The sequence below is a fragment of the Salvelinus sp. IW2-2015 genome, linkage group LG27, assembly GCF_002910315.2.
Source record: "Salvelinus sp. IW2-2015 linkage group LG27, ASM291031v2, whole genome shotgun sequence".
In the NCBI taxonomy this organism is placed as follows: domain Eukaryota; kingdom Metazoa; phylum Chordata; class Actinopteri; order Salmoniformes; family Salmonidae; genus Salvelinus; species Salvelinus sp. IW2-2015.
Genome location: NC_036867.1, coordinates 7997224 through 8128242, shown reverse-complemented (window position 1 = coordinate 8128242; position 131019 = coordinate 7997224). Strand labels below are relative to the sequence as shown.

At 42.0% G+C, this 131019-nt stretch overlaps 8 protein-coding genes and 1 pseudogene across 15 annotated transcripts; 5 read left to right on the top strand and 4 right to left on the bottom strand.

Moving 5' to 3' along the window:
• Positions 1–2213: 2213 nt before the first annotated feature.
• cebp1 (CCAAT/enhancer binding protein (C/EBP) 1) lies at positions 2214–3873 on the bottom strand. Its single transcript, XM_023972955.2, has 3 exons — positions 3738–3873; positions 3155–3472; positions 2214–2986 (listed from the first exon to the last, which is right to left on the bottom strand). The coding sequence occupies exons 2-3, from the start codon at positions 3470–3472 to the stop codon at positions 2669–2671; spliced, it is 636 nt and encodes a 211-aa protein (XP_023828723.1). The 5' UTR covers positions 3738–3873; the 3' UTR covers positions 2214–2668.
• A 5609-nt stretch (positions 3874–9482) lies between these two features.
• Positions 9483–15398, top strand: ngdn (neuroguidin, EIF4E binding protein). Its single transcript, XM_023973406.2, has 11 exons — positions 9483–9568; positions 9868–9927; positions 10638–10709; positions 10833–10970; positions 11172–11256; positions 11376–11428; positions 11927–12044; positions 12206–12380; positions 12527–12677; positions 12938–13004; positions 15236–15398. Exons 1-11 carry the CDS (start codon positions 9527–9529, stop codon positions 15247–15249), a joined length of 975 nt encoding a protein of 324 aa, XP_023829174.1. The 5' UTR covers positions 9483–9526; the 3' UTR covers positions 15250–15398.
• A 6805-nt stretch (positions 15399–22203) lies between these two features.
• On the bottom strand, positions 22204–38220 carry LOC111953156 (polyadenylate-binding protein 2-B). Of its 2 annotated transcripts, none has more exons than XM_023972238.2 (7): positions 37507–38220; positions 35760–35868; positions 33945–34012; positions 33581–33687; positions 32511–32598; positions 31727–31881; positions 22204–22747 (listed from the first exon to the last, which is right to left on the bottom strand). In XM_023972238.2, exons 1-7 carry the CDS (start codon positions 37651–37653, stop codon positions 22561–22563), a joined length of 861 nt encoding a protein of 286 aa, XP_023828006.1. In that variant the 5' UTR covers positions 37654–38220; the 3' UTR covers positions 22204–22560. The 2 variants fall into 2 exon arrangements, with proteins under 2 accessions (XP_023828006.1, XP_023828007.1); XM_023972239.2 differs by having other exon boundaries at positions 22204–23658; positions 37507–38214.
• A 6868-nt stretch (positions 38221–45088) lies between these two features.
• zfhx2 (zinc finger homeobox 2) lies at positions 45089–58447 on the bottom strand. 3 transcript variants are annotated; one of them, XM_023973441.1, is made up of 5 exons: positions 57954–58445; positions 55925–56083; positions 52691–52745; positions 48263–52431; positions 45089–47955 (listed from the first exon to the last, which is right to left on the bottom strand). In XM_023973441.1, the coding sequence occupies exons 1-5, from the start codon at positions 58050–58052 to the stop codon at positions 47560–47562; spliced, it is 4878 nt and encodes a 1625-aa protein (XP_023829209.1). In that variant the 5' UTR covers positions 58053–58445; the 3' UTR covers positions 45089–47559. The 3 variants fall into 3 exon arrangements, with proteins under 3 accessions (XP_023829209.1, XP_023829211.1, XP_023829212.1); XM_023973443.2 differs by lacking the exon at positions 57954–58445 and adding an exon at positions 56630–57924; XM_023973444.2 differs by having other exon boundaries at positions 47832–47955; positions 48228–52431; positions 57954–58447.
• Positions 58448–58842: 395 nt separating this feature from the next.
• On the top strand, positions 58843–61059 carry thtpa (thiamine triphosphatase). Its single transcript, XM_023973445.2, has 4 exons — positions 58843–58956; positions 59181–59256; positions 59650–60204; positions 60829–61059. The coding sequence occupies exons 1-4, from the start codon at positions 58951–58953 to the stop codon at positions 60927–60929; spliced, it is 738 nt and encodes a 245-aa protein (XP_023829213.1). The 5' UTR covers positions 58843–58950; the 3' UTR covers positions 60930–61059.
• Positions 61060–63404: 2345 nt separating this feature from the next.
• Positions 63405–80890, top strand: LOC111953273 (DDB1- and CUL4-associated factor 11). Of its 4 annotated transcripts, none has more exons than XM_023972439.1 (15): positions 63405–63563; positions 65834–66056; positions 66361–66488; positions 66757–66875; positions 66964–67028; positions 67243–67343; positions 67519–67665; positions 68026–68080; positions 68596–68664; positions 68797–68854; positions 69111–69296; positions 73331–73484; positions 78919–79071; positions 79282–79388; positions 79612–80890. In XM_023972439.1, exons 2-15 carry the CDS (start codon positions 65845–65847, stop codon positions 79681–79683), a joined length of 1626 nt encoding a protein of 541 aa, XP_023828207.1. In that variant the 5' UTR covers positions 63405–63563; positions 65834–65844; the 3' UTR covers positions 79684–80890. The 4 variants fall into 4 exon arrangements, with proteins under 4 accessions (XP_023828207.1, XP_023828210.1, XP_023828208.1 ...); XM_023972442.2 differs by having other exon boundaries at positions 65809–66056; XM_023972440.1 differs by having other exon boundaries at positions 63405–63855.
• A 98-nt stretch (positions 80891–80988) lies between these two features.
• On the top strand, positions 80989–83566 carry LOC111953275 (fat storage-inducing transmembrane protein 1-like; annotated as a pseudogene).
• An 84-nt stretch (positions 83567–83650) lies between these two features.
• LOC111953274 (proteasome activator complex subunit 1) lies at positions 83651–87652 on the bottom strand. Its single transcript, XM_023972443.2, has 11 exons — positions 87393–87652; positions 87056–87088; positions 86889–86951; positions 86632–86733; positions 86432–86489; positions 85103–85200; positions 84845–84913; positions 84651–84718; positions 84459–84513; positions 84271–84357; positions 83651–83959 (listed from the first exon to the last, which is right to left on the bottom strand). The coding sequence occupies exons 1-11, from the start codon at positions 87429–87431 to the stop codon at positions 83879–83881; spliced, it is 753 nt and encodes a 250-aa protein (XP_023828211.1). The 5' UTR covers positions 87432–87652; the 3' UTR covers positions 83651–83878.
• An 11338-nt stretch (positions 87653–98990) lies between these two features.
• LOC111953319 (phosphoenolpyruvate carboxykinase, cytosolic [GTP]) lies at positions 98991–118770 on the top strand. Of its 2 annotated transcripts, none has more exons than XM_023972525.1 (10): positions 98991–99091; positions 109582–109794; positions 110164–110348; positions 110837–111043; positions 114036–114223; positions 114597–114759; positions 115056–115271; positions 116640–116777; positions 117092–117187; positions 117605–118770. In XM_023972525.1, exons 1-10 carry the CDS (start codon positions 99021–99023, stop codon positions 118081–118083), a joined length of 1956 nt encoding a protein of 651 aa, XP_023828293.1. In that variant the 5' UTR covers positions 98991–99020; the 3' UTR covers positions 118084–118770. The 2 variants fall into 2 exon arrangements, with proteins under 2 accessions (XP_023828293.1, XP_023828294.1); XM_023972526.2 differs by lacking the exon at positions 98991–99091 and adding an exon at positions 100996–101580.
• Positions 118771–131019: the final 12249 nt, after the last annotated feature.

The following is a 131019-nucleotide window of genomic DNA, read 5'->3' as shown; positions in this document are numbered from 1 at the left end:
AGGTTTCATCAGGATACTTTTAAAATGGTCGACTGTTCACCCCAGAGCAGATGTTCTGTTATAATCTCCACCCGGCACAGCCAGAAGAGGACTGGCCACCCCTCATAGCCTGGTTCCTCTCTAGGTTTCTTCCAAGGTTTTGGCCTTTCTAGGGAGTTTTTCCTAGCCACCGTGCTTCTACACCTGCATTGCTTGCTGTTTGGGGTTTTAGGCTGGGTTTCTGTACAGCACTTTGAGATATCAGCTGATGTACGAAGGGCTATATAAATAAATTTGATTTGATTTGATTTGAAGATGTCGCAAGGTGTGTTCACTATGTCGCCTAATTACCCCGTTCCTTCGGGAAAGCATGTCCCCCGCTACATTCTAACAAGTGTCTTCTAACAAATCACTTTTCATGGATGCGCTGGGGTGCCATCCCAATTCTGACACCAATGTAGACTGTCAATACACCAAAAGGTTCGACCATCTTGACGTGGTTGCTAGGTATGTTAGGCCTACTAAGGTTGCTGCAATATATAGAAATATGACAAATTAATTTGTGTGCCACTAATCAACCATTTTAAAACCTAATTCTGTTTTTTAAAGCCACACTAAGATGTACATTTTACAGCAAAGAGTGCTGGGACACCAATACAAATGTAATGGAACAATGCACCTCGTGACATTTTCACATGCAAATAGCACCTGCTTTTTGTTTACAACTCATGGGTCTGAATAACTTTGTAACATACTTGAAATAATAGGCTTTTTGAATGTTAAAGGGGAAATCAGTGATTCAAAGAAAAAAAACAAGCAGGTACTTACTTTGGTAAACAGCTGATGGATGGGGCTGGAGAAATGTAACCACTCTCAAATTCAGACAGAGCTATGGATGCAATGACTGGCCAACCGTGTGATAAAAATCCTGGTTTAAAACTACAACGACAATGACAAACGATATTAAAACAGGCTTATGGACGGGATTCAATCAGAAAACGCATTGTAGTGCGCTTGACATTTAGAGGTATTTTCAGAGTAAGCTGACATCTGCAGAGTTTACCGTTTATTGAGATCTCCGCGAACGCGGGACTATTGTTTTTAAAAGCTGCATTGTCAGCAGCACTCTAACAATTGATTTATGGCCTTTATTTTGGGGCTTGATGGGGTACGACAGTTTAACTTAGTTCATGTGGCGATTATACGTGAAATTATTCAATTATCAATGGCTATTTCATTCATTTAAAAGTCAAGAAATGGATGTGCCAATCCCAGATTGCCCCTTTAAACTTTGTCTATGATGTTCAATATGACAATAAGTGCTTGAAAATCGTCTGTTAATTTCCTGTTGCAAAATACCCCCTCCATTTATTTTCTAGTTGTGGGTTTATATATCTTTTTCTAACATGCTTGCTGTTGAGTAACTTGGGATGAGGTGAAATACTGTCTTTCCTCATTCTGTGGAGACATTGCAGCAGTCCTGGGACCACAGATTGCCCCACAGAGACATTGAGGGTAATTTCAACACACACATGCACTCTCATAGCCATTGCATGCACCAGCATCAGTATACAGCTAACTATGCATTGTTTTACTCCCTCTTTAACAAACATAAAATTTCATAGAGGTAAAAAAAAAAAGAGACTGTGAGCACATGTCATGGTACTTTATCAAAGATGTGTGGCCCCAAAAATGTTTTTCCTATCTATCTGTCCCTTGACTGCAATCGCTGCCACAGGAAGGCTCATTCCTGTGTGCTGATGCTATCTTTTTTGGTTTTCTGTCCTGTGCTGTGTTGAAATATTACCCATCCCACAAAGGCCGGCCCAGCTTTCTACCCATAAAACGACCATGTCATTGTGTTTGTTTTTAACGGCCTTTGTGAACAGAGTGAGGGGGGGGGGCATCTCTATATGTGCCCTTACATAAAATACTACACTGGAGAAGCAAAATAGCAGGAGATAACTGGGTTTAGGCATAGCCATTACTATAGCCATTTTAGATACAATACAATCACTTGGAGGAGATTGGGCTAAAGTGGAATTGTTATTATATTGGGATGCGTTATGTTATATTATCAGCTAAAACAAGAAATGGCATATGCCTGGATTCATTTACTCATTTTCATTTCAAGCAGTAGTGGTCACAAATGTTTAGTGTTGTTCACAAAATACTATTTTGGTCTCTTTTTGTACCTTGATTTTACTGTAAGTCAGCTAACACAGACAGTTGAGAAAGAGCTATAAAATATTTTTTATTAAAAAATGTTTGATTTGCACAATTACATAACTTTTGCCTGATATCTAACATTTCTTGACAACTGCCTTATTCTTAGTGGTGCTTAATTCAATGAATCTTTTTGAAACCATAAAAGGTATTGGGTAATCATTCTTGCCATGTAATTTCAGAGAAAAGGTAGTGGAGGTAGAAAGTGTACTGAAATCTGTGTCATCTAACCAAAGACAAAAGGCTTTTAAAGTACTTGGAATTTTGTGTTCTTTGACTCACAGCCTTTGTTGACTTAGGCATTAACCCTGCATTATATCAACATTTGGGATACTCCCAGATGAAAGCACTTATGTGACTGTTTTATAACAATGTACAATTTCCACCAATGTAACAAAAGAGCATATTTTCATACAGAACCACACATAGTTGCTGTCATTCTCTACAACACTCCCCAACACACTCAACAGCCCTCTTCCCTGGCTGCATTCTCACCCCTGGGCTGTAGGTGACGCTGTGACAAGATGTGTTTGAGAGTGTCCAATTCATGTGTGAGTTGCCCTATGAGAATCTGCAGCCGGTGGTTCTCCTCATGGAGCTGCAGAGCCCTTTGGTGGGTGAGCTGTATGCGCCGCCTGGCCTTGTCTCGGCTCTTCCTCACGGCAATATTGTTCCTCTCCCGCCGCAGTCGATACTCCATGGTGTCCTTGGTCAGGCCCCTCTTCTGCAGGGGGCTTCGCAGGGGGCCGGGAGGAAGGGGGAGGAGGAAGGGGGAAAAATCCTGTAGGACAGGGAGGAGGGATGTAGACGGTTTGGAAGGAAGAGATAACTTTGAAATTGAAAAAGACAAAATGGATGCAAGAAGAAAAAAACGTAACATTGAACTACATGCTAACTGCAACATTATGCATTCTCATGAACACAGAACCCAAGCGGCGTATCCATATACCTGTTGCAGTATGTGACTCTGTTGGCCAACATTCTCCGTGGAAGGTGTGTTGTGACAAGGTGCGTAGGACAGGTATGACATTCCCATCATCTGCTCTGTCATTCTGTTACTGCCCGTCCTGACCAATCCCTGAGCCCCCATCGACTGGCTGTATGGAATCCCGTCCATCTGAGTCATATCATTGGTAAAGGGTGCCGGGGTTGATGGGTCAGGGTTCAAGGCCACGGTTGTAGAAGCGTGGGTGGGAGTCTGCCTGAAGGTTGTGAATGTGGCAGAAACTGGAGGGCTATACTCTTGAATCACAGAACACTGAGACATCTGTTAGGGATTCAGACACAATATAGTAACGTTCAGACACATTCATTATCACGTCCATTGTTAATTAATTACATGATAACTATAGGCCTATTGTAGTGTTTTAAATTGTATAACAACATTCTAGTACTAACATTGTCAAGATTAATTTCCATCTATGATGAAATTCTCTTTTTGCACAACACGTAGCCTACAGTACATAACTGTCGGTTTTGTACGCGCTTCAATATATTATGAGCATTTCCCACCAGGATATTGACTGACTTACCTCTGAATTTGTTTATCGTCGTACTGCCTTTTCTGTTTTGTGAGTTCCTCCCTCAATGTTCTGCTCATAAACACTGTAAAGACAGGTACTCATCTGATTATCACACCATCACTTCCTCTAAGTTAAACACCACCTCTCTCTCTCTCTCTCTCTCTCTCTCTCTCTCTCTCTCTCTCTCTCTCTCTCTCTCTCTCTCTCTCTCTCTCTCTCTCTCTCTCTCTCATCACCCATGGGTTGTTTTTTCTTATGGCCTTTGTTTCTTGCCTTTAATTTACTTCTCCTTTTTTAGGATCACATCCTGACATTAGTATTTTTACATTTACATTTAAACACTCATATTGCAATTTAAAAACACACTTCTAGCAAAACTGTAAACATAGTTCTCTATATTGATACACTATTTCACCAATTGCTTTTCCCCATTGACAGATGTGAAAACACTTTTAGATAATGAGGTCACTTACAAATCGGAGCTTGAGCACTATAAATACGCCACAGGTAAACATTTGGTTTGGACAACAATGGAGGCCAATATTGGACAGAGAGTAAGAGGGGTGAGAACTAGAGAAGGACGAGGAGGTGAAGAAGTAAGAGGGGGAGGAGAAGGAGAGGACGGGGAAGAGGAAGATGAAGGGGAGTCAGGAACACAATAACTGATGAAATCAGAGCGACTGTGGTTGACCATGTTGTCAACCATGGGATGAGCATGAGGGAGACTGGGCAACGGGTTCAACCAAATCTGAGCCACTATACTGTTGCAGGTATCATCCAGATATTTCAAAATGAGAAACAGTAAGTAACTGTAAGTGTTGTAGTCTTACTGGTACAGTAATATGTACTGTACCTTCATAATGAGAAGGATCTATCACTAAAACCATTCAAATGTTTTTACAGAACTGCAAGAAAATCAGCATCTGGTGGAAGAGGTCGCCTGTTCACCCCAGAGCAGGAGACCCACATTGTAAATATGGTCATTGCAAATAGCTGCATCAGACTCAGAGAACTGCAGGACCACATAATGGCAGATAACACCATATTCCAAAACGTCAACAAAGTGAGTCTCTCTGCACTGTCTCGTCTACTGAAACACAATAGAATTAGGATGAAGCGGCTGTACAGAGGCCCTTTCAAAAGAAACTCAGACCGTGTAAAACAACTGAGATATGAATATGTGCAGGTAAGCTATACTATCCTATCATTGGTACTGGATCTGGAAGTGTATGGTGCTACATCATATTGACTGATCCCTGTCTTTTCCTACTGTGCTACATTGTTTTGTCTTGTCCCTCTAAGAGAGTCATGGAGCTAGAAGCAGATGCAGTGCATCATGAGCTAATATATGTGGACAAGGCAGGTTACAACCTTGCAAAAACAAGGGGCCGTGGCAGAAATATCATCGGACACGTGCCATCATCAACGCTCCGGGACAGCGTGGTGGCAACATAACAATTTGGCTATTAGTCAAATGGCGTCCTTCACCATCATGCAATCCTAGGCCCATACAACACTGCACACATGATCAAATTTCTGGACACCCTCCACAACAGACTAATCCCTAATGACCAGGGGCCAGAGCAGCCCAGGTACCTTATCATCTGGGACTATGTTTGTTTCCACCGGGCTGCTGTGGTACGCAATTGGTTCACATGTCACCCACTTTTCATTGCGCTCAAACTCCTCCCATACTCTCCGTTCTTGAATCCTATTGAATAATTATTCTCTGCATGGCGTCGGAACGTGTATGTTCGCCAGCACCACCAACGCATACCCCTTCTACAGGCAATGGATGAGGYTTGTGGAGACATCGATCAGGGTTCATGCCTGGATAGGGCACTCCAGGCATTGTTTTCTTCTACTGCGCTTTTGTTGTTTGAGGAGTGTTGGAACATTTTGAGAAAAAACAAAAACACATGTTCCCCTTATTTGTATTGATAGTGTGTTATATTCGGGAATACACATTCATACTTTACACATTTGGATACCTGTGTGTATGTGTGTTTACTACATGTATGACACAACTTTATTGCAAACTGCTATGCCCTGCACACAGAAAAAACAAAAGCCACAAGTGTTTTTAATTGATACTATCAGTGCGTAGTTGGTGCTTCGTGTGCTTATTCAAATTATGGTTTGTGTGTACTGTATTGACGCAAAAACAAACATTTTTAAAAGAGTTTGAAGAGTTTTGCAAAAATTGTTTGCTTTGCAAGAGATGTATAATGATTTGCTGGTTTGGTGTAAGGTTTTGTGGTTAGTGTGTAGAGTTTTGCAAAAATAGCCAATAGTTTCAAAGATAGTGCCTCAGCAATCAGGAAAAAAATGTAATCCTGTTCTATGGTCAGTAATATATAACCATTAATTATTTAAGAATATAACCTATAAATGCCGCATGAACTTAGTACATCTCAACTGTCTTATCTATAGAAGTACATCGCCTACAACATCATTGGTCTTAAAATTGCAACAATTTCTAAAAACATGTTTTCACTTTGTCATTATGGGGTATTGTGTGTAGATGGGTGAAAATGTTTTTTAAATTCAGGCTGTAACACAACAAAATGTGTAATAAGTCAAGGGGTATGCATACTTTATGAAGGTACTGTATCTGTATTTCTGTGGATATACAGTATGTATTATGCACAATGAATGTTCAAAACATTAGGAACCCTGCTCTTTCCATGACATAGACTGACCAGGTGAAAGCTATGAACCCTTGTTGATGGCACTTGTTAAATCCACTTTAAATCAGTGTAGATGAAGGRGAGGAGACCGGTTAAAGAATGATTTTTAAGCTTTGATACAATTTGATAAGCTTTGATACAAAAAATTGAGAAATTCATTTTGTATGTACCATTCGGAGGGTGAATGGGCAAGACAAAATATTTAAATGCTTTTGAATGGGGTATGGTAGCAAGTGCCAGGCGCACCGGTATGACTGTCAAGAACTGCAATGCTGCTGGGTTTTTCACACTCAACAGTTTCCTGTGTGTATCAAGAATGGTCCACCACCCAAAGGGCATCCAGCCTAATTGACACGACTGTGGGAAGCATTGGAGTCATCATGGGCCAGCATCCCTGTCGAACGCATTGGACACCTTGTAGAGTCCAYGCCCCGATGAATTGAGGCTGTTCTGAGGGCAAAAGGGGGTGTAACTCAATATTAGGAAGGTGTTCTTAATGTTTGTACACTCAGTGTATAAGTATACATTATACCCTTACCAAATCAAAGTTTATTGGTCGTGTACACATATATCAAATCAAACTTTATTTGTCAAATGCGCCGAATACGACAAGTGTAGACCTTACTGTGAAATGCTTACTTACAAGCCCTTAACCAACAGTGCAGTTCAAGAAGAGTTAAGAAAATATTTACCAAATAAACTAAAGTAAAAAATAATGAAAAGTAACACAATAACAACAACAATAACGAGGCTATATACAGGGGGTACCGGTACCTAGTCAGTGTGCAGGGGGTACAGRTTAGAAGTAATTTGTACACGTAGGTAGGGGTGAACTGACTATGCATAGATAGTAAACAGCGAGTAGCAGCAGAGTAGAAAACAAATGGAGGGGGGGGGGTCAGTGTAAGTACGGTGGCCATTTGATTAGTTGTTCAACAGTCTTATGGCTTGGGGGTAGAAGCTGTTAAGGAACCTTCTGGTCCTAGACTTGGCGCTCTGGTACCGCTTGCCGTGCGGTAGCAGAGAAAACAGTCTATGTCTTGGGTGACTGGAGTCTTTGACAATTTTATGGGCTTTCCTCTGACACCGCCTATTATATAGGTTCTGGATTGCAGGAAGCTTGGCCCCAGTGATGTACTGGGCCGTACGCACTACCCTCTGTAGCGGCTTACGGTCAGATGCCGAGCAGTTGCCATACCAGGCAGTGATGCAACCGGTCAGGATGCTCTCGATGGTGCAGCTGTAGAACTTTTTGAGGATCTGGGGACCCATTCCAAATCTTTTCAGTCTCCTGAGGGTGAAAAGGTTTTGTAGTGCCCTCTTCGCGACTGTCTTGATGTGTTTGAACCATGATAGATCGTTGGTGATGTGGACACCAAGGAACTTGAAACTCTCAACCCACTCCACYACAGCCCCGTTGATGTTAATGGGGGCCTGTTCGGCTCGCCTTTTCCTGTAGTCCATGATCAGTTCCTTTGTCTTGCTCACATTGAGGGAGAGGTTGTTGTCCTRGCACCACACTGCCAGTTSTTTGACCTCCCTATAGGCTGTCTCATCGTTGTCGGTTATCAGGCCTACCACTGTTGTGTCGTCAGCAAACTTAATGATGGTGTTGGAGTCGTGTTTGGCCACGCAGTCATGGGTGAACAGGGAGTACAGGAGGGGACTAAGTACACACCCCTGAGGGGCCCCAGTGTTGAGGATCAGCGTGGTAGACGTGTTGTTGCCTACCCTTCCCACCTGGGTGCGGCCCGTCAGGAAGTCCAGGATCCAGTTGCAGAGGGAGGTGTTTAGTTCCAGAGTCCTTAGCTTAGTGATGAGCTTCGTGGGCACTATRGTGTTGAACGCTGAGATGTAGTTAATKAACAGCATTCTCACATAGGTGTTCCTTTTGTCCAGGTGGGAAAGGGCAGTGTGGAGTGCGATTAAGATTGTGTCATCTGTGGATCTGTTGGGGCGGTATGCGAATTGGAGTGAGTCTAGGGTATCCGGGAGGATTCTGTTGAAGTGAGCCATGACCAGCCTTTCAAAGCACTTCATGGCTACTGACATGAGTGCTACGGGGTGGTAATCATTTAGGCAGGTTACCTTCACTTCCTTGGGCACAGGGACTATGGTGGTCTGCTTGAAACATGTAGGTCTTACAGACTCAGTCAGGGAGAGGTTGAAAATGTCAGTGAAGACACTTGCCAGTTGGTCCGCACATGCTTTGAGTACACGTCCTGGTAATCCATCTGGCCTCGCGGCTTTGTGAGTGTTGACCTGTTTAAAGGTCTTGCTCACATGTTATTGCAGGTGCAGCGAAATGCTTATGTTTCTAGCTCCAATAGTGCAGCAATATCTAGCAACACATTAACAATACACACATAATCCAAAAAGTTTACAAATATTTGAAATATCAGAAGAGCAATATCAGAGTCTAGATATAGTTGTATAGGATGAGCCATGACTACAATACAGTATATACATATAAAGTGGGTAAAACAGTATGTCACATTGTTAAAGTGACCAGTGTTCAATGACTCTATATACAGTGCCTTCAAAAAATATTCAGACCCCCTGATTTTTTCCAAATTTTGTTACGTTAACAATCCTYAGCAATCCACACACGATACCCCATAATGACAAAGCGGAAACAGGTTTTTACCCCGAGACTTGATGCTGTAATTGCTGTCAAAKGTGCTTCAACAAAGTACAGAGTAAAAGGTCTGAATACTTATTTATGTAAAGGTGAAATCAGTTTTTTATTTTTAATAAATTAGCCCCACAAAAATKTAAAACCTGTTTTTGCTTTGTCATTATGGTGTAACGTGTGTAGATTGATGAGCGGTAAAAACAATTTAATCAATTTTAGAATGATGCTGTAATGTAACAAAATGTGGAAAAAGTCAAGGGGTCTGAATAATTCCCGAAGGCACTGTACATGGGGCTGCACTCGTCCATAACCCAAAATATGAGGTTATTATGTTGTGTTAGTTGTTTATGTTTTATTCACCGTGGGCATTTTGCTTAAGTGCATTTTCCATAATTCTTTGGATATGTAGTCAACGTGATACGAATTACGAAACTCTTTCTTGCGATTCCACTGTTCCTTAGCGTTTTCCGTACATGCAACTTTCAATCAAAATGGCGGCTTCTTATAGCGAAAACGTGAGTTGGGCTTTATGTTTTTCGTTTTATGTCAAGATTTTGGATATTTCTTTAAACGTTTCAAGATTATTACAGCCATATCTCATGATTGAAAAGACCGCAATTATCCAGCCACTTCACACAGGGCGCGCCATAGCTAGTTACATAGCTAACTAATTAGCTTAGCTAGTAACGTTAGCTAAATCCGGTAGCTAGCTAACGTTAGCTGTACTAATTAACTATGGGACAGTGTTTGCCTGGGCTTACCAACTTTGAAAGCAGTACTTATTGTAATATTTTGATTTGCTATTTTCTTTCAGGATTTGATTGACAGTGATGGACCCAATGCTGTGCGGCTGTTGAACAGTCTTACTGAACAGGTTAGGTTCAGAATAAAGYTAGCTACAGATTTGACACCAGATAATGAGATATAACCAAAGATTTGTGGCATCTATTACTGAGCGTTAACGTTACAGGTTTGCCTATGCCAAACGACCTATACTGAACGTCTAAAATGTCTGTGACCAGTTGCAGGTGGTTCTTTTAAATTTCGAAAAGGCTCCATTATTAAAATGGTAATTTTGCTTCAAGAAATAATCCAACAATGTGTACACCGCCATCTTGTCTATTTCAAATCTTCTCTCATTGATTGAGGCAGGTGGGTCCACCCCAAAGTGCTGCATGTCATGATGACACCCCTGTCTCGATCAATGAGAGATTTAAAATTGACAAGATGTCTGCATACACGTTGGATTACTTCATGGAGCAAACATTTTTTTAAATTTTAAAACCACCTGCAACTGGACACAGACATTTTAGAAGATTCAGTTGAAAAATCTATGACAACGTTTTGTATAGGCAAACCTGTAACGTCCAGTAATTGATACCAAAAATCTTTGCTTATATCACATTATCTGGTGTACGATCAGTAGTTAGAATTCAGCCAGCTGTTTGTCTTCTGTAGCTTCCTTGCTAATGATGTGACATAGCTACGGTAGTGTTGTTTATCAGTCATATCTATTACTAGTTACTGAGATCTATTACCAGTCACTCGGATGTTTAAGGTCTGTCTGTACACATTCAACCCTAGGTGGCATCAGTTACAGGGCAGGTTCGAGATTTGTTAAAGAGGGTCCAAGRTGGAAAATTCCAAACATCCAAGGTAAGTACTATAATAGGATTCACACATATSGTCGTTGAGAGTTCACATTGGCATGGACTCAAACACGCAGCATTGTCTCGCTCAAATGATTTATGCAAATGTACATTTCCCACTCTCTTGTAGGGTTTGTCTTTCCTTGACCTTAGATATCAGCTGCTGCTGTTTTACCTGCAAGATGTCACTCACCTGATCAGTCTTAAATCAGAGGGTGGTAGTGTGAAAGACAGTGGCGCCCTTCACAGACTGGTCACCGTCAGAACAGTAAGATGCCCTTCATTGCTGGTCACTACATGTTGTACCACTCAGTGTGTGGGGCTGTACATGTGCAACCTCTCCCATTTTCATCATCCCAAATTCAAATTTCTGTTGACTTCTTGCATAGTCTTCTTGGTCTTGTTTGGGCTCAAGAATTCCATCTTGGACCTCAGTTGCTATATTCTAACTATTGTGTTGCTCTACTAGGTTCTGGAGAAGATGCGCCCTCTGGACCAGAAACTGAGATATCAGATTGATAAATTGGTGCGCACAGCAGTGACTGGGAGCTTAGGTGAGATTTGATATTGAGTAAAGGAAGCAAGTCTTTAATTGTTATGAAAAATGTATGTACTAATCAGAATGCATGTGATATACATTCCTTGATTGTATTGTTAATTTTTAATTTTGTAGGGGAAAATGACCCATTGCAGTTCCGTCCCAATCCGGATAACCTTGTTAGCAAAGTAAGCACTTCTCATCTCTTGGCATCCCTCAATCTATGTTAGATGAATACAATTATAAACCGGGTAGTTTGACTCCTGGATGCTGATTGGCTGAAAGTTGTGGTATATCAGACATAATAAACTAGGTGGTTCGAGCCCTGAATGCTGATTGGCTGACAGCCGTGGTATATCAGACCATATRCCACAGGTTTGACAAAATATGTATTGTTACTCTTCTAATTACGTTGGTAACCAGTTCATAATGGCAATAAGGTACCTTGGGGGTTTGTGGTATATGGCCAATATACCACTGCTAAGTGCTGTATCCAGGCACTCTGCTTTGTGCATAAGAGCAGCCCTTAGCTATGGTATGTTGGCCATATACCACATCCCCTCTGGCCTTATTGCTTAATTATATTATTATTATTCATAGTGTTCTTTGTTCCCTATCACAGAATGAAATCTGGTTTGCACAACAGCTTATGAATGTCTTTTTAATTTTTTTAAAAAATTCAATAGCTAAGTGAATCAGAAGACTCAGGGGATGAAGATGGAGAGAAGGCTAAAGGCGCTGAGAAAAAAGTGCCATCTAGTGGCAAGAAATATGTTCCCCCCAAGATTGCCCCAATGCACTATGGTAATGTCAAATATATATATTTTTTCTTCTTTTCTCTCTGTTAAATCGTATGTACACATCCCCCCCCATTAAAAATGCACCCAAAGCTGTCTTATTTCTGTGATGGATGATGTTACAAAACCATGGCTGTGATATATAAGACCTCTTTACTTGATCAACAGAGGGAGACCTGACCGATGCAGACAAAAAGAAGGAGCTGGCGGACAAGCAGAGGCGTGCCGCCCTCCGCAGCTCTGTGATCCAGGAACTCCGGCAGCAGTACAGCGACGCTCCCGAGGAGATCCGCGAGCACAGGGACTTCCAGACGGATAGACAGAGCCGAGAGCAGCTGCACAGGTCCGTGCTGTCATCATCAGACACATTGATCACACAATCATCAATTAGATTATTGATTTGTGACTCATTTAACTGTGTAGTACAACAGTAGTTTGAGCCCTCTCATTTGGAGGGAGTCCCTTCATGTATTTATTTTCTTCCTTTAGGAAAAACTTTGAGGAGTCGATGATGGTGCGTCTGCAAGTGCCCCGAAATGAGAGAAGTGCTAAGAAGAGAGGAATGCTGGGCATGTCTGGTCAGCTGAGCGGCATCACACGGTTCAGTGACATCACAGCCCTGACGGGCGGAGAGGGACAGGTGAGTTGGACACATTATGTGACACACACCAGTCTTCTACAGGTCACACTCCTTGCTGACATGCAGTGATTGATCATAAAAGATATATATGCCATTTCGCAGATGCTTTTATCCAACGCGATTTAGTCATGCTTGCATAATATTTTAGATACAGGTGGTCCCAGGAATAATGGGCACACTTCAGATTTATTCTCCACTGCTGAGTTATGATATTAATATATGATAGTGTTGATATAAACATTCTCTGTCCCTCCCTTCAGGACACGGATAACCCGGGGCCCAAGAAGAAGAAGAAGAAACTAATGAAGAAGAAAACTAAAAGAAAAGGTGAGCCTGAGTTTTGTTGACATCATTGAATATGTTTACATGCACAGTAATAATTCAATATTAATCTGATTATGGCAGTAGGCAGATTATGCAATAGTCATGTAAACACCTTACTCTGCTTAACTTAATATGCGTACGGTCAAAAACGAAGTAAGCATACACCGATTAAAACAATCTTTCGAATTATTAAGACACGTAAACACCTTAATCGGCGCTCCAGCGGTGTATTTGATCTGCGCATGTGCTAGCACTAGCTGAGCGAGCTTCCCTCTTTAGCCGAGTGAAGTGTTTGGAACAATTGAATGCATGTGTTTTAGAAGTAGTTTTCACATACAAACGTTATATGTCCAAACTCCGATTCAAATATGCTTTCCAAAAATAACATGGACGCTGTGGTAGAACGTTTATTTTGGTTGGCTATTTTATGCATTTATCAGAGTGCCATCAAATAAAAATTAGAACATTTTTTATTGGTTGCATACACATATTTAGCAGATATTGCGGGTGTAGTGAAATGCTTGTGTTCCGAGCTCCAACAGCGCAGTAGTATCTAAAAATTCACAACAATCTAAACGTAAAAGAATGCAATATATAAATATTAGGACAAGCAATGTCAGTGGCATGGACTAGTATACAGTATATACATATGAAATGAGTAAAACAGTATGTAAACACTATTAACCTCTCTTGGGTACGTGAGACGTTAGCGTCCCACCTCTTCAACAGCCAGTGAAACTGCTGGGCGCCAAATTCAAATACAGAAATACTCATTATAAAAATTMAGAAAACAAAACATATTTTACATAGGTTTAAAGATTAACTTCTTGTGAATCCAACCACGGTGTCAGATTTTTAAAAATGCTTTACGGCGAAAGCATACCTTACGATTATTTGAGAACATAGCCCAGCAGACAGATCATTACAAACAGTAACCAGCCAAGTAGAAGAGTTACACAAGTCAAAAATAGAGATAAAATTAATCCCTTATTGATCTTCATATGGTTGCACTCAGCAGACATTAATTTACTCAATAAATGTTCCTTTTGTTCGATAAAGTCTCTTTATATCCCAAAACCTCCGTTTTGTTCATGTTTTCTTCAGTAATCCACAGGCTCAAATGCAGTCAAAACAGGCAGACAAAAAAATCCAAATTGTATCCGTAAAGTTCATAGAAACATGTCAAAGGATGTTTTATATTTAATCCTCAGGTTGTTTTTAGCCTAAATAATCGATAATATTTCAACCGGACAATAACGTCGTCAATATGAAAGGTAAACAAGAAAGGCACTCTCTCGGTCGCGCGCATGAAAAGCTCTGTGACACTTTAGGGTCCACTCATTCAGACTGATCTTACGTCCTCATTTTTTAGAATACAAGCCTGAAACAATTTCTAAAGACTGTTGACATCTAGTGGAAGGCATAGGAACTGCAATTTGAGTCCTAAGTCAATGGATACTGTAATGGCATTGAATAGAAAACTACAAAACCAACAAAAAAACTACTTCCTGAATGGATTTTTCTCCGGTTTTCGCCTGCCAAATCAGTTCTGTTATACTCACAGACACTATTTTAACAGTTGGAAACTTTAGAGTGTTTTCTATCCAAATCTACCAGTTATATGCATATCATATTTTCTGGGCCCGAGAAGCAGGCAGTTTAATTTGGGCATGCTTTTCATCCAAAATTCCGAATGCTGCCCCCTACCCTAGAGAAGTTAAAGTGGCCAGTGTTCCATGTCTATGTACATAGGGGAACAGTCTCGAAGGTGTAGAGTTGAGTAACCAGGTGGTAGCCGGCTAGTGACAGTGACTAAGTTCAGGGCAGGGTACTGGGTGGAGGCCGGCTAGTGATGGCTGTTTTTCAGTCTCTCAGTCACAGCTTTGCTGCACCTGTACTGACCTCGCCCTCTGGATGATATGGGGGTGTACAAGCCGTGGCTCGGGTGGTTGATGTCCTTGATGATCAGTAGCCTGATTTCAGACCTGTCCATGTAAACAGGATTATTAGGGAACTCGTTTTTCTTGCAAAGCATGTAAACGTTAATTGAACTACTACTAATCTGACAATCAAATTGTGTGTATTGCATTTAACAGTACTCATTGTCAGGCCATCAGTGATTTATTTTGTTAAATTTTGTATTCAATTGATTCTCAATGTTAGACCATTTTACAATAACTTGGAGTGCAGTGATTATGCATTGTTAGTTAATCAACATTGTTCTTTGCCTGCAGCTTTCAGAAGATAGGATCACGAATGGAATCCTAAAACCACAAAGCAGGATGAAGAATGATGATTTAGGCTAAATGGGACAATTTACTTGGAATAGCTTTTCAGGATTGTTTTGTGATTGTAGGTGCTCAAACCATGTGTATTATAAAGGAGAATTTTACCCAATGTTTTTTTTTTCTTATATTCTTATATTATCATTAGGCCTTGTTTGATATTCAGTCCTGTGTGCATTTCAAGATGATGCTCCAAAACATTTGAATATGCAAATTCCCCCCATTTTGAGTTCACAGGGCAGATACGTTTTCCTTATTGGGCATCAATGGTGACTGGTTAAGCCACACTTTCTGGACAAGGGATTTATACACTGCTCAAAAAAATAAAGGGAACACTTAAACAATACAATGTAACTCCAAGTCAATCACACTTCTGTGAAATCAAACTGTCCACTTAGGAAGCAACACTGATTGACAATACATTTCACATGCTGTTGTGCAAATGGAATAGACAACAGGTGGAAATTATAGGCAATTAGCAAGACACCCCCAATAAAGGAGTGGTTCTGCTGGGGTACCACAGACCACTTCTCAGTTCTATGCTTCCTGCTGATGTTTTGGTCACTTTTGAATGCTGGCGTGCTTTCGGTGCTTACCTAGTGGTAGCATGAGACGGAGTCTACAACCCACACAAGTGGCTCAGGTAGTGCAGCTCATCCAGGATGGCACATCAATGCGAGCTGTGGCAAGAAGGTTTGCTGTGTCTGTCATCGTAGTGTCCAGAGCATGGAAGCGCTACCAGGATACAGGCCAGTACATCAGGAGACGTGGAGGAGCGAGGAGGGCAACAACCTAGCAGCAGGACCGCTACCTCCGCCTTTGTGCAAGGAGGAGACATTTTCCAGAGAACACCAAGATTGGCAAATTCGCCACTGGCGTCCTGTGCTCTTCACAGATGAAAGCAGGTTCACACTGAGCACATGTGACAGAGTCTGGAGACGCCGTGGAGAACGTTCTGCTGCCTGCAACATCCTCCAGCATGACCGGTTTGGCGGTGGGTCAGTCATGGTGTGGGGTGGCATTTCTTTGGGGGGCCGCACAGCCCTCCATGTGCTCGCCAGAGGTAGCCTGACTGCCATTAGGTACCGAGATGAGAACCTCAGACCCCTTTGAGACCATATGCTGGTGCGGTTGGCCCTGGGTTCCTCCAATGCAAGACAATTCTAGACCTCATGTGGCTGGATGTGTCAGCAGTTCCTGCAAGAGGAAGGCATTGATGCTATGGACTGGCCCGCCCATTCCCCAGACCTGAATCCAATTGAGCACATCTGGGAATCTGTCTCGCTCCATCCACCAACGCCACACCACAGACTGTCCAGGAGTTGGCGGATGCTTTAGTCCAGGTCTGGGAGGAGCCCTCAGGAGGACCATCCGCCACCTCATCAGGAGCATGCCCAGCGTTGTAGGGAGGTCATACAGGCACGTGAGGCCACACACACACTACTGAGCCTCATTTTGACTTGTTTTAAGGACATTACATCAAAGTTGGATCAGCCTGTAGTGTGGTTTTCCACTTTAATTTTGAGTGTGACTCCAAATCCAGACCTCCATGGGTTGATAAATTTGATTTCCATTGATAATTTTTGTGTGATTTTGTTGTCAGCACATTCAACTATGTTAAGAAAAAAGTATTTAATAAGAATATTTCATTCATTCAGATCTTGGATGTGTTTTTAGTGTTCCCTTTATTTTTTGAGCAGTGTATTTAAAAAAAAAAAAAAAAAAAAAAAATCATTTAAGAACAATCAAACATGGTTTAAACATTTATCCATACTGAATTCACTCTTGCTCAAATTCAAGTGTATTGTTGAATTACATTAACTCATTGTCTATCGCCCATATTTTGTAACATAAGGGCCTATTGGATAGATTGTTTAAAAAATGGGGGAAAAAATGTTTTGAAAAAAAATAAAACAAACATAACACAATCCACAGTCACTGATATGGCAGACAATCCAATTTTTTTTTTTTACAGCAGCACACTGAGTAATTGCATTAAATATTTCCAGTTTTAGCGGAGACAACCAGCAAATTAGTTTCACAGCACCTTACATGTATACATACACTTCCTTAGTCACCCCATTCATCTGTCCAGTTTAGAATGGAGACCATTGAACCTGGGCTTTCTTTAGAGGTCATAGGTGAGCTTTTCACAAGGAAGAAAGTCAATCCACATTTTAAATGTAGGAGAGGAGTTAAAGCCCGCAGTAGGAGAATACATTTTTTGGCATAGTATGTGATAGTCAAACACTTTCTCTCACATTTCCATTAAGAAGATCGAGACACGGGATTACATCAAACTGTACATCAAAATATTTTCTGTGCAGCAGTATGTTATAGATTGCCAAAATTGGGTCATCTCTACAACTCAAATACATGCATATAAGTTCCACTTTCAGAGGTACGTCATTTACAATCAGGAGAAATTTCCAATTTTATGGAGTCCTTACTTCCAAGTATTTGATTGTTTCTTCCTAAGCTAATAAAAACCTCATTCACTGCTTTAATACATACAGTAAGTTATTTACATATAACACGTACATGGTATGCTCCACAAATACAAAAACGCAATTTGCCTTGAAGTAAAATGTGTATGTTGTCATTTCTAACTGAGGGTGTTAGGCACCTGCATCTTAATAAGGGCGCTGGAAAAAATCAAGGCCACTGTCTTGTCTGTCCTATCCATATTCACGAAGCATAGTCCTGCCTTTCAGGAAGAAGCTTTTACTCTTTTTGCCAAAGTCAAGCATAAAAGTAGAAACTACCATTTTAAAAAACGGCAGCATGCCAACTTTACTTTCCAAAAGAACTGTAATTGTAATGTCAAAATGAAGATTTCAGCCTAAAAAGACATACACAATATTATTTATCACGAGGGCCATAAACAATACCTAGAATGCTTATTTATACTGCCAGAAATATTCAAATGAGGGCACACGTACACATGTAAACATGTTTTCCCCATTTCAACAAAGTGGTGGAATAGGGCTTGAAATGCTTTCCTAAATATAGTAAGCAAATTAAACAAATTACTATATTAACCCCAACTGTAAAATACATCATACTGAATGACAGTACAAAATTGCCACCATTTCATAACAGAAGAATGATCATTTTTTATGGAGCTAGATAGCTGCCAAAGGTTTAACCAGATAAGCCTGAGGGGTTATAATTCAACACTAGACCGATTGAGGGTAATAAGAACTTAAGCACTGTAATTGTGAGGAAAGATTACAATGGCGGAGTGCACTGCTCTAGCCCACAACTCTGTTATTTTGCTATCTTGTACAAAGATGATATGGTAGCACTTAATTTTAGAAAAACATGAATTACCACAAATGGTAATTTTCACTAATTACCTCAAAATTACTAATGGTTTAGACTAGATATGGCCTTCAAATGAACACCCTGTATTGGGTCTCTGAAAGTACAGCTAATAGATGAGGTTTGGTTTTCCAAACCCGAGCAAGGCCATGTTATTGTTTCCACGTTAACATCCCCGTCACCTCCATCCTGTTAGCTCGCCAGCTAGAGCCAGCTCCTCTCTGTGTTTTGTCTTAGCAGAAGGTCAGGTTTCCAGAACCACCCTGTGACTTTCCCTGAATCAGCTTTTAGATGTTCGGAGCACCAGAGAAAAAGAGCAGCCTTGGCAGAGGTGACGTCATTAGATCGTAAAAAGCAGAGGTGTAGGTGTGGGGTAGTAGTTGGGGGGATTGGGGCTGTATTGGGGAGGGGGGGGGGAGAGGATAGGGCAACAGACAGAGGCAGACAGACATAGGGAAAGAGGAGAGGAGCAGCTGAAGGTCCAGACCTTAGCATACACAGGCCTCTCAGCTGGTCTCAATGCCTGGGTATTGTATTATACCTAGCGGCTCTACTGCTTATTAGGGAGATACTGTATGAGAGGGGAGTAAAACCTCAGTCTTGGTAGATTAATGTACTACCCGCTTGTCTTTTGTTCATATTTGTAGGGCAAGAAGTGTACATACCTGTACTGTACACAAGTTAGGTGGATATTCATCTAGGTTAACTCAGAACTAAAGTCTTGCATAATTGGTCAGGTGCTCTATTAACGTACATATTGTTAGGATTGTAAGAAAAGCCATGCGTGATACATAGACGTGAAATGTAATCTGTGAACGTACACCATGTTACGATTATGGACTAACATTTTAGGCTTGAACAAATCTTGTTGCAATTCTGACATATAATACCTAGTTTTGGAAGTTCTCTCACCAACAACGTACACCAAACGGCCTGTGAGGAGTGCTACTCGAATGAGCATAACGCCGTATTAAAAAAACAAGTCAAGGAAACAGGAATCCTGCACGTTTTCAAGTTAAAAGTCTTGTTTCTCTAATTGTCCACAGTTGAGTTTACTCCACATTTAGGTCACTAATGTAATAGATTTGTTTGCCAGCACAGGTCTAGATAGCGCTAGCTGTATTATACCTACAACAGGGAAGTTCCAGTCCGCTAGGTGTATCTCTACAGCATGGGCATATCTCTGGGTGACGTAGACATCCCCATGCATGCACTTTATCAAAATATGACTAATTCAATATTGCACCATCCCATTCTCTGGGCTCTGTCTGCAATCATAACCAGTAGTATACACCAGGAATAATGAAACATTCACTATTCATCTATGAATTATGACCACTGGCATCTTCGCCACAAAAATATTTTTTTATAGAATATTTTAAAATGTATTTCATTGTTCAATCTTGCCAAAGCATATTCTGTAGGACTTAATATGAATTTAAAGTATTTTGACATTTACATGGATCGGGTCATGAACATCTGGACTTTGAAATGAGGGAGAGGTTAAACGTAGGCKAAGTCTGGCATAAACTTATTCCCACACTTTACAATACCTCTGTTGCAGTGGTTTAAGGTAGTCTCCGTATTTGCATTTTCCTCCATCGCGACACTGCTTCCCAGTTGAAGAGCTTGTGATTTCTATGCAGCCCCACAGCACCATGTGCCTTCGGGTAAAGCACCCCTCAGCCTCAGAAGATGCCCTTCTRGAGGCATGCAGCCAGTCATTGAACCCTAATTTAGGCCTATTTGCCTACTAGCCAAATGAAGTGCAGAGCATGCATGATGTGTGCAACTCAKCACTCCAACGTATTTGAACATTTAATTATTCCTTCATTCAAGTCAGTCAGTATGTCATCCATTCTGTCATGTCTCTGAATGGCAATAAGAACTAAATCAAAGAAAATGGAAGTTATTCATGTCTATTGAAATCCATGTGTGTATTCAAAATTATCCAAAAGTTCTTTAGTCTATCACTTTAATAATTCAATGTTTAATTTAGGCCTATTCAAATAAAAAAACTGTAGGCATTGCAATTTTGCTATCATTTTGGGTACTGGTGTCTTGCTGAATAATTTTAGAACTCCATTTGTATTTAACTTTTTATTATTATAGACCCTAGCTCACGGCCTCTAAATACACTTTTTTGTTGTTGTTGAAAAAGCACATGCAGTGGCTAATAGGGAAAACAGATCTGGCAATAATAATAGGTTATAGATCGTTTTGACCATTTGTGACCGCTTGGCTATTTAGCTCAGGTCAGGTTATAGCCAAGACTTAATATTTTGTTTTCTCATGTATTGATATAGCCTCTGCGTGATGGGGTTGTGCAATGCAAATGGCTATAACAAGCCCACACAGTGGAATTCACAAATACAAAATGCCTAATTTAAACCCTAGTTTTTGCTCCCAAATACTGGAAAGTGTGATTCATCGGGTTACATGATCACCACAGCAACCCATGCAGCTATAAAATGATGCAATTATATGGCCAATAACAGCATGGCATATTTATATAGTGGAATAGGTTTAGCCTAAATCATATTTACTTTCTATTTTGCAGCTCAGGCGGTTATTCTAGAGAAGGCTCTTGTGTCTTAATAGTATCATTCTCATAGGTAATTTGTTTAAGACCCAAGCCTATACCATCTACTGGTATAACGTCGTTATGCAATGTCGTTCTAAAACAAGCTCTAGCCTTATTTTGAAAATGAAACCGGAAGCTGCAAAGCAACTAACGTTAGCTTCTACGCTAAAGTTGCAAAGCAACTAACGTTAGCTTCTACGCTAAAGTTGCTTGATTGACTAGCTAACTTCGCCTAGCTACGTTCGGTTCATGTCATTTGCAGATGCCACATTCCTGACACGTTTGTACGTATAAAAATTATGTAAACGAGTAAAGGGAGATGTAAAGTAATAATTGAACGTGTCAGGTGTAAAACGTGTAAAATCTAAATGTTCATTCATTGGATCTGTACGTTTACAGATCCAATTTAACGGTTACATTTCACGCATTGCTTTTCTTACACTCCTAACAATTTCGGTATGTTCAACTTTTGGCAGCTATCTGGCACCATCATGTTCTGCCCARMGTCCTCTGAGCGACACAAACGCTATTAACGCTATTCAAATGTCTGGCGACTCGTTACAACTTCAGTTTTATACACGACATGATTATATTCGTGTGTAATCAACAAAAGGTGGTATTATTGTATTTTTTCATGTTGAGATCTAAATCCATCCGAGAACATCACAGCGAGATTATACTAATTTTGCTACAAACGCTAGGGTCTCCGGTTTCATATGCGGTATTGTAAACGGAGTGGCGAGGATCACAGGCAGAGGAAATTGGTCCTTTGTCTGGATACGACAAAATGTGACGTGACGCATTGCAAATGTAATTTCACATACTGCATCTCAGATTAAAGCGGAGAACGGCATGTGAAGCGGAACAACCAGGGCCTTAACGGAGAGCACAGAAATTGATGTTGCGCCATTCAGATCTCCCTGTACACAAACATGTCTGTCTGAACCGGTCTTGGACCGCTTAAATTTTACCAAAATGCTTTGCAACTCTTGGACAAAAATCAAACATGTCRTTTTTTACAGTCTTTATTTTTTTTTCTAATTACAGACTTATGGGTTAAAAATAAAAAAGCTAAACTTTTTTTTATTTTTAAACCCACTCCTGTTTCCAAAAACCAAACCCCTCCACACAAACCCACCCCCCTTAAAATAAAAGCGCCACTCTTTTTAATTACTTTAGCCCCTGTCTGAGATCAGGCCAGGGCCCTAGTACCCCCCCCCCTTCTCTGGTCCCATCTTTCTCACTCTCCCAACTAAAACAGCTGCTGCCATCTTGACATTAGCTCTCTCTATAAATATGTGTGGTGGGTGGTTGGTTGTGTAGTGTCTGCACAATAAGTGTGTGGGCCTAGTGTGTGTAAGACAGCTCAACGCTTATTGTAGTAAATGCCCCCTGCGGTAGCCCTGTGATCGCCCTGACCCCCTCCCCCCCACACAGACAGGATGGGGTGAGTGTGCATAGCAGGAGCAGAGAGAGAGAGAGACCCTGCCGAGACATTGGGGGGCGCCGCGGCCACCGGAGCAGGGGTTGTCAGCCTCCACTGGTCCTGAAACCTGAAACGACAAGAAGTGGTCTAATATACAGAGAGAGGAGAAAGAAGAGAGAGGGACATGGAGAGGAGGTGAAGGATATGGAGATGAGGTGAAGGACAAATGGGAGGAGAAGCAGCACAGAAAGGCAGAGGGGTGCAAGGAAGAAAAAAAAAGTACCAGACCCACAAAAAAAAAGTAAAGTTGGCAGAGCTCTGGCCATGCTTTCTTGGGGTGAATGCCATGGGCTAAAAGGAGATTACATTTATTTATTTACCCACTGAAAGGCAATCGCTGTCAGAATGACCAAATGCTGGAAGATACTGAAAACAAGAGAGCATGGGATGGAACCAAAGGGAGATGGTAACAAAAGTGATGTGTTAAAGGATGGGGCAGGGTAAGTGGCAACTGGTCAGAGAACAGAGAGACAAGGGAATTTAAGAACTCCAATATCACAACCTAAAAAATAAACAACATTTTTGCTATTGGAAGTTTCACATGTACGGTACATAAAAAAAAGCAAAAAAGATTGACTTATCCTCGATGTTTGCTTTTCGAATGTAAGCATTTGGGGGCTGTGTTGGCTGTGACCCTCACACCCAGACAAAGGAGACACATCTGCAGCCTGAGATAACATCTTCTCATAAGAAATGCCACCAAATCTCCCCAAGGGCCATCATATACCTTACCAGGGTGACCGCACCAACTCCGCACACGCACGCTCACACACAATCGCACACTGCGGCCAGTTTGTCTGTCCAGGATATATTTATAGATATTTTTTTGTCTTTTTTTTGTCTTTTTTCTTCTCAGGGTTCCTTCCTTTATTGGGGGACTTTTTTCATTCTTTTTTTGTATGGGGACAAGGAGGTGATAGTAAGGGGGTTTGGGGGTATTAGTAAGGGGAATACCACGATGTTGTTCGCCCTCGGCCCCTGGAAAAGAGAGAGAAAAAGAGGGTGAGTTTCTTGGCTTAAAAAGACAGACACCAATTTTAGGTGTGAAGTGTGTGTATGTGTGCAGGTAGAAGGGGGGCCTGGTGAGATCTCAATCCTTCAGGTAGACTGGGGGGGTGCATAAAGATTTTAATGTATACCATCTTAATGCCATTGTGCCTTTGATAATTGTTGAGTTACCACAATTTCATTTAAGAATAATTGACAGTACAGAAAGAAGCCGAAACCAGCTTTGTCAACAGTAAAATGTGTAATTCTCAGATTATACAGGACTATAAAAATAATAGTAGGGGTGTGGGGACAGTGAGGCACTCGCTCTCCCTCTTTCTCTCTCTCCTCTTTCTCTCTGTGAGAGCAACTCCTGAGGTCGCTGTTGGGAGAGAACCTGAGAACAGCAGCCTCCAACCCACCTCACAAACCCTCCCAACAGAATGACAGACACACTAGAACAGTCCTTCACATGCTATAGGACAGGCCACATTCATCTCCAGCATGCAGACAAACAGACTTGACTGACCCATTCTCCTGACAACCTGGACCATCAAAAAAAGACACACACAGCCAGCATCAAAATCAAACATTGCTTTTCCATTCTCACACAYCACCACCGTCAGACCCAGGCATCCAGTGCCCACAAACACAGGGGTTACACTAAAGCAGAAACCACTGGTTAGAATGCTGAAGTCAAAATCAGGCTGCAGGAATGAACCCTCCATTCCGGAAGTGAAGGCAGTGGGTGGGACTGCCTGGCCAAGTGCATTTGATGCACCAATGTGTAGTTAACAATCAACCACTCCTAGGTTAGCCCATCTCTGGATAATATGTATGAGCGCAACCTGGTCTCAGAGAATTTCACATTATTCTGTAAATAAATTCAAGATGCTCCATTTAGTATGATATGTTTCGTACGTATTAAATTTGTGGATGTTCATCGCACATTTCGTATGATGTAATTCGTAACATACAGTACCAGTCGAAAGTTGACACTCATTCCAGGGTTTTTCCTTAAATTGTTTACTATTTTCTACATTGTAGAATAATAGTGAAGACATCAAAACTATGAAATAACACACATGGAATCATGTAGTAATTAAAAAAGTGTTAAACAAATCAAAAATATAGATTATTAATAGTAGCCACCCTTTGCCTTGATGACAGCTTTGCACACTCTTGGCATTCTCTCAACCAGCAAATGTATGATATTACGAATTCTAGCTAGTGGCTAACGTTAGCTAGGCTAGGGGTTAAGTTTAGGAGTTAGGTTAAAGGATTAAGGTCAGCTAAAACAGTTAAAGTTATAGCTAACATGCTAAGTAGTTGAAAAGTTGCTAATTAGCTAAAATGATCTGTGATGAGATTTGAACTCGCAACCTATTGGGTTGCGAGACGTTTGCGATTTATGTATTATGTAACCATATTAAAAATGTAACATATCATACTAATTTGAGTGTCCCGGTTTTACGTTTACTATATTATGTGTAGTCTATGAGACCAGGCTGATGAGCCATCTATCAGAGTGCATGGAACATGAGATTCTGAATTGACCAAAATCATTTCCAATCACATGTCATCCTACTAATTGTCTTAAATAGGACTTTGCTGATAGCATATTTTAGCGGGGCACTTTTTTTTTTTTTTAAATCAGTGATTGTTCAATCATATCAGCAGCTCCCACAGAGGGGGGACAAATAAAGTACTACAGATGACCAACTGATACCATTAGTCTAGGGGAATGGAAAGGTTGGTCCATTGGTCAGAATCTCATTGCATGTCAGTTGGTGAGGATGCTCATTTTGATTGCTCTGCAGCCCTCAGTCTCTCAGCAATACATATTGAACAGGACATGGGCCCAGAGACAGAGCTCCACCGTGAGGCCCACTGTGAGCACTCAATGAGTCATCATGGGAACCCCCCTCTCACCTCACACTGAGAGACACAGCAGGACACACACTCCAGGGAGACACACCAGACTCCCAGTGCACAGCGCTTTGATCCACTCCAGGTTTTACATACATAGGGGGTAGGCTTTTGTATGGATTGAAAACAAATACAGATTGCAGGGATGTTGCTTTGGAAAGGTCACAGGCAAAAGACGGCTCTGGAGCAGCTGCACCAGGTGAACAAACAGGATGGATATATTCTATTTCTCTGAACACAGTGTCTCCTAACAGTGAATCATTAGAACAACATCTAGTTAACTGAGCGGAAAAGTACAGCAGGAAAACTAATACTATATAAATATACACACGCGCCAATTAATGTTTAAGCAACAACGCTAACGTGCCTACCTAGAGAACTTATAGAAGCCATCCATGGTACACTAAAGACACCCATTTGCATTTAAAACTTACATGGCATCTTAATTGTTCTTATGGTCGCGTCAACATTCTAAAATGGAATCCAACCATTAGCACCGAACAAATGAAAACAAGTCACTCTTTGCCTGTCACCTTTTTAAGCATTAATGACCAGCACTGTGGGAGAGATGCTCACTCACAGTCAGTATGTATGTATACATAATGTATGTCCAAGTCGTACAAAGAGCCTGCCACGCATACATGTACAGCCTGGGAGGATCGCACTGCCGTGCACTGAGAGTTTGGCTGCCTCCTCTGAAACGGTTGTAGGTGGCGCATGCAACAAGACCGCTCCACACCGACTGACCCATTTGACTCCCTCCACCAGTCTCGCTTACCTTTCCACTCACCATAACCCCACTCTAAAAGGGAACCTCTCCTCCACTGTGCTCTGGATACACACCTTCACTGATATTGCTGGAATGTTGTTCAGCAATGCTAGCCAATGCTTCAGTCCCCTCCCACTACAGGCAGGCTTATAGACGTTCAGTGCCTATAGAAAACGTCTCTTGGATTTCTTCCAAGAGACATTAATCCCACTTATTGTGTTACAAAGTGGGATTAACATTTTTTAAATTATAATTTGTCAATCTACACAATATACTCTGTCAAAAAGCAAAATTCTAACCTTTTAAAGATGAAAATTAAAACACTAATATACCTTGAAATGGACAACACCTTTGGCAGCGATTACAGCTGGGTACATTTGAGTCATTTAGCAGACACTTATCGTGTGATTTACAGGAGAAATTATGGTTGTGCCTTGCTCACGGGCACAGATTTTTCACCTAGTCGGCTTGGGGATTCAAACCAGCAACCTTTCAGTTACTTGCCCAACCCTCTTAATCACAAGGCTACCTGGGTAAGTCTCATAAGAGCTTTGCTGTATTGTGCAATATTTACCCAATATTATTATAATTTTTTTATTCTTCAAGATCTGTCAAGGTGTTGAGGATCATGGCTGGCCATAGAYTTAAGCTGATTTAAGTCTAACTCAGCTACTCAGGAAGAGTCACACTTCTTGGTTAGCAACTCCAGTGTAAATTTGGCTTTGTGTTGTCGGTTATGGTCATGCTGAAAGGTGAATTCCTCTTCCAGTGTCTGGTGTAAAGCAGACTGAACCAGGTTTTCCTCTAGCATTTTGCCTGTGCTTACCTCCATTAGGTTTCTTTTCATCCTGAAAAACTCCCCARTCTTTGCCAATGTCAAAATATCCATACCATGATGCAGCCACCACCATGTTTAAAAGTAAGGCATTTACTCAGTGATGTGTTGCGTTGCATTTGCAGTTAAGYCAAAAAAAAGCATGCCTTTGCTGTGTTTTTGTTGCAGTATTACTTTAGTGCCTTGYTGCATACATATGCATGTTTTGGAATATTTCACTCTCATTTAGGTCATTATTGTGGAGTCACTACAATGTTGTTGATTCCATCCTCAGTTTTCTCCCATCACAGCCATTGAAATCTGTAGCTCTTAAAATCACCAATGGCTTCATGGTGACAACCCTAAGCAGTTTCCTTCCTATCCTGCAGCTCAGTTTAGAAGAATGACTGCATCTGGGTGGTTTAATACAGCATAATTATTAACTTGACCATGCTTAAAGAGATTAAATGTCTKATTTGTTATTGTTACCCATCTACCAATCACTGCCTTACGAAAAGCTCACTGTTCTTTGTAGTTAAATCTGTGCATGAAATTCAATACTTGACATAAACCTTACAGATTTATTGGGGACAGAGGAAGGGGTAGTCATTAAATTGTCAGTCCCTATTATTTCACAGTGAGTCCATATAACTTATGTGATTTGTTAAAGGTGGTACATATGATCTTTAAAAATATTTTTTGCATTGTAATTTCAGAAAATGTCCATAATATACTGTATCTGCAATAATAGCGAATCACAACGCTGTGAAACACTGATATTCTCCTATTGATTTCGCCTGCCGGAGCAGCGAGAGTTGTCAAAATGTGAAAACATAAAGTCGGAACGGTTATCTAGTGGAAATCGTCCTGTCATCTCCTAGTTGCAAAAATAAAATGCTAAATTTTTCCCCGGCACTGGGTACATTTCAGGTCTGCTGAGTGCAAACTTGAACGTTGTGAAAATTCTATGCAACTTCCGCTGTGCAATTACTGTGAAAACTTAAGTTGTACCCGCTTTAAGTTAGTTTTAACAGTGGCCAAGTAGGCTACTGGATCATAATGTAAGCCTACAAGAGTGGCCTACATTTTTTTTTTTTTAATTACATCCCATAACATTTTAACATGGAAATAGCTGTTTTATCATTCAGCATATATATATATATATATATATATATAAAACGTAATTTTTTCCCCCATAGTGAATTAGATGGTGCAAAGATTCCGTACAATTTTCAGTGCTTGTTTTGTCACAAACTGAAATTGAGCAAACAGCAATGTTCCCTCTAAGCTGTGCGTGGGTGCGCAGCTCCCCACAGACTGCTGCGCTGAAGTAATCAGCCCGTGCAGAGAAGCACGAGATTGAACTACTCAACTTTTTAGAGTTGAACCCTTTTAACACTATCAACGTTTCGCTCTACTGTGGGAATTGCGCTTGACTCAARGCCCCAATATTAGCCACTTTCAATCTAACATACCGAAAACAAAACATACAATGCAAGACTTAGTATGCAAAACTATCTGTGCAAGAGATGTTCTTGTAGGTAGAGCGCATTGGCGTAGGATTCTATTGCAAGGAACTCCCAAATGGCGCAGCGGTCTAAGGCACTGCAGTGCTTGAGGCGTCACTACAGACCTGGGTTCGATCCCAGGCTGTGTCACAGCCAGCTGTAACCAGAAGACCCATGAGGCGGCGCATAATTGGCTCAACGTCGTCCGGGTTAGGGGAGGGTTTGACCGGCCGGGACTTACTTGTCCCATCGCGCTCTAGCGACTCCTTGTGGCAGGCCGGGCGCCTGCAAGCTGACTTCAGTTGCAAGCTGGATAATGTTTCTTCCGACACATTGGTGTGGCTGGCTTACGGGTTAAGCGAGCAGTGTGTCAAGAAGCAGTGCGGCTTGGCAGGGTCGTGTTTTATGACACATGGCTCTCGACCTTCACCTCTCCCGGGTCCGTAGGGGAGTTGCAGCGACAGGACAAGACTCACTACCAATTTGATATCACAAAATTGGGGTGAATAAAATATATATATAAATTCATATATGGATTCTATTGCATTGACAGGCTCGACGCAGGCCCATACTCTACACAGACCGGTGCGCCATAACCAGACCTGCAGTAGGCCTATATGCAAAGTGCCATATATGGATCTGTCCCATTCACGTTGAACTGTGTTTACAGCATGAGTGGTCATGAGTTGATGCGCATGTTTTGAGATCAAAGCAAGCGCTGCATGTAGCCACCTGTGCACGTTTTGTTCATATCCTTTGCTAGTTAGTGAGTTATTAGCCAATTTCTAGTCAACAATGGAGAGTGGTTGCTTTCTACAAGAGCACAAAATGTTTACATTTCTAGCCATCTTTGAAAAGTGAGTCAGGTAGAGAGCTTTTTTGTAACTCTTAAAGGGGCAGCGTTGTATTTTGAGACTGTCTTATAAAAGCGAAGTAGCCAAAGGCAATGGGTAGCAAAGTTTGTCTGATTCTCTATAATAATGGCATGTGAATAATAATAATGCATTTTATTTATTTAACTAGGCAAGTCAGTTAAGAAAATTCTTAGTTACAAAACGACCTACCCCGGGCCGATTGTGCACCGCCCTATGGGACTCCCAATCACGGCCGGATGTGATTCAGCCTAGATTCGAAACAGGGACTGTAGACACCTCTTGCACTGAGATGCAGTGCCTTAGACCGCTGCACCACTGGAGCCCTTGTAAAGTGGTTTCTTGCCTCAAACAACACATTTTCAGTCACCTTGTCTGAAGGACAAGTGGATAAACAGACAGGGTAATATAAAGCCCTGCATTTTTTTTCACATCTCATGGAATGTGGGCCTACATTGAACACCACACATTGGCTGCTACTGTAGGCTGAAACAGCTGTCTGAAACTAGTGGTCCAAACCGCAATTTTCAGTTTTGTTCCACCAGCTTCAAAACACAAATAACTATATTTTTTGTAATTGAAAATATATTTCACAGCCATTTAAAAATGGTACAATTATTCACTACACTATTCACTGCTAGTTCTCACACAATCTGAAATTGAGTGAACAATGTAGAATTTTAGAATCCAGGAAATGACAGAGCCATTTCCTCTAGATAACGCAGCCCAAAGTCAGAACATTTTGACAACACCTGCTGCTCTGGCGGGAGAAATCAATAGCCGAATATCACAGCCAATCACAACACTGGCGGGTAAGTAACACTATCATTCCACTATTAGCAGCAGATATTATGGACATTTTCTGAAATTACAACGCGAAAATTCCAAAAGCCGTGTGGCTTAGTTGGTTAAGCATGGCTCTTGCAAAGCCAGGGTTGTGGGTTCGATTCCCACGGGGGACAGTACAAAAATAAATGTATGAAAAATGCCCGCGCTCAATACTGTAACATGCTGACCACACCGCTCGTGTCGCGTGCTCTGCAAAATAAATGTACACATACATGTTACTCAATCATTGCACCCACACTGCTCATGAGCGTCTGCATGGCCAGGTGCTAAAATAGAACTATGTTCTATTTGTGGCGCTCAGCAAGTCCTGCCTCTCCCATTTCCTCATTTGTTTTTAGGAGCATATACCCACATGGGTGATTGAAAGATGAACTGAAGTCCACATTCAGTTCATCTTTGTGCTAATGCGCCGTAAAGTTGGTTGTCAACCGCCATATAAAGTCCAAAGAAGAAAAAGCAGCCTGAAGGAGGAGAGATGACAAAAAACTAAATTGGGTTTACCGTTTTATCTGTGGATGAATTGTCAGAGTAGAGGACCTTGTGCATTTCAGGTATAATAAACAACCCAATGTTAATATCCCAGTACAAATTAGCTAGTAACAGCAAGCTAGCTAGCTAAATTGCCATAAATGTTTAATGCTTTTCGACCTGTCCCCAAATTAATATAGTTGGTTCAGAGTTTGTTTTGATATTTCAACCTGCGTGTCCTGATCGCTTCTGGTGTGGGGGGACAAAATCAACATGCGGGCGTGCGTGCGGTTTGGTCAGCATATAAGTCGCTCTTGATAAGCGCATCTGCTAAATGACTAAAAAAGTAAACATTTAAAAATGTTTATTAATTAAAATCCTGTGTAGCACCTTCAAGTAAAATTAATTCTGAACTAATTTAGGTTTGCCTAAACAAAGGGGGTGATTAGTTCTGCAACAACTATATTTCTGTAATTTAATTTTTTATTCCTTTGTAAAAGTGTAGAATTTTATTTTCACTGACATTATGGAGTATTGTGTAGATCAATGAAATGTTTTTATTAAATCTATTTCAATCGCACTTTGTAACAACAAAATGTGAAAAGATTAGACTGGTGTAGACTTTCTATAGGCACTGTAGAAGGGGGGGGGGGGGGCTTCAGGCTTTACGGTGTCCTCACTGCCCACCATCTCCCTCTCTGCTCATCAACACTTCCTCCATAATCTCACTCAGCAACTCATTCTACTGCCCTTCAACTCACTCGCCCTCACTCTTCCATACTATTCCCCTCCCCCAGGTAATGGCCAGCTGTCTCTCAGTCTCAGGGTATGAGTGTCCCGGGGTGCTCACCTGAAGGCCCGTCCTCTGCCTCTGGGCGGTGTGTAGCCACTGTAGTACCGTGCGCGCGACGGGTTAAAGTTCCCTCCTCGTGAGCGGAAGCGGGCCCGAGGAAACCCGCGGTCTGTGGTGCTGATACCTGGCCTGTTTGTTCTCTTCACACCCACCTGGCAGGATCAAGACAGGGGAAACAGGAAACCACAGGTTAGACAATAGCACAGGTCCACAGAGTTCAGAAGGGCACAGGGGTCAGTCCCATTTAACACCCAGTTAATGTAGGAAATGGAACTGAAATTCAATTCATACAGCTAAATTGCTCAGAATTTAGATTTTCCCCACTTCTTTAATTTATTTGAAACGGAATTGACTGACAGTAGCTAGGTTTCCATCCAATTGGCGACAGATTTTCATACAAATATTCTAAAATCGGCATAAAAACAATATACGCAAATCAGAGACTTGTTTCCATCAAACTGACTTGCTGCAGACAAAAAAGGCTGTGCGTGATGATGTCGTGCAAAGGCGCATCAAACTCCTCACCATGCACTTTCATCACCCTGGGAAGTTAATAACTTAATTAATCTGTAACCTAATAAACTGTAGTCATAGTGGGAGGACCACACAGCATATCACGTGACGCCCAAGTTTACTTCAAAATTATGTTTATTATATCAATATTTGGCATAAATATCTGTAGTTTCCATGACAGGCGTGACTTTTTTCCCCAACATGTACTTTACTCGCATAAAAAAGGTTGGATGGAARCCTGGTTTATGAAACAGTGTTGYGTCCTCACCTTAATCTGCCTTCCTCTGAACAGAGACTCGTCCAATGCCATGGCCGTCCTCACAGACTCCTTGTCTGAAAACTCGATATAGGCAAACCTGCAACAGCAGCAGAAATAAAAGAGCGTCATGAAGCACTAAAATCACAGAGCACAATTCACTGAAAAATCATGGACACCTCTTTTCAATAATTCCCTAATAATGAGAATAAAGTGTGTGATGAGCAACAGTTTAGCAACCTGATCATCATCCTAACTGGTTTCTCATACACAAATACAAGCTTTAGAAAATAACTCCAGGCTATTAGAATAAGCAGTTACTTTCAATTAACTAAAAGTAACACTACTGAGACCTGAATCAAACAGAATAATATTAGCTAGTTTAATTGCATTACTTCAAGTGGAAAGGGAATGATAAAAGCTTTTATACTAGTCATGAATTGTACACCTGTGCGCGTGGCTATAAAATGGACATAGGCACTGACAACCCCCACCTCACCACACTCTGAGGGTCTAACCAAGCAAGCACCTACAGACTAGGTCTATGAGCAATGTGACAAAATAAGGGGTAGGCTGAACACAGATCTGTAACCTTACATTTGGGAATTTCAGCTTGTATCTATTCAATAATGGATTCATGCGAATCAGTGGCAAACGGATCATTTTTTAAATATTTTTTACCTTTAAACAGGAAAATCCCATTGAGATAAAGGCCTGCATGTACAAAATCATTCAATTCAAAACATGATGATCAGACTTGTGAGCATGTAGATGATCTTGAGGCTGAAAGTCTTCTTAACTCTAGATCACACTGCTCTAGATGACTAGGACCATGTATTTACGTACCTGTGAATAAAGGTGCACTACTTCTCTAACCCGCACATAGAATGTAGGCAATTACCCTCTGGGATGCCGAGAGGGTATAGCTAGTAAAATGGTGTCTACACAATCTTTAGGGTGGAGGCTGTAAACGTCTTATTTACTCTAGATGACTGATAGAAGAACGCTGCATAGTGTACTCACAGGTCTGTAAGTGAAAGAGCACTACTGCACATGGAGGGAATGAGGATGTAGGCATTTACCCTTTGGGATGCCCTGTGAACTTGTCACACAGGATGGTGACTCTGTTGACAGAGCCGCAACCGTGGAAGTGGGCTTCTAGCTCCTCCGCCGTGGCGCCGTAATCAACCTGTCCACAGAGAGGGAGAACAGTGAGATACCGCTGACACAGTGGCTAGTCAAATCCACATACAGAATCAACTCAGAGCCAAACCCCAAATTGAGGTTTTTGCATTCAAAGTAGTRTGAAATCGTGCATGATGTCAATTTGAAACTCTGCTACACTCATCATATGATAGAATCACCTTGAACACCTAACCARGTGAATTCCACATTCACCCAAAATAGAAACACCATCTGAGGTTAAGGAGAGGGTTGAAGCCTTACGTTTCCAACATAGATAGATCTCGCGTCGGCTTCCATTTTCTCCTCGATGGACATGATGACGGGACCGGCTAGAGAGCAAAATTGAGACAAATTTATATACACTACACTATATACACTCAAAAGTTTGGGGTCACTTAGAAATGTCATTGTTTTCCATGAAAACATACATGAAATGAGGTGCAAAATGAATAGGAAATAGTCAAGACAAGGTTGACAAGGTTATAAATAATGATTTTGAATTTAAATAATTGTGTCCTTCAAACTTTGCTTTCGTCAAAGAATCCTCCATTTGCAGCAATTACAGCCATGCAGACCTTTGGCATTCTAGTTGTCAATTTGTTGAGGAAGAGATTTCACCACATACTTCCTGAAGCACCTCCCACAAGTTGGATTGGCTTGATGGGCACTTCTTACGTACCATACGGTCAAACTGCTCCCATAACAGCTCAATAGGGCTGAGATCCGGTGACTGTGCTGGCCACTCCATTATAGACAGAATACCAGCTGACTGCTTCTTCCCTAAATAGTTATTGCATAGTTTGGAGCTGTGCTTTGGGTCATTGTCCTGTCGTAGGAGGAAATTGTCTCCAATTAAGCGCCGTCCACAGAGTATGGCATGGCGTTGCAAAATGGAGTGATAGCCTTCCTTCTTCAAGACCCCTTTTATCCTGTACAAACCTCACACTGTACCACCAAAGCACCCCCAGACCATCACATTGCCTCCACCATGCTTGACAGATGGCGTCAAGCACTCCCCCAGCATCTTTTCAATGTCTCACGACTGTTCTTTGTGATCCGAACACCTCAAACTTAGATTTGTCAGTCCATAACACTTTTCMCCCCAATTTTCCTCTGTCCAGTGTCTGTTCTTTTGCCCATCTTAATCTTTTCATTGGCCAGTCTGAGATGGCTTTTTTTTGCAACTCTGCCTAGAAGGCCAGCATCCCGGTGTCTCCTCTTCACTGTTGACGTTGAAAATTGTGTTTTGCGGGTACTATTTAATGAAGCTTCCAGTTGAGGCATCTGCTTCTCAAACTACACACTAATGTACTTGTCCTCTTGCTCAGTTGTGCACCGGGGCCTCCCACTCCTCTTTCTATTCTGGTTAGAGCCAGTTTGCGCTGTTCTGTGAAGGTAGTAATACACAGCATTGTACCAGATCTTCAGTTTCTTGGCAATTTCTCGTATGGAATAGTCTTCATTTCTCAGAACAGACTGACGAGTTTCAGAAGAAAGTTCCTTGTTTCTGGCCATTTTGAGCCTGTAATCGAACCCACAAATGCTGATGCTCCAGATACTCAAAAAGGCCAGTTTTATTGCTTCTTTAAATCAGCACAACAGTTTTCAGCTGTGCTAACATAATTGCGAAAGGGTTTTCTAATGATCAATTAGCCTTTTAAAATTATAAACTTGGATTAGCTAACACAACCATGCCATTGAAACACAGGCATGATGGTTGCTGATAATGGGCCTCTGTAGATTTTCCTTTAAAAAATATATATATTTATTTTAAATCTGCCGTTTCCAGCTACAATAGTCATTTACAACATCTACACTGTATTTCTGATCAATGTGATGTTATTTTAAAAGGGCCATTTTTTTGTGCTTTTCTTTCAAAAACAAAGACATTTCTATGTGACCCCAACCTTTTGAACGGTAGTGTATATTTGGAAGGGTTTGATATTAATTAATCTCTGTCTTGTAGCTGCTCTGGAAACTTCTGTGAAATACAAAAATAATTCGGTCTTCTCAAACAGTAATTTTTGGGAGACATGTTCCGAGCCACCTTATCACTTTCTTCCCAAATAAACTCACCTGGTGGAGGGCTAAGATTCATCTGTTTCTCCACCTCGTTCTGTAACTCCTTCAGCTTTTCTGCTTCCTCCTCCATCTCTCGCACCCGAGCTTTGATCGCCTCCAGCTCCTGAATTTTTTTATATATAAATCAATACATCAATAGCAACACACACCACACTAGTCGGCAGGCTTGACAGACACATCATGGGAAGAAAACAAGAAACATGTACTAAAGGAATGATTTTATCGTATTCATCCATGCCGTGCAAGCGCATGACACACTTGGCAGTTCAGTAGCCTAAGATGACCCTGTTCCTGCACTGGCTGCTGAGTGGAACAGGCTCGCAGCACATGACCATCGGCCCGGGGTCTTTGTATCAGGCTTCACCATTCATTTCACAGACTGCTCGCTCAGCAAGGATCCCCACCGCCCCAGTGATGGCCAATAAGACGGTGGTGCCATACATCCTGTTGGGTGGTATCCCTTATTGGGTTCAGGCCTCCTTGACATTGCTGCATTGCAGCGCAATGGGAGTTGCTCCAAATTCATCCTTCACTACTGACACTATTTGCATTGCAGGTTAATCCATTCCAGGTCTTGGGGATGTCTTACATGGCCCCATTGATCATAACAACCAATAGAAAAAATCAACAGCTTCAAGAGGAAACTACATGGCTTATTTGATTTGGTGATGACTGACTGCATTTTGTCGCATATTTAGTGTAGTCTATTCCCTCCTGAAAATATCGAAGGATGCAAGCCCAGCCCTAAAAAATACCGCACCCCCAGTCTCGTGCTTACAGAATTTCATTCGAACACATTCTATGCCAAAGACCACGATCACACATGCATATACAAATCAGAAACATTCTAGATAACATTTAAATACAAGCCAACAGCTTTAATTTGAGTATTTTCAACCCGCATCTTTGCACACTACCACAGTAATATCCATAACCCACTAATTTATCAAGAGATAATATCTACTTATAATAGTCAAAATTACATGTTTAAAAATGTTTGCGTTTCGCAAGTCATTCGATGCCTTTACTGAGAGAATAAACATGCGTGTCAGGTGCATGTCTGCAACATCCCAATTATTAGTTAGCCAGCCAACTACCATTAACTCGTCGGCTCCCTCCCACTAACGTTTTATCCAGCCCAAATATCCATTAATCCCTACTACAACAGAGCAAGTGCCACAATTTTCTGCTAGCATTTTAGCTATATAACAGTTAGATAATAAGTCAAAACATTAAAGCTTTTTTACAAGTCATCACTTAAATTCACGGAGTTGACGATCATGTTCCGTACGCGCATCAGCGCTTCCATTACAGCAGCTGTCAGCGTAYGAGAAAAGAAAGGAGGCGTGTTTACCGTGAGCTCTCGCAGTGTCTGCGGATGGACTCGCAATCCGGCGGCTAATGGCGGCCTGTCCTACCCTCGCCCCTGTCTACATCTCCGTCTTGCATTTTTGCGACGAATACTTTTCCCCCACTAGGTCGACAGCACTGGCGCAGAGAAACTACCAACGCTGCTGCGCCAAAATGGCCGCCAAAATCACGCATGTCACCACACATTTCTACTGAGCCTCAATGTCGGATATCAACCAAGAGATTTAAAAAAAGACACCACCGGGAATAAAAAATATAGCTGATTGCAGCTTAAAATAACGTGCTTACACCCGCAATCTCTATCGTACAATACACATGTATTGTCTCAACTTGAGTGAGGTTTTGGGCATAAACTATGCCCTTCACTTACCGGGTCCTCGATCGCGGCCTCTCCCTCCTCTAATCCAGGTTCCTCATCGCCAACACCCGGGTCTTCTAGTTCTGGGTGCCCTGGGTCTGAGTCCAGCAGGGATTCTTCCGTCATCCCTGAGTCCATTCCGTTACCGAACTCCGCCATCTCCCAATTCCGGTTTATCCGACGCGCCTCGTGGCTTAAACCAACGTTACAGGCCCCTACTCACACAGCGGGAGAGTGAGTGGGGCGAAAGAAAAAAAACGGCGGAAACCGCCGCTTAGCAAAGTTAAAACGTGAAATAAAAGGCCAGCTTCGACTCTAGCCACTGTCCGAACGGGTACCAACTACAATTGCAAAGGCTACTTCAGTTGTGTGTGTGTATCGACGTTTCAGCGGAGAGCCTAACGTTACAGTTGATTTACATTAAGAAATATACATAACATAAAAGATTCTCTTCACGAGTGCTGTGTCCTCAGTTCAGAAATGGAAGTCGGGGGTGGAGTTACGTACTGCGGGCGTAAACTCGCAATCTTATTACTCAATTAAGCATTGTAGACACACCTTCTACCGTCTTTCGTTGTCGTCTATTGGATATATGGCAGCACATTTATGCATTCTTACCAATTTCGCCTTACACTTCAAACTCTGATTCGATTAGAAGTATGTCAATCAAAAAGCCCACCCAATTTGTCTTTCGACCTATGACTGTATTTTCATTAATTCTCTGCTACTCCACTAGCACAGATAGAACAATGAGACAGATATTTCACCGGATGTATAAATGTGAAGCATCCGCTTGGCATTTGCACAAACTACCAAATCTGGTATTGAGAAAAAGCCCAACATTCTACAAAATTTCTCATCGATTAAACGTTTGATCTCATTACAGTTTTCTGTTCCCAAAACTAGAATATGTTATGAACAGAGTGGACTAAGTCTTGTACACTTTACCCTTTGCCAATATATWTTTTTAAATCACGTTAATTAGAAGGAGTGCAAAGGCGAATTGAGTTATTGCACACGCGCACTTCACAGAGTAGGTGTTCCCTAACGGAAATAAATCGACGCATGCTAGAACGTGCCAATAGTCTCTCGTTTGCTCGTGCTTGGCTCTTCCCACCTCCTTGCTTGTTCTGCCCACTGTGACTAATTATTTCCCATTGGAAACGACAGGCTGTGGTCTGTCTTGGTTAAATTATATAAATATTTGCTGCTAGCGTGACACCTTTGAGTCAGGTAAATCCACCTCAATCAACCCATCAGTACATTTGTTAAGATAATACACATCTTTGGCAGCAATACACACTTTCAATATTAAAATAATAAAAATGATAACAATTCTCAGAAATGGTGGGGATTGATGTTACTGCAAGAAAAGTCTAGTGAGAGAAAGTGTTGTGAATAAAGCACATAGCTAAATGTTTACCATGTAATTTATACAGTTTGTTTTTATTAAACTACCAGATCAGGTTGGGTTACAGATTAGGTTGTAATCTAGAAAATAAATTGCTGGATGTGTAATAGCTGTAAATATCTAACTGTAGACGACCAATGTATATTGAGAGCTCCTCACAGATGCAGTAGAACTATCATCAGCTTATGCTACTGCGTCCATGTGTCCAGGCCCCATAGGCCTATCCAAATGAGCTTTCACAAAGGCCCTATAGGTATCTCACCTCTGCCACCAGTGATGTACACATAAGTACTGTAATTGGGTGCTATCTTACTATCCTGCGGTCCAGAGATGAGAGCTCTACCATCCACACCAACAGCCCAGGGGCCTCATTTATCAATCATGCGTAGGCACAAATCTGTGCGTAAACCATGCGTGGGATAATTTCCAAGCAAAATGTGAGATTGATCAATATGAACGTTTGCTTGTGTGTGCATAAATTTACGCACAGTCATGACCATGTGTATGCACAGTGCCAAGTGGTGAAACTGCTTGTCAAACATAGAATGGGGAAAATGTGTGAAATTGTGAGAGTAGGCCTAATAATTTTATAATTTTTCGATTTGTGAATTCATGCAACATACTGTATCTTAACAGGCTAYGTATAATTTGACACCCATCAGTACATTTGTTAAGATAATAATCCATATAAAGTCAAGTATTTTGTTCAATTAGAGAAGGTATTCCCAAACTGGGGTTCGTGTAACACAGGGGTACGAGCAATGCCGTCRGGGGTACGCCAAATAAAAATGTGATTCAGATTTTTAAAATAAAAAATAAAACTATTTTTTGGTTTTGTTTTTTCACATTTTCAAACTGTCTATTTATATTTTCCAACCGGGCTATACATTTGGGTGAGGTTTTTTTCTCGCCTGAACAGCCTCGTTTCACTGCCAAAAATAAAATTAAACCATCTAGTGTTCAGCGAAATAGCAACACAATGTCAAATACAGGTATCCTAGTCAAATAATTAACATCCAATCACATTAACCGTTACTCTCTTGCGGGAATTCCACTAACGGTCCGTATGTAGCCAAACGTAGCTGCTGCTCATTCCGTTTGCTCGAAAATTGATAAATGGTTAAAAAAAGTAAGGCCCGCGCCCATAGAGACACATACCAGCTCTACTGATAGTACTGCTACTACCAGCAGTACTACACCTGCACCTGTCGACGACACAAGTTGTTCTGCTTCCATGAACACATCCAATGCTAGCATCAGTAATTCTACATTTGTTGTTAGCCCAGCTAGCATGGACACTGACAGTTGTGAATCTGATGCAGCTGAAGAGCTTCTGCCCCATTACCCGTGAAAGCACCGAACAACAGACATTGGCGTTGAACCTAAGGCCTCCACAATAGTATGGGGCTTGCCTGTCCTAGCCACTCGGTAGCTCACCATATAAGACGCTTCTAGCCCCTTCTTATTAATGGTATCTCTTGCTTTTATACATGTCTTATTACTTGAAAGTTGTCTTAATTCTCGCTCAAAAAACTCCCATGGCTTATTTTTCAAATTGGCATGTTTTGTTTCTAAATGTCTGCGCAAGAGTGAAGGTTTCATCGAGTTGTGAGATAGTACTTTTGCACATATAGCACACTGTCACTGGGGAAAGGCACTACTCCCAATATAAGTGAACCCCAAATCAATGTAGTTCTCATCATATTTGCGCCTCTTCGATGGTTCAACGCCCCTGTCTCTTGTTCGGTTCTTCCTGCTGCCGCAGATTTGGCTGGGACAATGCTGGGGGAAAAGGCCAAAAAAACTATACAGACAATGCCTTCATCAAACAAAACTGTTTCACGATGCATCAGTGACAAGGCAGGAGATGTTTCGAAACAATTACTGCTTCACATACAAGCCATTGAATTCTATGCGTTACAGCTGGATGAGTCAACAGACGTGGCGGGCCTGGCACAGCTCCTGATATACTGAATGTCTGTTACGTTTATGGGGGGTAAATTAAGGAAGACATCCTCTTCTGCAAACCACTGGAGAGGATATTTTTAAAGTACTGGACAGCTTTGTGACATCAAATGGACTTTGGTAGTCAAGATGTGTTTGTATCTGTACTGATGGCGCAAAAGCCATGACAGGGAGACATAGTGGAGTGGTAACGCGCATGCAAACGGTATACTGCAGCATCCACCGAGAGGCTCTTGCTGCCAAGGGAATGCCTGACAGCTTGAAAGATGTTTTGGACACTACAGTGAAAATGGTTAACTTTGTTAAAGCAAGGCCCCTGAACTCTCATGTATTTTATGCATTATGCAATGATATGGGCAGCGACCATGTAACGCTTTTACAACATACAGAAGTGCGCTGGTTATCAAGGGGCAAAGTATTGACACGTTTTTAATTTTTTTATTGAGAGACGAGCTTAAAGTTTTCTTTACTGACCATCATTTTCACTTTTCTGACCGCTTGCATGATGACGAGTTTCACATACGACTGGCCTATCTGGGGGATGTTTTTTCTTKCCTGAATGATCTGAATCTAGGATTACAGGGTCTCTCCGCAACTATATTCAATGTGCGGGACAAAATTGAGGCTATGAATAAGAAATTGGAGCTCTTCTCTGTCTGCATTAACAAGGACAACACACAGGTATTTCCATCATTGTATGTGCAAATGAACTCAAACTTACAGACAATGTCAAATGTGATATAGCAAAGCACCTGAGTGAGCTGGGTGCGCAATTACTTTCCAGAAACAAACAACTGGATTCGTTATCCCTTTCATGCCCTGCCTCCAGTCCACTTACCGATATCTGAACAAGAGAACCTCATCGAAATTGCAACAAGTGGTTCTGTGAAAATGTAATTTAATCAGAAGCCACTGCCAGATTTCTGGATAGGGCAGTGCTCAGAGTATCCTGTCTTGGCAAATCGAGCTGTTAAGACACCGATGCCCTTTGCAACCATGTACCCATGTAAGAGTGGATTCTCAGCCCTCACTAGCATGAAAACTAAATACAGGCACAGACTGTGTGGAAAATGATTTAAGACAGATTCTCTCCAATACAACCCAACATTGCAGAGTTATGTGCATCCTTTCAAGCACACCCTTCTCATTAACCTGTGGTGAGTTATTCACAATTTACGATGAACAAATAAGGTTTTATATAAAAAGATGGTTAAATAAAGAGCAAAATTATTGATTATTATTATATTATTATTTGGACCCTGGTCCTATAAGAGCTCTTTGTCACTTCCCACGAGCCAGGTTGTAACAAAAACTCATTATTATGTTTAATAAATGTATCGTATGTGGCAGGCTTACAATGATGGCAAAAAAACAACATTTGAGAGTGCGCTGACCCTGGTGCTAGAGGGGGTACGCAGCCGGAGGTTGAATGTTTGAAGGGGTACGGAACTATAAACGTTTGGGAACCACTGAATTAAAGGCATGTGTGAAAGTGAAACCATTGTTGAAATACATTTTTTTTAAAGACTGAGATAATGGGAAATCGAATGCGAGATGGCTGATCTTGCTCTCTTGGAAGATTTGGCACACGCTACATTTAGCAGAGAGCGCGTTTTGGAGACAGGTGGGGCTTTTTTTGCAGTACAGATTGGCGCATCAAATATCGTTTCCCAAAACCAATCTTATAAGATCTTTGCGAAGATTTAAGACCTACTATAGACAGGCAAGCACATGCCATTCCGGTGCACATCAAAGTGCTATCCAGTGGTGGAAAAAGTACCCAATTGTCATACTTGAGTAAAAGTAAAGATAACTTAYTAGTTAATTACTCACGTAAAAGTGAGTCACCCATTAAAAGTATTTGGTTTAAAATGTACTTAAGTATCAAAAGTAAATGTAATCGTTAAAATATACTTAAGTACCAAAAGTAAAAGTACAAGTATTAATAATTTAAAATTCCTTATATTAAGCAAACCAGACGGACGGCACGATTTTCTTGTTTTTTAAATTTACGGATAGCCAGGAGCACACTTCAAAACTCAGACGTCATTTACAAACGAAGCATTTGTGTTTAGTGAGTCTGCCAAATCAGAAGCAGTAAGGGTGACCAGGGACGATCTCTTGATAAGTGTGTGAATTASACAATTTTCCTGTCCTGCTAAGCATAAAAAATGTATCTAGTACTTTTGGGAGTCAGGGAAAATGTAAGAAGTAAAAAGTACATTATTTTCATTAGGAATGTAGTGAAGTGAAAGTAAAAGTTGTCAAAAATATAAGTAGTAAAGTAAAGTACAGATACCCCCAAAAACTACTTAGTACTTTAAAGTAATTTTACTTAAGTACTTTACACCACTGGTGCTATCCATCCAAGGGTTTTTGGCAACGACACTTTTCAGCGGGAGCTGTGCGCAAAAGACGCTGCTGAATGTGGTGGCAAGGTGGAACGCACGACTCGTTCATTCTGCAGAACAGCAAAGTTGACCTATACGCCTACAGGAGGGAGCTGTTGGAGATGGATGCTTATTGATGAGTGGTGCCTAGTCATTTGAAGTATATTTGCCAAAGCAACTTAATTGTCCTAATGGTCCACCTGGATGTGCACCAGAGTGGCATGTGTTTGCCTTCTTAAAGTAGGTCTACCCTATTAGATTGGTTTAGGGATTGGTTTATATCTAATATATATAGATTGGTTTATATCTAATGAGCAAATCTGTACTTTGTTCAGAAAAAGTCCCACCGGTCTCTTAAAACATGCTCTCTGCGAAATGCAGCGTGTGCCAAATCAAGCAAGATCTTCCGTCTCTCATTCATCTTCCCATTATCTCAGTCTTTTATAGTATTTCAACAATGGTTTCACTTTCACATGTACCTCTAATTTAACAAATGACTGTACTGTATATGGATTATTATCGTAACAAATGCACTGATGTGATCAAATTACACTGAACAAAAATATAAACGCAACATGTGAAGTGTTGGTCCCATGTTTCATGAGCTGAAACMAAATATCCCAGAAAATTTCCATACACACAAAAAGCTTATTTGTCTCAAATTCTGTGCACAAATTTGTTTACATTCTTGTTAGGGAGCATTACTCCTTTGCCAAGATAATCCATCCACCTGACAGGTGAAGCATATCAAGTAGCTGATTAAACAGCATGATCAATACATAGATGCACCTTGTGCTGGGGACAATAAATGGCCACTTCCGTCACACAACACAATGCCACACGTCTCAGGTTTTGAGGGAGTGTGCAATTGGCATGCTTACTACAGGAATGTCAACCAGAGATGTTGCCAGAGAATTTAATGTACATTTTTCTACCATAAACTGCATTCAACGTCATTTTAGAGAATTTGGCAGTACGTCCAACCGGCCTCACAACCTCAGACCACATGTAATCATGCCAGCCCAGGACCTCCTCATSCGGCTTCTTCACCTGCGGGATCGTCTGAAGGGGGACGGGTGCTGAGGAGTATTTATGACTGTAAAAAAACGTCTTCTGATTGACTGGGCGTTGCTGCCAAGTGGGTGGGCCTATGCCCTCCCAGGCTCACCCATGGCAACACCCCTGCCCAGTCATGTGAAAACCATTCATTAGGGCCTATTGAATTTATTTCAATTGATAAATATCCTTATATGAACTGTAACTCAAGTAAAATCTTTGAAATTGTTGCATGTTGCATTTATATTTTTGTTCAGTATATATATATATAGCATGTCAAAGATACGTTGCATTCACATTGCAAAAACAATGACATCGAAAAATAATTGAAATACTCTCAATTTCACACATTTTAAACATATTTTCCCCATTCTACGCTTGACAAGCAGTTCCCTTCATCCAACACTTGGCACTGGTCATGGCTGTGTGTAAATTTACACACACTCAAGCCAACGTTCATATTGAAAAATCTCACAGCTTGGAAATGATCCAACGCATGGTTTATGCAGATTTGTGCCTACATATTATTGATAAATGAGGCCCCAGGTTCCTGATGGAGACAGAACTGTCATTACCATATAACTAGTCACACCTTACATGCAGCAGAGTACAACCATGGCAAAAAGTCAGCTATGCTCTAGGTTTATCATGAATTTACAAATACATCAACTCTTGGCTATGATTACATGAAGCCTATTACAAGAGACTAGTGAAATTCATTTACCAAGCAATGAACCTGGTTGACATACCCATAACATGCTAAGTAGACTGGTTTTGTTGTTCAATTTATTTTATTTGTTTTCTGTATACCAAAAGAAAACTGAATGGGAGATCCAACACAAAATGAAAGTACAAGTGAGGAAAAATATAAGCTTCGTCAATATTCTAAACATCTTTTAAGCACACTGCCACCATTATTGTTCAATATTCATACCAATACCATCTTTCTTGTGAAAAGAGGCATCATTAAAACCGTTATGGTTCAATAATAATCAAAACCGTGATGAGTAATGATAACAATAGCAGAAGTAGTACAGTTATAACAATTGTGATAATCAAGTGACAATGAAAAATGATTAGAATAAAAAGCAGATCTCCATAAAACCTATCTACCTTGGACAATGCAACATTGTGTAATCCCATACTTGAAGCCCTGCAACCCAGTCCTTGTTTTAGACAAATGCTACAGCGCCACACCATTAAAAAAAGATTAGTAATTATGGAGGACATTTTAAAACGTTTAGTCTTTGAGCCCAATAAAGTGCCTTCCTCATGTTGTGAAGGCTGAAATGCATTAATCTGTAGCTCATGGTAAAAATGTTGGACCGGCTCAAGTGTCAAGCCATGGGAGTTACTTTACAGTTTGCATGAAGAACATCTCTCCTGCTCTCTGCCAACCTCAAGATTGCTTTTTGGTTTTTTTAAATGACAGAAAGCAAAAGGAAGGGTAACTTTGGAATATCAGTTTTTCGTAATATATTTCTTTTTAAAAAATCATTTAGTTTAGCATTTTGTTAAAACTATTAATAGTAACATTATTAATAACAATAATATACAACATAAAACCGAAGGAAAACATATTTAGTAGTTTATGTGTCCTTCAAAACAGCACCTTCGTTAGCTCCGTCTTGACTTTTTGTATGTCCCTATTGCTTACAAAAGGTGACTAGAGTACCAAACTGACTCCCTTCTCTTGGTTTCTGGACTAGTTGCATTATTTCTACCCAGTACAAAGATGACGAGTATTAGCTTGCAACCACATATGTTTCAAGACAAAAAAATATATAAATTAAACCCCAAAAATTCAAACCCTGTTCTTTTCTTATCTTGGTCAAGTCTTTTTCATTTGACCTCCACAGGAAGTTGATGTATATTGATGGTTATAAGCAATAGCACTTGTTCCAATCTTATGCAATGATCCGTTGTGGATATTTTCATTGACCAAATAAGAAAAAAGGGCGGAAACATACAATTTTCTTGCTCCACATACTCATTCAATAGATCTTGCACACCAGTAATGAATTAATAGATTGGAAATAATTTAACAATAGTGACTGGACTAAGACTCTCCTTGCACGGCATTAAGGTCTGATCCGTCTTTTGTTTGGAGTTTAATAAGCCAAAACATACCTTTTTTGACAGACTGCAACAAAACAATGTTTCAATTTAATTATTGTGACTCACCATAAGACATCCAACATGCGCATATTTCATTAAGTAGAAATACACTCTGCATAAGAATGCTTAAGAATAAAAACGTTTCATACAATGTGAAACGCATCAAAGTGCTGTATAATGAGAGTCTGCCCTCTTCAGCCTCTTCTCCCCCCATCTATAGAGGATTGTCATGAAAACAGAGTGAATTGGTCTCTAGTCCCATAGGGCTCTAGTCAAAAGTAGTGCACTATATAGGGAATATCCTACCATTTCAGCCGCAGGCAATGCGCTAACAGGAGGGGATAATAATCTGTTCAGTTTAACAAGCCAATTCTAGTCACAACCAGTTAAAAAGTACCTTTAAAATCCAAGTAAAGTGAAATACACCATCTCTAACTGAACACACTCCACCTGTATCCTAACAAAAAGTTTGGGATACAGATAAAATCAAAACCGCTTTCGTTCAAAGCAACTAAAACAGAGCTACTTCTCATTTGTTCTGGTCAAATATATCCATGTACAGTCAATCCCAGCAGTCCCAGTCTTATAGGATGCAGTTGGACTAACAAAATGACTTGGGAAGGAGTATACTGTGGGAAATGTAGTATCAGACCAAGTCTCAAACACAAGTGCCTGGTCCACTATTAAAACTTCCATTTCTAGGTGCACTTATGAGGATAAGAATCTTGCAGTCTGTCATATAATGGCCTAATCGTTTTGCATAAGCAGTCTTAAGGGGATAATACACAAGTATTGTAAGAGTAATTTTAAGGACAAGGATGAGACAAGGATTATAACTGCAGACCAGAAAAATATCAAAGGGGACTGGTACATGTTCATCAGTCATTTGATAACTTTTGATTAAGCGTGAAGCAGTGTAACAATAGTCAGTGTATCCAAATGAGTCCAGTTTGGAAACAAGAACTCGGCAGAAAGACGTCCAAGGAGAGGGAGAAAGGGCAACCGGGCCTTTCCAAACATCGGAAACCAAAGAATATTAGCTTGGAAGACCAGTGCCCAATTTTTGTTTCTTAAAATGTAAGGAGCCCAATGGGTCCCGAGTCTCTACCAGCACCAATGGGTGCCTTAGCTGGTGCTGCTGGCTGGGGGTGGGGAAKCTGGAGGGTCCTCTACAACAGACCCTAAGGCGGAGACAGAACTGGACCCGGTATCAGATCCGTTGTTGATGATGGTCGCCGGCTGGCCAAAGTTAGTGGTTCTCAGAGTGGCTAGATGTCGAGGGGAGAAGACATGGGATCTTGCTGCTGCTCTGGACTCAAAGCCTGCATTGCAGGCCTCGCACCTGCCTCTCAGCATCTCTCGACCTGCTGGCTGGCCCCTGGCTGGGGGAGAAGATGGCTCCAGGACCGTCAGCTGAACCGGTTTGGGAAGGATAGGACGGTGGGCTCGCAGAGCATTGTACTGCAGATAGCTGCCTGAGCTCATGTCAACCTTCTTGGAGGGATCTGACGACACTGGAGACTAGAAGAGGGAGAGAGAGGGAAAGAGACAAAGACGTTACTCCAACAAAAAAGGTTACTGGTGAGTTACCTCAATTTACATATACACACTTCTAGACAAGGAGCAAAGTTTTAGGGACGGTTGCCCAGACACAGATTAAGCCTAGTCCAAGACCAGAAATCCTGCACAGTTGAGATCTCTATGGAAATATCTTCTTAATCCAAAACTAGGCTTAATCTGTGTCTGGGAAACCAGCCTTTAAAGTAAAAAATAATATGAACAACTTCCCACACCAATGCATAGCATACTGTACAGTCAAATGTCTGACCAGTTTCTCCTGCTGCAGCCTCCAGCGTTTCTCCTTGGCGCGGGTATTCTGGAACCAGATCTGCACCACCTTGAGTGGCAGCCCCAGCTCCGTCCCTACTGCCTCACACTCCAGTGCGTTAGGGTGGGCACACGTCTCATAGCAAGACTGCAGTATGGACAGCTGCAGACAGGACAGGTGTGTGCGCGGCCTGCGGGTGGTGGAGTGGTGCAGGAAGCTTCCCTCCGATGGAGCAGTCTTGGCGATGGTGACAATGCTGACAGTGGTCTGAGGGCTTGCGCTTGCTGTGGTGGTGGTTGCTACGGTAGAGGCAGCAGCAGAAATATTGAGAGCAGTGGTGGCAGCAGTGGCACCGACAACTGTGGGAGCACGGGGGGTTGACAGACCCAACTGTTCCCTAGAAAGCGTGTTGATCTTAAAGGGGCCCTTGGCTGACCAGTAGTTGAGCCCATTTTGTTTTTGAGATGTCGCAGCAAGGGACTTGCTAATTGGAGTGGAGGGCATTTTTGGTACCATGCGGTTAGTGGATCCAGGCCCAGCTAGTGGCTTCTCTTGGTTATGATCATCCACTTCTTCATCAGAGTCATTTTCCCCAACATCCTCTTCAGGTGTATGTTTGGGAGGGGGGCAAGGCGGGGTAGGACAGGTCTCCTTGGGTACGACAGGGAGAGATGGAGCGATGCTTTTGGGGGCGATTTTGACCATTGTGACATTGTTTGTCACCTCCATTTTGGTCTTTGGCACTGCAGACACGCTGCTGCTCACGGAGGAAATGGAAGAGGCCACCTCCTTGGGCCTGTTTGGAACTGTTTTTTTAACATTTTCCTCCTTCACCTCCATCTTTGGGATGGCCCGTACTGGATTGGCTACAGTTGAGACGCTRCWGTTGGWGTTTGATTTGGGGGTGCTGGAGAARATGGGTTGTGACAGTGGCCAGGTGAACTTGATGAGCGGTTTGCCCACTGCTGCCAGAGTGCCATCACTGACGAAGCGAACCTCACCCTTGCGCTCCCTAGCCCGCATGTTCTGAAACCAGATCTGTACAACTTTCTTTGGGAGATGGACCCACTCTGATATTTGCTCAAACTCATGTTTCCCAGGATTTGGATCTTTAAAATAGCAGCCATAAAGCACATCAAGCTGCTCAGCCTGGATGATGGTCCTGGAACGTCTCATGTCCCTGTACCGTCGTGCTTTGGGCCTGCCTTTCTGGTCCCTCTCCTTTTCCCTCTCCCGCTCCTTTTCTCTCTCAATTATGGAGGTGTTCAACCTCTCTGCTGCCCTCATGTAAACAGTGCTGGCCTTAGCCATGTTATTGCCACGGGCAAAGCCACTGCTGTTGGACATTGCTTGCTCAGGTTTGAACTTGACCACACCGAGTCTCCCTTCTTCAGGTAACCCAAAAGCTGTGGGTCTTAGACCTAGCCCGTCAAGCAGACGGCCCTTTTGTGCTGAAGTCTTGTCACCCATGAGAGAGGTGGAGGAAGCAGATGTTGAGCTGTGGCTTTTCCTGATGCTGAGATCTAAAGCAGCCTCACAGTCTCCACCATTAGACATGTAGTGGGAGGTGTGGGTATGGAGGGAGAGTGGCGATGTAATGAGAGGGTCAGAGAACCGGGTGATGTTAGGAGGGTTTGGAAAGGCAGGTACTTTGCCTCCATCTCCTTCTGCAACTCCAAGCCCAACCACTGAGGGAGGGAGTGAGAGAACATAGGGGCTAAGGAATTGAGTAGAGAATGGAGCCAGGGACAAAGACAGAGGGAGGGAGTGTAGAATGCCACTTGGAAGTCCTCGATGGTCAATGGCGATAGAAAGTTGGGAAGGAGGATCAGCTTGGGCCTCGAGTTCCAAATCCACGTCAGGGTCTAATCTCTCCTTCTTGACCTCCACCTCCTCCCGCTCCAACTCCCTCTTTCTATTTCTTCTCTTTGCTCTCTGAGATGCAGCCTCCTCGTCATCATCGTCATCCTCGGCGTCTGAGAGAAACACAGTGGTGGAGCGCAGCACCTTTCCTCCTCCTGAGCCCTTGTCTCCTGCCAGTTCTACCAGAGCCTCCTCTTTAGCAGGGCTGCCTGGCCCCTCCCTCATGGAGCCACTCAGGCTGTCCTCCTCACTCACGATGACAGAGGTGTAGAATTCTTCATTGTCTGAATCAGAGGCCAGACACGAGTCCCCTTGGCTCTCCCTCCCCAACTCTTTCCTCCTTCCGCCACTATTGGACAGATCCATTGCGTGACTGCCAGAGGCCTCACCGCTGTCCCTTCCCTCAAGCATATCTATTGTAAGGGCACCTTCCTCCTCTTCGTTATCAAGACACTTGTTTCTTTTACCGTAGGCTGCAATGCTGCGCATGTGCCCTGCGCCCCCAGCTTTCTGCTTTTCTTTGGCGCGTCGGGCGTCAGTGAGCCACTTGTGTACCTCCGCCTCGGTGAGCCCCACCTCCCTGCCCAACGACTCACAGTCATCACGGGGAGGACTGGCTGCGTCAGCCCCACTACGCGACTCCAGAAACGCACGCAGAACCTGTATCTGGAACTCTGACAGTATCGGGGACCCTGGGGAGAAGTGCCGAGCCCTCAAATTAGCATGGGGATGAGTTGGATCAGAGGAATTTAAGGCGTGTTTAAAGGGGCTCAATTTTGGTGACAACACAGAGACACAATGGCTTGTGCCAACTTCAGATTTTTTAAGGGTACAATCAGGGCTAAGCATAAGATTTAAAGTGGTAGGACTTAGGCTTGAGTTGCTGGTAACAGACGGTGAGCGGTCAATACACTTGTCAATGTCCTCCCCTTTTCCATCTGCAGAGTTCCCTTCGTATGTTGTACCATCTTTCATTTCATTATCTCCATCTATCCTAAATGACTCAACCCTGTTATTTTTGTTTACTAAGGCGCTGATGAGCTCTTGTGCATATCCTTTACTATCCTCCTCACAAATCTCTCTTTCTCCATCATATTCCAGGGGCCAATTTCTCCCCTTTTCAAACTTAAGGGACCTTTTCTCCTCAATTGTCGTCTTGTTCGTCTCTTCCTTCAATTTGCTCTTGTTTGTTTGGTTGTCTTCTGAACAGGTTTGTGTGGTTACTTGGAGGCCGACAGCTGGCCACTGGTTCTGTAAGCTACTGAGTCTTTGGGCCAGGATAGCTTGCTGGGCAGCATTGAGACCTAGAAGGGGAACAGACTGTGTCAAAAGCTCTGGGTTTAGACTCTGGCTTTGGAGCCCATTCACGATAAAGGGCATGAGCATCTGATGCTGGGGTATGAGCTGAGGTGTGGCTGTGGCAGGGGACGTCCCAGCCGCAAACAGAGAGGGGAGGAGGGAGTGCGAGAGAGAGCTTGGGCTGGACGTGAGGAGGGTGAGAAAGGCAGAGACTGCCTGAGCAGAGGCTACAGGGGAGGAAAGCAGCGAGGGAGCCAGCTGAGTTTGAATAGGTTCTCCGTCTTTGGTAGTCATTGCTGCTGCTGTCAGGCTTGCCGGGATGACACAATTGCTGCTGGTGGTGCAAACCAACTGTGCAGTGCTGCCCCCAGAGGTAACAACTAAGTTAGTAGCCATGTTACTTCCCGAATTTCCAGTTGCACTGTTGGCAGAGATTCCTGCATTTCTGCTGCGGGTCTGGTGCAAAACAGATTTCAAATGACTCTCCAGGGTAATGGCATGGTTGTAAGAGACTCGACACACAGCGCACTGGTAGGGCTTGTTTGATAAATATGGCCGAGACAGAAAAGGGACTGAGGGAGCAGGGGTGTCATTTTCACCACCCTGTTTTAGGGATCCTGTTCTCATCCGTTGCACATGGGATGCAGAGTTGTAGTGAACACACAATGTGGTCCTGGTAGGAAAAGCCTCTAAGCACGCATTACATTTGAATGGACGGCTGTCATCGCCATCAGCCATTACACCATTTTTTCCTGTGGACTTTTCATTGTCGACAGGTGTTTCTGTGGACTGATCACTCTCCTGATCCGACTCCAAGACAACTACACCTCCCTCCGGGTCTTTCACTCCAACTTCCTTATCCATCTCTTTATCTTTGTCGCCAGACCCAATGAGAGTGTGCCTACTGTTGTAATTCTGCTGGGGTCCTTCAGAGTTCTCATTATTTTGACATGGGTCTGAGAGGGAGGATGAAGCTTCTAAAAGCTTCCGTTGTAATGATGCAGCATCTGATGTGAAGCAGAAAGACAAGATATTTCAGCAGGTGTTTTGGGTTCATGGAACCCTGACAACACAAATACAGTCATAGCATATTGATACATTTAGGTCTAAACCGTCAAGGGACAGGCGTTTAAAATGAACACAAGCTAATTGTTTAGGCTACTCAATATGTCAATGTGCTTGTATCCATTCAAATAATGCATAACTCAAATTCATAAAGACAGTGCAAAACCGTAGGTACTGCTGTTAATCAGAGGACAAACTCACCTGTATCATGCTTAACATCAGTATCCACTCCACTCGCCCCCTGTTTGGGAGCAGCCTGGTAAAGAGAAAATAAAACTTTAACATTTTACCTTAAGACTCAATTTTGCTGACACAGGAACCCACTGCTTAGTGCTGCAGTCCAACAAGAGAGCATCTTGGTATAAATTGGTGACTCATTCTATGACCTGCCAACCCTGTCCAACTTTTTATAGTACCAGACGCAGCGGCAAATTGGAGGTTCAAATAGCGCGCAAAACATGCTGAATTGGGGTACTCTTTCCACCAGCACACTCGTGCGCGCGCTGTTTGTGAGTCAGATCGCAATTATAGAATTATACCAAATCAAGTCTACAGAAGGTTGGAATACTTGCTTGACAGCATTCCATTTACAGATGGTAAAAAATCACTAACAAGATCTAATTAGAAAGAACACACAAAGGGCCTTTATTCTTGGAGTTTTTTTATTTTATTAAACAAATAAGCTAGTCTCAGGTTGTGTGATCCTCGTAATGTTGTGGAAAATACAACTAATGGGACGCAGAATTAAATGTATATCACACTCGCACAAATGCAACAAGTTATTCGTATTTGAATTATTTTTCACTAGCAAATGCGAGTGAAGTGCTGGCACTTTAGAGCCCACTGAATGTCCATCTTATGTTTGCTTGAAACAATTAGTGTTTACCTTTCCACAACACATGGACTCAAAAAGAGATTTGGCCATGTGTTTACATACAGCTGACAGTCGGCAAACTCAGCATCACAACAAACAGGAGGGGCAGACACGGGGTAGCTACGTCGAATAATGATGTATTAATCTCCATTGACACAAACTCTGTACACGTCTGTGTGTTTCTACTCGAGAAACGGGATGTTAATGTATTACTGAGTTCATTTTAATAAAAATTTWAAAAAACACCACGCCCTATTAATTTCTGCGTACTTTTAACTCAGATCTCGTACATGGACAGAGAATTGCGTAGTAGGTACGCAAAATGCGTACATGTTGGAAGGTCTGTATAATAATGCACTAAGTAAAGATTTGGCACATTGCACACATTGTTACATATTATGTACCAGTCAAAAGTTGGGCACACCTACTCATTCAAGGGTTTTTCTTTCTTTTCACTACTTTTGACATTGTAGAATAATGAAGACATCAAAACTATGAAATAACACATATGGAATCATGTAGTAACCAAACAAAAAGTGTTATTTTACATTTGAGATTCTTCAAAGTAACCACCCTTTGCCTTGACAGCTTTGCACACTCTTGGCATTCTCTCAATCAGCTTCATGAGGTAGTCACCTGGAATGCTTTTCAATTAACAGGTGTGCCTTGTTAAAAGTTCATTTGTGGAATTTCTTTCCTTCTTAATGTGTTTGAGCCTGTCAGTTGTGTTGTGACAAGGTAGGGGTGGTATACAGGAGAGCCCCCTATTTGGTAAAAGACCAAGTTCATATTATGTCAAGAACAGCTCAAATAAGCAAAGAGAAACAGTCCAGCATTACTTTAAGACATGGTCAGTCAAACCGGAAAATGTCAAAACTTTTAAAGTTTCTTCAAGTGCAGTCGCAAAAACCATCAAGCGCTACGATGAAACTGGCTCTCATGAGGACCGCCACAGGAAAGGAAGACCCAGTGTTACCTCTGCTGCAGAGGATAAGTTCATTGGAGTTACCAGCTTCAGAAATTGCAGGCCAAATAAATGCTTCACAGAGTTCAAGTAACAGACAACATCAACTGTTCAGAGACGACCGTTTGAGTCAAACCTTGATGGTCAAATTGTTGCAAAGAAACCACTACTAAAGGACACCAATAAGAAGAAGAGACTTGCTTGGGCCAAGAAACCCAAGCAATGGACATTAGACCGGTGGAGTCCAAAATTGAGATTTTTGGTTCCAACCGCCGTGTCTTTGTGAGCGGATGATCTCCGCATGTGTAGTTCCCACTGTGAAGCATGGAGAAGATGGTGTGATGGTGCTTTGCTGGTGACACTGTCAGTGATTTATTTAGAATTCAAGGCGCACTGAACCAGCATGGCTACCACAGCATTCTGCAGTGATAAGCCATCCCATCTGGTTTGCGCTTAATGGAACTATTATTTGTTTTTCAACAGGACAATGACCCAACACACCTCCAGGCTGTGTAAGGACTATTTAACCAAGCAGAGCTATGGAGTGCTGCATCAGATGGCCTGGCCTCCACAATCACCCAAACTCAACCCAATTGAGATGGTTTGGGATAAGTTGGACTGCAGAGTGCAGGAAACTCATCCAACAAGTGCTCAGCATATGTGGAAACTCCTTAAAGACGGTTGGAAAAGCATTCCAGGTGAAGCTGGTTGAGAGAATGCCAGGAGTGTGCAAAGCTGTCATCTAGGCAAAGGGTGGCTACTTTGAAAAACGCAAATATAGTTTGATTTGTTTAACACTTTTAGTTCCTACATGATTCCATATGGTGTTACTTCATAGTTTTGATGTCTTCACTATTATTCTACAGTGTAGAAAAATGTAAAAATAAAGAAAACCTCTAATGAGTAAGTGTGTCCAAACTTTTGACTGGTACTGCATGTTGAGGCAAAATTATAGACAGTAGCAAAATAGAACTCAATTGAATGAACATTAAATGTTTTTAAATATTCTTGAATTATATAGGCGTACGTAGGTTATACTGTAGGCAATTTATCTTTTAAAGCAGTCATCTTGGTTTCCTTTGAAGCATATTTTTATCCTTTGCTTGTTTGTAACAGTTAAAGACATTTGCAACTTTGTAGTCAACTTCGTTGTGTAGTTAAGTCAGAGAGACAGAAACATCTTGATTCTATGTTAGTGGAGATCTGTGTATAAAGTGGCACGGTACACAAAACAATTGCTTACGACGCAATTAGCTGTTCTACGAGTGGTCTCAGGCAGTCCGTAAATAACCAGCGTTTTCAAATGCAACTTTAGTAACGATGGTTTTTGAAAACAGCTCTGAGATTTAACGATGTTCTTACAAAAGAATAAGTTTAACTAACTTAAAATATAAGAGGCTTTTGGGAAACGTCCTAAAATCCTACAATAACATACAAATAATGCATGTACAATAATTGATAATGTATTATGTTTGACGTCATCCAAGAAACATGAATTAAATACATCAACATAAAGACACAAAAGTCAAGTTTTGTTGACTCGCACAATGGGTAAAAAAAATACAAGTCCAAAATGAACTTGAATTGCGCTACTTACAATGTCCAGCAACTTGTCTACACAGTTAGGAAGCACACTATGCCCATCATTCAGGTGCAGAGCAAGGGAGCCCCTGTCTGGTAACCCTTGTTGACACAGGGGGCACAACCACACCGCCACTCTGTTGCTGTCACTGCACACTGTCTCACCAGACTCCTCCTGCAAGATCAAAATGTATTTTAGTGGAATTAAAAATATTGCTTTTAAATCATAACCATGTCCAGGGGTGTTTCTCTGTAGAACCAAAATAAAATAAGCTATACAGTACAAATGTTTTCAGCCTCAATATAGATAATTAACTATTAGATAACAGAAATAGATAGCCTAATTGTTTAGGCTACATTAGACCTACCCAAAATAGTATCAATTAAACTTGGTCCAAATCAATTAATCAACCTCAAATTAAATTCCTCTGAGGACTACCAATTAACAAATTAACAGAGTGCAATAAAAATACTTTATATTTCTGACATGTAATTGCAATGTCATGTGACACGAAGAAACATTTAAACCACTTCAATTAAAATGTAAGTGAATGGCCTGATTATTGACCTTGACCAGCATAAACTGTCAGCGACTAGCATGATATTTAGGGTCATGCAAAACATATCATGTCGCTTTATAACTAATAAGCGAATAATGGCCATTTGAACATCATACACACACTAACGTTAACAAAATAGCCTAATGGCCAACATACCTCACCATGAGAACTCAATGCAGTATTGTCCTTTTCCAATGCTACTCGGCAGAAATTGAAATTTGTGGTTATGTTTAACGACTTACATAGTCGCTATTATTAAGATCCAAATTTGAATACTACTAAATTAATCGAGGCGCGATAAAAACAAAAACAAATCCCAAATACCAACACTTGTATTTTCCCACTTCCGTCCTCACCAATTATCTAGCCGTGCCCAGAAAATATCGTTTTACCAGCAAGGTTGCATGATTATTATAGTTGAGAAAGTGCAGTGAGTAATAAAACATAGTTTAAGGCTTTATATAACAACGGTGTGGATAAAAATGCCCAAATGGCTCGTGATTCTTTAGCTAATTAACGTCCAACCTAATTAGCTACGCCGAAGTGTTGAATCAATTAGCTAGCAAGCTAGCTAACGTTAGTTAGCCAAGCTATCAACGTCGCAATAGTTGTTTCTAGCTTATGTTATGAAATGCAAGAAACACCAACTCTGTCCTGCAATTATAAAGACGGTTAAAAACTGAGACTCGAAACTACGTACCGCATTGTCTATTCATTAACGTTGCGAAATTAAACAAAAGGACCAAAATAACAGTCGTGGCACTTAGCCTACTAGCTAACAAGAACTTAACCCGTCGCTGTCAACCTTCCTCAACTAGTCTGGAAAAAAAAAACTAAGCCCAGGTGTACATGGCTACACATTCGGAAGTATACCGATCTACTACAAATAGATACACTGTAGGCTTTAAATATTCCGTCCAAAACATCGGCCTCGAGTGCTTCCCTTATCCCTCGGATTGTGGGCTGCCAATCGGGGATCCAGTATTACACCACCCGCTGCCTGCTCAACAGCGCAAATTGAGGCCTACATGGACTAAGCTATTTAATTAATGAATATGGGTTCCCTTTACAGATGTGTAAAAAACGGCGCGCCCCCTACTCCCCCACCATTCCACAAAACCTGATAACACATTTTAATGATCTACTTCATTATACAAAATATTTAGTATTCATGAACATCTTTACAATCATTTTAGATGGCTTCGTGCAATAATTGACAAAAGAATCAAATGCTAAGCTACTTGAAACAGACTACTTGCACACTGCGCACGGCAAAAGGGGTGGTGGGGTGAAGAGAAACGGAGACGGAGGTTGAAAAGTTTGGAATTTAATGTTCGAATCCGGTGAATAGAACCATTTGATATACAACATTCATCGTTCGATTGAAACTATCATTTGCAACACAATCTTTCAAACACACAATCGCAATTAAGCAAACGCCAATATCGTTTAATTAACTTCAGAGCAATTAGCTAATGCATTTACCTGCATGGTCGTCGCTCCAGCGCACGCTTCCTCTCGCTCTTTAAAACTGAAAAGTTTTCTCTTGCTCGCCCTCCCTCGCCTGTTCTCTCCCTCCCTCATTCGCCCTCTCTCTTTCCCCTCTTCCCTCTAGTAAACACACGACAGCTCCCCCCAAGGCTGATTTCTGACATTCAGCAGGGAAGAATACATTTGGCGTCAATATAAAACCTTCATGTAACAATATTAGTTGATTCAAATAGCCTAATATTTGTCTCGTCGAACCACTTCTGCAGTTTAATGTAATGAAGCATGAGGGCTTCTCCAGAGTCGTGTCCCTTGATCTGAAAAAGCATTTGTAGAATTCAATCAACCGGATTGAATCAGATTGCATACCCAACATCCTGACCCTCAACAGATTAGGATGAAAATAAACCAGCAGGGCGAATAGCCTACATATTGAAATGTTAAACAATCACAACATGTATCTATAGGACATGTATCTAGACAAAACGTTGTGTAAAGTTTTACATCTACTTATAATCATGGTGAGCCAATAWATGTCTTTGATTAGAGCTATTTGGTCTCTGTTTAGTTTCTCAATCCATCAATAGGCCATTGAATGATTGGCATTTTCCAATTAGGCCTAATAGGACCCCTGTCCAATTAGGACACTTGTTACAGTATGTTCACCAAGCCCTTTTATATTACTGTACATCATATTGTGTAGTACTGCATGACAATAGTTTAATTATTCACGAAATATGGGGGATTATGGTGAAAACAAAGATACAAATAGTATAGATTATAGGTTTAAAAAAGGCACTAACAGTGTTTTTCAATCTCTGTATTGTTCTGCGTTATTATGACGGGCTATGATGCTCAAGAATGCAGTAAGCACCTAGGTGTCCACACTGCGCCTGTCTAAAATACTTGCGGCTGTCAGTGATTTAGTCAAAGCTCAATCAACAATCTTGAACCTATTTTACAAGACTGTTGAATCGGTAATAGCGGTCGTTAAATGGAGGTGAGGGGTAGCCTATATGAATGGTATAACGCTAACGTACTAGTCTTGTGTTACTCCTGCACGCGCTCTGTATTTAATACAGATCGTAGCTACGTTTCCACACTGCAGCAAGGCCAATATTGGGACCATATATTATTTCCCAAATGGAATTTATCATGTGTAGTTGTTAGATTAATTTATTTCACAGTGAGCATTTTGATGCTGATAAATTTGTGTCATTACAGAGTACAATGAGTGTGGAAGTGGAGAGGAAATTTGTCTGTGACGCTGACATTCAGAAACAATTGGAAGAGATAGGAGGTGTGTAGCCTCCAAGTTGTACCATTGTGCCCAAAGGGCATTTCCATAACTCTTGATTTTATATTAAAAACACAAAAAAAATGATTGATGTAGGCTACTTACAATATAGAATGCACCATTTTAATGTATAATGTGGGCTAACTACTAGATTAATTATAGTGGAATGCTGCTGATGAAGGTTGGTAAAGAAAGCTCAAATGTAGATTACAATGTTAATTTAGTTTTATCAGGACAGATTTTATTTTTAATACTTACTTGATATCATTTCTCAGTATACTTACAAATTAAAAACAAAATTGCATCCTTTTCAGCAGTGAAAACTATTCATTCAAATGAAATGTAATACATTTTCTCTGCACCCTTCCCTCTTTCTTGCAACTTTTCTCTCACCAGCGGTGTGTATTGGTCAGAAACAATTCCAAGACAAGTATTTTGACACCCCAGACTTCCWTCTCACCTTGAGAGATGTGTGGTTGCGTTGTCGCCAGGGATGTTGGGAACTCAAATGCACCACAGTTACGAAGGCAGAAGACAGAGTGGGGGAGCCTCAGAAGGCAGAACTGTGTTCACGCTATCAGGAGATAACCAATCTGTCTCAAATTCAGTTGAAAGTGAGAGAGGTCATGAAAGAAGGTAATGGGGAGCAAAAAACTGCCAACCAGACGCACCCAGTGGTCCATCAAGACACACCCAAAACTGAAGGTGCAGAGAATTGCCCCACAGGGAATGAGTCCTGGCTGATGGAGCTGAATCTGGTTTGCTTTGCAGAGTTTACAACACAGAGGTGTTCATTCACTTTTGGGGGGGAAGGAGATGAAAGTGGAGTGCGTGTAGACCTTGACCAGGCCGACTTTGGCTATTGTGTTGGGGAGATAGAGGTTCTCGTGCCAAAGGGAGAAGACATTCAGTCTGCACTGAGGAAGATTGAAAAGACTGCCCAAAGACTGGGTGAGCAGGGGATGCTGGGTATCAGTCATTTATGCACTTATTATTATTTTAATTTTCATGGTAATGGTTGTTTCTGCCAGAAAGCATGCATCATACAGATTGATGGTATATATGTATTCTACTAATGTCTTCTTAAAGATAATTTAGTAGCACTTTATGTTACATCATGGAATAAAATGGTAATAACATGGTAATAGTAATGTAACAAATTATTTATACTCACAATAAAAACATTCACAACCCTTAATTTCAGTATAATTACATTCATGTTTAAGGGTAATAGTTTGTTATAAGACTTTAAGAATTAAATAAGAGTTTAATAAGGAAGATGGTTGGAAAAAGGGATAGGTATTGTTACCCCTCTATACTATGGCACAAAGTATGTGGTGTAACCCTGAAATAAGAATATAATTATACTGAAATTACGGGGTATCTGGGCAAATAACGTTTCAATGTGAGTAACTATAACTTGTTACCATATCATTACCATGTTATTACAACTTTATTCTGTGCTGTATTGTCACACCTTAGGGTTCATTTTGTATTTATATGTTATATTTATGTTAGAAATATTTAATATTTTCTTTATTTTTCCCTATTTCACCCTCTCCCCCTCATCTTTAGGTCTGTCTGGCGATCAGAGGGTTCAAGGAAAAATGGATGTGTACCTGCAAAGATACTGCCCAGAACACTATGCAAAATTACTAAGTGCACATATATTGTAAGAAATAGTAGCTGGAAGGTAGCTGACTAATGTCATTGAAACTTCTGCATGTCCTTAACTTTATCTAATTCAAGTGGTTAACACAAAAATGATGGTCTCTTTTTGTTATTACAATAAACAATGAAAAGTTATTATGATTGGTGCCCTTGATTTTGCTTTCACAAGACATCATAATTTCATATGTCCTGCTATGCTGTCTGGGTGTCATAGGCCTAGTACATAGTATTCAACCACTTCTAAAGAATAATGAACTACCACCCTGTCCACTTGCAGAGTCACTGAACAATAATTACATCTGCCATTCAGCATGTTTTGGATCCACTTTTGCTGGAGACATAGGATGATTGGGAATGGGAATGTCTTCCAACCTCTTATCGCCACAGGGTGTGGTTGGTCTTGTCCTGCTTACCAACCTTGAAAAAACAAATAAACTAATACCATTGAGTTAGTATAGTATATAATTCCCTTGCGAAATGAAATACAAAACATATTTGAAAAACAAGATCCTGTGCAATCATACATTTAAGATAGTTGTGTACCTACAGTTGAAGTAGGTCGGTTAGGACATCTACAATGTGCATGACACAAGTAATTTTTCCAACAATTATTCACAGACAAATTATTTGACTTATAATTCACTGCATCACAATTCCATTGGGTCAGAAGTTTACATACATTAAGTTGACTGTGCCTATAAACAGCTTGGAAAATTCCAGAAAATGATTTCATGGCTCTAGAAGCTTCTGATAGGCTAATTGACATAATTTGAGTCAATTGGAGGTATACCAGTGGATGTATTTCGTTGCCTACCTTCAAGACCTCAGAAAAAAAATTGTAGACCTCCACAAGTCTGGTTCATCCTTGGGAGCAATTTCCAAACGCCTGAAGGTACCACGTTCATCTGTACAAACAATAGTACGCAAGTATAAACACCATGGGACCACGCAGCCGTCATACCGCTCAGGAAGGAGACCCGTTCTGTCTCCTGAAGATGAACGTACTTTGGTGTGAAAAGTGTAAATCAATCTCAGAACAACAGCAAAGGACCTTGTGAAGATGTTGGAGGAAACAGGTACAAAAGTATATTGTTCTACAGTAAAACGAGTCCTATATCGACATAACCTGAAAGGCCGCTAAGCAAGGAAGAAGCCACCGCTCCAAAACCGCCATAAAAATAGCCAGGCTACGGTTTGCAACTGCACGTGGGGACAAAGCTCGTACATTTTGGAGAAATGTCCTCTAGTCTGATGAAACAAAAATAGAACTGTTTGGCCATAATGACCATCGTTATGTTTGGAGGAAAAAGGGGGGGCTTGCAAGCCGAAGAACATCATCCCAACCGTGAAGCACTGGGGTGGCAGCATCATGTTGTGGGGGTGCTTTGCTGCAGGAGGGACTGGTGCACTTCACAAAATAGATGGCATCATGAGGGAGGAAAATTGTGTGGATATATTGAATCAACATCTCAAGACATCAGTCAGGAAGTTAAAGCTTGGTCGCAAATGGGTCTTTCAAATGGACAATGACAAAATGCCTTAAGGACAACAAAGTCAAGGTATTGGAGTGGCCATCAGAAAGCCCTGACCTCAATCCTATAGAAAATTCGTGGGGAACAACTACTTCAGGTCTTAGAGCGAGTGACGTCACCGATTGAAGTGCTATTAGCGCGCACCACTGCTAACTAGCTAGCCATTTCACATCGGTTACATGGGCAGAACTGAAAAAAGCGTGTGCGAGCAAGGAGACCTGCAAACCTGACTCAGTTACACCAGCTCTGTCAGGAGGAATGGGCCAAAATTCACCCAGCTTATTGTGGGAAGCTTGTGGATGGCTACCCGAAACGTTTGACCCAAGTTAAACAATTTAAAGGCAATGCTACCAAATACTAATAGKGTATGTAAACTTCTGACCCATTGGGAATGTAATGAAATAAATAAAAGCTGAAATGAATCATTCTCGCTACTATTATTCTGACATTTCACATTCTTAAAATAAAGTGGTGATCCTAACTGACCTAAAACTGAATTTTTACAAGGATTAAATGTCAGGAATTGTGAAAAACTGAGTTTAAAATAGTTTAAGGTGTATGTAAACTTCTGACTTTAACTGTATATCTATAATAAATTAAAAATATATATTTTTAAGAAATATTAACAAAAACAAATGTATAGCAGCCATATGAGATTAGGCTAGTTTGGGGAAGTACTAGGTAAAGTGCTAAACCTTATGTCATCACTATAAAGTGWTGCTATCCCTGCGGTTTTATGGATGTCCTCATTTCAGAGTTTTCCTGCGGAGAATGTCATCCATGTGTAGAGTAGGCACGAGGTGAATTTTCTACACATCCAAGTTTCAACATGTCTTGTCAATTTGCACTGGCACAAATTGACTGACTTGGTAGCTTGTTCTCGCGGGAGTAGGTCATGTGACACCAAAAGGGCTGGGGCTCTCGCGCAGGTTGCTCCAGTATTGTAAACCATAGAAAAAATAATGAGTTTCTATGTTGTAAACAACATGGCGCATCACGGACTTCGCAACTTCGGTCTGGTATTATCTTGAAAACATCGCAGCGAAAACGGCGTATCATCCACAGATAAAAAACGTTTTCTTAAACGGACTCGTGACAACATAATTGGCAAGTTATTTTGCTTAATATACAGCAACAAATAACTGTCAAGCGCGTGTAACCTTATACTTAGAACAGTGTAGGTATCTTTAGGCTAGGCTAGCTGTATTAGCTAACTAGCTAGCTAGTCAGACAATTCATGCGATGGTTAGCTCGTTTTTTGTAACGAACGTTAGAGCAAGTCGCTTGATGATTTTTGCCACTACATTTTCTTAGCTAGCTAAGTCTTTGATAGTAGTTGTATGTCTGTGTCAAGAAGACACGGTCAATCTCTTACACGTCAGGCAGCTCACCCATACAGGTGAACAGATTTTGTTAAAGTAACGTTAACTATCCTGTGTTTCCAGATTGTTATGAAATATTACTTATAATTAATTACAACATGAGTTAAATAGTTTACCTTCCCCAAAATGTTAATTAAAGCAGCTATATGTAACTTTTTGGGGCGACACGACCAAATTCACATTGAAAAGCTATTTCACAGCGGTTTTGACAATATTTGTCGACATCAACGTTAACGTTACTTGTTTTGTCACTTAAACTGAAATTAGATGAACTATTAGAATTTTAAAAACCAGCAAATGGCGGAGCGATTTCTGCATATTGTACATTTAAGGAACTATGTTAATAAGCAGCTTTTCTGTGTTGGAATGGTGTGGTTTTATGTCTTGAAAAATATTTATGCGAGTAGACAGCTGATTTGCCAGTTCATTCTCCTTAGGAGGATGACATCCTCTATGGGGAATTAGCAAGCATCAGAGCCATATACACTGAGTGTACAAAACATTASGAAAAACTTCCTAGTATTGAGTTGCACCGCCTTTTTTTCGCGCAGCGTTGGAGTTCTTGATACACTCAAACCGTTCAAAGGCACTTAAATCTTTTGTCTTGCCAGTTCACCCTCTGAATGGCAAACATATGTTTTATTTGCCTCCAGGCTTACAGCTGTAATATGTAACTTTTTGGCGACCCTACCAAATTCACATAGAAATGTGTTATAGATCTGTCATTCAAATTTCTGGGGGGGGCAGTTATTTTTTTGTACCCTTTTTTCTCCCCAATTTCGTGGTATCCAATTGGTAGTAGTTAGTCTTGTCTTATCGCTGCAACTCCCGTACGGACTCGGGAGAGGCGAAGGTCGAGAGCCATGTGTCCTCCGAAACACAACCCAACCAAGCCGCACTGCTTCTTGACACAATGCACATCCAACCCGGAAGCCAGCTGCACCAATGTGTCGGAGGAAGCACCGTACACCTGGTGACCTGGTCAGCGTGCACTGCGCCCGGCCCGCCACAGGAGTCGCTAGTGCGTGATGAGACAAGGATATCCCTGCCGGCCAAACCCTCCCTAACCCGGACGACGCTGGGCCAATTGTGAGCCACCCCAATCTCCCGTGGCACAGCTAGCACTGCGATGCAGTGCCTTAGACCACTGCGCCACCCGGGGGGCCTGGGGGGTAGTTTTAACCCTTTTTCTCACCAATTTTGTGATATCCAATTGGTAGTTACATTCTTGTCCCATCACTGCAACTCCCGTACGGACTTGGGAGAGGAGAAGGTCGAGAGCCATGCGTCCTCCGAATCACACTGATCGCTTAACCTGAAAGCCAGCCCAACCAATGTGTCGGAGGAAACGCCGTAAAGCTGGCGACCGAAGTCAGCGTGTTTGCGCCCGGCAGCCGCAAGGAGTTGCTAAAGTGAGATGGGACAAGGACATCCCAGCCGGCCAACCCTCCCCTAACCCGGATGACGCTGGGCCAATTATGTGCCGCCTCATGGGTCTTCCGGTCGCGGCCGGCTACGACACAGCCCGGTATCGAACCCGGATCTGTAGTGACTACTTTAGCACTGCGCCTTAGACCGCTGTCCAACTCGGAAGGCTCAATCTGTCATTCTCATTGGAAGCAAGTCTAAGAAGCGGTAGCTCTGTCTTATGTACGCTATTTCTATGCTTCCCGTTCTTAAGTTTAGTTTTTGCGTCTTTTATTTTCGGTTTTGTACACCAGCTTCAAACAGATGAAAAAAACAATATTTTTATTTATGGAAAATATATTTCACAGTGTTAGATAGTTCGAATAATTGCAGTTTATGTTACAAAACAAGTATAGTGTATGGAATCCTCGTACTATCAGAATTTTTGCAACAAGGCAATGGCGGAGAGATTTCGTCTTAGTGTGGGAAATATATAAAACACAGGAAATCACGTTTTTCACTGTGCCTTTAAAGCATTTGTCATCATTATTCACTTCTCATAGACAACATCATTGACTTCCCTGGCAGGCTCTCAGTATATGGGCTCTCAGTCTAGTTCTGGGATGTCCGGCGGTCGGGGCTCCAGTGGCAACCCTGACCAGTCTGAAGCGGAATCCAACCAGAGCAGCAGCAGTAATAACAGTAACAGCAGTAGAAGTCGCAGATCGGCTGAGGGGCAGCAGGGTGACAGGCAGTCAACAGCAGAGGAGGACGTCGATTTAGCTCAAGTGCTGGCTTACCTATTGAGGAGGTAAGTGGAAGCTGGGACTGGGAGACAGTCTGACCATAGCCTGTACAGTAGCCAAAGAGTAGACCTAGCACTAAAGAAGTTCACTCTGCTCCAAGTTTAAAACAAATACTCAACACAAACTCACATTATTGCTTCTCAGCAGAGGTTTATTTTTTTATCATGGCACTCATAAGGAAATCATGCCAATGCAGAATAGAGTGCTTTCTCCTCTGGACTTGTGTCCTATGTGTAGCCTAGTCCTAGTTCATGTCAATGAGCACAAGTGTTTCCCCATCCCTCTCCTCATCTTTGTGTGTACATGAAGGGGCCAGGTGAGGCTGGTCCATGGGAGTGGAGCAACAGGCCTGCAGCTCGTCCAGTCGTATTCGGACTCTGACGAGGACAGCGATGGGGCCTGGGAGGGGCGTCTAGGAGACCGTTACAACCCTCCCGGTAAACCAAGCTGGGTTTCATTGAGTGCACTAGTCACATTTAATCCTACTTTTTACTTTGTGTGCAAGCAATGGATGAAAAATGACCAAAAAACATAATGCTATTCCTTCTATCTGATATAGTGCTATTCGTATAGATATTCCAATGCACTTGACACCACAGTTAAAATAAAAGGTATTGGCATTTTTGTTACACAAGTGTGTTTACACATGTATATCTACTTGCATGCCTCACTGGTCTCTTGCTCACTGCTCCTGTGTCTTGTCAGTGGATTCCCAGCCAGACACTCAGGAGTTGGACCGGAGTGAAATCCGGACTCAGATCCTCTTGACCACGGCCTCATCTGACTTGAAAGGCAGGCAAAGCTTCACCCACATGCTAACAGAGGTGAGGGCAAGCATTGTTGGGCAAGCATGTTGGGTCTACTGAGTTCCTCAGGTCTAGAGGGTGATTCTGATTTGTGTTACTCTCTCAGAGGGAACAAGGCCGATGTCGAGGCTCCAGTTTTTCTCACGGAGAGTGTAGTCGCATTCGCTCACAGTGAGTATGACCAAAACGCCTCACATCCACACACTAAAACTAAGCACCGTAAACTCATTGCAGAAACAAGTGAAAGGGGATGTGTTATGAATTGTTCCACTTAAAAGTTGTAATGAATAAAGCCTTATTTATCTGACCATTGACCTGAATGTTGACAGATGAGTTGCCTGTTGTTGCTGAAATCCATTGGTGTTCCGTTTGCACTTCTCCTCAGTTTCCTGCCCAATCATGTGACACACAAGGACACATACCAGCAGAAAGCGTTCTGTGGTGTGTACAGTGATGATGGCAACATGTTCCTCTCTGCCTGCCAAGGTAAGGACGTGAACACAACCGTTACAGTAGACTGGGGAAATTATTGAAATTCCTTTAGTTCTAAAGCACTGTGTTTACATGTACATTTACAAAATGGATATTAAAACAATGTCACATTTTTATTTGTAGTGACCACTGATTTCTAAAACATGCATCCCTTTCCTGGCTTTCCTAGACCAGAACATCCGTTTGTATGACACCAGTAGCGGGCGCTTTAACCTGAAGCAGACTGTGAAGGCCAGGGACGTCGGCTGGAGCGTGCTGGACGTATGCTTCACCCCCGACTCCCACAACGTGCTCTACTCCAGCTGGTCTGATTACAGTAAGGCTAGGCCACCAGAGCGAAGATACCACCCACACTGGGGGGTGCTGCTATTTTAGTCACCCTGACCTTACCATAGATGAAGGAATGGGTAGGATTATAACTTATTTTGAAGATAGTGAGGTGGAAGGACGGCGCTTCAACCAACATGAGACGAGGCGTAGTCGGTAATCACAGCTATGTCGATATAATATAAAAGAACTCAACTCTAACTCATTTTGAAATCAGTTATTTCTAAACATTAAAACGGATGTTTTTTGCCATCACGATCTTCACCAGAATATATCTATTTTGGGCTTCTTGTCATGATGTCACTGGGGTGTATTTTGTACTGATGTGTGCTCTCTTGTACCCCTCTAGTTCATGTCTGCAGTGTAGATGGAGACAGTGAAACCCATACCGCCCTGGACCTCAAGTTAGTGTTTCCCCTCATAGTACTCATAGCTTAACCAATCAGGTAATAAACTGTTCTACCTACAATCCTCTTCATTCACAAGGATGCCTGACCTTGGAACTTGCTATCATTTCAACCGGCCATTGTTCATTTTGTGTGCCACTATAATGGAGCAACAGGAACCATTTAAATTATATGAGTTCATGATATATTACATGAAAAGCCGAGTGACTCCATTTATGTGATTTTTCCACTTTTTTCCTGCTGTTTGGGAGAAATCCTAACTTCTTTGTAACTTCAACGTTTACTTAAATTATATGAATTAGTGTAAAAGGGGTTCACTGAATCAGGGTAGCTCGTGAGGCTACACTTGCACTGAACTTTGAGCTACGCGCATGTTTCTCTGAAGCTAGGATTCAACTTTTTGAGAGCAGCACCATTTTAGGCCAATTTTTTCCATGGATTGTCGAGGATGTTCCATAATTGGTGATGTCTCAGTGGAGGAGGCTGGTTAATGTTCTGTTCTTCCCTCTTAGCCCAGACGAGAGGAGGTTCTGTGTCTTCTCTCTGGCTGCCTCCACAGACGGAAAAGAGATCCTTGGAGGGTTGGTGCACACAATTTCTTCATCCCAATTTTACATTTTCAGATCAATTTCTAATATTTTTTAGTTGGTTAGGGACATGTTTAATAGCCTACAGTGCATATCTCACTCTCCGTTTCTTTATTTTCTTCACAGAGCAAATGATGGCTGCCTCTACGTCTTTGATCGTGAACAGAATAGGAGAACCCTTAAGGTCTGTGTCTGTGCTTATAGACCATATTTGCTGTTGCTGTTGACATTGGCACTGCGAGTATTTAGTCACCCTCTGTCTGCCCACCAAGCTTCACACTATCGCCTTGCTGACGATACAGAGCGTCCCTCTTATCTTGGAAGCCCTCTGTGTATATCACAACCCACCTCACTGTGTTGACCTCTGCTATCTCTTTCCTCCTCACTCTTTTACACACTTTATCCCCCCCTCTCCTCTTCCCTCCTCCCCTTCTCCTTAGATTGATGCTCACGAGGATGACGTAAACGCGGTGGCTTTTGCTGACAGCTCGTCCCAGCTGCTGTTCTCGGGCAGCGACGACGCGCTCTGCAAGGTGTGGGACAGGCGGACGCTGCGGGAGGACAGACCCCAGCCCGTGGGCCAGCTGTCTGGACACAGAGACGGCATCACCTTCATACACAGCAAGGTAATAGAAAAAACACTAGCTGCGTGTGTATGTGTCCAGCATTTGTAATCACCCTCTACACATTAGGATACAATGTATGTAATCATCCATATCAAAGCACTATTTGAGTACGTTCAGTGCCCACAGAAAGTATTCATACCCCTTGACTTATTCCACATTTTGTTGTTACAGCCTGAATTCAACACGGATTACATTCTTTTCCTCATCTACACACAATACCCCATAATGAGAAAGTGAAAACATGTTTTTCTAAATGTATAAAAAATGAATTACAGCAATATCTAATTTACATACATGTTCACACCCCTGAGTCAATACTTTGCAAAAGCACCTTTGGCAGCGATTTAAAGCTTTGAGTCGTCTTTGGTGTCTGTATCAGCTTTGCAAATCTGGATTTGGGATTTTCTCCCATTCTTTCTAAAGATCTGTTAAGTTAGATGGGGAATGGAAGTGAACAGCAATCTTCAAGTCTTTTCACAGATTTTCAATGGGATTCAAGTCTGGGCTTTGGCTGGGCCACTCAAGGACTTTAACAATTTTGTTCTGAAGCCTTTCCAGCGTTGGTTTGGCTGTATGCTTGGGGTCATTGTCCTGTTGGAATGTAAATCTTTGCCCCAGTCCAAGGCCGTTTGCATTCTGAAGCAGGTTCTCATCAAGGGTTTGCCTGTATTTGGCTCCATTCATTGTTCCCTCTATCCTTACCAATCACCCAGTCCCTGCTGCTGAAAAGTCAATTCACAATTCTATGTAGGAGATCTACGGACATTTCCTTGGACTTCATCGTTTCTGCTCTGACATGCACTGTCAACTGTGGGACCTTATAAATAGACAGTTGTTAATTTCTAAATCATGTCCAAACAATTTAATTTTGGCAGGTGTACTCCAATCAAGTTGTAGTGACACCTCAACGATGATCAAAGGAAATTTGATGACACGGAGCTCAATTTGGAGTGTCGTAGCAAAAGGTGTGAATCTTACAGTACCAGTCAAAAGTTTGGACACACCTAATCATTCCAGGGTTTTTCTTTTCTTGTACTATTTTCTACATTGTAGAAATAATAGTGAAGATCAAAAACAATGAAATAACACATGGAATCATGTAGTAACCAAAAAAATAGATATATTTGAGATTCGTCAAAGTAGACACCTTTGCTTGATGGCAGCTTTGATCTTGGCATTCTCTCAACCAGCTTCATGAGGTAGTCACTGGAATGCATTTCAATAAACAGGTTGCCTTAAGTTAATTTATGGAATTTCTTTCCTTCTTAATGTGTTTGAGCCAGTCAGTTGTGTTGTGACAAGGTAGGGGTGGTATACAGAAGATAGCCCTATTTGGTAAAATACCAAGTCCATTTAATGGCAAGAACAGCTTAAATAACAAAGAGAAACGACAGTCCATTACTTAAAGACATGAAGGTCAGTCAATACGGAACATTTCAAGAACTTTGAAAGTTTCTTAAAGTGCAGTCGCAAAAACCTCAAGTGTTATGAGGAAACTGGCTCTCATGAGGACCCCACTGGAAAGGAAGACCCAGAGTTCCAACTGCTGTGTTTTTGTGAGCCACAGAGTAGGTGAAAGAATGATCTCTGCATGTGTGGTTCCCACCGTGAAATATGGAGGAGAGGTGTGATGGTGACACTGTCTGTGATATACACTGCTCAAAAAAATAAGAGAAACACTTAAACAATACAATGTAACTCCAAGTCAATCACACTTCTGTGAAATCAAACTGTCCACTTAGGAAGCAACACAGATTGACAATAAATTTCACATGCTGTTGTGCAAATGGAATAGACAACAGGTGGAATTATAGGCAATTAGCAAGACACCAATAAAGGAGTGGTTCTGCAGGTGGTGACCACAGACCACTTCTCGATTCCTATGCTTCCTGGCTGAGTTTTGGTCACTTTTGAATGCTGGCGGTGCTTTCACTCTAGTGGTAGCATGAGACGGAGTCTCAACCCACACAAGTGGCTCAGGTAGTGCAGCTCATCCAGGATGGCACATCAATGCGAGCTGTGGCAAGAAAGTTTGCTGTGTCTGTCATCGTAGTGTCCAGAGCATGGAAGCGCTACAGGAGACAGGCCAGTACATCAGGAGACGTGGAGGAGGCCGTAGGAGGGCAACAACCTAGCAGCAGGACACGCTCCTGCCTTTGTGCAAGGAGGAGCACTGCCAGAGCCCTGAAAATGACTCCAGCAGGCCACAAATGTGCATGTCTGCTCAAATGGTCAGAAACAGACTCCATGAGGGTGGTATGAGGGCCGACGTCCACAGGTGGTGGTTGTGCTTACAGCCCAACACCGTGCAGGACGTTTGACATTTTCCAGAGAACACCAAGCTTGGCAAATTCGCCACTGGCGTCCTGTGTCTTCACAGATGAAAGCAGGTTCACACTGAGCACATGTGACAGAGTCTGGAGACGCGTGGAGAACGTTCTGCTGCCTGCAACATCCTCCAGCATGACCGGTTTGGCGGTGGGTCAGTCATGGTTGGGGTGGCATTTCTTTGGGGGGCTGACACAGCCCTCCATGTGCTCCGAGAGGTAGCCTGACTGCCATTAGGTACCGAGATGAGATCCTCAGACCCTTGTGAGACAAATTGCTGGTGCGGTTGGCCTGGGTTCCTCCTAATGCAAGACAATGCTAGACCTCATGTGGCTGGAGTGTGTCAGCAGTTCCTGCAAGAGGAAGGCATTGATGCTATGGACTGGCCCGGCCGTTCCCCAGACCTGAATCCAATTGAGCACATCTGGGACATCATGTCTCGCTCCATCCACCAACGCCACGTTGAAACAAGACTGTCCAGGAGTTGGCGGATGCTTTAGTCCAGGTCTGGGAGGAGATCCCTCAGGAGACCATCCGCCACCTGAATCAGGAGCATGCCCAGGCGTTGTAGGGAGTCATACAGGCACGTGGAGGCACACACACTACTGAGCCTCATTTTGACTTGTTTTAAGGACACTACATCAAAGTTGGATCAGCCTGTAGTGGTGGTTTTCCATTAATTTTGAGTGTGACTCTAAATCCAGACCTCCATGGGTTGATAAATTTGATTTCAATTGATAATTTTTGTGTGATTTTGTTGTCAGCACATTCAACTATGTAAAGAAAAAAGTWTTTAATAAGAATATTTCATTCATTCAGATCTAGGATGTGTTATTTTAATGTTGCCTTTATTTTTTTGAGCAGTGTATTTAGATTTCAAGGCACACTTAACCAGCATGGCTACCACAACATTCTGCAGCGATACACCATCCCATCTGGTTTGTGCTTAGTGGGACGATCATTTGTTTTTCAACAGGACAATGACCCAAAACACACCTCCAGGCTGTATAAGGGCTAGGAGAGTGATGGAGTGCTGCATCAGATGACCTGGCCTCCACAATCACCCGAACTCCACCCAATTGAGATGGTTTGGGAGGAGTTGACCTGCGGAGTGAAGGAAAAGCAGCCAACAAGTGCTCAGCGTGTGTGGGAACTCTTCAAGACAGTTGGAAAAGCATTCCTCATGAAGCTGGTTGAGAGAATGAAAAGTTGTCATCCTACACAGTAGTTAATAGTGAAAAATTTAGAAAAACCCTTGAATGAGTAGGTGTCAACTTTTGACTGGTACTGTATGTGTAAATTAGACATTTCTGTACTTCAAAAAAACATTTCTAAAAACATGTCATTATGGGGTATTGTGTGTAGATAGGTGAGAGAGAAAAAAATATTGAATCCATTTTGATTTCAGGCTGTAACACAACAAAATGTGGAATAAGTCGAGGGGTATGAATACTTTCTGAAGGCACTGTACATGGTCAAATGTATTTTTTATACACAACTGGACAGGTCAAAGCTATGCAGTGCTGTTTCACCAATCAGAAAGGGTTTCGATCAGTGAGGAAGGATGTATTATTAGTATTTTTACCCTCATTCTGTGGTAACGACATCTTCTGTGTGTCCGTTGACTGCACAAATCACCCGCAGGGACAACTATTTCTGTCAGGAAGATACACATCCATCATTATTCTGCCCTCTCCATATGGCAGGGCGATGCACGTTATCTGATCAGTAACTCCAAGGACCAGTCCATCAAGCTGTGGGACGTGAGGAAGTTCTCCCCCAAGGAGGGCCTGGCGGCCTCGCGGCTGGCCGTTACCCAGCAGAACTGGGACTACCGCTGGCAGCAGGTGCCCCAGAGAGGTGAGAGGCCTGGGGAAGGGGGTCAGGGTGTTAGGGACGTTTGAGGCAGAAAGGTTGTTATACATTACTGGTTCTTCTTCTAGCTTGCACATTAGATTAGCAAGTGGGCCACTCCAATTGCAATCTTCAATCATAAGGTACTATGCAAGTATACATGATTAAATGGATCCAAACATTTTTTTCTATTTATTACACAGTTGAAGTCGGAAGTTTACATACACTTAGGTTGGAGTCATTAAAACAATTTTTTTCAAACATTCCGCAAATTTCTTGTTAACAAACTATAGTTTTGGCAAGTCAGTTAGGACATCTACTTTGTGCATGACACACGTAATTTTTCCAACAATTGTTTAGACAGATTATTTCACTTATTCACTGTATCACAATTCTAGTGGGTCAGAAGTTTACATGCACTAAGTTGACTGTGCCTTTAAACAGCTTGGAAAATTCCAGAAAATGTCATGGCTTTAGAAGCTTCTGATAGGCTAATTGACCTCATTTTCGTCAATTGGAGGTGTACCTGTGGATGTATTTCAAGGCCTACCTTCAAACTCAGTGCCTCTTTGCTTGACATCATGGGAAAATCAAAAGAAATCAGCCAAGACCTCAGAAAAACATGTGTAGACCTCCACAAGTCTGGTTCATCCTTGTGAGCAATTTCCAAACGCCTGATGGTACCACATTCATCTGTACAAACAATAGTACGCAAGTATAAACACCATGGGACCACGCAGCCGTCATACCGCTCAGGAAGGAGACGCGTTCTGTCTCCTCGAGATTAACGTACTTTGGTGCGAGAAATGCAAATCAATCCAAGAACAGCAGAAAATGACCTTGTGAAGATGCTGGAGGAAACCAGTGGAAAAATATCTATATCCACAGTAAAACGAGTCCTATATCGACATAACCCAAAAGGCCGCTCAGCAAGGGAGAAGCCACTGCTCCAAAACCGCCATAAAAAAGCCAGACTACGGTTTGCAACTGCACATGGGGACAAAGATCGTACTTTTGGAGAAATATGCTCTGGTCTGACGAAACAAAAATAGAGCTGTTTGGCCATAATGACCATTGTTATGTTTGGAGGAAAAAGGGGGAGGCTTGCAAGCCGAAGAACACCATCCCAACCGTGAAGCACGGGGGTGGCAGCATCATGTTGTGGGGGTGCTTTGCTGCAGGAGGGACAGGTGTACTTCAGAAAATAGATGGCATCATGAGGTAGGAAAATTACGTGGATATATTGAATCAACATCTCAAGACATCAGTCAGGAAGTTAAAGCTTGGTCACAAATGGGTCTTCCAAATGGACAATGACCACAAGCATACTTCCAAAGTTGTGGCAAAATGGCTTAAGGACAACAAAGTCAAGGTATTGGAGTGGCCATCACAAAGCCCTGACCTCAATCCCATTAGAAAAATAGTGGGCAGAACTGGAAAAGCGTGTGCAAACAAGGAGGCCTACAAACCTGACTCAGTTACACCAGCTCTGTGAGGAGGAATGGGCCAAAATTCACCCAACTTATTGTTGGAAGCTTGTGGAAGGCTACCCGAAATGTTTGACCCAAGTTAAACAATTTAACGTATGTAAACTTCTGACCCACTGGGAATGTGATGAAAGAAAAAAAGTTGAAATAAATCATTCTCTCTACTATTATTCTGACATTTCACATTCTTAAAATAAAGTGGTGATCCTAACTGACCTAAGACAGGGAATTTTTACTAGGATTAAATGTCAGGAATTGTGCAAAACTGAGTTTAAATGTATTTGGCTAAGGTGTATGTAAACTTCTGTGTGTGTTTGATATATATTTTCTTTTACTTTTTACCCCCTTTTCATCCCAATTTTGTGATATCCAATTGGTAGTTTAGTCTTGTCCCATCGSTGCAACTCCCATAAGCACTCGGGAGAGGCGAAGGTTGAGAGCCATGCGTCCTCCGAAACACGACCCTGCCAAGCCGCACTGCTTCTTGACACACTGCTCGCTTATCCCGGAAGCCAGCCGCATAAATGTGTCAGAGGAAACGCTGTACAGCTGGTGACCGAAGTCAGTGTGCATGCGCCCGGCCCGCCATGTGGAGTCGCTAGAGCATGATGAGACAAGGACATCCCGGCCAGCCAAACCCTCCCCTAACCCAGACAACGCTGGGCCAATTGTGCGCCACCTCATGGGTCTCCCGGTTGGCTGCGACACAGCCTGGGATCGAACCCGGGTGTGTAGTGACCAGAGCCCAGTGTTGAGGATCAGCGGGGTGGAGATGTTATCTACCCTCACCACCTTGGGCAGCCCGTCAGGAAGTCCAGGACCCAGTTGCACAGGGCGGGGTCGAGACCCAGGGTCTCGAGCTTGATGACGAGTTTGGAGGGTACTATGGTGTTAAATGCTGAGCTGTAGTCGATGAACAGCATTCTCACATAGGTATTCCTCTTGTCCAGATGAGTTAGGGCAGTGTTAGTGCAAACAGCAGTAACATCATTGCATGTGCGATAGAAGAGCACAATATGTGCTGTAATTTATTTTACCATGCTGCAYAACGCTCCTCAGCTCCGCAACAAAAACAAAAAATGAAGGTGGTAGTCGGCCAGTGGCACTGTTTCCCCCTACTGCAGATTCCGTCTTTAAAAAGAAGATGGAGAACTATCTATAGGACATAGAGATAATTAGAGGACACAACATTGTGGATGTCCCATTATGGTGTCTGTGAGAGCATGGGCAGCGCCATTGAGGCCATCTCCATTTTGAAGTAGTCCGTTTTCTTCTACTACTTCTATGAGATGGTAACAAACTGAAAGGGCGCAGACTGCCACATGGAGTGTTATTTGAACAGGTATAATGACGAGGTTGATGATTTACTGCCACCTGCAGTTATGAAATGTTTGCTCACGAGTATAATTCATTGGCTGATCCCTCCTGATGACCTGGAGGGAATTATGTGATCCTTCCTTAACCTATAGAAAGTCTCACCCAGTTGACTACTTGAAAATGGTGAAAGTCCTCCGTGGCGCTGCCCATGCTATAACAGGTTTTTGGGCACAGGAGTCCTCTATCGCTATGCTATAAGGTGCTAAATACCAGCGTTTTGGCGCAGTTATAGGTGAATAGCACTAGCTAACGTTAACCAAGCAAAAATAAGTAAAGAAATGCGATAGTTGGAGTTACAGTATTGATATAAAATGGTCAAAAATAATATCGCAATACTCTACTGTATACACCCCCCCCCCCCCCCCCMYCCCYMCCTACAGTCAATGTTCCCTCTAAGTTGCGCGTGTGCGCAGTAGCCCCGGGACTGCCGTGCAGAAATATCAGCCCACAGACAGACAGAGTTTGAACTTCACTCAATTTTCTAGAGCAGTGGTCACTAACCGGTTGATCACGATCGACTGGTCGATCTCCAAGGCATTCCTAGTCGATTGGTCAGATTGTCTGCAGAAACGTAGCGGGCATAAAAGAAAGCTACAGCAAAGTTGTTACTGTGAGATTTAAAAACGTTTAAAACATGACTAGAGAGAGACGAATACAGCAAAGAGCTGCTGTTTTTGAGTGAGTTCAAGTTCTTATTCAGCACTCTCAACACTTTGTATTCAAAACTTTTATGAGACATAAAATGCACTTTCTTCCTATTTACACTCGGCTCTATAAAAAAGCAGTGCAGCAGTAATKAATTATTAGGGAAGTGCATCTATAGGCTTGCGTTATTATTAGTGGCTAGGATCTTTTTTAATATCAAGGAATATTTCACGTTCTGTTCATAGGAGTAACAACATGAATTTGTGCATGAGGCAGGAATAATGCAGTGCGACTCGTGTTGCGCCACCAGCTGGAAGACTGACCCTTTTTGGTCAGGGAGAGCGAAGGGATGTTGAGAGGCGGACCCTCAGATTTCTGCTCTCCCTCCGCTGATACTGACCATCAGATGCAGGCACCACCAGCCCAGTAAAATAAAAAGCAAATTATTTAAATGTATGCTCACTCAGATGTGCCTCATAAGTAATTCAACAACAGATCTATTACTGGTGTGATCATATAGCCTACCATAAATGTTTGAATATAATGGCACAAACATCAATGCATTGGCAGGGCAATTCAAGCAGAGCTAATATGCTGGGATAATGTATTAGGCCAATAGCTTACTGCACAAACCTCATTGTTACAGTACTTTTAATTTTAATTGGTAAATGTTGCATAGGTTTATGTTTTTTAAGTCAAATCTGAGCGGTTGATCTTGGCTTGCATTTTGAATCTGTGATATTGACTCAAAAGGTTGGTGACCACTGTTCTAGAGTTTTCCCTGTTAACACTATCAACGTTTCCCTTTGCTGTGGTAATTGTGATCGAATCAACGCAATATTAGCTATTTACAATGCAACATCCCGAAACAAAATTATCTATGCAAGAAATGCAGAACGCATCGGAGTAGGATTCTATTGCATTGACACATATGACTCAGACCGGTGCGGCATAAAAATCTGAGCTGCAGTAGGCCTATATGCAAATAGTCCATTGCCATATATGGATCTGTGCCATTTTACGTTTAACTGTACTGTGTTTACAGCATGAGCGGTCGTGAGTAGATGCACTTGTTTTGAGATCAAAGCGAGAGCTGCATGTAGCCACGTGCACATTTTGTTGTTATCCTTTGCAAGTTAGTGAGTTATTAGCCCAGTTATAGATTATTTGTGGTCAGCAATAGGGGAGTGATTGCTTCCTACGAGAGGACAAAACGTGTATTTCTAGACACCTTTGAAAAGCGAGCCAGGTGAACAGCTTTTTTGTTTGTCTTAAAGGGGCAGTGTTGTATTTTGAGACAGGCTTGAAAAAGCTAAGTAGCCAATATGCAGAGGGTAGCATAATTTGTCTGATTCTCTGTAATAATGGTATGGGAATAATAATGCATTTTATTTAGTAAAGTGGTTTCCTGCGTCAAACAACACAACATTATCAGTCACCTCCTCGTCTGAAGAACAAGTGGATAAACAGGTTAATGTCAAGCCCTGCATGTTGTTTTCAAAAGTCTCATGGAATGTAGGCCTACATTGAAAACCACACGCAGGCTGCTACTGTAGGCTGAATGATAGAACAGCTATTTCCTTGTTAAAATGTTATGAGATGCATTTTCTCCATTTGTTTTTGATGGTAGTCCACTCTGGTAGGCCTACATTATGATCAAATAGCCACAGTAGCCTACGTGGCCACTGTTAACAGTAACTTAAAGCAGGTACAGCCTCAGTGTTCACAGTAAACACGCGCTGGAAGACCTGAAAATCTGCTCAGTGCCGAGGAAACATTGCCTACAGTATCTTTTGAGCATTCATCCTCTACTACATGTCCTATTTGTAAATATTTGGCCATAAGGCAGCTGTATTTGACTGTGTAAATAGAAGGCGGTGTTGACTGACCTGTCGTTTGCCTGCTGTGCTTCTATTCGCCTGTCCTCCCAGCCCTGAAGAGACACAAGCTGACCGGCGACACCTCGGTGATGACCTACAGGGGTCACGGCGTTCTGCACACACTCATACGCTGCCGTTTCTCCCCGGAGTTCACCACCGGACAGAGGTTCATCTACACCGGCTGCTCCACTGGGAAGATCATCGGTGGGTCACTATGCCTGGGTGTGGATGTGTGTGTGTTGAAGAGAGAAATATAGTTTGATTCTGTTTATGTAGAATGTAAAGTGTGTACGTATGTTGGTCTGTATCTGTGGGAGAGAGACATTTTGTGTGTGTGACTGTGTGTTTGCTAACACGTGTGCTAGAGGGAGTCAAAAGCATTGTAAAGGGGTATAACGGACTGTTTGTGTCCAGTCTATGACGTGCTGACGGGCAGCGTGGTGACCAGACTCTCTGAGCATGACGCGTGTGTGAGGGACGTCAGCTGGCATCCCTACCAGGACAACATCATCAGCAGCTCCGTAAGTCTCTAGCTGGCTCTGCTCCACTCCACTGAGGGGCTGGCGTCAATTCAGGAAGTTAATTTAGACCATTCAGAATACCTATCTCATTAAATCAATGTGCATGTAAGTTCTCTTATCTTTCCTGTCATTTAACATATTGTTCCTTTTCCTCCCTCTAATTCACACTTCCCTCTTTATTTTTCTCTATTTCTCTCCCTCAATCTTAATTTTTTCTTCACAGTGGGACGGAGCAGTGCGTGTTTGGGAGCACAGGCAGACCCACCCACTGGATGAGGAGAGGGAGAGGGACTGAAAGAAGGACTGGAAGTGATGATGTCATAGGTATGGGATAGCCTGACCGTGTCAGTCAGTGACATCACTCTGGGGAGGGGTGGAACCACAACAGAGGGAGAGAGCGAAACAACAAGCTCAGAGCAAACCGTGAAATCTCATTGATTCAATGCTGGATAACAATAATTATAGTGTGATTGTGAAGTGTTAATCTCCCAATTCTACCTTTTTACTTCCCTGTGTTGGTGCAGAAGCCATTATTACCCCCCGTATTCGCCAATCTGCAGAGAACGGCAAAATTTTAGCGAGACAGTTGAGGCATTGTCTTCTGACAGGTGGTGTTATTCCTACACAGCACTAGTCCCTCCACCGACAGTGCAGACGGAACCATGCTATCTAACTTTAAGACCATGCCAGTTAAGGAGAGTTGATGTCTCTTCTCATGCAAGTATAGGCTAAAGAAGGCTAAAGCCTTTTCTAAGTTGGGCTGGAGTCTTTTATGCAGAACCTATTAAAGCTCAAAGCTAACTAAATGCTTGCTCCGAGAGCCCCCAACAAGCCTCTAAACAACAGTATGTTTTTGTTGCTTTGAGTAAAAAGCATCACCCAAATAATGTATACTGTATGTAGACGAAAACAATGTTATAAATTACAGGCGAATTGTGAACAGCCACAAAGACTTATGACAATTCAGTATAAGATATAATACTTTAATGGTATTAATGTCCATGGGTAAGAATAAGTTATTTTGGAGTCCAACAATTCCAATTCAAATATTTGAATGTGTGAATAATGTGTGTTGGGGTTTAAGACACAGTGAAGGGTTGGGGGATGTGTGTGTGCACGTGTGGATACCCACTGGGCAAAAACTGGTTGAATCAACGTTGTTTCCACGTAATAAAACATTTAAAACAATTTATGGGAAGTTGAATCAACATGGAAAACTGATTGGATTTACAAAAGTCATCAACCAAAGGGAATTTAATATTGTTTTCACCAAACTTTTAACCTAAATCCGATGATGAAATGCTTTGTTGATTTCACGTTGAATTCACATTTGCTGACAACTCAACCAATAGTAAATCAAAACTAGGTGTTAAAACTAGACGTCTGCCCAGTGGGTACACACATTAATATGTGTGTATGTTGTTTGACTGTGTGTTTATATCGATGTTCATGTTCCAATCTCAATTGTTTTACAATATCAATAAAACATTTATTTGAACATATTCAGTTATTTTGTAGAAGTACATAACCTGCCAAATACAGTCGTCAGAAATAATATGAAGGGAATTGCCAGATTGATATCAGGAAAGGTTATCTGATAACAACTGTAATTGTTACTACTTTAGCCACCTGTCTTTGCAGTAATTTGCTTTAGATGGATTTTCACGAAAGTCGCTGCTTGAGCAATAAGAAGCAAGAGGGGATTTTTTTTTTTGAACACCGCTTTAAATTAGTGCATAGCCAACCACAGTTAACAGACAATTAGTTGCTATAGAGCCACATCATAGGTCCGTGGGGGGGTATTGTAACGGCAGGAATGTTGTTTGTACTCTAATATTAGAGTCAGATTTCTTGGCACTCTCAGAGAGCAAGGAAGGAGAACGAGTGAACAATTAACACAAATATAGGATGGGAGCTGTCTGGAGACTGGCCTCTGAGGCTATTAGTAAGTATCTCTGATAAACCACTAGGGGCTTGTATCTGAATGAATACAGGCAGATGTTAAGTGGTGGGATACATGGAGCAGCATATAATGGAATGTTAAGTGGTGGAATGGGTTTTAGAGAACGCTCTGTGAGGCATGTGTTGCTTTTGACAAACACAGACAACAGGGATGGATTCAAATAAGCTTTGACATTGACATCTGAGCCTTTGAATAGAGGGCCTAGAAAAGAGGACTTGGCCAAAAAAAGAGACTGGCTTTTACTCTAAATGTATTAACAATTTTATATGGTCATTTGTGACATGATATGACACAATTATACTTACATCACAATACTGGTGTATGGAGAGTATTGTATTCCATTAGTACAGTACCAACGCTGGTTGGAAACATTTCACAATCTATTAGGCTGCTCTTGTGTGCAGGGCCAGATTAAGAAATCTAGGCCCAGGCACACCATCATTTTCTGTAAACAAATCTGTGCACCAAGATGCAATTCAATGCGTGGTAAAATGTACTGTTGAAGAGAAAGGCACTTTATAATAAAGCCATAATAACATTTGCAATGTGGCATAGGCTACAGTTGAGCAGAGGTGTTTTTAGGATTTCTGAGTTTAAATGTATAGAGAAAGTGGAGGGAACACTGGAACACCAATGATAGGAGAGCACAGCACTGAACAGATAAAGCTGCAGTACATACTCCATAACAGAGTACACTCTCGGCCAACAAGAAGAGGTAGGAAGAGGATGATAAAAAAATAAAAGAATCTAAAGATGTGACTGAAGAAAAGTGAATAGAAACAACGGACCGAAAGATTGAAAACAAAATCAAATGGAATTTTGGAAAATGAACATAAGTAAACTACACCAGTGGCTAAGGAACAGAGCTGACCAGGCAAGCTCGTCATGATGTTCCTCAGCACAGTTCTGGTGGCTGTGACAGACCTTTGGGCTGGACTGCTTGTTAGTGCCATATTCAGACACCCTTTTACCTCCTGTTGTCAGGCTTGGTTCTGTTTGGACCAGCGCTGAGTCTGGGTTTCCAAGTACAGCATCTTTGCAAACAGAAACCACTACCTCTGCAGGTGAGAAGACTGTCGACATAGACCAACACCCAACAGTATTATGGGGATTAAATGGGCAAGATATAGAATATTGGAGAGAGTAGATAAAAGTTAAATTCTTTCTCGCTTACTGTTGCTTTGTGATAATGAATATATTGTTTATGCTACCTGATTTCACACAGATAATATTCACCCAGTATCCATACCATCTAGTTCTGTCCCGAGCTATATAGCCATCTTACATTTACTGTAGAAGTCTGCTTTGAATTCTCTCAGGATGTTCCTGTGATTGTGCTGGGGTTGGGCCTGTGTCTTCACGGGCTCCTTCATCTTCCTCTTYTCCATCCGTCGATCCCCCTCTCTCTCCCTTCGCCACCTCTCACAGATAGCTGTCATGGGAGTGCTGTGGTGGTGCTGTCACCATCTTCTGACTCTGCTGGAGAATGCAACAGGTAGCGGCTACAAGCCAATGCCTGCTACTACAGGATGGGGGCCTGAATCTGGGCCATGGAACCAGTGTCCAGTGCAGTCTTTACTCTTGCTCCATGAGGGCAAGGCCTCATGCCTGAAAGCGGGCATGCTGTTGCGAGGCTGGGAGGTCTCCGAGGACACCCTCCTCCTCTGCCTCTGCTGCCTCCTCCTGGCCGAGGAGACTGCCATATTGGGGCCCTACCTGGCCCTAGGAGGTCCCTCAGGGGGCCCCACGGTGCCTGCTCTTCCTGCTCTGTGTCTCCCTGCTGGGCTTGTGGCTGATCATGCTGCTCTGTCTGCTGGCTCACTTACCATAGGTTCCCCTCCCAGCTGCTGGGGGGAGCTCTAGAATATCTGGGCTGGAGGGGGCTGTACCAGGGCTGGTATCATTTGCAACCAAGCTGATGCTSTCCTGGGTGGCCTGGAGAGGGACTACTCACCACCACTCAGAGAGCAGTGAGAGGGATGTCCATGACGTGTGGAGGCACTGACCAAAAAATGTATGTCTTCGGATAAGAATGGTTGACACTCCACAGCAAAAACAGGCTCTGCTTGATATTTTATAAAAACTAAAGTTATCATTTTTGTTTACACTTTTCTGGTGCTTTATATTCAATGGGATAACTCCTAACACCAWTAAGATAGAATTGGATGATAACAGGACGATGACGTACATTACCACAGGATTGAGTCAAGTCTCAAACTTTTCACATGTTTCCTAAACAAAATATTTAAATACTTTCCAATCTCACCTTGAGGCAAAAAAGCACAACTCACTTCATATGTCAGTTATCACTGCTTTATTTTGAAATCTGAATAAAAATGATTGTGTAATACAGCAGTGTTATTTTTACCATTGATGAAAATGAAAATGTTTTTAAATGAACTGTCAATGTATTCAGTTACCCAACAATCATCTTAACATGTTACACTACACGATTTGTATCATATCCAGTGAATGGTTGAGTAGGTGTATTGCCAACTAGAGTGCACATACAACAGTCAGTTGATCATCAGTAGATGAGGGCTTTGCAGTCCCCTCTGGGCTTCTTGATCTTGTCATAGTTCTTGTTAATTATGTCCAACAGCACGGCCTGGTGAGTGGGTGACAGAAATAGCAGGGTAATTACATCACTGAAATATTTCATCATCATCACTTACACCATCCTTTCATGACAAGGGCAGGTAAGTACAATGAAAATAGTAGGAGAGGCATTGTAATTATCAACTCAATCAATTTGTTAACAGGGTAAGATTTCCAATGACAACTTGAGGTCTCTTGAGGTTAATACTTGTTCACACTGGTAAATGTTATTCAACTCTGGGTTGAACATTATGGGGATGCTGAGCACTTGAACTCTAATGAAGGGAAAAAAGGAATGATACATTAGGCATCTTGGCTTACATAAGTGTTGCGGATCTCCAGAACCACGATGCGCAGCTCACAGTACTGGTACTGGTCCAGCTCATGCACCAGCTGCCTGTAGTCTCCCTTGAGTTATAAGTATACGAAATATGGTTAACACACACACCAATGAAAGTGAGCATGTGCATGCACACACACACACACAACAAACACAGAGTTATACTAACCACGTGTGGCTCTTTTGAGGCCTTGTCAACAGCATCCCCTCTCTCACTGTAGTACCTGACAACACATCAAATAATGAAGGTGTGTGTTAGTCACATTAACACATTGATTACATAACTAATTAGATTGTATGTAGGTAAAGAGTAATTACACAACTAATTGAAATGATGTTAATATTTTGGTCTGTCTCTTACTTTGAGATCTGTGTCTGGAATCCCTCAATCTTTGTGCGAGTGTTGGTCAACAATTCAAACACTTTTTCCTGTGAAAAAACATTTGTGAACATAGGCCTGTACAGGTAACAAGCATAATATAACTGATGAATGACTATAATATATATAACAGATATGACAATATCTTATTCATCTCAGAAATTCATAACACTGACCTGCACAGCTACCCCAAAGTTGTTCCCATCTTCAATTTTGGGAATCTGAAGTTGCACCCACATTGACACCTGCCAGAGCAAGAGATTATAGAATGTATGTATTTCTATACACACTTGCCTTACAATTACACATGCCTTCTCACCTATTTAGCAATAGAGATGTGCTAGTGAATCTTAGATGTAAAATAACAGTTTGCCCAATACAGAGTAATAGAGACAAAAGGCTGACTGAGTAATAGAGACAAAAGGCTGACTGACGGTGTTGAGTTTCTCTTTCAGTATCTGGATCTGAGGCTTGATCTCCTTCAGAAGACTTTCCACTCTCTCGTTGCAGGGGATCGGACCGCAGGCAGGCCCTAGGGAAAAAACCCATCAGAAAACCCAGAGTAGGACGAAGCTATCCCAATGCACTGATCTACGATTTGATTTGTGTGTCCCCTCTAATGGTTAAAAGTTCAGACGCAGCTACTTTAAACTGAGCATACAAAACATTAAGAACTCTTTTCATGACATAGACTGACTAGGTGAATACAGGTGAAAGCTATGATCCCTTATTGATGTCACTTGTTAAATTCACTTCAATCAGTATATGAAGGGGAGGAGACAGGTTAAAGGTTTTTTAAGCCTCAAGACGATTGAGACATGGTTTGTCTATGTGTGCCATTCAGAGGGTGAATGGGTAAGACAAAATATTTAAGTGCCTTTGAACGGGGCATGGTAGTAGGTGCCAGGCGCACCGGTTTGTGTCAAGACTCCAACGCTGCTGGGTTTTTCACGCTCAACAGTTTCCTGTGTGTATCAAGAATGGTCCACCACCCAAAGGACATCCAGCCAATGACACAACTGTGGGAAGCATTGGAGTCAACATGGGCCAGCATGCCTGTGGAATGCTTTTGACACCTTATAGATTCCATGCCACAACGAATTGAGGCTGTTCTGAGGGCATAAGGTGGGGTGCAACTTAATATTAGGAAGGTGTTCCTAATGTTTGGTATATCTCAATATCAAACCATTTCTGGGTAACAATTAAGTACCTTACTGTGATTGTTTTACATTAAAATGGTCAAAAATAAACTAAAGTAGCTTCTTAGCAAAAAGCAATTTCTCAAGAAAGAATTTTGCTAGGACTGTCTGGCAGTGGTCTGAAGAGGGAGGGGGGAACTAGCTGTTATTGGCAGAGAGGTTTGTAACTCTTTCTTATTGGTCTATTCCCAAATTTACCACCTGATGATATCACCAGGCAGGCCAAAACTCCATCCCACCAAAACAGGATGAAATTATTCCAACCTAAGTGTGGAAATATATATAAAACACGGGTAAATCACATTTTTGACTGCATTGGGCCTTTAAAGTGTCACTCTAGTCTAATTTTCACCTAATTTAACCTGATTTACTTAATAAAATGTATATCTCAAAAGGTGGTCAAGGTATCTCATGACATAACACAAGTGGGGATATCGCTTTTCAACAGTAAAAGTAGAAAAATCTCTGGAGGACGTTTTTAAGATTAGGAGATGATCCCAGATCTGTGCATACGGCAAGTTAACATCTAACTGTGGTGGTACATCAGTGGTATTGTGTCTTTACCTGCATCTTCATCTTCTTTATCGCTGTCCTTGTCTTTCTTTCCTTCCTTTGCTTCTTTCTGACAAAAAAAGCGAAAAGAGGAATGGGGTAAAGGATTTGCAAGATTCATCAATTTGCATGGTTGATACTACTTTTGATGATTCCAGTGTAATCCAAGGGGTTAATCATGATATAATGCTGAATTAGTGAAATGTCTGTACCTCCTCTTTCTTCTTTCTCTTTGCCTCTTCTTTAGCTGGGTCTGGCATTGGGATGTCCAGAGGTGACTTCAGAGCTGCCAGGCCATCAGTGCTAAAGGATTTCTGGGGTACATTTCAAGGGGTATGAATTATAAACAAAGCATTGACAAACAGCTCATATTTGCCTACTTACAATAGCATTGTGTCAATGTATCTGGACTGAAATCGAAAGGTGTTTTTTCAAAAGGTGTTTTTTCATGGTCAACATTTGTCCATACCTTCAATAGCATCTCCATCTCTGCAATCTTCTGAGGGAAGAATGATGTGACCAGGGTCTCTGCCTATAACGCGCAGGAAATACATCAACGTTATCAACGTTGGACATAGTAATGATTACCATCTAAAATGTGCTTATTAGACTATCAAAAATAAATATGTCAGTTACCTCTTTAGTGAGCTGAGTGCAGAAGTCATCGACCTAGGAAATTGAAACCAAAGAAATACGATTTATTTATTTTTGTAAATGAAACTGTATGCAAGGCACAGCAGCAAACCCAACTCCCACTGTCTCTACTTTACACCTGACTACGATAGCCGGGGTAAGGTCACCTGATGTGGCCTCACCTGGATCTATTGTTGGTCTAATTATCAAAACGCCTTGAAGATTATCAGGGCTGGTGAGTTATCTAAACACACATGATATTGGTAGGCTACAGTCATGAATGATTCTAGGTTACATTTGGCTTCTGTTTGTTATTACACAATTTAAATTGACAACCTACCATTTTCTTGGACTCCGGGCGAATGTCTATGGAAGTCATCTTGTGTGATGGGAATATATTTATTTGATAGTCAAAAAACACCCGTTTCAATGCAATAATAGGCAAGAATTAAATAGTTGAAAGAATGCGCGATTATTCTAAATGTCTAATAGTACACAACGCGGAAAACAGTCGCAGTTAGTCAGCACAAAAAGTGAAAATGAAAGTAAGTAAACACTTTTCAGTGTTCCGTACTTTCCAGTTTTGAAGCTCAAGATGCAGCATCGTGGGATTTGTAGTTTAATTATGGATTTAATAACCTGCAGAAACTAGTAATGGCGTCTTTTTGTAGGCACGAACGCTGCCATGGCTCGTTGGGAAATGAAACGGAGGACCACTGGGCTGTTGGGGTCAACACCTTGAATGGCACTTCGGTGCTCACACATTCTAGTGTGTAACTCCCTTGAGGTCTCTCCAACACAAAATAACCCGCACTGGCAGCAATCGTGTAGATMACATTGCGAGAATTTTAATTTATGGTAATTTAGATTTTTATGGATTTGATCCAGCAACCTTTTGGTTACTGGCCCATCACTCTAACCACTAGGCTAACTGCCGTACTTTAAAGTACTACTTAAGTAATTTTTGTGGGTATATGTACTTTACTATTTAAATTTTTGACAACTTTTACTTTACTACATTCCTAAAGAAAATAATGTACTTTTTACTCCATACATTTTCCCTGACAACCAAAAGTACATTTTGAATACTTAGCAGTACAAGAAAATTCCTGACATTTAATCCTATTAAAAATTCCCTGTCTTAGGTCAGTTAGGATCACCACTTTATTTTAAGAATGTGAAATGTCAGAATAATAGTAGAGAGAATGATTAATTTCAGCTTTTAATTCTTTCATCACATTCCCAGTGGGTCAAAAGTTGACATACACTCAATTAGCATTTGATAGCATTGCCTTTAAATTGGTTAACTTGGGTCAAACGTTTCAGGTAGCCTTCCACAAGCTTCCCACAATAAGTTGGGTGAATTTTGGCCCAATTCCTCCTGACAGAGCTGGTGTAACTGAGTCAGGTTTGTAGGCCTCCTTGTTCGCACACGCTTTTTCAGTTCTGCCCACAAATTTTCTAATGGGATTGAGGTCAGGGCTTTGTGATGGGCACTCCAATACCTTGACTTTGTTGTCCTTAAACCATTTTGCCACAACTTTGGAAGTATGCTTGGGGTCATTGTCCATTTGGAAGACCCATTTGCGACCAAGCTTTAACTTCCTGACTGATGTTTGAGATGTTGCTTCAATATATCCACATCATTTTCCTGCCTCATGATGCCATCTATTTTGTGAAGTGCACCAGTCCTCCTGAGCAAAGCACCCACAAAATGATGCTGCCATCCCGTGCTTCACGTTTGTGATGGTGTTCTTCGGCTTGCAAGCTTCCCCTTTTTTCCTCCAAACATAAGAATGGTCATTATGGCCAAACAGTTCTATTTTTGTTTCATCAGACCAGAGGACATTTCCCAAAAAGTACAATCTTTGTCCCATGTGCAGTTGCAAACTGTAGTCTGGCTTTTTATGGCTGTTTTGGAGCAGTGGCTTTTTCTTGCTGAGCGGCTTTCAGATTATGTCGTATAGGACTCGTTTTACTGTGGATATAGGTTTTTGTACTGTTTCTCAGCATCTTCACAAGGTCCTTTGCTGTTGTTCTGGGATTGATTTGCACTTTTCGCACAAAGTACATTCATCTCTAGGAGACAGAACGCGTCTCCTTCTGAGTGGTATGACGGCTGCGTGGTCCATGGTGTTTATACTTGCGTACTATTGTTTGTACAGATGAACGTGATACCTTCAGCGCGTTTGGAAATTTTCCCAAGGACGAACCAGACTTGTGAGGTCTAACATGTTTTTCTGAGGTCTTGGCTGATTTCTTTTGATTTTCCATGATGTCAAGCAAAGAGGCACTGAGTTGAAGGTAGGCCTTGAAATACATCCACAGGTACACCTCCAATTGATCAATGATGTCAATTAGCCTATCAGAAGCTTCTAAAGCCATGAGCATCATTTTTGCTGGATTTTCCAAGCTGTTTAAAGGCACAGTCAATTTAGTGTATGTAAACTTCTGACCCACTGGAATTGTGATACATTGAATTATAAGTGAAATAATCTGTATGTAAACAATTGTTGGAAAAATTACTTGTGTCATGCACAAAGTAGATGTCCTAAACAACTTGCCAAAACTATAGTTTGTTAACAAGAAATTTGTGGAGTGGTTTAAAAACAAGTTGTAATGACTCCAATCTAAGTGTATGTAAACTTCCGACTTCAACTGTATATTTTAGCAATTACATTTACTTTTGATACTTAAGTCTATTTTAAGCCAAATACTTTTAGATTTTTACTCAAGTAGTATTTTGCTGAGTGACTTTCACTTTTACCTGAGTAACTTTCTATTACTTTTATTCAAGTATGACATTTGGGTACTTTTTCCACCAGTGCGAGAAACTTTCCTACATTTGGTGTACTGGCATTGGGTACAATTGCCACAATTGCCAGGGTGGATAAGCAGGAGCCTGGTCTTGTTTGAGCTTTGGCTGACATCGGATCTGACAACACTGTCCAACCTGGTGTCAGAGCATTTCATATTATTCTGTACGTAAATCCGTGCCTGTCCATTTAGTATATATTACGTTTCGTATGGTATGTATTAATTTGTGGATGTCCATCACCCATTTCGTATGATATGTTACAAATTACAATTAGTATTATACACTGAACAAAAATATAAACTCAACATGCAACAATTTCAAACATTTTACAGAGTTACTGTTCATATAAGTAAGTCAGTCAATTTAAATAAATTCATTAGGTTCTAAGCTATGGATTTCACATGACTGGGAATACAGATATGCATCTGTTGGTCACAGACACCACGGTCTTGCAGTCAGGTCAAGAACGTGGTGAGGATGATGAGCACGCAGATGAGCTTACTTGAGACGTTTTCTGACAGTTTGTGCAGAAATTCTTCAGTTGTGCAAACCCACAGTTTCATCAGCTGTTCGGGTGGCTGGTCTCAGACGATCCAACAGGTGAAGAAGCCAGATGTGGAGGTCCTGGACTGGCATGGTTACACTTGGTCTGCGGTTGTGAGGCCACTTGAACGTACTGCCAAATTCTCTAAAACAACATTGGAGGTGGCTTATGGTAAAGAAATTAACATTCAATTATCTGGCAACAGYTCTGGTGGACATTCCAGCAGTCAGCATGCCAATTGCACGCTCCTTCAAAACTTGAGACATCTGTGGCGTTGTGTTGTGTGACAAATGTYGTGGCTGAATCAGATTTAGCTAGGTAACATAGATAGATAAGATGTTATTTTCATCATATGCTTGTGAGATACTTGTCATTAGAATGGTGCCCTTTGGAATATAGGGTTGGCAGTGCATTTTTCCCTTCTGAGCTAGGGCTTAGTCACTAGGGGCCCAGAGAGGGGAGAGGTCAGGCTTGTCTTCATATGTCAATGTATCTGTTAAACCATGTGGTGCTATGTAGAATATCAGAAGGGGAGGAGGACAGAATKGAACATTGTYTTCTTATGGGAATGTGTMTGTAACTATTCCTAAACCATGTGAAGGGATGGCGTTATTAATGGGGAACCAGTTAGTTATCTCATACAATGTCTGTACGCCAGTCACTCCCTACTTTTCTCATTGGGGGAAGGAGTATGGCAGTGTTTGKAACCATTGTATGTCCCCTCTGAGGTTGCTCTTATCTTGATATGGTATATGACCTAAGAGGCTCACTGTCTTTAGTGAGGTTGTCCAGGTTTGGGAGTATCTAGGATTGACAATTGATATATGCCATTGGATGAGGTAATGTTTTGGTAGACAGTGAAGTACCAAGCATGAGATTGAAACCTTGTCTTAGGAGACCAAACTGAACGATGATTTATAGCTGATGCTGTCTAGCTATGGGATACTCCTCTTTCGGGTAAAGGATTCTTTGTAAGTTGAGAGGGGTGTATCTTGGCTCTAAATGAAACTAAGAATTGTTTTGTAAGGACTCTCAGAGAATTCATTTATAGACACTGAATTGATCTGAGAGTCAAAAAAGGGCTTTGGTGAAGCTTATATATTATTAAAGATGGATTTTATAATATAACTCTGACTTGTGTGTGTGGTTGGCTCTCTCTCTCTCTTTATTGAGTAATACAGGAAATTACCACGACACAAACATCACATTTTAGAGTGGCTTTTTATCGTCCCCAACACAAGGTGCACCTGTGTTTAATCAGCTTCTTGATACGTCACACTCGTCAGGTGAATGGATTATCTTGGCAAAGGATAAATGCTCACTAACAGGGATGTAAACAAATGTGTGCACAACATTTGAGAGAGAAAAATGCTTTTTGTGCATATGGAAAATGTCTGAGACCTTTAATTTCAGCTCATGAAACATGGGACCAACACTTTAAATGTTGCGTTTATATTTTTGTTCAGTATGTGTTATGAATTTTCAAAACGTAGGATATGTTACGAATTCTAGCTAGGTGGCTAGGGGTTAGGGGTTAAGTTTAGGAGTTAGGTTAAGGTTAGGGTTAGGGGAAAGGTTAGCTAAAAGGGTTAGTGGAAGGGTTAGCTAACATGCTAAGTAGTGGCAAAATACCTAAAAAGTAGTAAGTAGCTGAAAAGTTGCTAATTAGCTAAAATCTTAAATGGAGTGTCTTGGATTTATGTACAGAATAATAAGAAATGCTCTGAAACCAGGCTGCACTGTCTTTAATGTTTTTAGCTCTACAGTAAGCACTGCATGAGGCTGCTGAAATGTATTCCCTAGAGCTGGGTCTAAGCATAGAATATCCCAATGTTTTTGATGATGCCTAGTAGTTCTGGACTTTGCAGGGTGTAGGTAGTGATCAGTTGAATGGAGGGTCTAGCTCTAGGGCTTCTGGGCTTGCTCAGTAGTTGTGCTCTAGGAACATCTTTGAAATGGTTATAAAAAAGGGTTCTATGTTTACTTCATATATGGCACCCCTTACGGTTCTAGAACTGAAATTGGTTCCATATAGAACCCGTTATGAAACCCAAGGGTATCATATATGAAGCGTGTAGCCTACAAGAGTGTAGCCTACAATTGTTATTGAAAAAAAGTGCTATCTAGAACCTACAAGGGTTATGAGGCTGTTCACATAGGAGAACACCTTGGAGAACCCTTTTTGGTTTCAGGTAGAACCCTTTTGGGTTCCATGTACAACCCTTTTCACTGAGGTTTCTACATTGAACCCAAAAGGGTTCTCCTATGGGGACAGCTGAAGAACCCTTTCGGAACCATTTTTTCTAAGAGTGTATTCAAACATGTTTGTGGGAGCATATCAGTTTTGCAGACATCCAGTATTTACCCTACAGAACGATGAGACAAGACCAGAAATGTATACCAGGCAACAGTGATTACGACCCCCTCTCATCTCCAGACCTCCAATAAAGCATCAGCAGCTTAGTTTCTTATCATATAGGACTGTATTGTCTGAGGGTCCTTGTTTTGCTATGGTGTGTTGCAATGATGGCATTATCTAATTTGGCTGACATTCATAATCAATTTCAGTTAAAGGAGAAAGATGCAAACTATTACAAGCACACAAGGAAATTGCTTGAAAATGTCTTGAATTTTCTCTTGGTTATGTACTTAACGTGTATGCTGAGTGTACAAAACATTAGGAACACCTTCCTAATATTGAGTTGCACCCCCTTTTGACCTCAGAACAGCCTCAATTCGTTGGGGCATGGACTCTACAAGGTGTCGAAATCATGCTGGTCCATGTTGACTCCAATGCTTCCCACATTTCGAGGCTCCGAGTGGCGCAGCGGTCTAAGGCACTGCATCTCACTGCTAGAGGCGTCACTACAGACCCTGGTTTGATCCCGTGCTGTATCACAACTGGCCATGATCGGGAGTCCCATAGGGCGGCGCACAATTGGCCCAGTGTCGCCCGGGTTAGGGGAGGGTTTGGTCGGGGTTGGCCGTCATTGTAAAATAAGAATTTGTTCTTGCCTAGTTAAATAAATAATAAGTTAAATAAAAAATAAATAATAATAACTGTGTCAAGTTGGCTGGATGTCCTTTGGGTGGTGGCCCATTCTTAATACACACGCGAAACTGTTGAGCGTGAAAAACCCAGCAGCGTTGCAGTTCTTGACACAGTCAAACCGGTGCACCTGGCACCTACTACCATACCCCGTTCAAAGACACTTAAGTCTTTTGTCTTGCCCATTCACCCTCTGAATGCCACACATATACAATCCATGTCTCAATTGTCTCAAGGCTTAAAAATACTTTTTTAACCTGTCTCCTCCCCTTCATCTACACTGATTGAAGTGGATTTAACAAGTGACATCAATAAGGGATCATAGCTTTCACCTGGTTATTCTGTCATTGAAAGAGCAGGTGTTCCTAATGTTCTGTACACTCAGTGTATATCCTTTACAGTCAATGGAGACTTACACAAAATGGGCCAGAAGATTTTGTTAGACTTTGTGATGCATTTAATCCAAAGGGCAAAAGTCATCTTGAAGTGTTTGCGAAACCATTAATTATTGATTGATGTGATTGAGTGAGTGATTCAAACTTGAGTTGTTTTTCACTTCTGCCTAATTACGAAATATACTGACCAAAGGTCTTTCCTCAATGGATGACAGATGAGAAAGGGGAGAGGAGCATTTAGGAGAGAAACAAAGGAGAGTGGCAAAGGTTGACTGACATGTTAATAGAAGTTGTGTTCTGTACCATAAACGTGTTCAATGAAATAGTATACGTTCTATGAAAGTACAAGCATCAATAATTATTGTTTGATCCTCAGCYCAATACTTTTCCTTTTGGTTCAAAACAAAGGGAAAACATTTAAAAAATACTTCAACCAAAACAGATTCATAATAGCATTCTCTGCCTTCTCTCTTTGAATGTGTATTTGAAGATGACATTTGAGTTTCTTTCCTGGTTCTGTGACCTGATTTGAGTATGCAAACAAATGAACAACAGATATTCCTTGGCCTGACCAGGGTCTGGTTGAGACTTTACTTTTTGCAGTTGTTGATCCCATATCAGCCTACATGTAACCTCCTATGATTGGCCTCTTTAGGCCTCGCTCATGGACTCTCAATGTAAGATAAGAGGAGTGTATTAGCCCATACTGCAACCATTACTTGAGCTTCAAATGCCTTGTTTTGCCAGCAGCAGCATTTCGGAATGTTCTCTTTGATAACTGAGGACTGCATCTGTGGACGGTTGAGTGAGTGCATTAATTCAAAATGTGCGTGGTGTTCTCCACGTGCCTGAAAAGAATATGACTGCTGATTCTGCAGGCCATGTCACTGTTTACAGGCTGAAGTTTAACCAGAGGCACTGTGGACTTATCTTACTTTGACCCCTGTCTACCCACCTGTCAGTCTCTCTCTCTTTGTCCATACAATGTCCCCTCCCCCTTCATGTTTTTCTATCTCCTTCTCTCTCTAACTTGGAAACATTAACAGGAAATGTGCAATTTGCATCATTCTCAGACAATGCATTGCAGATTCTGAAAAAGGAGACAATACTTTTGTGGACAGAACTGTTTGCAGTTCAGGCCTACTACACTTTGAAAAATAAAAAAAACATAATGGTATAACGGATAGCAATTACCTGAAGATGAATCTCATATACAGAGCCTTCGGAAAGCATTCAGACCCCTTGACTTTTTCCACATTTTGTTAGATTACAGCCTTATTTTAAAATTGATTCAATGTTTTTTCCCCCGCATCAATCTACACACAATACCCCATGATGACAAGGTATGCAAAAACAGGATTTTAGAAATGTTTGCTAATTTAATAAGAAACTGAAATATCACATTTACATAAGTATTCAGACCCTTTACTCAGTACTTTGTTGAAGCACCTTTGAGTGAGATTACAGCCTCAAGTCTTCTTGAGTATGACGCTACAAGCTTGGCACACCTGTATTTGGGGAGTTTCCCCATTCTTCTCTGTAGATCCTCTCAAGCTCTGTCAGGTTGGATGGGGAGCGTTGCTGCACAGCTATTTTCAGGTCTCTCCAGAGATGTTCGATTGGGTCCAAGTCCTGGCTCTGGCTGGGCCTCTCAAGGATGTTCAGAGACTTGTCCAGAAGCCACTCCTGTGTTGTCTTGGCTGTGTGCTTCTGTTTGAAGTTGAAACTTTGTACTTTGCTCCGTTCATCTTTGCCTAGATCCTGACTAGTCTCCCAGTCCCTGCCACTGAAAAACATCCCCACAACATGATGCTGCCACCACCATGCTTTACCGTAGGGATGGTGACAGGTTTCCTCTAAAAGTGACGCTTGGCATTCAATCTTGGTTTCATCAGACCAGAGAATCTTGTTTCTCAAGGTCTGAGAGTCTTTAGGTGCCTTTAGGCAAACTCCAAGCGGGCTGTCATGTGCATTTTCCTGTGAAGTGGCTTCTGTCTGGCCACTCTACCATAAAGGCCTGATTGGTGGAGTGCTGTGGAGTGCTGCAGAGATGGTTGTCATTCTGAAAGGTTCTCTCATCTCCACAAAGGAACTCGAGAGCTCTTTCAGAGTGACCATCGGGTTCTCGGTCACCTCCCTGACCAAGGCCCTTCTCCCCCGATTTATCAGTTTGGCCGGGTGGCCAGCTCCAGGAAGAGTCTTTGTGGTTCCAAACTTCTTCCATTTAAGAATGATGGAGTCCACTGTGTTCTTGGGGATCTTCAATGCTGCAGAAATGTTTTGGTACCCTTCCCCAGATCTGTGCATCGACACAATCCTGTCTCGGAGCTCTACGGACAATTCATCCAACCTCATGGCTTGTATTTTGCTCTGACATGCACTCTCAACTGCTGGACCTGATATAGACAGGTGTGTGCCTTTCCAAATCATGTCCAATTAATTGAATTGACCACAGGTGGACTCCAATCAAGTTGAAGAAACATCTCAAGGATGATCAATGGAAACCGGATGCACCTGAGCTCAATTTCGAGTCTCATAGCAAAGGGTCTGAATACCTATGTAAATAAGATACTTCTGTTTTTAATTTTTTTTTGAAATTTGCAAGAAAATCAAAAAACCTGTTTTCGCTTTGTCATTATGGGGTATTGTGTGTAGATTGCTGAGGAATGTTTTTTATTTTTATCCATTTTATAATAAGGCTGTAATGTAAGAAAATGTGGAAAAAGTCAAGGGGTCTGAATACTTTCCGAAGGCACTGTACTTACATCCATGTAGGCTACATAATGCTCATATTTTCCCATATCAAAATCAAACCACAGATGCACAGAAGGCACCATCTCTGCTTCTTCTTTGGTTTTAAATCATGTTCTTAATTGTTTGGATAAGAAGAAACACTGTGCATCCCTTTTTATGGCCCTTTTTATTGACCTGTCTAAAGCCTTTGACACTGTGGACCACTAATTACTTATTCAGAGTCTTTCTTCAATCAGCCTGGACCAGGCTGCATTTAGCTGGTTTGAAAATTATTTAAAGGACAGAACACACTGTGTATTTACTGATGGTGTTAAATCAAGACATAACAAAGGGTGTCCCACAGGGATCGATTCTTGGTCCGGTTCTTTTCACTATTTACATTAACAATATTGGTTTATCTATAAAAAATAAATACAAATAAAATACAAATATGCTATTGCCCCCACAGCTGCCAGGTTCTGTCAGAGCTTCAATCTGCCTTTATTGCCCTGCAGAAAGCATTTGTCGAACTGAAATTGGTACTTAATGCAGGTAAAATCAAGTGTATGTTATTTTCCAAATCATGTAAAAATGTATCTGATGATTTATGTATAAATACTTTGGATGGTGCCCTCATTGATCGTGTTCCTGATTAGAAATATCTGGGCATCTGGATCAGTGGAGGCTGGTGGGAGGACGGGCTCATTGTAATGGCTGGAATGGAATAAATGGAACAGTATCAAACACATCAAACATATGCRAACTACATGTTTGAATCCATTCCATTAATTCCATTCCAGCCATTACAATGAGCCCATCCTCCTATAGCACCTCCCACCAGCCTCCACTGATCTGGATTGATGAAAAGCTATCTTTCAAAAAGCATGCAGATGAGTTAAGAAATTAAGAATAAAAATAGGGTTTGAGATAATTTTGTTCAAAAACTATTTCAAATAGTTTTCATTGTTGGACATAAAGACTAAAATCACCAGGAATACAGCTCAAAGTGATTTTCCCAAGTATTCCCATGCATAAATAGGGGCACATGTGACATCTTATCCCAATTTGGGGCGGAAGGTAGCCTAGTGCTTAGAGCGTTGATCTAGTAACCGAAAGGTTGCAAGATCGAATCCCCGAGCTGACAAGGTGAAAAGCTGTCGTTCTTCCCCTGAACAAGGCAGTTAACCCACTGTTCCTAGGCCGTCATTGAAAATAAGAATTTGTTCTTAACTGACTTGCCTAGTTAAATAAAGGTTAATCAAAGTTTGAAATTATTCTGTTATGTCAAATACTAAACTCAGAAAAAAAAGAAACGTCCCTTTTTCAAAACCCTGTCTTTCAAAGATAATTCGTAAAAATCCAAATAACTTCACAGATCTTCATTGTAAAGGGTTTAAACACTGTTTCCCATGCTTGTTCAATGAACCATAAACAATTAATGAACATGACGGTAGGCAATTAAGGTCACAGTTATGAAAACTTAGGACACTAAAGAGGCCTTTCTACTGACTGAAAAACACCAAAAGAAAGATGCCCAGGGTCCCTGCTTATCTGTGTGAACGTGCCTTAGGCATGCTGCAAGGAGGCATGAGGACTGCAGATGTGGCCAGGGTAATAAATTGCAATGTCCGTACTGTGAGATGCCTAAGACAGCGCTACAGGGAGACAGGACAGACAGCTGATCGTCCTCGCAGTGGCAGACCATGTGTAACAACACCTACACAGGATCGGTACATCCGAACATCACACCTGCGGGACAGGTACAGGATGGCAACAGCAACTGCCCAAGTTACACCAGGAACGCACAAATCCCTCCATCAGTGCTCAGAATTGCAAATGGGTTTTCTAATGATCAATTAGCCTTTTAAAATGATAAACTTGGATTAGTTAACATAAGGTGCCATTGGAACACAGGWGTGATGGTTGCTGATAATGGGAATCTGTACGCCTATGTAGATATTCCATTAAAAAACTGCTGTTTCCAGCTACAATAGTAATTTACAACATTAACAATGTCTACACTGTATTTCTGATCAATTTGATGTTATTTTAATGGACCAAAAATTTGCTTTTCTTTCAAAAACAAGGACATTTCTAAGTGACCCCAAACTTTTGAACGGTAGTGTATGTTCCGGCCTTTTAACTATCCACTCAAGGAAAAATCGTCCGACAGCTGAATGTAATTTGGGACCCCTGGTCTATATGAATGCAGCTGCCACTGTATTGAAACCATTGGACGGAGTTTATTATAGCGCATTGCTCTTTATTATGGGAAATAAGGCTTAGTACACATCATTGCATTTTGTAACAGAAAGTAGGCTGGCCCTCATTGAAGTCTCGTAGATCGATGCACTGCGCTCTTTTTGTCTATAAAGCCCTCTTGCATAAACTTCCACCATACCTTACAGTACCTCATTGTTAACCTTCAGATGTATAAATTACCAGACCCGGACTCAGGGATCGCTAACCCTGGAGATCCCTTCAGTCTCCACCGAGTTAGGTAAATCTGCTTGAAGTTTTTTTGCGCCTCATGGGGAACGATCTCCTAAAGTCCTTAAAGTTGGTGCCTCTAGGGTAATTCCCGTGGATGTTAGAGGGCCTTTTTACTGATGAATATGTTTGTTTCATGTGATTGTGTTTTGCTTTTCGTGTTTTGTTTGTTTTTCATGTATAGTGTAATTGTTGTTTATTGATGTGTTCATGCAGGGCTCATCTGCGAAAGAGACCGTGGCCTACGCATGACCCCCTGCTGAAATTAAAGGTTAACAATAACAAAAAAGATTGGTTATGCCGTTATCTGTCCATAACTCAGGTGTCAATCATGATGGCATAGCCTAGGTAATTTGTTGGGCCTATTTATCCTACAGGTAGGCAAATGCAGTGCTTCATTTGTAAATCGGTTTGGTGCCGGAACAAAAAGTGAGCGTGAGAGAGGGGTGACATTGGGAGCTCTGAGGTACCGGAACCGTTATACTAAAGCATTGCATGCATATCATCACATTTGCGTAGTGGAAACCTTTTCTGTGACCTAGGGTCCGGAAAATGTTTGGCCTTTTATAAACGCATTTCATGCAATTCTACGTCATTTTACATGACTAGAGACTTCGGCATAATCTTGTTTTAATGCTGGCAAAACTGGCAAAACAACTGGGAACGCGGAGCGGTGAAATCTCCAACTTCTGCGTTCAAGACGACTGGGAAATAACTAGCTCCGACTGGGAAAATTGATTTTGAACGGTCATCCAACTCGGAATTCCAAGTGGGGAACTCTGGCCTCTTTCTAGAGCTCCGACTTTCCGACCAGTTGTCTTGAAAGCACCATAATACTGCATGATCGTAAATGACAGGCTACTTTGACATTGACAAACTGAGAATCTGAGCTCAATGAAAACGACGTTGTCTTGAATCCATCAATCGCCTAGGTGTGTGGAGACATATTATATGCTACAATATGAGGAGGAAATTATAATCCTAAAAATGCTTTCTAGTTTCACTGACTCACCCAATGATGCACAGCTCACTCCCTAGTGATGGCATATGTGCTCCGTTCTGTGCCACACGCCTCTTACTCTCTCTTTTGTTTTACTTTGTAAAACAATATTTGGAAGTTGATCAACTGTTTTGGTAGCCTACAATTGAAAGATTAGACTGAGAGTCTTCTCTTTTCAGGAGGAGCCATTTGCTTTCCAACCAGAGTTTTCCCACGATTGTAGACAATTTGAAATATTGCGATAGGCCAGTTTTGTTTGCATGCTGTTTGTTCACTGAGATATTTTCGCGCGTTTATGACTGCAGGCCATACGGTGTTATTGGGCTACTCTCCACAGCTAGGCAATTTTTWAAATACATTCTTTATCCTCAGAGGCTAAATGTTAGGCTTTCTCATGGTKGGGGGTTAACGAAGAGGCAACTCGAATGAACTTTGATCGCGTTTATTATAATTTATTTTACATTGCAGAAAGTAACAATCATTTTTCATGCCACGAGAGGTACCGGATCCGGACAAATAGGTTCCGGAACGAAACAGGCCAAAACATGATCCTGTTCCGACAGGATCCTGCTAAACCTAAGCACTGAATATGTATGTCGTGGGTGTAATAACGTAGGTAGGCCTACTATTCTATGCCCATTATAAATATCACTTTTGGATCTAGACCAACTGGGTCAAGAGAATTTTCAATAGCCAGTTGTCATTATGAGACATGCTTCCGTTGTACTACTTTTTCAACGACTTTGCATTTATTCAGCTGACTCTTCATGTCCCTTTCGAGCACAACCCAAAACTGGACAACTTTCTTCCTAAACATTTGATTCTCCATCCATATGCCGTACGTGCCAATCACCACCGTGGCTGTTCTGTCTTGGCTGATACAGAAACGTCAGAACTTGCATCAGCCGGTAGAGGCGTTTTTGTTGCATGGGCTGTAAACAGTGGATATGTACAGTAGGAGCAGGAACAGAATATGATAGTTGTATGAAATGCTCTACTTTGTTTATCCTCTTTGCAGTGTTATAGAAAACAAACAAGTTTAACATGAGAGACACCTCTCAGACCTTTAATTTGTTTTCAGACAGTCCTGTTTAATAGCCTAACCTTTGCTGAACGGACAGCGTTATCAATAGCCAAGACTACTGCTGGATTACTTGACGAAAGAAATATACATTTAGCTTGGTGTATATATGCAATCGGTTGGCTATTTGTTTGCATTGAAGTTATCAGGCATCGTCAATAGGCTGCGGTTTGGAGAACGAAGCGCAAAACCTGGATCAAGGCGTATGCCTCGGATAAGTTACACGTGTTGCAAAGTACAAGGTTCTCTCATTAGCCTACACCAGGGTACCTCAACATTGGAGTTCTTTTTCATAGGCCAATCCGATATGAGTTGTGGTTGGTCCTAAAGCGCACACGTCTCTCTTCTTTTTGTAAAGATATCTATTTTATTTTATATTTTACAAGATGTCGTGTCTTTTTCTTGGAGTTATCAGAAGGTGAGTATCTAGCATATTGCAATTTGAAACATATTATTTCCTTATTGACTAACCATGGCACAGTATGCTGTACATAGTCTATTCGATGTCTATTTGAACTGTTCCCATCCTTGCTACATTTAAAATGTTGCAACTGCAGTATCAAATCATGGTATGGTGATGATGGAATAAAATTAGTTGTCATGAATTAGTAATATCACTATAGTGGATAGGATACTTTTACCAGTTATCGCAATTTCGCTCATGATATGGCTGTTGGCAGCAATCCTATGCAAACATCCTTATGATGATAGGGTATACATTTATGATGGAAAACTCAGGGAATATCAGAGATGCATTGTAACCAAATGTTAAGGACACATAAACTTGAGATTACATGTCCATAAAGTTAGGATTAAATATCCTCATTGTTAAATGGAAAGTCATATTGAAGACATTCATCATCTCCAACTTGATTGTCAATTGTTGTTAAATTGACAGTCTTGTTTTAAAATGATGAGAGGAAAGAATAACTCCAAGCTAGCCAATGAGTAGTCATTCCACCTCAAAAAGCACAAGAAAAGGCCTCCCGGGTGGCGCAGTGCTAGCTGTGCTACCAGAGACTCTGGGTTCAAGCCCAGGCTCTGTCGCAGCCGACCGTGACCGGGAGGTCCATGGGGCGACGCACAATTGGCCTAGCATCGTCCGGGTTAGGGAGGGTTTGGCCGGTAGGGATATCCTTGTCTCATTGTACTCCAGCGACTCCTGTGGCGGGCCTGGCGCAGTGCACGCTGACCAGGTCGCTAGGTGTATGGTGTTTCCTACAACACGTTGGTGTGGCTGGCTTCCGGGTTGGATGCGCGTTGTGTTAAGAAGCAGTGCGGTTGGGTTGTGTTTCGGAGGACGCATGGCTCTCGACCTTCGTCTCTCCCGAGCCCGTACGGGAGTTGTTGCGATGAGACAAGACAGTAACTACTAACAATTGGATACCATGAAATTGGGGAGAAAAAAAGCACAAGAAAGAGGATTTCGACACACACCATCTCAGATCTCAGGCTTTTGACCATTTTATTGGATTCCTCATGTCTTACTGGTCGCTAGGTGTAGGATTAAGTTTGGTCCAAATCAGATGTTGGGTACTATAATTTGTTGAATATTATGTGAATCCTATAAATTCAAATGTACAATTTGAGTGCCATCAATTAGTTTATTATTTCTCATAAATCAAATAAAATTTCAACAAAATAATGGTTCAGGAATGCTAATCTTAACTGTTTCTAACTGCAGAAATGATTTCAAAACAATCTGAGATGGTGGGTGTAATGGCTTGCTGAAATGACATGGAATGACCCCATTGTCACTGAACTATAAAGAAAGATCTTAATAGAAAATGCCACAGACATAGCACAGCTCACACAACTTTGTGTGTCTTGTTTTGTGTCTGACTGATTTGGAGGTAAACAAACCTGACCGACCAGATTTCAAAAGCTGTTCGTCTCTGAGATAGAAAATGAAGGACAGAATTTCAAGATCCTATTGCTTTGAATCTCTGTCATTCCACTTTCTCTTCACCACTCTTTCTCTAGGCTGTTTGGTGACGTCACACAGAGACTAACAAGTATGTGAGCAGTCTTGAGTGCATCTTGCCTTACTTTTCAGAGTGAACTGCATGACACTGTCAGTCTTACAAACTGTGTTTGTGTGTCTACTATGCATTTGTTATTGGTGTGTGGGTGTATATGTGTGTGTTGAAACAGCATCATAGTGAATTGGAGATTGTCAGGATTTGTGTAGCCGCCTAATTGACATAGAAGTTTCAATGCCTTACTTCTGCATGTCTATGTGTTATGAATGATTTTTTTCTGTATGTAGGTTGCATGTGATATGTGCATTTCTGCTCAGTTCCTGAAAATGCACTATGGACCAAGCTATTAACATTCAATTTGGGGGGAGGGTGGGTGTGACTGTGTGTGGTGCACAGTGATTGGTCTACATTTTTGGAGGTGTGTTGCATTGTCCTTGTGGAAATGAGACTAAGCAAAGCCCAGCTGGAACCCAAAGAGAGGGCCACAGGGGTTGAGAAATTATACATTTTCATGGCTATCTTTGTTCTCGCATTTCTCCCTGACTAGGCCCTATTCCCACTACGAGATCTAAAGGAGAGTCTGAGGAGCGTGGTGGCTAAAGATAATTCTACTTTTCAATTCAGTTTTCAGTTTTCGCTGGCAAAGCAACATTCTTGGTCCACAGCTCAAATTGACCGTAAATATCACAGTAGTCACAAGCAATGTTCACTAATTTTTGGGGGGTCACTGAGCAAATTTCAGGTCTGCTGAGTTCAAACTTGAACGTTGTGAGAATTCTGTGCAACTTCCGGTGCACATTTACTGTGAACACTGAGGCTGTACCCGCTTTAAGTAATTTTTAACAGTGTTCAAGTAGGCTACTGTGGCTATTTGATCATAATGTAGGCCTACCAGAGTGGCCTACCATAAAAAACTATGGAGAAAATGCGTCCCATAACATTTTAACATAGAAATAGTTGTTCTATCGTTCAGCCTACAGAGGCGGCCAATGCGTGGTGTTCAATGTAGGCCTACATTCCATGAGACTTTTGAAAAAAACATGCAGGGCTTGACATTAACCTGTTTATCCACTTGTCATTCAAACAAGGATGTGACTGAAAATATTGTTTCAAAATAAAATGCATAAATATTCTCATACCGTTATTACAGAGAATCAGCCAAATTATGCTACCCTCTGCCTATTGGCTACTTAGCTTATTTTAGCCTGTCTCAAAATACAACACTGCCCCTTTATGACAAAAAAGCTCTTTACCTGACTCGCTTTTCAAAGATGTCAAGAAATGCACATGTTTTGTGCTCATGTTTTGTGCCATTGCTGACTACAAATTAGCTATAACTGGGCTAATAACTCACTAACTAGCAAAGAAAATGTACAAATGTGCACAAGTCGCTACATGTACACTACCGTTCAAAAGTTTGGGGTCACTTAGAAATGTCCTTGTTTTTGAAAGAAAAGCACATGTTTGGTCCATTAAAATAACATCAAATTGATCAGAAATCCAGTGTAGACATAGTCATTTACAACATTAACAATGTCTATACTTGTCACGCCCTGACCTGAGATATCTCTGTTTTCTTTATATTTTGGTTAGGTCAGGGTGTGACTAGGGTGGGTACGTTAGTTTTTGTATTGTCTAGGGTTTTTTGTATGTCTAGGGTTTTTGTAGGACTAGGTGATTTGTRTGTCTATGGTGGCCTGATATGGTTCCCAATCAGAGGCAGCTGTTAATTGTTGTCTCTGTTTGGGGATCATATTTAGGTAGCCATTTTCCCTTTGGTGTTCGTGGGTTCTTGTCWATGTGTAGTTGCCTGTCAGCACTCGTTTTGTATAGCTTCACGTGTCGTTTTGTTATTTTGGTTAGTTTGTTCAGTGTTCATTCTTATTATAATAAAGAATGTACGCATACCACGCTGCGCCTTGGTCCGATTCATACGACGAACGTGACAATACTGGATTTCTGATCAATTTGATGTTATTTTAATGGACAAAAAATGTGCTTTTCTTTCAAAAACAAGCACATTTCTAAGTGACCCCAAACTTTTGAACGGTAGTGTAGCTCTCGCTTTGATCTTAAAACAAGCTCATCTACTCACGACCGCTCATGCTGTAAACACAGTCCAGTTCAAAGTGAATGGCAGTGGTGTAAAAAGTATCCAATTATCATACTTGAGTAAAAGTTAAGATACCTTAATAGAAAATGACTTAAGTGAAAGTCACCCAGTAAAATACTACTTGAGTAAAAGTCTGAAAGTATTTGGTTTTAAATATACTTAACTATCGAAAGTAAATGTACTTGCTAAATAATACTTAAGTATCAAATGTAAAAGTATAACTAATTTCACATTCCTTAAATTAAGCAAATCAGACAGCACAGTTACCTTGTTTAAAAATGTACAGATAGCCAGTGGCACTCTCCAACACTCAGACATCATTTACAAACAAAGCATTTATGTTTAGTGAGTCTGCCAGATCAAAGGCAGTAGGGGTGACCAGGGATGTTCTCTTGATAAGTGTGTGAATTGGACCATTTTCCTGTTCTGCTAAGCATTCAAAATGTAACATGTACTTTTGGGTCTCAGGAAAAATGTATGAAGTGTAAAGTACATTATTTTCTTTAGGAATGTTGTGGAGTAAAAGTTGGCAAAAATATAAATAGTAAAGTAAAGTACAGATACCCAAAAAAACTACTTAAGTAGTACTTTAAAGTATTTGTACTTAAGTACTTTACACCACTGGTGAATGGAACAAATCCATATATGGCAATGGTCTGTTTGCATATAGGCCTACTGCAGCTCTGATTGGCTATGACACACTGGTCTGTGTAGAGTAGGGCCTGAGTCGTGCCTGTCAATGCAATAGAATCCTACTCCGATGAGTTTTGACTACAACAAAACCTCTTGCATAGTTAGTTTTGCATACTAAGTTTTGCATAGTTTATTTTGTTTCGGTATGTTGCATTGAAAGTGGCTAATATTGCGTTGATTCGAAAGTTGAGTGAAGTTCAATCCCTGCGCGGGCTGATATTTCTTCCGCAAGGCAGTCCCTGAGGGAGCTGCGCGCAGTTTAGAGGGAACATTGGTCACAAGCCAGGAAGCATAAACTATTCAACAATGACAGATGCTTTTCCTCTAAAACGTATACACTATTGAATAATGCAACCAAACCATATTACACTCTTGAATAATGCAACAATTCACAAGCCTGTGCAGACAATTAAAATTGTTTATTTTCTTGTCTGTAGGCTACACTCATTACATTTTAGTTTTAAGACAAAAGCACAGTTGCTATAACAGCATGGCTTCATCAAGTAACGTTAGCCTATCAAAAAGGAACTATTAACCCTTTCATGCGAATATAAAAGTGCATTAGGCCTATCTTACAACATTTCAACAAACCACGCTTCATTTTTATTAATATCATGCAAGTCATTTTATGTGGTATAAGCAAATTGTGACTGAAAATGTGGGTATAAGTGAATTCACCCAAAGAGGTGTTTTATATTGAAGCCCATACCGCCACTCAAATGTTTTTTATAAAATGCACTTCGTAACATATCATACATAGGTATGGTGAGCTACATTGAAAAATGACACAAGCAGATTTGTACAGAAGTGCTGCTATGGTACTTGTAGTGGAAGCTGGGACTTTTGTGATACCCTTAAATGGAAACATGTTGCGCTTATACAATACATACGAGCACATGTTATATGTTGAGCACAGTCCTCCCATTACCTTATACATCTACCATGACAATCTGTCAAAAGTGGGTGATGGGTAAAGAGGACTGATGGGCGGCAGAGAGAGAGAGAGAGAGAGGGCAGGAGGATGAAATAAGCTATCAAAGGTCAAAGGTGAAACGGAGGAGAGGGGGACCTTTGAAAAGTAAGAAAATAGGAAGAAAGTTTAAACCAGGGTTCCCCAACTGACGACACATGGGCCGAATTTGGCCCACTGGTGTTTTTATTTGGCCCCCAAGTTTTCTGAGCAAAATATATATTATTTTATTCATTTTTATTTTAATTGTTGGACATACATAAAACACTGTAAACACCAGGAAATCAGCTCCAAGTTATTTACATTTTGGAAATCTGTTCTCAGGAATTCCCAAGCATTATAGCGAGATTGTATAGAAATGTAAGCAAGGTCTGAAATTATGATATTTTAGTCAAATATTATATCTGTTTGGGCTTCTTGCGGTCGATTTGCAGTCAACAAATTATTTGTAATTATGTTCCGGTCCCCCGACCATCTGCTCAATAGAAAAATTGCCCCTTGGCTAAATCTAGTTGATGATCCCTGGTTTAAAAGAAAAAGAGAAACCAACCTCCACTCACTCTTGGCTCCCTAATTCTTATTTACTGTGAGTTAAGTTATAGACAGACGCTCAAGTGATTACTCTAACAATTGGGCTCAACATGACAGGACAAAAGCTCCTACAGTATGTGCTCTATATATATTTTCAGTAAAGTCTGCTTGCAGTGACCTGTTCCTGAGAATGGCAATCTACACAGAGGAAAGGGTGGAAAGCCTAACCGTTCTCCTCTTCTGGTTCATTTTTTGTATTCTTGCTTGCTCTCTCTTTTCCTACTCAGTACTTTGTGGGCAAAAGGTCTCTCTCTCCTTCCCTCCCAGTCTGAAGTTTCTCAATACACACATGTGGATGTCACGCCCTGACCTTAGAGATCCTTTTAATTCTCTATTTGGTAGGTCAGGGTGTGACTAGGGTGGGAAATCTATGTTTATATTTCTTTGTTGGCCGAGTATGGTTCCCAATCAGAGGCAGCTGTCTATCGTTGTCACTGATTGGGGATCATACTTAGGCAGCCCTTTTTCCCACCTTCAGTTGTGGGATCTTGTCTTTGTGTTTTTTGGTGGAACTTTTAAAATGAAAGGAAATGTACGCCTACCACGCTGCACCTTGGTCTTCATTTAACGACGGACATAACACTGGTCGACTGCATGCAGAAATGAATCACTTATAATAGACTTCATAAACTGGAGAAGATCTAAGATGACTTCTCATCACATAAATGGTTAAACAGTGTTTAAACAATACTTGTTCCCTGTGACATTGGGCATTTTCCCATCAACAACAATCTATATTCTCAGTTTGCACCTAGGACACTGGGCAGCCTTCAACCCTTCCTTTAGAAATGGCCGTTGTTTACACAGGAAGTTTAATGACACCCACAATGCAGCCAATTGGGACAGACTTTGTCAGCCCTTTTACCGGAACCTGTCTTTCACCTAGCTACCAAGGTAGAATAGTGTGATTTAAATTCTTAGCCAAATTAGTCAATAGACCTAGCCATGAGTTGGATTGCAAGTCAAATTATGAGGCAGCTCCTAGAGACAAAGAGATAGCCAAACCAGCTCCAGAGGTTCCTAGACACGTCAGTATAAAGAGTTATTTAACTTTTTTTTAAAACAAAGTTTCAATTGAATAGTGCATCTGAGCACACATAGAATCCTCCTCAGACTTTTTTTTGTTGTCAAACCATCAACCCATCGCGCCTGGTGTTTCTAGTCAGCTAGCCAGAGCTCTCACACATGTTGTAATTGATTGTATTTTGCCCTTGCTTGTGAACACTGTGCTGTTAACAAACAAAAGAAAGCCCCCCCACGTGCCCCCACCATTATAAAGAGCTCTGAGCTGAAGTCTCAGGTTGCACTGCCCTAGGCTGTAGTTTGCATCCCAATGGCAACTTCATGCTACTCAGTTATATAATTAAGGAGCCAAAGGAAGAGCAGGAAAACCAAGCTGGTTAGGGATATGTCAGGCCTGTCGATGGTCTGTCCTCTTAAAAGTCGTTTGAGTTTTAGGTCATAGTGATGTCTGTCTCGTGCAGATGATTAAATAATAGTGAACATGTATGGGTATTATTTGTTTCTAACCATACACCTGATAATGAAATGTTATTCTAGAATATGTTCAGAAGTAACACATTCACAGTGCTTGCCGTGGTTTAGGTAAAACAAAATTCCCAAGAATGGGTTTGGAGAAGAACCCAAGTCTACTCCTCAGTGACACTACATTAGTCGATTACCCCATTGCATTATTTACCTGTGGATTGCTCTAATACTAGCACTAATAGTAAGAATGTAGTGACACATTTTCCTGTAATCTACTCTCAATAGAATTGCATCCCTGAAACCATACTGAAGGGGTTGATTGTGCATCTTGCTACCCAGTATTTAAATGTTGTTCCTATTGTGTTGCCTATTTTAACACCAGATGTAAATTTGATATCCATTGGGGGCACATCTTATTTGATAACTGCGAGTTGCTAAATTATCATAGTATTGCTCCTCTTACAGCTGCTATCAGCCAGCAACCTAAAATCATGTCTGTATGGTACAGTATGTTTGAATACAGTTCCTCCCCTGTAAACCTCTGTAACACACCCACTTCTACCTCCCTGTGTCTTGGTACAGACGGGGTGGTGTGGGGGCATCTGTGGGGGTCCGCTCCCTGGCCTCGATCCCCTCTCTGCCCCCAGCGGTGGCTGACTTTGTGAAGGGGGCGGTGGATGAGTGCAAGCCTGCCAATGTGCATGTGGTGACGGGGAGTGCAGAAGAGTCGGCCAATATCCTAGCTGGCCTGGAGAAGGAGGGCATGGTGAAGAAGCTACCGAAGTATGAGAACTGGTGAGTGCTGCTGTGATCACTGCTACACAGGTTTAGTAGGAATTTGGATCTTTATGTCACAAAGTAGGTTAAGTTCACTAGTGATCTAAGCTAATGTAGAGCAGAATACATAAAAAATATTCTGGTTAGTGAAGAATTCTTAAATTGAATGTACATTATTTAGAGTACTAAGTCTGTCAAACAAAGTTATCTGTCTGACTCTGTAATATTAATCTGAAACAATTTCAGTCATACATCAAAGAATCTCTTGGGTCACTTTTTCCACTGTGGCCCTTGAGATCAACAAAAGACTCCAGGCCTGTTATACTCATTGCCATAAAGAATTATAAGATAATTAATAGTCTGTTTATGGCTTTTCTCTCTGGGCAGCTGGCTGGCACGCACAGACCCCAAGGATGTGGCTCGCGTGGAGAGTAAGACAGTGATCGTCACCAAGAACCAGAGGGACACCATCCCCACCCCAGGTGGGGGGGCTAAGAGCCAGCTGGGCAGCTGGATGAGTGAGGGTGACTTCCAGAAGGCCAGGAAGGACCGCTTCCCAGGCTGCATGGCAGGTACTGTACTGTACACACCGTTCTACTCTGGAGCTTTCAGACAAGAGGTTTAACACAACCTCTCTATAGTTTCAGCTGCCTGTATCAGTTGTCTGTAATGGACTGTCAGTCTTCATTCAAATTAGGTTTGTCACTTTTTTAAATGCCTATTTTTGCATCAGAAAACCGGCCTAAACGTCTAAAATAACTAGCTAAGGCGTCAGTGGCAAATGTTATAGTTGACTATCAACGTTGTGTTATAATGTTACACTACTGAAGTACAATTTGGACTAATTAGACTATTTAGACAGTAAGAGGGTCAAGAGTAATTAAATATCAAATGGTAGAGTTTAGGAATAAAGTGTGGGGTTAAATGATTCTCTGAAACAGTCAAATTTTATTGAGACACCAAGGCTTTCAACTAGCCAACTGAGACTTGTCTGTAATGAGAAAAAATGTCTAACACTCAATTAAAATTTTAATTACTTAATTTCCTCATTCTTCCTCAGGTCGAACCATGTATGTGATCCCTTTCAGTATGGGCCCGGTGGGCTCTCCGCTGTCTAAGTTTGGCGTGCAGGTGACGGACTCGCCCTACGTGGTGGCCAGCATGGGCATAATGACACGCATGGGCACCCCAGTCATGGACAAGCTGTCACAGGGGGCAGAGTTTGTGCGCTGCCAGCACTCCCTCGGGCAACCTCTCCCACTGAAAGGTACCACTGCCCAGAGACTCTCTCTCTATCGCCATCTTGTAAGTTATATCATAAACTTGGAAAACAACAACATTGTTGCTTATGACATACAGTTGAAGTCGGAAGTTTACATACACTTAGGTTGGAGTCATTAAAATGTGTTTTTCAATCACTACACAAATTTCTTGTTAACAAACTATAGTTTTGGAAAGTTGGTTAGGACACCTACTTTGTGCATGACACAAGTCATTTTTCCAACAATTGTTTACAGACAGATTATTTCACATATAATTCACTATACCACAATTCCAGTGGGTCAGAAGTTTACATACACTAAGTTGACTGTGCTTTTAAACAGCTTGGAAAATTCCATAAAATTATGTCATGGCTTTAGAAGCTTCTGATAGGCTTATTGACATAATTTGAGTCAATTGGAGGTGTACCTGTGGATGTATTTCAAGGCATACCTTCAAACTCAGTGCCTCTTTGCTTGACATCATGGGAAAATCAAAAGAAATTAGCTAAGACCTCAGAAAAACAATTGTAGACCTTCACAAGTCTGGCTCATCCTTGGGAGCAATTTCCAAATGCCTGAAGGTACCATGTTCATCTGTACAAACAATAGTACGCAAGTATATACACCATGGGACCATGCAGCCGTCATACCGCTCAGGAAGGAGACGCGTTCTGTCTCCTAGAGATGAATGTACTTTGGTGCGAGAAGTGCAAATCAATCCCAGAACAACAGCAAAGGACCTTGTGAAGATGCTGGAGGAAACAGGTACAAAAGTATCTATATCCACAGTAAAACGAGTCCTATGTCGACATAACCTGAAAGGCTGCTCAGCAAGGAAGAAGCCACTGCTCCAAAACCGCCATAAAAAAGCGATTTGCAACTGCACATGGGGACAAAGATTGTACATTTTGGAGAAATGTCCTCTGGTCTGATGAAACAAAAATAGAAATGCTTGGCCATTATGACCATCATTATGATTGGAGGAAAAAGGGGGAGGCTTGCAAGCCGAAGAACATCATCCCAACCGTGAAACACAGGGGTGGCAGCATCATGTTGTGGAGGTGCTTTGCTACAGGAGGGACTGGTGCACTTCACAAAATAGATTGCATCATGAGGATGGAAAATGATGTGGATATATTGAAGCAACATCTCAAGACATCAGTCAGGAAGTTAAAGCTTGGTCGCAAATGAGTCTTCCAAATGGACAATGACCCCAAGCATACTTCCAAAGTTGTGGAAAAATGGCTTAGGGACAACAAAGTCAAGGTATTTGATACTGTGAACCATCAGATCCTCCTCTCACAACCCTCTCCGAGTTGCGCATCTCCGGCGCGGGCACCCACCCGGCTGGGATTGGAGCCCTACCTGACAGTGTCGTCTCCACCAGGTGGCGTGGCGAGAATCTTCTCCGCACCACTGCTCTCACCACTGGTGTTCCCCCAGGGCTCTGTTCTAGGCCCTCTCCTATTCTGCTATACACCAAGTCACTTGGCTCTGTCATATCCTCACATGGTCCTCTCCTATCATTGCTATGCAGCGACGACACACAATTAATCTTCTCCTTTCCCCCTTCTGATAACCAGGTGGCGAATCGCATCTCTGCATGTCTGGCAGACATATTCAGTGTGGATGACGGATCACCACCTCAAGCTGAACCTCGGCAAGACGGAGCTGCTCTTCCTCCCGGGGAAGGACTGCCCGTTCCATGATCTCGCCATCACGGTTGACAACTCCATTGTGTCCTCCTCCCAGAGTCTAAGAACCTTGGCGTGATCCTGGACAACACCCTGTCGTTTCTCAACTAACATCAAGGCGGTGACCCGTTCCTGTAGGTTCATGCTCTACAACATTCGCAGAGTACGACCCTGCCTCACACAGGAAGCGGCGCAGGTCCTAATCCAGGCACTTGTCATCTCCCGTCTGGATTACTGCAACTCGCGTTGGCTGGGCTCCCTGCCTGTGCCATTAAACCTCTAAATCATCTCCAGAACCGCAGCCCGTCTTGTAACTCTCCCAATTGTCTGTCTCTCACTCTACCGCGCTCCTCCGCTTCTTCGCACTGGCTTCCTATAATCTCTGCATCCCTTACTAAACGCATGGTGCTTGCCTACGGAGCTGTGAGGGAGAACGGCACCTCCGTACCTTCAGGCTCTGATCAGGCCCTACACCCAAAAACAAGGGCCATGCGTTCATCCACCTTCTGGCCTGCTCGCCTCCCTACCTCTGAGGATAGTACATCTCCGCTCAGCCCAGTCAAAATCTTCGCTGCTCTGGCACCCCATGGTGGAACAAACTCCCTCACGACGCCAGGTCAGCGGAGTCAATCACCACCTTCCGGAGACACCTGAACCCCACCCTCTTTTAAGGAATACCTAGGATAGGATAAAGTAATCCTTCTAACCCCCCTTAAAAGAGTTAGATGCACTATTGTAAAGTGGTTGTTCCACTGGATATCATAAGGTGAATGCACCAATTTGTTAAGTCGCTCAGAGCGTCTGCAAATGACTTAATGTAAATGTAAATTGGAGTGGCCATAACAAAATTCACCCAAGCTTGTGGAAGGCTACCCGAAACGTTTGAGCCAAGTTAAGCAATTTAAAGGCAATGCTACCAAATACTAATTGAGTGTATGTAAACTTCTGACCCACTGGGAATGTGATGAAAGAATAAAAGCTGAAATAAATCATTCTCTCTGCTATTATTCTGACATTTCATATTCTTAAAATAAAAGTGGTGATCCTAACTGAACCTAAGACAGGGAATTTTTACTAGGGTGAAAAAAAAACTGATTATAAAAGTATTTGGCAAACGTGTATGTAAACTTCCGACTTCAACTGTATCCTACATAATTATACATGTTCAGCAGTATGCCGTTCAAGCACCATTTGCCTCACCTCATTTTGTCTTTCTCCATCTATTCCATCCCTTGCTTTCAAATTCACCTCTCCATCACCATCTTCCTCCCATGCTCCCCACCTCCTCCTCCGCTCCTCCCAGCTCCCCTGGTCAACTCGTGGCCGTGTAACCCAGAGAAGGTGCTGATCTCCCACCTGCCAGACACCAGGCAGATCCTGTCTTTCGGCAGCGGCTACGGAGGCAACTCCCTGCTGGGCAAGAAGTGCTTCGCTCTGCGGATCGCCTCGCGCATCGCCAAGGATGAGGGCTGGCTGGCCGAACACATGCTGGTGAGAACAGGGACCTGATAAGGGTGCACAGACAGGAATGTATTCCCTTTTTTGAAGGGGTTCCAACAGGAATACTGTATCTTAGACATGAAGAGCAGACAGGGCTCGAAGACAGGGAACATAGTAATGAGTAAAAGAGGGAATTCTGTGCTGACCTGCAATATCAGGAGATGGATTACCAGATTCAGATCTGAGCATACAGTACTGTATGTGACAGAGTCAGTGCCTCATGCAGTAGCAGTGAGTAGTTAGTTACTCCCTTCTGATGTTGCTACATTACCGGAGAAACTGCCTAGTCAATGCAACACCTACCCTCTCTGAAAATATCTCCCTCTCTCTCGTTCTCCCTTTTCTGTCACTCCTCCCCCACTAGATCCTGGGCATCACCAATCCTCTGGGAGTGAAGCGTTACGTGGCGGCGGCGTTCCCAAGTGCTTGTGGGAAAACCAACCTGGCCATGATGAAGCCTGCGCTGCCTGGCTGGACTGTGGAGTGTGTGGGAGACGACATCGCCTGGATGAAGTTTGACAGCCAGGGTGAGGGGAGGGATGCACACTCAACACACACTCTGAGACTCTGAGCTTCTGTAGAGACAATGACAGACTAGTAAAGGCTCAAACAGTAACATACTAGAGCATTCACACTCATGTTATTCATTTCATGGCCAGACAAGTTGTACAACCCATTGCAACTATAACCAGCAACTCCCACTTGTCAAGTCCTTTCCCCTCCTTTTCTTAGAGAGGAAATTATTAAATTGACGACATCACTTCCTTCAAGGAATAAATCCTTTAATGTATGTCTGTGACTCACCTTGTCACTTTCTCCTCAGGTAAACTCAGGGCCATCAACCCAGAGAACGGCTTCTTCGGCGTGGCTCCTGGCACGTCCCTGAAGACCAACCCTCACGCTATGGCGACCATCGCCAAAAACACAGTGTTCACCAACGTGGGCGAGACCAGCGACGGAGGGGTATGGTGGGAGGGACTGGACCCCCCTGCTGCAGGGGTCTCCCTGACCGACTGGCACGGCAAATCCTGGAAAGCAGGTAGAGTTGACTCACTGTAGTGTAATGACTCACTGTAGTGTAATGACTCACTGTAGTGGGGTATCAGGTAGCCTAGTGGTTGGAGCGTTGGACTAGTAACCAAAAGGTTGCAAGATCCTAGGCCGTCATTGAAAATAAGAATTTGTTCATAACTGACTTGCCTAGTTAAACAAAGGTAAAATTAAAATAAAAAATAACAGTGGACAGGTAGAGTTGACTCACTGTAGTGTTAACAGTGGACAGGTAGAGTTGACTCACTGTAGTGTTCACAGTGGGCAGGTAGAGTTGACTCACTGTTAGTGTTAACAGTGGACAGGTAGAGTTGACTCACTGTAGTGTTAACAGTGGACAGGTAGAGTTGACTCACTGTAGTGTTACAGTGGACAGGTAGAGTTGACTCACTGTAGTGTTAACAGTGGCAGGTAGAGTTGACTCACTGTAGTGTTAACAGTGGACAGGTATAGTTGACTCACTGTGTGTTAACAGTGGACTAGAGTTGACTCACTGTAGTGTTAACAGTGGACAGGTAGAGTTGACTCACTGTAGTGTTAACAGTGGACAGGTAGAGTTGACTCACTGTAGTGTAACAGTGACAGGTAGAGTTGACTCACTGTAGTGTTAACAGTGGACAGGTAGAGTTGACTCACTGTAGTGTTAACAGTGGACAGTTAGAGTTGACTCACTGTAGTGTTAACAGTGGACAGTTAGAGTTGACTCACTGTAGTGTTAACAGTGGACAGGTAGAGTTGACTCACTGTAGTGTTAACAGTGGACAGTTAGAGTGACTCACTGTTAGTGTTAACAGTGGACAGGTAGAGTTGACTCACTGTAGTGTTAACAGTGGACAGGTAGACTCACTGTAGTGTTAACAGTGGACAGTTAGAGTTGACTCACTGTAGTGTTAACAGTGGACAGGTAGAGTTGACTCACTGTAGTGTTAACAGTGGACAGGTTAGAGTTGACTCACTGTAGTGTTAACAGTGGACAGGTAGAGTTGACTCACTGTAGTGTTAACAGTGGACAGGTAGAGTTGACTCACTGTAGTGTTAACAGTGCCTCCTGGATACATGGTGTGACACTGTCCTTGTGTTGTCATTGGGTAGAGAAAGTACACAGTGACACTTCATTAGAATGTCTGCTCATAAACTACTTATAGTTAACCATTAGTAAACTCTTTGTAAATCCCTACATAGCATTTATCCATGAATCTAGTAGCATTAAGAACAATGTAATCATGTTTCTAAGTTATTTATATGCTTATCATCAAATCAAATGTTGTAGAAATGTTCATGTACTAGTACTACTAATTTCTATACAGTCATGTTTTATTATGTTAATAGTATTCACCCTCTTTCTCTTCTTCCACAGGAAACTCTGCCCCGTGTGCCCACCCCAACTCCAGGTTCTGTACCCCGGCGGCCCAGTGTCCCATTATCGACCCCCAGTGGGAGAGTGACGAGGGAGTGCCCATCGATGCCATCATCTTCGGTGGCAGAAGGCCAGAGGGTGAGTGGCCTTTAATGATCCAATGACTAAAACACTGGAACTCTGGAACTTTAGGAACTCGTATACAACAAGAATAATATTATATTGTCATTGTATTCATGTAGCAGACACTCCTATACAGCAAACCTCTGGTGCTATATCCAGTGTTACAAATTATACCGTTTGGTTAATGTAACTGGAAAATAGATTATTCTGTATTATAACTGTTTTGAAATGGTATGTTCTAAAATTCTTGCTCCCAGTGTTGTGGGAGCTGTGGGACACTCTGTCACATTGTTGGCCATGTCCTGACCCCTGACCTCTCTGTTTCCCAGGTGTCCCACTGGTGTATGAGTCGTTTAGCTGGCGTCACGGTGTGTTTGTGGGAGCCTCTATGAGGTCTGAGGCCACAGCAGCTGCTGAGTACAAAGGTACAGTACCTCATAAACCTCATTAAAGAGCTTGTCATAGAACTACATTTGTTAGTACGTCATTTAAGTGGATATGAGCTGTCTATAGAGTACAACGGAAAATTATACAATAGAACAGGAAAAACATATCTAGGGCTAATATCCCCTGATTAGGTGGTATACTGTATTCCCTGATTAGGTGGTATACTGTATTCCCTGATTAGGTGGTATACTGTATTCCCTGATTAGGTGGTATACTGTATTCCCTGATTAGGTGGTATACTGTATCCCCTGATTAGGTGGTATACTGTATCCCCTGATTAGGTGGTATACTGTATCCCCTGATTAGGTAGTATACTGTATTCCCTGATTCCTCTCCAGCAGTGTCAATGTATAAAGCAATGACCTTTTGATTAAAATGTTTTTTTTCATCCCTAGGCAAGGTTATCATGCATGACCCCTTCGCCATGCGCCCCTTCTTCGGCTACAACTTCGGCGACTACCTGGCCCACTGGCTCAGCATGGAGACCCGCAAGGCCCCCACCCACCTGCCCAAGATCTTCCACGTCAACTGGTTCCGTAAGGACCCCACGTCGGGCTCCTTCCTCTGGCCAGGCTTCGGGGACAATGCCCGCGTGCTGGAGTGGATCTTCAAGCGTTGCGGCCGCGAGAGGGAGGACGAGGCAGCAAAGAAGAGCTTGGTGGGCTGGGTGCCACAGGAGGGAGCCATCAACCTGCAGGGCCTGGGCAGCAAGGTGGACATGGTGGCCCTCTTCGATCTGCCCAAGGCCTTCTGGGAGAAGGAGACCCAGGAGCTGCGGGCGTACTTTACCCAGCAGGTGGGAGCCGACCTCCCCCAACAGGTGGAGGAAGAGCTGAAGGCTCTGGAGGACAGGATCAGGAATGGAGAGGCATAGACCCAGATGAGTCAGAGTTGAAGAGAGAAAGTTTAGACTATTGGACATTACACTACACTGATGTTGCAATATGGTGGGGATGGGTAGGGTGGGGGGTAAGAAAAAGTGACTGACAAACTGATTGCAGTTTGGGGGAAACTGCATTGAGTATATGTGGGAAGATGTAAACGAAAGGTTCTAAATTGTAAGAGAATACAATGATATGATGTGACTGCATCACTAACGAATGCAGTTCAGTCGCCACTGACTGTCAATGGATATTTGAGTAGAATCAATGTGTAGTAATGCCTTACTGACATCTTGCAATGAAGTACAAAGGCATTGGATGTTTGTTTACAAGCTATTAGCCCAAATTAACATCTCTTATCATAACAAGGTTTAATATCCATATACATTTTGCAGAATATTAACGACATCTTTTGAAATGCACTGCTGGCCTCTTACTAGTCACTGAGATTACTGAATGGCCATTGGCTTGAACATGGGGAAACCAAAACATTTGAACTAAATTCCATTGGGTGAAAGATTAATTTGCAATTTTTGGCAACTTGTATTGTCTTCAATAAAAATGCATGATAATGATATAATGTTTACTTTATGTTCAATGTTGGACCAATAATACATTCAATGGAAATTTCATTTAAACGTTTTTATTACGATGCAATTAATAAACATCCTCAAAATCTGCCTCAATTGTGTCTTTTGATCAACACTCAACATAAAATGATAACATGATAACTCCTAAAAAGATACATGGACTGTATATAATATTATAAAGATAACTGTATTAAAGAAAAGGGAAACGGTGACCAATAGATTTGATCATCAGTCAGGCTATTTAAACTTACTTCACCAACTTCCTCTCTTGTTTCAAACCACTGTCTCCAGCTAATTTTGTGTCTCTCCTCAAGCAATCAACCATTTAAATGTATTTATAGAGCCCTTTTTACAACAGCAGTTGTCACAAAGTGCTTATACAGAAACCGAGCCTAAAACCCCAGAGAGCAAGCAATGCAGTCATAGTAGACTTTATATGGCTTTAAACTGCCTTCAGTTGCACAATCAGGTGAATTCGCTATAGCTTGTGGAACCCACACTTTTAATCAGTTAAGCACTTTTCACATCAGAAAATTCAACAAATATGCAAATAATTGAGTTGCACAAAGTTAGAAATAAAAAATCTGCCAATAGAAAACAAATACTCAATACATACTGTACATACCAAAAATACTTCAAATGCACTTTTCTTATCCACTTGTGCATAAACCCCATCTAGGTTGTTAACTGGAGGTTCCTGGGCCCCTCTCCCGGTCACACTGACTTCAGCGTATTCACTCTCCTGCTCCTGTTCCCTGTCCAGGGCTGCAGCTGGGGTCTCTTTGGGCCGAAGTTTGGAGAAGTCTATCTCACCGTAGTGGATCACTCAGGCTGGTCTTCTGCAGGTTCCTCTGGTTCCTCTTCGGGCGTCGCCTGGTTAGTGTGCACCGTCCCAAACAGGGAGTTCTGTGGAGAGAACACATAGAGAGGATCAGGTGTAAAGCTCTAAGGTCCTTACAGCAGGTTAAACAACACATGCTGAGGATACGTTAATAAAACTGTCTTCTGTAGGTTCAGGAGAAGCAGAGAATTACATTATTGACTGGCATTTTGTCAATAAATGATCTACAATCTAAATGCTTAGTAATCAAAGAAGATACAGCATAGCTATGTTGTTATCATTCGATGTTCTTACAGGATGTGGTATTGCCATCGGTGTGGTCACATCACCCTAAAAGTCCTGGATTTTCTCCTCCTGGAAGACATTTAGAAAGGTCTTCTGAATGCACTGAGAAGGTTTTAACATACAAAGCACAAACACACATAAATAATTTTGCATTGAGGCCTGGGATAGCGTGTACCACCCAGGCTGCCAAGCAAAAAGAACCCAAAAGTTTCTGCTACAATCCCAAAAACCATAAGGTAAACAGACTCTTCTTGCCCTGAAAATACAGCACACATTTCTTACAAAAAGATCTCTAAAGTATATCTAACCAAAGATTGTGCCCTATGGGCCTCTTTTTTACCTTCAATAGCTAGCTGCACTTTCATTGAATTCTCAATGCTGTGATCATCTCTTGCTTCACAGTAGTACAGCCCTCCATCACCAACAGTCACATTGAGGGCGTCTGTCCAGATGCTACCCGGGCTGGTTTACCTCCACTGATCTGGAACCAGGTAAAGTTTGTCACAGGATGTTTGGCTGTAGTTCAGATTCACACAACTGCCTACTGATACTGGATCAGCTGTACTGAGGGAGACTGAGGTGTCCTTAAGAGAGACTGAGGGAGAGGGGTTAATGAAAAGTGCATCTGCTATAGTGAATTGTCTGATCAATACCATAATCATCAGTGAAATCATAATGATACATTTACAGGCCCCAAATATTAGATTTTTATTTAACTAGGCAAGTCAGTTAAGAAATAATTCTTATTTACAATGACAGCCTAGGAACAGTAGGTTAACTGCCTTGTTCAGGGGCAGAACGACAGATTTTTACCTTGTCAGCTCGGGGATTTGATCTAGCAACCTTTTAGTTACTGGCCCAACACTCTAACCACTAGGCTACCTGCCGCTCTAAAACATTAAGCGTTGTGATATGGTCAGATGTCTTGTAGCTTACTGGATAGACTGCAGTAAAAGTTATGTTTTTCTCCTGATGAAGGTGTGAAGGTCACCGTGAATAGAACTGATTTGGTTTGGTCTGGATTCTCTTGTTGTTTCTTAGGTGTGGACTTTGTTGGGAGAGTCCATTTCAGCTCAGCGGGGTGTTCAGGACAAGGTGCGACAGCAGAGCAGTTCAAACTGACAGGTGTGTCCTCCTTTTACCTCACCTGAGACAGTAATGTTGGGTCTGAGAGGCAAATCTGTAATACTTGCAAACACAAACATAAAGCACTTTTCTGTCGGCCTCCATCAGTCCAGCTGATCCATTATCAGTGGGCAGCTGTGTGAATCTGACCTCCCCATTTGGCCACTTGTTTACATTTGTATATAATTTGATACAAGTAATCGAAGCGGGAGAAAATACTTTATAAACAACTAAACAGATTTCTTACTTCGTAACAGGAGAAAATACTTTATAAACAACTAAACAGATTTCTTACTTCGTAACGGGAGAAAATACTTTATAAACAACTAAACAGATTTCTTACTTGACTTATATTTGAGTAGGCCTCCATATGAATGTTAGAAGGAATGGTCTATTCTCAATCCTGAAGAAGTATTTATCAGTGTAACTGGTGGTTACATTGAAGAAGACCATGGTGCAGTTGATCTGGGACAGGTTTCCAATAATATCCACTTAATAAATGTTGCTTGTCTTACCACCATTGAAGATCACCTTGTTTGGATACTGATGAAATTGGTCTGCATTTTTCAACCACACTCCAAAGGTAGGTTGTGTACTGTAATATTCATTCCTCTTTTCCTCAGAAATATTAAATGAACAAGGGATTTTCACACATGAGCCACTCAGTGCATACATGCTTTCAGGTGCGTGGTGTAGAAATCAGCAGCCAAAGCACCTGCAACATGAATCCCCATGATAATGGTCAACGTCAATGAGGTCGTGTGATCTTTTCTTTACTGACTCTCCCAATATCCTGCCTCTGTGTAGCAAAAAAAAGATTGTGCTAAGGAAGGAGTAGGACTGATTGTGTTAGGACAGAGCAGGACTGCGTGCAAGGCCAGATTAACGCAGGGCCTTACAGGGGTTGGACCTAAACCTGTATGCAGCCCGAGAGGCAGAAAATACTTTTATTACATTTTATTATCCAACCGCAGGAGTCCGCTCTCAATGTTCAAAATACACCAGAGAGCATAATTTAGGAACAGATGACGACCAGGAATACGACTTTCCCGAAGCAGATCCTCTGTTTGGTTCACCACCCAGGACGATGCATCGGATCCCAGCCGGCGACCCAAAACAACGGCGCCACAGAAGGGGTAGACGGAGCGGTCTTCTGGTCAGGCTCCATAGACGGGCACATCGCACACTGCTCCCGAGCATACTACTCGCCAATGTCCAGTCTCTTGACAACAAGGTAGACGAAATCCGAGCAAGGGTTGCTTTCCAGAGACATCAGAGATTGTAACGTTCTTTGTTTCACTGAAACATGGCTCACTCAGGATACGTTGTCAGAGTTGGAACAGCCACCTGGTTTCTTCACGCATCGCGCCGACAGAAACAAACATCTCTCTGGTAAGAAGAAGGGCGGGGGTGTATGCCTTATGATTAACGAGACGTGGTGTGATCATAACAATATACAGGAACTCAAGTCCTTTTGTTCACCTGACCTAGAATTCCTTACAATCAAATGCCGACCGCATTATCTACAAAGAGAATTCTTTTCGATCATAATCACAGTCGTGTATATCCCCCCCAAGCAGACACATCGACGGCCCTGAAAGAACTTAATTTGACTCTATGTAAACTGGAAACCACATATCATGAGGCTGCATTTATTGTAGCTGGGGATTTTAACAAGGTTAATCTGAAAACAAGGCTCCCTAAATTTTATCAGCATATCGAATGCGCGACTCGGGCTGGCAAAACCCTTGATCATTGTTATTCTAACTTCCACGACGCATATAAAGCCCTCCCCCGCCCTCCTTTCGGGAAAATCTGACCACGACTTTTGTTGCTCYCAGCCTATAGACAGAAACTAAAACAGGAAGCGCCCGTGCTCAGGTCTGTTCAACGCTGGTCCGACCAATCGGATTCCACGCTTCAAGATTGCTTCGATCACGTGGACTGGGATATGTTCCGCATAGCGTCGGACAATAACATTGATGAATATGCTTATTCGGTGAGCGAGTTTATTAGCAAGTGCATCGGTGATGTTGTACCCACAGCGTCTATTAAAACATTCCCCAACTAGAAACCGTGGATTGATGGCAGCATTCGCGCAAAACTGAAAGCGCAAACCACTGCTTTTAATCAGGGCAAGGTGACTGGAAACATGACCGAATACAAACAGTGTAGCTATTCCCGCCGCAAGGCAATCAAACAAGCTAAGCGTCAGAATAGAGACAAAGTAGAGTCGCAATTCAACGGCTCAGACATGAGAGGTATGTGGCAGGGTCTACAGTCAATCACGGACTACAAAAGGAAAACCAGCCCCGTCGCGGACCACGATGTCTTGCTCCCAGACAAAGTAAACAACTTCTTTGCTCGCTTTGAGGACAATACAGTGCCACTGACACGGCCTACTACCAAAACCTGCAGGCTCTCCTTCACTGCAGCCAACTTGAGTAAAACATTTAAACGTGTTAACCCTCGCAAGGCTGCCGGCCCAGACAGCATCCCCAGCCGCGTCCTCAGGGCATGCGCAGACCAGCTGGCTGGTGTGTTTACGGACATATTCAATCAATCCTTATCCCAGGCTGCTGTTCCCACATGCTTCAAGAGGGCCACCATTGTTCCTGTTCCCAAGAAAGTTAAGGTAACTGAGCTAAATGACTATCGCCCCGTAGCACTCACTTCCGTCATCATGAAGTGCTTTGAGAGACTAGTAAAGGACCATATCACCTCCACCTTACCTGACACCCTAGACCCACTCCAATTTGCTTACCGCCCCAATAGATCCACAGACGACGCAATCGCAATCACACTGCACACTGCCCTAACCCATCTGGACAAGAGGGATACCTATGTGAGAATGCTGTTCATCGACTACAGCTCAGCATTTAACACCATAGTACCCTCCAAACTCGTCATCAAGCTCGAGACCCTGGTTCTCGACCCCGCCCTGTGCAACTGGGTCCTGGACTTCCTGACGGGCCGCCCCCAGGTGGTGAGGGTAGGTAACAACATCTCCACCGCGCTGATCCTCAACACTGGGGCCCCACAAGGCTGCGTTCTCAGCCCTCTCCTGTACTCCCTGTTCACCCATGACTGCGTGGCCATGCACGCCTCCAACCACCCGAGCCACTGCCTGTTCAACCCGCTATCATCCAGAAGGCGAGGTCAGTACAGGTGCATCAAAGCGGGGACCGAGAGACTGAAAAACAGCTTCTATCTCAAGGCCATCAGACTGTTAAACAGCCATCACTAACATTGAGTGGCTGCTGCCAACATACTGACTCATCTCTAGTCACTTTAATAATGAAAAATTGATGTAATAAATGTATCACTATCCACTTTAAACAATGCCACTTTATATAATGTTTACATACCCTACATTACTCATCTCATATGTATATACTGTACTCTATACCATCTACTGCATCTTGCCTATGCCGTACGGCCATCGCTCATTCATATATTTTTATGTACATATTCTTATTCATTCCTTTACACTTGTGTGTATAAGTTAATTGTTGTGAAATTGTTAGGTCAGATTACTTGTTAGATATTACTGCATGGTCGGAACTAGATGCACAAGCATTTCGCTACACTCGCGTTAACATCTGCTAACCATGTGTATGTGACAAATAACATTTGATTTGATTTGGAGAGCCACACAGCAATGGTTTGTCCATCTGAAAAACTATTTTAAGAAATGGTCATGAAAATCTAGAAGTTTGATAGAAATCTTTCATATAGTTCAAAGCACCTGGGTGAATTAAACTTAGATAACAGCAGCAGTGATATGTCAGGGTGTGATGTAAAGTTCAACAACACTGAATTGGCTGCAGTACTTGCATACTTTCTGACCAGGCCATAATAGAAAGAGTGCTCCGGGACACGCCTGTGGATTGTGGCCAGCAGACAGTGAGTCTTCTTAGTCTGCAGACTTTCCAAAATTGCTGCACAGTGTTGACGAGACCAGCGTACAATCCGGTTTCTCCAGGTTGCACATTTGTGGCCTGCTGGAGGTCATTTTGCAGGGCTCTGGCAGTGCACCTCCTTGCACAAAGGCGGAGGTAGCGGTCCTGCTGCTGGGTTGTTGCCCTCCTACGGCCTCCTCCACGTCTCCTGATGTACTGGCCTGTCTCCTGGTAGCGCCTCCATGCTCTGGACACTACGCTGACAGACACAGCAAACCTTTTTGCCACAGCTCGCATTGATGTGCCATCCTGGATGAACTGCACTACCTGAGCCACTTGTGTGGGTTGTAGACTCCGTCTCATGCTACCACTAGAGTGAGAGCACCGCCAGCATTCAAAAGTGACCAAAACATCAGCCAGGAAGCATAGGAACTGAGAAGTTGTCTGTGGTCACCACCTGCAGAATCACTCCTTTTTTGGGGGTGTCTTGCTAATTGCCTATAATTTCCACCTTTTGTCTATTCCATTTGCACAACAGCATGTGAAATTTATTGTCAATCAGTGTTGCTTCCTAAGTGGACAGTTTGATTTCACAGAAGTGTGATTGACTTGGAGTTACATTGTGTTGTTTAAGTGTTCCCTTTATTTTTTTTTGAGCAGTGTATATAAGCACAAATATAACAGCATGAAAGCATCTCAACATGAAACTAACCAGTTAGGAAGGCAAAATCCATTTGAGTGTAGATTTCAGTGTAGAGTGGATTATGCAGCGTGAAGTGTTATCACACAGGTCAGAAGACTGCATGTAGAATAGATTAAGCAGAGGAGGGGGAACTCATGTTTCTGGGATATGTAGTTTAAAGAGGCAGGTGACAGCAGGAGGTGGTGATAAGAGTATAAAGAGTAACAGGAAGTAGCTAAGCAGATCCAAGAGATGGTGGGACCAGGACACAGTACACAGTAGGGTATAGGAACGTTGCAGTCATGACTGGTAGGGCTAAGCCAGACAGAAAGGGGTGTCTAGAGATGTAGCAACTACTTACGCGACTCGTTGTTTCTCTGCCAGAGTTTCCACGTCTCTCTCCTGCCAGGTAAGGAACAACGTCCTCTTGTCTGTGAGGGTCTCCTTTATCTGACGGGTCCAAACTTCCACGTCCAACTGTGTGCTGCCTACGACATAATCAAGGGCCTAATTAAATCTATTGCCGAACAAAATAAACCACACTGGCAGTTGTGCTAAGTTCTACATGTGCAATGCTCACAAATCAATCAAATGTATTTTATAAAGCCCTCTTTACATCAGCAGTTAGTTGTAAAACAGCATCACGAAGTGCTTTACAGATACCCAGCCTAAAACCCCAAAGAGCAAACAATGCAGAGGCAGAAGCACAAATCAAGTGGTTCATGTGGTGCATACTTGTCAGACTGATGTATAATCAGAAGAGAATAGAGCACACAAAAACATTCTAATGTTCATAGATGACCAGCAGGGTCAGGTAAAAACCATAATGGCTATAAAGGGTGCAAACATTTCAAGACTCTAGGGTCAGATGGCTTTCCTGTTTAAGAAAGTCAAGGTTAATGGGTGGGGTGGGTTGTGGGGGCTAGTACCTTTCCGTTTACCTTCCCACCCATGGGCTAGACTACATTCAATCCTAGGACTGACAGAAGAGAGAAGTCTTCAGTCTAGACTTAAAGGTTGAGACTGAGTCTGATTCTCTCACATTGGCAAACCATTCCAGAAAGAGGAGCTCTGTAGGAGAAAGCCTCGCCTCCAGCTACTGAAGCCCTGCTTCCAATTCATCTGATTGATCATTACATATTAACAAAAATGATGAGTAAAACACATGGAATCTAACCTGGAATGCTGTTTAGCAGCATCATCAACTCCTCCTTTGCCTCGGTTTCCTCTCAGGACCTTCTGCCGATGGAGTTGTATTGCTGGTAACATAACGTATGAAGGTGAACATACATTTCATAGACTGTTTAAAATACAGCTTTTTGCTAAACATTACATCCTATGTTGGTGTCTCTTAAGAACTTGCGAAATGACTACATATTTTCATCATAACAACCGTGTGAACAGGCTTATGTGAAACGAGATCAAATGAAATCAAAATCAAAGTTGTTATTTGCGCAGCCATACAGCGTAATGTGCACAAATACAATTAAATAAGTAGACAGTCATGGTCATCTCCTCCACTCCCATCGTAGGCCCACTGGGACACATGGGATGAACTGCCCTGACTAAGACAGACAGACACAAAGAACAGACTACAGTAGCTGCAGATTTGAAACTACACTATCAGGGGGATATTTCATTGCACAACTTGTTAGAAAATTCCTTATCAATTCTGTGCTTGGCACGACAGATTTTGCCAGCAGAAAATAGGAGCATTGTGCCGTGATTGGCTCAGTGTTCTGTCACTCATGGGGACACTACGTCATCGCCAAGTTTAAATCCTTAGTAAGGGTAGAAATCCAAAATTCCAGCCCTTTGGGAGTTAAAATTCCAGCCCTTTGGGCTGGGGACACGCACCTGAAGGCTAGTGCGGGGAGAAGGAACAGGGCATACTTGACCCTGGAGACGCACATTAGGCCTAGTGCGTGGTGCCGGAACTGGTGGTACCGAGCTGGGGACACGCATCTCAGGGCTAGTGCGGGGAGCAGCAACAGGACACACTGGGCTCTCAAAGCGCACTATAGTCCTGGTGCGTGGTACCGGCACAGGTGGTACCGGGCTGGGGACACGCATCTCAAAAAATCAAAAGAAATCAGCCAAGACCTCAGAAAAACAATTGTAGACCTCCACAAGTCTGGTTCATCCTTGGGAGTAATTTCCAAACGCCTGAAAGTACCACGTTCATCTGTACAAACAATAGTACGCAAGTATAAACACCATGGGACCACGCAGCCGTCTTACCACTCAGGAAGGAGACGCGTTCTGTCTCCTAGAGATGAACGTACTTTGGTGCGAGAAGTGCAAATCAATCCCAGAACAACGGCAAAGGACCTTGTGAAGATACTGGAGGAAACAGGTACAAAAGTATCTATATCCACAGTAAAACGAGTCCTACGTAACCTGAAAGGCCGCTCAGCACGGAAGAAGCCACTGCTCCAAAACCGCCATAAAAAAGCCAGACTACGGTTTGCAACTGCACATGGGGACAAAGATCATACTTTTTGGAGAAATGTCCTCTGGTCTGATGAAACAAAAATAGAACTGTTTGGCCATAATGACCATCGTTATGTTTGGAGGAAAAAGGGGGAGGCTTGCAAGCCGAAGAATACCATCCCAACTGTGAAGCACGGGGGTGGCCAAAATTCACCCAACTTATTGTGGGAAGCTTGTGGAAGGCTACCCGAAACGTTTGACCCAAGTTAAACAATTTAAAGGCAATGCTACCAAATACTGATTGAGTGTATGTAAACTTCTGACCAACTGGGAATGTGATGAAAGAAATAAAAGCTGAAATAAATCATTCTCTCTACTATTATTCTGACATTTCACATTCTTAAAATAAAGTGGTGATCCTATCTGACCTAAGACAGGGAATTTTTACTAGGATTAAATGTCAGGAATTGTGAAAAACTGAGTTTAAATGTATTTGGCTAAGGTGTATGTAAACTTCCGACTTCAACTGTATGTGATTGTGTAAGTTACTATAATAAATGTGTATGTTTGTACTGTTCCAGGTCAGTTGCGTGTGAATTCTGACATGACTTGAAGAACTGAGAACATGTTACACATTGGCCTCTTTATGTCAGGTGAGTTTTCAACACAGCTCCAATTATTTATAGTAATGAATAAGACAAAAAGGAATAAGCACAAGTGATTATATATTTTGGTATGAGCTATATATTTCCATCTTTATCAATGTGAAAATACAGTACAGTACTGTGCAGTGTAAAGCCAGGCACCACAGGGTGAAATAACATTTTTGCATCTACTTATCAATTTCAAGGTGTTTTGGTATTTTGGTCCTTTAATATGTAAACATAAAAATGTAAAAAAAACGTTATGTAAATGTAAATATAAAAATGTCAAAACGTTATGTAAATGTATATTTTATTTAGGGAAAGGGGAGACCTAGTCAGTTGCACAACTGAATGCAGTTGTATTTCATCGATGAGAAAATTTGCAGAATGTCGGCCAAAATTGTTACAGCTTTTCCCGTTGCCGGACACTCGGCTTCCTCTCACTACCATATTTGGTAGTGAGTGGACACGCCAAGCGGATGCTTCACATTTATACATCCGGTGAAATATCTGTCTCATTGTGCTATCTGTTAATATAACTTCAACGCTGGAGTGCCTTCAGCAACTAAGCCCCCCCCCTCTCTATCTCTCCTCTTTTTGCACTGTGTTCACTTTTATGTTCAGTGCCGCTGTGGAATTGTTGCACTGCAGGACTTAGTGACATTTCCTTGTTCAGGGATGTTGCGTTTGAGTTTATTGTTTATAGTGGCGTGTATTAATGGATGCCAAGGGAAGCCAGGCTTCCCCAAGTATTTGACAAATTAAAAAATACAAAAAATAAAATAATTCATTTTTCGTCACTCTGTGTTTTTATAATTGTCCGTCAATTCATAAGTGACGGAATCTCACCTGAGAAATCATCCGAGGGAGGGAAACAGTACCCCTCTTTCTCAATATGTGTAGCCCATGTATCTGATGCTGTCTTGAACAAGATAGTATGACATGTTGCTGCCGTAGCATTTGATTGACGCCAGCAATCATCAGCCTCCATTGATAACTTTTTTTGCTAACAATTACCCAATCAGCGTTGAGCTAAGGAGCAAAACTCCCCCCAACGGAGGCCAATTTGGATTTGGTTTCATATCAATCAAATCACTTCCTAAGCAAAATGTCATCATTGTCAGACAAACGTGTCTGTTTCTGGTCTGCTTGTGTTGATGCCCTGCAGTAGCTAGCTTGTTAAATTGTCCCTTTCCTCAGCCACGGATGGAGATTTGGACTTGTGGTTTTGATTCAAGCTGCCCACTCAAGAAAAAGCTTCAAACTGTAACTAGTGCCTGCAACCTGGCTCAGGTTATCAGTCAACCTACCAGGGAAGTTACAAACAGCACATTAATGAAAATGCTGCCAAAATTTGCTTTAAAGCAGTATCCAAATCCATCGGATGTGGTGATCACAAAATATTAGCCATATCTAGGAAAACCAAAGTTCCAAAGCTGGTGTCACGACTTCAACCGAGGCAGGCTCTCCTTCCCGTTCGGGTGGCGCTCTGCGGTCGTCGTCACCGGCCTACTAGCTGCCACTGACTCTTTTTCCTCCCCCTCCTTATGTGTTTATTTGTATCACCTGTGTTCAGTTAATTGTTAATTAGTGTGGCTTTATTAGTCAGCCAGCCCGTACGCTTCTTTGTGCGGGATTGTTTCATTGTGGCTTTTGGATTTCGGGAGTGGATGTTATTATTGTGGACTGGGTTAATTTATCGTGTCGTTGGACCGTTGTGTGTGACACCCAGTACGTCCGTGTTGGACATTGCGTTTGCAAGTTGAGTATTAAAAGACTCAACATATTGAAGCTCTGCTGTTCCTGCGTCTGACTTCGCACCTCCCGACACTCAGAGCGTTACAGCTGGCCCTAATATTGTTTATACAAGAAGTTTTGTAGTGATTCCTATGTTATGTAAATATTATTTGCTGGTCTGTGGTGTGTAATGAGGAGCAACCAGACACTGCACTTGACACATTTATGAAATTGCTTATTCCAATTTCTAATAAGCATGCACCCATTAAGAAAATGACAGTGAAAACTGTTAAATCCCCTTGGATTGATGAGGAATTTAAAAAAAATTATGGTTCAGAGGGATGAGGCAAAAGGAAAGGCAAATAAGTCTGGCTGCACAACCGATTGGTAAACATACTGCAAATTGAGAAATTGTGTGTCTAAAATGAATAAAAATAAGAAACTACACTATGTGTAATGAACACGATAGGAGACAGAGAGCTGGTTTCAAGTGCAGGGCGCAGCAGTTGCTTATTGAAAAGGACCACAGGAGGAGGCAGGTGTAATGTGGTGCGTGCTGGTGGCAGGGAAGTCAGGCGCAGGAGAATGAACTTGGTATAAACGGAGCTGTTTAATAAGTATTCAAAAACTCCGAAAACCAAAATATACAAAATAAAATAAGAGGGTGCAAAACCCGTCGCACACCAGAAC

Excerpts from the sequence above, each read along its gene's own strand:
- cebp1 (XM_023972955.2), bottom strand. The coding sequence starts at position 3,472 with ATGTCTCAGTGTTCTGTGATTCAAGAGTATAGCCCTCCAGTTTCTGCC. Across the intron at positions 2,987-3,154 it reads AGAGTCACATACTGCAACAG|GATTTTTCCCCCTTCCTCCT; the intron begins GTATATGGATAC and ends CCTGTCCTACAG.
- LOC111953156 (XM_023972238.2), bottom strand. The coding sequence starts at position 37,653 with ATGGCGGAGTTCGGTAACGGAATGGACTCAGGGATGACGGAAGAATCC. Across the intron at positions 34,013-35,759 it reads GAATCTTAGCCCTCCACCAG|CCGGTCCCGTCATCATGTCC; the intron begins GTGAGTTTATTT and ends TTTGCTCTCTAG. Across the intron at positions 33,688-33,944 it reads GATCTATCTATGTTGGAAAC|GTTGATTACGGCGCCACGGC; the intron begins GTAAGGCTTCAA and ends CTCTGTGGACAG.
- LOC111953273 (XM_023972439.1), top strand. The coding sequence starts at position 65,845 with ATGGGCTCTCAGTCTAGTTCTGGGATGTCCGGCGGTCGGGGCTCCAGT. Across the intron at positions 67,666-68,025 it reads CTCCAGCTGGTCTGATTACA|TTCATGTCTGCAGTGTAGAT; the intron begins GTAAGGCTAGGC and ends GTACCCCTCTAG. Across the intron at positions 68,855-69,110 it reads AGAATAGGAGAACCCTTAAG|ATTGATGCTCACGAGGATGA; the intron begins GTCTGTGTCTGT and ends CCTTCTCCTTAG.
- LOC111953274 (XM_023972443.2), bottom strand. The coding sequence starts at position 87,431 with ATGACTTCCATAGACATTCGCCCGGAGTCCAAGAAAATG. Across the intron at positions 87,089-87,392 it reads GCCCGGAGTCCAAGAAAATG|GTCGATGACTTCTGCACTCA; the intron begins GTAGGTTGTCAA and ends TCAATTTCCTAG. Across the intron at positions 84,358-84,458 it reads CCTCAAAAGAGCCACACGTG|GGAGACTACAGGCAGCTGGT; the intron begins GTTAGTATAACT and ends TTATAACTCAAG.
- LOC111953319 (XM_023972525.1), top strand. The coding sequence starts at position 99,021 with ATGTATAAATTACCAGACCCGGACTCAGGGATCGCTAACCCTGGAGAT. Across the intron at positions 109,795-110,163 it reads CTACCGAAGTATGAGAACTG|CTGGCTGGCACGCACAGACC; the intron begins GTGAGTGCTGCT and ends CTCTCTGGGCAG. Across the intron at positions 117,188-117,604 it reads AGCAGCTGCTGAGTACAAAG|GCAAGGTTATCATGCATGAC; the intron begins GTACAGTACCTC and ends TTTCATCCCTAG.